General features: G+C 38.3%; 4 protein-coding genes and 1 long non-coding RNA gene across 16 annotated transcripts; 3 read left to right on the plus strand and 2 right to left on the minus strand.

Moving 5' to 3' along the window:
• Positions 1 to 1,395: 1,395 nt before the first annotated feature.
• MED21 (mediator complex subunit 21) lies at positions 1,396 to 9,019 on the minus strand. 4 transcript variants are annotated; one of them, XR_012066833.1, is made up of 6 exons: positions 8,930 to 9,019; positions 5,540 to 5,654; positions 4,832 to 4,932; positions 4,034 to 4,285; positions 1,763 to 1,806; positions 1,396 to 1,594 (listed from the first exon to the last, which is right to left on the minus strand). XR_012066833.1 is itself a non-coding variant. In XM_006199955.4 (4 exons), exons 1-4 carry the CDS (start codon positions 8,969 to 8,971, stop codon positions 4,109 to 4,111), a joined length of 435 nt encoding a protein of 144 aa, XP_006200017.1. In that variant the 5' UTR covers positions 8,972 to 9,019; the 3' UTR covers positions 3,807 to 4,108. The 4 variants fall into 4 exon arrangements, 1 of the variants encoding a protein (XP_006200017.1); XR_004186331.2 differs by adding an exon at positions 3,677 to 3,763 and having other exon boundaries at positions 1,396 to 1,806; XR_004186330.2 differs by having other exon boundaries at positions 1,396 to 1,806.
• Positions 9,020 to 9,120: 101 nt separating this feature from the next.
• Positions 9,121 to 13,455, plus strand: LOC140691218 (uncharacterized). Of its 2 annotated transcripts, XR_012066770.1 has the most exons (5): positions 9,121 to 9,217; positions 9,343 to 9,588; positions 9,747 to 9,836; positions 11,465 to 11,519; positions 12,859 to 13,455. It is a non-coding gene; the product is annotated as an uncharacterized lncRNA (long non-coding RNA). The 2 variants fall into 2 exon arrangements; XR_012066771.1 differs by lacking the exon at positions 11,465 to 11,519.
• Positions 13,456 to 15,432: 1,977 nt separating this feature from the next.
• Positions 15,433 to 46,500, plus strand: TM7SF3 (transmembrane 7 superfamily member 3). Of its 2 annotated transcripts, none has more exons than XM_006199954.4 (12): positions 15,433 to 15,711; positions 26,039 to 26,193; positions 28,566 to 28,716; positions 31,705 to 31,825; positions 32,555 to 32,726; positions 35,236 to 35,413; positions 36,388 to 36,474; positions 38,035 to 38,115; positions 38,717 to 38,869; positions 42,333 to 42,430; positions 43,020 to 43,182; positions 44,915 to 46,500. In XM_006199954.4, the coding sequence occupies exons 1-12, from the start codon at positions 15,621 to 15,623 to the stop codon at positions 45,175 to 45,177; spliced, it is 1,713 nt and encodes a 570-aa protein (XP_006200016.1). In that variant the 5' UTR covers positions 15,433 to 15,620; the 3' UTR covers positions 45,178 to 46,500. The 2 variants fall into 2 exon arrangements, with proteins under 2 accessions (XP_006200016.1, XP_072810286.1); XM_072954185.1 differs by lacking the exon at positions 15,433 to 15,711 and adding an exon at positions 23,731 to 23,814.
• An 8,954-nt stretch (positions 46,501 to 55,454) lies between these two features.
• Positions 55,455 to 73,640, minus strand: FGFR1OP2 (FGFR1 oncogene partner 2). Of its 5 annotated transcripts, none has more exons than XM_031670589.2 (8): positions 73,388 to 73,640; positions 68,819 to 68,994; positions 65,809 to 65,957; positions 63,568 to 63,685; positions 62,222 to 62,364; positions 59,735 to 59,848; positions 57,071 to 57,184; positions 55,455 to 55,679 (listed from the first exon to the last, which is right to left on the minus strand). In XM_031670589.2, the coding sequence occupies exons 3-8, from the start codon at positions 65,941 to 65,943 to the stop codon at positions 55,542 to 55,544; spliced, it is 762 nt and encodes a 253-aa protein (XP_031526449.1). In that variant the 5' UTR covers positions 65,944 to 65,957; positions 68,819 to 68,994; positions 73,388 to 73,640; the 3' UTR covers positions 55,455 to 55,541. The 5 variants fall into 5 exon arrangements, with proteins under 5 accessions (XP_031526449.1, XP_031526448.1, XP_006200014.1 ...); XM_031670588.2 differs by having other exon boundaries at positions 73,225 to 73,640; XM_006199952.4 differs by lacking the exon at positions 68,819 to 68,994.
• Positions 73,635 to 102,416, plus strand: INTS13 (integrator complex subunit 13). Of its 3 annotated transcripts, none has more exons than XM_072954847.1 (17): positions 73,635 to 73,711; positions 75,312 to 75,547; positions 77,595 to 77,669; positions 83,296 to 83,498; positions 83,889 to 83,969; positions 85,414 to 85,504; positions 86,864 to 86,992; positions 88,699 to 88,783; positions 91,099 to 91,188; positions 91,377 to 91,484; positions 92,617 to 92,795; positions 93,921 to 94,091; positions 94,344 to 94,498; positions 94,812 to 95,042; positions 96,711 to 96,850; positions 101,129 to 101,264; positions 102,066 to 102,416. In XM_072954847.1, exons 2-17 carry the CDS (start codon positions 75,323 to 75,325, stop codon positions 102,103 to 102,105), a joined length of 2,139 nt encoding a protein of 712 aa, XP_072810948.1. In that variant the 5' UTR covers positions 73,635 to 73,711; positions 75,312 to 75,322; the 3' UTR covers positions 102,106 to 102,416. The 3 variants fall into 3 exon arrangements, with proteins under 3 accessions (XP_072810948.1, XP_031526447.1, XP_006200012.1); XM_031670587.2 differs by lacking the exon at positions 73,635 to 73,711 and adding an exon at positions 74,056 to 74,335; XM_006199950.3 differs by lacking the exon at positions 73,635 to 73,711 and adding an exon at positions 74,093 to 74,335 and having other exon boundaries at positions 91,395 to 91,484.
• The last annotated feature ends 14,565 nt before the right edge of the window (positions 102,417 to 116,981 follow it).

Raw genomic sequence — 116,981 nt, forward strand, 5'->3', positions numbered from 1 at the left:
AAAAAAACCTGCCTTTTAAAACTGCATCAAAAAAACCAAAAACACCCAAAAAACTTAGGAATAAACTGAACCAAGGAGGTGAAACACTTATACACAGAGAACTATAAAACACTGATTAGGGAAATCAAAGATGATTCAGAGACTGGAAAGATATCCCATGCTCTTGGATTAGAAGAATTAATATTGTTAAAATAGCCATACTATCCAAAGCAATCTACAGATTTAATGTGGTCCCTATCAAATTACCCATGACATTTTTCAAGAACTAAAATAAATATTCCTAAAATTTACATGGAACCACAAAAGACCCAGCACTGCCAAAGCAATATTTAGGTAAAAGAACAAAACTGGAGACATAATCCTCCCAGACTTCACACAATAGTACAAAGTTACAGTAACCAAAATAGTGTGGTATTGGCACAAAACCAGACATATGAATCAATGGGAACAGAATAATGCCCAGAAATACATCCATACACCTATGGTCAATTAATTTTTGACAAAGGAGGCAACAATATACAATCAAGAAAAGACAGTCACTTCAGAAGTGGTGTTAAGAAAGCTGCAAAGCTGCGTGTAAATCAATGCAGTTAGAAGACTCCCTCACACCATACACAAAAATAAACTCAAAATGGCTTAAAGATTTATAAACATAAGACAGGATACTGTAAATCTCCTAGAAGAGAACATAGGCAAAACATTTTCTGACATAAATTATGGCAGTCTTCCTTGGTCAGTCTTCCAAGGCAAAAGAAATAAAAGCAAAAATAATCAAATGGAATCTAATCAAACTTATAAGCTTCTGCACAGCAACAGAAGCCATAAATGAAACAAAAAGACAGCCCAAGGAATGGGAGAAAATATTTGCAAATGATGTGACTGACGAGGGCTTAATTTCTAGAATATACAAACAACTCATACAACTCAATAACAAAAAAACAAACAGCTCAATCCAAAAATGGGCAGAAGACCTGAACAGACATTTCTCCAAAGAAGATAGGCATGTGAGAATATGCTCAATATCACTAATTATCAGAGAAATACAAATCAAAACTACAGTGAGGTATCACCTCACACTGGTCAGAATGGTCTTCATTAAAGTTCACAGTAGCACTATTTGCAATAAGCAAAACAAAGCAGCAACATAAATGTGCATCAACCAATGACTAGATAAAGATATGTTGTGTGTGTGTGTGTGTGTATGTATGTGTGCATATATATGTGTATACACACACATATATATATAATGGAATACTATTCAGCCATAAAAAAGAATGAAATAATGTCATTTGCAGCAACATGACATGGACAGAATTAGAGATTATCATACCAAGTAAAGTAAGTCAGACAGAGAAAGACAAGTATCATATCATTCATATATGTAACTTGAAAAAGTAGAATAATACAAACAACTTTATTTACAAAACAGAAAGAGGCTTACAGAAAAAACAAACTTATGGTTACCAAAGGGGAAGGAGGTGGGGGGGGATAAATTAGGAGCTTGGGATTAGCAGATACAAACTACCATATATAAATAGATAAACAAGGTCCTAATGTATAGCACCAAGAACTACATTCAATATCTTGTAATAACCTATAATGAAAAAGAATATGAAAAGCAATATATATAACTGAATCACGATTCTGTACACCAGAAACTAACACATTGTAAGTTAACTAAACCTCAATTAAAAAAAAAAAAAAGAATGGGAATTTGGAGGCTCTGTCACAGGTATTCAAGGGAGTCATCTACAGATCTTACCTTGGTCATACTGAGGAAGGTGGTTCTTTGCAGTAAGCCATTTCCTGGAATACAATAAAGTAGAGGGATGTCTTAACTTCACTGTTTTCCAGGAGCACGAGTGAGCATGGGGTTCAAGTACATTGTCAGTGGCTAGGTCTTCATCAGCAAAGGACAGGGAGATGGGCTGGGGACTGCTTCACATGCCACACTATACTACCTCTCTACATTCAGCACATCCTGAATGGGAGCATCCTCTCTGGCACCTGTGTTGGGAGAACTCCAAGCGTACAGGGTGTCTATTCCAGTAATACATTCACAGTGGAAACCATGACCACACCTATCAGATTGGTCTCAAAGGTTTTAGCCAAAAAATTTACGTCTCTCCCTCACTGGTCACTTTACCTGGACCCCAAGTTGATTTAAGGCACCCCTTCTCCCCACTGGACCAAGTATGATTAAAACTTGGGCACCCGAATCCAACAAAGCCATGAACGTGTACATTCCTCCTTTCCCTGGGGTCTCCAGAAAATGCCAGTGGGGGAACAGGACCTGTAATCCTTCGGGAAGAGATTTTTCTCTTTACAACAACTTAAATATGGGTAAAAGGGAAGGGAGGAACCAGCGGGTGAAAGACACAGACATCCACTGTTTTCAGTCCTCCCGAAGCTGTGTACTAGGCAGCAAGGCCACCTCTGCCCGGACGTCCACTTCAGTGCCAAGGACCTCCCGGCCCAACAGCATGTCCACAAGATGACGGCTGAGCGAATCTGCTGCAAACAATCTTTGTGAATTATGTAATACAATCTTTATGAATAGTTCAGCATGTGTAATGTCCTTTTTCTAGAATACCTTAAACTGGGGGGGAAAAAAAGCAATTTCAAATATAAGAAAGGTGAGAGTAGTATTTTAACAGCAGTCAGTCTAGCAGCTTTAAGGTTGTAACTTGTCTTATTTCTCTCTGGGGGCTAATTGTATTGAACGGGTTTCAGTATTTTGAAGATTACTTTCTTCTGTGAGCTCCGTATCTTCTACTTCATTCCAGTGTTTAAACATGAAGCGAATTTTAAGTGATGTCAGAGAGTATAAGCCTAACATTTTAATTATCTAGTATGGATAACATTGAACCATTTTATAAGTTAGTGATTCTATAAATTGTCTTGTGAGAGTTAAAATGTGTGCCTCTAAGCAGCATTTTTCAAGAACTGTAGGAGAACCTGATTATGATGGGAATAGGCAGAATCTCTATTGTTCTTATGTTTTCTTAAACTTCGGAGAGTAATACATTGCAGGAAATGCAGCTCAAGATGTTCTGGAAAAAATGTCGTCTCAGGAGATAGAACCAGTTAGTTACAACATGGAACACATTTCAACTCCAGCTTCCTAGTGGAGATCACCAGTGGATTCGAGGCGAACCAAGAGTTGGATGGGTAACTTTATTTATACAACGCTGACACAAATGTCAGCAGTATCAAAGGTGCTGGGGAGACAATGATACTGAAGTGACTGATGTAATGGAAGTATGTTCTGGTCAGATTTGAATGCAGCAATGAAGGCTGAGAGGTTTACAAGATCAGAAGACAGAAACTTTGGATAAATAAAAAGAATGAGAAGGAAATCAGTGACTCAGGAAACATACTCCACTGTGCAAATTAAGGAGAAAAATGGGTTGGGGGGAAAGCAGGTGAAGACATATGGGGAAAAACGGTTGAGAATGAAGAAAATTTTTCTCACAATGGCATGGGAATTCCACAGAGAAGAGGATTTCTTATCAGAAACAAATGTGGAGATGAGCTAGAATGGTTATAAGGTTCTAGAAAAAGAGGGAAAAGCTTCCATAAAAGTGACCTAATTTCTCATCCAGCCACACTTTTTTAAAAGGCAATGTGGTTTCAGAACCATTTCTTGCTCAAGCTCCAAATTTAGCCAACACACCTTTAAAGAGGCAGAAGGATAGCAACCTGAATTCAAGTGTCCACTATCTCTCTCCTGCAGCGTGAGGGCTTTTTTGATTTGTAAAGACTGTAGAAATACAACAGAAATAAAGACAGAAATTATGTCACAGTAGAATTTTACACTACATCTGTTTAATCATATTATGACCATTAATGCAGTATCTGCCACAGTAATTTCACTCAGATATTAAAAAATAATGGCATATTGACAGTTTAAAACTGGTTCACAATTTTACAAGCTTATTTATCAAGAGTGAAAATAGAAGACTATTAAAAATAGCTAAAAAGATAACGTGTCATAGTGCTTAACGTTTCTGTAACTGCTGGTAAGGCTTACATCTAAATCTGATGCCGAATCCTTAATGGCACTGACAGAGTTCTTTCTCAGCCACGTGGTACACATGCACCGGTGCTACGAGTCTGGAAGAGACTGGCTGTGGGTACCACTTCTTGTCTTCAGCTGTGACTGTGCGATATCAGCAAGGGCACTCTGTATCTTTTCCAGAAGCATGTCCCCTCGATAAACCACATCCTCCAGACAGGTGGCGGCTTCGTGGTTTTCTTCTTCCAACTTATACAAGCTAGCAGCCTTTGCAAGACACAAATTTAAGAGTCTTCTGAGAAATGGGAACCTTGGAGATTAAAAGCTGAGGAGGAAAGAAACTGCAGGAGAAGTATTTAATTTTAAATCTGGATGACTATGCAGTCGTTGTGACAGATTTTGCAGTGGCAGAAATCCTAAGATCAGATACGACTTTGAAGAGTTTTTCCTGTGTGAATTATTGAAAAGGATGACTTTTCAACTAGAGATCTCTGGATGGCTATCCGAAGATTCCCTTCCACACTGCTTTTGGACACTGCTACGTTACTCCACATCCAAAACGCCACCCTCCTCTCACTCTTTGCAAGGAAGAGAACCAAACAGGAGAAAATGGGAAGTTTCCTTGTAACTCAAAACTGGACAACTATATACATATTCAGCACAGTCTTTAACAGAGTACAGTAGTTCACAATTCCCATTTTAAAATTCAGAGTAACTTTAAAGTTTGACTATTATAACGAAAGGTACTAAATCTATCTCCTTTAATTCAAAATTCTCTACTAGCAAAATTCTCGAAGGAAAAGAAATTTTTACCTGTAAAGCAGCTGTAGACTCTTCACTGGGTAAAGAATCTATCAAAACATCAATGTCCTTTGCTGTTCGTGCAATTAGCGCTGCAAAAAGCTGGGCGTATTCTAGAGAAAGAGATTAATCGTTTAAGACATCAGAGTAAAAAAAAAATAAAAATAAAAATAAATAAAATAAATAAAAAATAATAAAAAATAATTTTAAAAAAAGACATCAGAGAACCTCAAGTTTTCAGAAATAGAAATTAAATTTTAACTTCAATAAAACCAGAGAACTTCACAACATTTTCTGTACCAGGCTTCTGATGATGAAAGTGTAATTTTAACACATCAATCCTATTACATGTTTGAGAATTAGCTTTAATATTAACTCCAATTGGGAATTAAGCATAATGTACATCATTTCATTTATTAAGACAACATGGTGGTCACTTGCATAAGGGAGTCTGTAAATGGGATGCCTTTCTTACTAAGGTCCCTCAAGCAAAATTCAGCTAAATTCATATAATTCTCCCCTAAAGGAGTAACAATCTGTTACTTGACATGAAAAGAATTATAAGGTGTTATGTAAATTAACTATAACAAATTCATTTCTTTTATGACAGTAACATTTTTAGAAAGCCATAAATAAATTGAATTTTTCAATAAATCTAATTTTAAAGAATTACAGGTAATGTGAGACTCAAACTAAGAGAAGCCAAGAAAATCCGTTTACCTTCTGTAGGATTAGCTGGCTGATCTTTGTTAATTGCTGTCTGAATATTACTAAACGAGGCAGGAGGACCACACTGCTGCAACACTCCAATGGCATTACAAAACTGATCCGCAAGCTTGAGGTCAAAGGAGACGTGGCAAAGTTAGAAAGAACTGATCAGCTTTAAGGATTTCATTGGCAATGGCAGCAATAATATTTCTATAATAATGATCTCCAAGCAAGAGAATAAAACAGGAAAGAGTAATTCTGGATAACATAAACCAGTTACTAACAAGGATTACATGTTCTAATTATGCAAAGAAACATTTGGTATCAATTTTGCTGAAACAGTTAAAAAGAAATACAAAAGAATCTTTCTCTTCTTCCCAAGATAACAGAATGACAAGAGAAACATATGCAGACACATATTGCAAGCACAAGCTAAAACTTTTGGGAGAGTAGTGCGGTAAAAGAACAAATTCAACAGGCAATTATCCCAGGGTAAATTTTAAAATGTGACTCATGTACAAAGTATATGATCCTTTTCCTGAAATCAGGGTAGTTATACATATAAAGGAATAGTGGGGAAAAGACTGCACCTTAAGTATTCCGAAACGTTTTTCTCTAGGACTCAAGTTAAACTCCTAGTGCTCTACGGTATTCCTTAAACAGTTTTGAAGACTGCGAATACCAAGTCCTTACTGAAACCACGTCCCAAAGAGTTAACAGAAGCTGGCACCTTAACAGAAATACCTGAGTGTGTCTTACAGAACACCTGATATGGGAAGAGTTTGTCAGAAACCCCCTGCTTATAACCTGCCTTTACTGAGTAAGCCTGCTTTAGCTGTGTTTTCTTTCTTTCTCTAATCGCATACCCTCCATGCTTCACATGTAGCCTAGGTAATGTATCACCAGACTTCTTACCACCCCCGTAGATAATGCTCCTGATGTATGGGTCACCACAGGGCGTTCAACAAACAAACCTGGTTTCGTAACATTACCATCTCCAAACTTAAGATTCCTATCCTCCCCCCCCCACCAACTTCTCTCAATAGTCCCCACCTCTCAAATCTCAGTTCCTTACCTTGCATCGATGAATAAGCATTTCCACTGTTTCACTGCCATTATCTCAATGACAGAACTCAGAGTCAGTTGTTTCCTTCGTTTAATATCTAACTTATATTGAGAACCTCCTACTCAACCAGCCTAACTTCAGACTCTTAACTTTCCTTTCATCTTCAAATCCTTCTAATACTCCGACACCTCTTTCCATTTTCCTTCTACCATCACTGTTGTTATGTTAGTCCAACCAATTACCTCACAGTTTACGTAGCCTCCTCATCATTCTCTAGTTCACTATGTTATCTTACCTGTTCAAAAATTTTGAGCGCAGCCCAGCATGGTCTTCAAGGTGAATCTCTAACTCATCAGGCTGTTTCAAAGTTGTCAATGATCTAAGTCAACTCTACTCGTTCATTATCTCCCACTCCTTCATATACACCCGACTAGTGATAAATTCACCCCTGACTACACAGCTTCTGCTCACATTTTGCAAATGTAATAAAGCAGCAGTAAGTGCTTCGAAGCTGCACAACTGTGGATTCTAATCCTGGTTCTGGTAACCTGAGTTGTTTTTTTAATTTTTAAACTGGGAACATTCTCACATTACAGCATTGCTATGAGGAATAGAGAAAACACACACAAAAGTATTCAACGCAGTGGCTCTCTGCTATCCTTACGAAGCTCTCAAGATGCATTTAGTCAACGAACATTAAAAATCAACTCTATGACAAGCACTGTACATAACTGTGTGCACATTACAGCAATATGGTGAACAAGACGTTTCTGCTCTCATGGAGTGCTCAGAGGGTAAAATATGTTTTATTCTAATAATTTCACAAATCATTACAGACTAGATACAAGCCAACGGAACTCCATGTAGTTCGTATCACTCAATATACCACTTTACTTACAACTGAAAACACTGGATTCATTGCAACCCCCTAACCACATACTGCTTTTGCATCATTTAAATGTCTCTTGAGTGTGTGATACCTTTCTAATCAGACTGTGAACTCCTTAAGGAGTATCTCTCTGCAAACATGAGTGTTTATATGCACAGCAGGCACTCATATTAGTTACCCTAGAGACTTCTCTCCAAAACCCAATGACTGGCAATGCCCACCTTGGAGCTAAGGCCATATTCACTTTGTTCTGACTATCCTTCTGGCTGGGAGACATCTATGAATATTCAACATTTCCCCTAAAAAAACATTTCTGTCCAGGAGCATCATTACAATTTGATTTTGTAAAATCTCAAAGGAGCAGCTCCTTGAGGGAGGTTGGCTGGCAGCCCAGGCAAGACCCCAAAAGGTGTAACTTATCTTGGTAAATTCATCAACTTTTAGGGGCTGGCCCTCATACACAAAAGTAGATCCGTTTATATAAGCACATTCACACTCTTTAAGACTGAGTCATAACAAGAATGCCAACTTATCAGCTTCCAGTGAGAAAAAACCGGCAAGAGACCAGGTACTTGGATTTTCCAGTCAACATATTCTCTATCTCTAGGCGTGTTACCTGAGACATCAAATTGTAAATAGAATGACAGTGAGAAATGTAACTACCAATGGAAAACTACTTAGTTCTTAATGGTAATAAGTCTATGAATCCTTTAGATTGCATATATTTTCCACGTAGACCTAACAGGAAAAATAACCCAAAGGATCAAAGTAAAGGGGGACTACTTACAAGAACGGACCTTTAATAGGGAGTAGACCTTCTGGTAGACATTTAGAAAAACTTAAGTGAAGATATACGAAGATCGTAAGATTCACTATCATAAAGATGTCAGTTTTCCCAAAGCTGATTTCCCCTGGGGGAGTGGCTAAGAGATGGAACGAGACCTTTGGACTACAGGAACCAACTAAGGTAAACAAAACTACTCACTTTACCATCACTCCCGCCCCAACCTGAAAAGTGTGGCGAAGGAATACTCTCGGCTAATGTCTAATGGCAAAGATCCAACCATTAAAAACACGGATTTCCCTCCGTGGGTTAAAAATTGATACGGGGGTGGAGGGGGGCTTCCGCTTCCTCTCCCCTTCCAGCAAAGAAGAGGGCCCAAAAGCACCACTAACAATAAAATAAGGCCGTTCCCAGAGAAATGACAAGCCCGTGGAGCGTGGCCGTCCCGGCAGCGACGTGCGAAAGAGGCCGCGGGCTCCCGCAGCTCTCCGCACCGCCCGGCCGCCGGCCTCAGACCTCCCACGGCCCGGGCGCTTGTTGCTGAAGCCCGGCCTCAGCCCGCCCCCCGCCACTTCCGAGCTTTGCCTCTCGGACCCCTTTTTCTGCCTTGCCTTCCCTCAGGAGAGAAGAGGCCGGAGACTTTAATCAGGTGCAGTTGCTCACCGAGTTCACGGCGTCCTGCAGCTGCGTGAGCCGATCCGCCATGTTCTTCCCGCAAACAAAGGGACGCTGAAGCCCCTGCTCGTACGCAATTGGGCAGCTGCAGGACGCGTCTTGACCAATCACAGGGCTGCGTTCTCGGAGTGGGTGGAGTCAAACCGAACTTTCCGCCCCGCCCGGAGGGGGCGGGCCTTTCCTGAGGTCGGCTTAATTTAGAGACGGGCTCCACCTGGGGAAACTCCTTTGGGTCCACTCTGTTCTGGGGCCAACGTGCTTTCTCGTGGCTTTTAGGTATTAAACACTTTGCGGAGATTGTTGGATTATGCGGTTTTTAAAAGTAATTTTCCCTGCCCTCCCTTGTATTCATTTTTAAATACCGCCTCGAATACTTATTTTACGTTGCTTTTGCTTTCTAGGTAGACCAGAAAAGGTACACAGCAAGGAACTAAGGAATACTTGGGAGTCACGGTACCAACTTTTGGTTCAAGAAATCCAAAGTAAAATCCACCAGGCAATCAGGACGGGCTGGGTTAGGATGCCCCTCTGTTGCTGTCGGGTGCAGAAGGCCTTCCCCACGTGGAGACTGGTGCGTGTTTACTTCTGAGGGTGGGTGTGCTGAGGAAGCTGACCCACGTGGGACGGAAAGCGTCCGAAACAATTAAGTACGCAACTGAGTTGTAATGGCGGTGTTGGAAGAGTACGGAAAAGGGAGGTCTCGTGGGCAAAGGCGAGAGGAGAAAGAAGAGCATCTGGAGATGGTAAGGGAAGAAGTAAGTTGTGAGCTAGGTCATTGATAAGCATCTCTTGTTTTGTGTGACAGCGAGGAACCTGGAAAGGAACAGAGGAGGGTTAGTGGAGAGGAGAGTGGAGGTTTCACAGTGTGTAGCTGGAAGAGAGGAAAAGAAGCCAGGTGCGTATTTGGGGTAAGTTCAGTTTTTAAAAAGAAAAGCTGTGCTATTCAGGCTGAGACTTGGGACCTGTTGAGGGTATCGGTATGAAGAGTGATAGTAGAAACTTGGTATTTAAGGAAAGTTAGCCTGGGGATAGTCTGGAAAGAAATGAGGCTGGAATCATCTAATGACTTGATTTGTGGACTTCAGACAAACTCACAAGCCCTCCTCCTCAGGCTAATTATCCCTAATTAGCTTCGTGGGGTTGTGGGGAGGTGGAGAAAACTATCCGCTGGGAAGCGTCTGGTGGGATTTACCCCAGCCGTAGCTGGGAAACTCTACTTCTGCTTCAAGCCGACTCCCACCCCATCTCCAAACAATCAAACCTACAAACCTGCTGAGACCTAATTAGGAACCTCCCCAGGTGAGGCACCTGCCCCCACCATTGGCATATTAATGATAGAACCCTAATTTGTTTTAACTGTAGTATGGGGTAATGTTGTGACTACCTCCTCTCACCCCCAGTTGACAGTGTACCTTCCTGAACACCTGCCATGTGGCAGGAAGAATGTTGGGTGCTGGGTTTGCAAAGATGGCTAAGCCAGGGGCTCACAAGGAGGAGGGGTTTGCAGTTATTCAAGGATGAGGTGAATTGGGCCTAGACTAAGGTGTTGACCCTGAGGAGAGAAGAAGAGGCTAGTTTTGAAGGAAAAATTCACGTGGATTGGTTCCTGGTTGGACACAGAGTGATGAAGGAGAGGGAGGGAGAATACTGAGTTTTGTATCCTGACTGAAGAGAACCTGGGCACCTGGGGTAGAAGAACCACCTCAGACAACTCCTGTCACCACACAGCTGCCCACCCACCATTATCTTCCTTGCAGTTGTCAGTAGCTCCAGAGACATCAGGCTGATGTCCAGCCATCTCTGCTTGGGCTTCAAGACTCAGTCTAATCTGGCTCAAGGAAACAGATCCCACCTCCTCTTGCAATAACTTTCTGAGTGAAATAATCACTTAAGATTATTCAGCCACAGCTCCTAGAATCTTGGTTTTCATGGGCTCCTTCAGCCTTTTCTGGCCACGGACCCCTTTAAGAATCAGATAAAAACTATGGACCTCTCCCCAGACCAGGCTCTCAAAATTTTGCATGCATTTTTAAAGGGATTTATTAATCTCCTGAAGCTGGAGACTTCAGGTAATAACCCACCTGCTAGATACAGTCTTATGTGTCTAGTTCAGAAGGTCTCAGCGGTGGCCCTATTGACATTTTAGGCTGGATTATTCTTTTTTCTGGGATGCTGTCCTCTACATTGTAGAATGTTTACCAGAATCACTGTCCTCTACGCATGAGGTGGCAGTAGCAACCCCTTCCCCCAGTGGTGACAACACAAAATATCTCCAGACACACCCAAATGTCTCCTGGAAAGTGTAGGGCAAAATTGCCCCCAGTTGACAACCACTCAGTTCTTTACCTTTGTCAAAACAATTTCTTTGCTGCTATTTAATTCATAGTCTATCTTTTAAAGTTTTACTTTTTCTCACATAAATTTTATGAATAACTAGAGTCCACCCCTGCTCCCTCCTTTCATGATTTTGATACTTTTTCATATGCTTTTGCATTTGCTTTTCTTGAACCCCCAATTGGACAGTTAAGAGCAGAAACCAAGTATTACGTATCTGTTACCGTTTGAACACAGAATTTTGGTAAGTACGTTCTTTTAAACTTTATATTATTAGAAGTTTCAAACATGTACCAAAGTTGAATAGTATGGTGAACACCCATGTACTGATCACCCAGCTTCAGTTAAAACTCATAGCCAATCTTGTAGTAAGTACTTTGATTTTTTAAAATCTGTATATTTTCAGAAAAATTTCTTTTATAGTGCTTTCACTTGACATTCTAGACCCTTAACTACTTTTATTACCTACTCAGTCACAATTTATTAAACATCTAAACTGCCCCAAGCACTGAGCTGAAATACTATAAATAAGCATTTGCTACTTTAAATTCCTTGTCATTCCTACAGATGCTCTGCTGCTTCACTCTCCCCTTGCACACCATGTCAGACGCATTAATTCTCTTTCTCCCTTGAAATGCCCACACTTCCATCCCTGCCTCTAATTTGTTCCCTTGTTGATCATCCATTCAGCTTTCAAACCTCATTTTAAACATTTCTCTCTTTATAAAACCTTTCCTGAAACCCTAGAGAGAAGTTAATAGCTCCCAGTCTTCACCACAATTGTTCCTTCTACTTCTGCTTTTACACTTAGCATATTGAAGTTTAATTATCCATACATGACTCTAATTCACTCACCACCATGAGCTACTTGGGGGCAGGAAACATATTTTAATTGTTTCCATGTTTCCAATACCTAGCACCTAGCATTTAGCCTGACATATGGAAGCCATTGAATGCATATTTATGGGCTAAATGAACAAATTTCCTAGCATAATGATTTCCATATACGTTACTAAATAAACATTTATTGAATTTGATTTAATAAACACAGTCCAAAGAATGTAACTCACAAGAAGAACAAAAGTGTTAAAAATACAGAGTGGAGGGGTGGAGGGATAAATTAGGATTTTGGGGTTAACAGATATATACTACTATATATAAAATAGAAATACACATAGATATACTATAGATAAATGACAAAGATCTACTGTATAGCACAGGGAACTATATTCAATATCTTATAATAACCTGTAATGGAAAAGAATCCAGAAAAGAATATAGCTGAATCTCTTCGCTGTACACCTGAAACTAACACAACATTGAAAGTTAATTATACTTCAATTTTTTAATGGTTATTAAAAAACATAGGGAAAAGGTGAAGTTAGGATGGGATGTGATAAACAGGACCATTCCTGCCTTTCCCCTGGAGTCGTATCCCCACTTCCATCCAGGGTGTCTTGGGTTTGTCAAAAACCTCAGATAGGTTGCCTGCCTTCCTTTCCTAAACTTTAAGCAGACCTTATGGCTCTAGTTATCTCTATCTTGGATTTGGGAATCTTGTCAGTTTTTGTGCTTCCTTTCAGTTCCTAGGAATAAAAACTCATCTGCAAAGCTGGGAGCCCATTTGCTTCACTGGTTTCCAGCGGAACTCTGACATGAACAAGGAACCCCAGCCAATATTCTTCCCAAGCTGTCACAGATTTCAGAGCCGAGGTAATGAGGCCCTCTTCTAATTACTGGCACGTCTGTCGTTAGCTGTCTGCAGGCACAGGGAACTGCAGTGCAGAACTGTGGAGGAGAGAGAACGCGCTCAGTTCAGGGAAGTGAAATTCATTCCGCACAGTCAGCATAGAGGAGCGGAGGTGTAAACCCTGGAGAGCGGGACAGGAGCTACAGCTTGAAAAGCACTGTGTCATTCTCAGGAAGACGGGCTCTTATCTAGAATGCTTTTACAAGAGAACCTTTCAAACTATATGTATCTTTTTAAAATTTTTATTTTCTTATTCAAAAGCCATACACATTCAATGTAGAATTTTTACAAAGTGCAGAAATGTGCAAAGAAAATCATTCTTAATCCAACCACCTGAAGAGAAACGATTTTAAACATTTTGATAATTTTCTTTCAACCTTTCTATGCTTATAAACACAAATGCATATTAAAAAGATAACAAAAAAGATTATACTATGTATATTTATTGCTTTAATTTGCCTTTTTATAAACACTTCCCGATCAGTCAGTTGCCTTCTAAAACATGACTTTTGAACGGCTACACAGTATTCTATTATATGGATGATCACAGGTTATTTAATTCCTTATTGCTGGGCATTTAGGTTGTTTTAGGGTTTTTTGCTGTTGTAAGTAACACCTTGAACAGTTTTGTACACTAGTTTTTATACATATCTCTAATTTTATACATGTTTAAATCTAAAAATGGAATTATCATACTAAAACCATGAATCTTTTTCAAGATTCTTTAATGCAAATCATGCAACTTCATAAAATTGTATGAAATTACACTCTCACTAGTCCCGTCTTGGAATGTCTACTTCTCAGCTCTTTCATCCACCAAATAGGTTTTTATTCTTTTAAAATATTTACAGTTTAGTTTCTTAATTTGATTTTTTTGTGTGTGTTACTAGTGAATTTGAACTTTTAAAAAATGTATTTGTTGGCCATTTGTATTTCTTCTTCCTTTATTTTTTTAAATTCCCTATTCTGTTCTTCGCTAATTTTTATGTTTGGTCATCAACTTGACTTCTCATATCATTTATTGTCTATGTTTTTGTAGTTGTTGTTTGGGGAGGTAATTAGGTCTTTTTTATTTTTAATGGAGGTACTGGGGATTGAACTCAGGACTTCGTGCATGCTAAGCACACACTCTACCGCTGAGCTGTACCCTCTCCCTGTCTATGGTGTTGTCTTTAATAAAACTAAAAATTTAAGTACCCAAATCTACCAATCTTTTCCTTTATAGTTTCCTCCTTTGCTTTTTTGCTTAAAAATTTCCTCCACTGAATGTTTCTAACCACTTCCAGTTTGGCGCTGCCAGATTCCAGTAGATTCTTGCTCAAATAAACTCTTAAAAGAAAAAAAAGAAGGCAGTTCCTCCCTTTCAGAGAGGAGTTTTTTGTTTTTGTTTTTACATGTATTTCTTCTAGCTCTCTTAAGGTTTTATGAATCACTTTGGGATTTCATTTTGGCTGCGTGAGGCGGAGTTTTACTCCTCTCTCTCCAATACAGTGCAGCTAAGCAGTTATCAGACAATTTATTGAAAAATCCATCCACTGATCCAAAAGCTACCCTTATAATCGCTCCTAGTACCGTTCTGGGATTTCGTCTACTGAGAGTCACAGGAATGAGGGCATGTCGGACAGTAAACACCGTGGGACTAAACCGTGCTACCACAGGTGTGAACGTTTGGACCAAGCAGGGGAAGGACAGGAAAAGATTTGTGCCTGTTAGTATTATGGTGATTGCTATAGTCAGTAGTGGAACAGCCGAATATGTAATTTTCAAGATAGTTGCTCATTAAACTATATAAATGAAAAAGTTAAAGATCGGGAAAAAGAAAGCAGGGCAATCTTCCCCAAATAACTTTGAGTCTATAGATCGTCTATAGATCTAATTCCACAGTCGTCTCACGAGCCATCTGTGACATGGACTGCTGTCCTTTACACGCCCTCAGGTATAAAATCTGAGAGAGGAAGTTCAGGTGAAGGTCTTGAGCCTTCGAGGATATTTCGCTTCCAGAAAACGAAACTTTCCCCCCCAATGCGCAGCAACCGCTGCAGAAACAGCGCTGCCCCCGCGTTTTCGTACATCTCCATGGACAGCTAAGGCAATTGCGACAGGGAGAAACGATCATTTCTAGCGTTTTGAGCACCAGATTCCTCTTTTTTTTTTCTGTTTGCAAAGGACCGTTAAACGTGGGAACGGGAGCCTTGAGACGTTAGGCCACAACAGAAGGGGTTATTTTTTTAACTCGAACGGTGGTTTTCGTAAGTGAAGACAGATACACCTCAGAACTTCCTGGGGGCGCGGGGATCCCGGGAGCGCGGCCGGCGGGGCGGGGCGGGGCGGGGGCGCGCGCCGCCCGGACACGCCCCTGCGCTCCGGCCCCCGCCCCCCGGGGCCCCGCCGCCGTGACGTGAGGGGCGGAGAGGAGGCGCGGGGCGGCGCTGCGGGGCTCGTTGCCGGAACAGGAACCCTCCCGCTGGGGCGGGGGCGCGCGCCGGCTCGGCGGGGCTGGCAGGTGTGCGGCGTGTGCACCTGGCGAGCGATGGCGCGGGGCGCGGACGCCCCGGGGTAGCGCGCGCGCGGCGGCGAGTCCCGGCCGGAGCAGCGATGGGGCTCCTTCGGCTGCTAGTCCTGGCGGTGCTGGCGTCGGAGCCACGGGCGGCCGGCGGAGCCGAGACCGTGGGCAACTCGAGCGAGGGTAAGGTCCAGGGCGCAGCGCTTGTGCAACCCAAAGTTGGTTTTCCATTTCTTGCGAGGTCAAAATCCATCCCGGGGTCTGTCCACCTGGCAGGGGAGGCGGTGAGTTCAGAGCCAGCTGGAATGAATCGGGGTCTTTTCCTGCAGAAGGAAAATCCCTTTGCTAAGGAGGCCTTACTGTCAACCTCCTAATTTACTAATTTAGGCTGGGGAAATGGGAGAAGATGGGCAACTCTCTTGTTCGGACACATTATTCTCTCCCTTAGGGCGCAGCCATGTTTGTAGGTTTAATTTAACACTCTCCAACACCTCTTTGCTTCCAAGTGGCTAATCTGAGCCTCTGGACAGCGAAGCTTGGTGCAGAACTGAGGGTTTGATGGTGGATGACCCGCCAAGCTGCAGCGGGTTTTTTACACTCCAAAATCTAGATCCTTTTCAAATTGGTTATGCTCTACGAAGTTTCAGAGGAAAAGTGAACCCAGAACAGGACTTTAGATCGTAGGTCATGTGCTTGGTGAATGAGTTTTAGCAATAGTTGGTGGTTTGTTAATATAAACTGTAAAAAGCGCTAATTGTACCAAGCTGATAATCATGTGCTGTTCTGTGAGGTTAAGCACATTCTTGGTTTTATTTTGAGCTTAAGAGACTCGTTGTAGTTCTGAAACATATTTTCTGAATAATGTGATTGTGTTTCTAAATGTTTATCTTTGAAAAGCCCTTGTGCACACTGAATCCTAGAATTTTTGCCTAGGACTTAAGGCCAAAGCTGAAAAGGGCAGTTACATTTTTGCAGAAAAAAATAGCCTTGTTTGTCATAGGGCACTGACATTCACCGCGTGCAGCATGTACCAGGTGCTTTTCATGGCAGTGTTATTTAATCCTCACAGCTCTATAAGATAATTATTGTCCTCCCCAGCAGAGGATGAAGCTGAGGCCCAAGAGGATGCTTGTTACACAATAAGCAGCTAATAGGGGCACAAGCGGCAATTAAACCCAAGTGTGTCTTGCTGTAAATTTCATGACCCTGCGCTTCTATAGAGCTGCCGTCCAGTGGGAATATTCTGCTTACTATGGTGCTTTCCACTTCCTTCTGTGAATTCTCATCCCTCAAAATAAAGATCTCCCTCATAAGGCTGTCTCCATTCCACCATGGTGAAGAATGCAAGAGATTGAGTCTTCAAATGATCAGACCAGGGAAGTAATTTGAGAAATTAATGTGTTTCAGACACTGTTTCTCCCCTCTTTTCTATCATTACAGCACCGATATTTCCTCAGCCACGTTATTTTGGCCTTGCATCAGTATTGTTGTTCTGTGCAGGAGAGGGGCAGTATGTGGGAACTTAACTGCTGAGGGTTAATAAAGGCTGTCATTCTCCACATCTGTCAGATAAAGAGCAGTGTGAAAATTAAGGAAGACTTAGTTCAGGGCTTGCCGGATCCTCCTGAAAAAGGGCTGGGTTTCTATTTGAGAATTCTTATGACTGTAGGAACTTGAACTTAAGCAAGTGCTATTAAGTTAGGATTTACCCATCTTTAGCAGGAAACGCTAACTTGACACCTTGAGTAGTGGCTTGGAAGCAAAGTGGATCTTTGAAGGTGGCAGATCGAGTTCCTAGAATGTCTGAGGACGATGCTTTCTGTGACCAACAGCACAGAAGACAAATCATACACCTGAACAATTTTCTCTTGGAGTCTCAGTCACCAGTCCTTTTATTATTGTTTTGGAGTCATATCCAGTAACTTACTTGAGCGTACCTAGTAACTGGAGTCGAGCAGAATGTCATTTGAACCTTCTCAAGTTTGTGGTATCCATTGTGCTTTCAGTAAGGTGGCAGGCCACTTGTGTAGTTAGTTGCAAGAGGTCTCTTTCTCTCAAAAGTGTGCACACTTTTGTGTTTCCTTTCTCCTGCTAGAGCTAATGAAAATTCATGAGAAGATATCAATGAGAAATTGGGAGGGGCAGCTGAATGCCGGCCAGCCCAAGCAGCTGAACTGCTTTGGTTCTTAATATTTCATCTGAAGAGAATTACGAAGCCTACGTTTTGACAAACCTTTCCCAGAATTTGACCTTGTGTCAAAGCACCAACAATGGAGTGCACTTTAGGAAAATTGTAGAAAGAGTTGGAAATTTCTAAAGTTGCAAGGTTAGGATCTGATTGAGAATGAAAAGGAAAATATTAGGATTGGACAGCTCTTTTTAGAAAGGAATTATTGAAAAGAAGAGGTAACTCTGGGTAGGACTGGAGGAAGGCTCTGAAGAATAGAAAAGGGTTCCCTGCTACAGGTCAGATGGTAAAAAATATTTTGGGCTGAAAGAGCAGAGCCACCGCTTTTTAGAGGGGAGCTACAGCATAAGTGCTCTGTCTCGGTGTGAGCCATTTGCTCTGTAATAGCGTTTGATGTGCTGTCTGTTTCCCACCCACTCCCCAAGTCATAAGATCTAATTATCCCTCATAAAATGTTTCTAATGACTCCTTTTCCAGATGGCTGAGACGTGCAGTTAAGCTCCTGTGAACCTCTTCAGGATGTGTTTTGTAGTCTTGTCTTCTTTTGTCGTGTCTGTTTTTATGAGTAGAAAGTAAAGGCAGTCTCTGCCTGGCTGGACTGTTACAGCTGTCTCGACTTTCAGTATTTTTCCTTGTCACTGTGTGGAAGGCACTTTCGCAACTTGATGTTTATGATGGATGTGCTGAGCTTTTACACTTGTTTGTCCTCTTCTTCCCACAGTTTATTTGGAGGAGGACCATACTGAATGCCTGCTTTTTTTTTTTTTTTTTTGAGGAGATGAGGTTCTGAAACATTGGAAAGCTTATGAAAGTTAATAATGATATTTTATTGCAATAGTATTGGAGAATTTACAAAAATTTTCCATTTAATACTTTCAGCAGCCAAGTGATGTACATAGTGCAGTTACTTGGATTTTACCATGAGGCTGGGAGGAATTAATTACTTGCCTGAGGTCACAAAAGTCAGCGATCATTTACTAAACGTTTAATGTATGACAACCAGGTGCCTGGTACTATACGAGGCTCTGAAACATTAAATATAACAAAGCTCTACAAGCCAGGGGTCAAACCTGAACTGGCTTGTTTAATATGCAATCTTCTATAAAAATTGTGAAATGGCTTGTAGTTTGCCAGAGGAACGCTGCCAAAGGATGTTCACACAGAAGTTAGAAAAAGATAACTAAGAATAGGAAGAAAAGAATTTCTCCTTTCCGAATTCATCCAACATTGTGTTAAGTTCTCAAACCTGGCTGAACATTCGAATCACCTGGAGAACCTGGAAAAAAGTCATGTTTGTGAAGAGACAACTAGAAATTGAAATTTGAAAGAAGAAGTAGATGTACAGTACTGTCAGGAAGCATGAACTATTTAGGGTTAATGATAACGGGAATACGTAACGATCTTTTCAGAGAAAACAAGGCAACATTCTTGAGATAAACTGAGAAACTGAATAAATAGAGGGATATCTCGAATCCATAGATTAGAAAAATTCTGTATTATAAAGGTGTCATTTCTCCCTAAATTAATACATTCAGTGCCATCCGATCAAATCCCAGCAGGCTGTTTTTGTGGAATTTCACACGCTGCTTTCTAAAATTTATACCGAGATGAGAAAGAACCAAAAATAGTCAAAGTAGTCTTGAAGAGGAAGAAGAGATTTGGAGCAGAAATTAAGACAGTGTGTTGGTGTTAGGATAAACAGTACGCTAATGGAAGACTGTTAAGGTTTCAGAAACAAACCCTCACATGTGGTCACTTACGTGAAAGGTGGTATTGCCGAGCGGTGGGGAAACGGTTTTCAGTAAAGGCTACTATGTCTGCAGGATGCCCAGGACATTTTTTACAGAACTAGAACAAATAATCCTAAAATTTACATGAAACCACAAAAGACCCAGAATTGCCCAAGCAATCCTGAGGAAAAAGAACAAAGCCTGAGGCATAACCCTCCCAGACTTCAGACAATACTACAGAGCTACAGTGATTAAAATAGCATGGTATTGGGACAAAAAAGCAGACTTACGGATCATCAGTGGAACAGAATAGAGAGCTCAGAAATAAACCCACTGACCTACGGTCAATTAATCTTTGACAAAGGAGGCAAGAATATACAGTGGAGAAGAGACAGCCTTTTCCGTTAGTGGTGTTGGGAAAGCTGGACAGCTGCGTGTAAATCAGTGACGTTGGAACACACCCACACACACACCCACACACAAAAATAAACCCAAAATGGCTTAAAGACTTAAATGCAAAACATGATACCATAAACTCCTAGCAGAGAGCAGAGGCAGGACATTGTCTGACATACAGAGAATGTCAGTCTCTTAAGGCAATAGGAACAAAAGCAAAAATAAACAAATGGGATCTGATCAAACTTAAAAGCTTTTGCACAACAAAGGAAACCATAAATAGAATGAAAATACAACCTATGGGATGGGAGAAAATATTTGCAAACGATGTGATTGACAAGGGCTTAATTTCCAAAATATTCAAACAACTCAATATCAGAAAAAAAAAAAAAACCAATTAAAAAATGTGCAGAAACCCTGAACAGACATTTCACCAAAGAAGACATACAGATGGCCAACAGGCACATGAAGAGGTGTTCCACATTGCTAATTATTAGAGAAATACAAAGCTACCTTAAGGTATCACCTCATACTGGTCAGAGGCCATCATCAAAAATCTACAAATAATAAATGCTGGAGAGGGTGTGGGGAATGGTGTAGTCCCTCCTATGCTATTGGTCAGAATATAAGTTGATGCAGCCAGTATGGAGAACAGTATAGAGGTTTCTTTAAAAACTGAAAATAAAGTTACCATATGATCCAGCAATCCCATTCCTGGGCGTATAACTGGAGAAAGCTCTTAACTCAAAGTAATGCATGAACCTCAGGTTCATAACACTATTTACAATATTCAAGATATGGAAGCAACCTAAATGTCCATCAACAGATGAATGGATAAAGAAGATGTGGTGTGTGTATGTGTGTATATATGTATGTATGTACACACACACACATATATATGCAATGAAGTATTACTTAGCCATGACAAAGAATGAAATAATGCCATTTGCAGCAACATGGATGGACTTAAGAGATCATACTAAGTGAAGTAAGACAGGTATCACTTAAATGTGGAAGCTAAAAGAAATGATACAAATGAACTTATTTACAAAACAGAAACAGACTTATAGAAAACAAATTTATGGTTACCAAAGGGGAAGGGGGTGGGGATAAATTAGGGGTTTGGGATTAAGAGAGACACACTACTATATATAAAATAGACAACAAGGACCTACCATATAGCATAGGGATCTATATTCTAAATATCTTGTAATAATCTGTAATAGAAAAGAATCTGACAAAGGGAAAAAAATACATATGTATGTGTGTATAACTGAATCACCATGCTGTCCATCTGAAACTAACACCACATTGTAAATCACCTATACTTTAATAATTAAAAACACCCTTAAGCTTCTGTTAAACTCAAGGTAAGAAGAGAGTGAAAAACAAGCTGTGAAGAGTGGGAGAAGATATTTGTAATGTATATCTGGCAGAATACTGGTATCAGTGATATCTGAAGAATTCCTAAAATTCAATAAGGACAGATAATCCAATTTTTAAAGTGGGCAAAAGACTGAAACAGATCCTTTCACAAAGAGGATATTTAAATTGCCATTAAATAAAACAGAATGTTCATACCCAGTGTTGGTGAGACAGTTGGGTAACTGGACTACTTTCTCATGAGTTGATAGGGGTATAAATTGGCAAAACCCTGTAGGTAACTATTTGGGAGTAGCTGCTAAAACTGAACACAGGTTTACCCTGTTACTTGATAATTTCTACTGATAAGTTTACCCAATAGAAATGTGTATATATGCACCAAAAGACGTACAAAAAAATACCGGAATGGAGTTATTCATGATAACTCCAAACTAGAAATAATCCAAATGTGCATTAACAGTAGAATAGATAGATAAATTATGGTATACTTATTTCATGACGTATATAGTAATGAAATTGAATAATAATTACTATAGCAGCGGGGATGAATCTTGCAAACATGTTGATTTTTAAAAGGCTAGACACAAAAGAATTCATGCTATATGATTTCATTTAATTAGATGTCCAAAAAAATAAAAAAACATACTGCGTGCATCTGTGGTGTTAGAAGTTAGGAAAGGGGTTACCTCTGGGGAGGAGGAAGGAGGGAAGAGTTGGTGATTGGAAGGGGTCCCTAGGAGACCTCGGAAATGCTTGCTGTTTCTTAACCTGGCAGCGTGAACTTCTGCACCTCATTGTGTGCGTGTTATTTTAATAAGTATTTGTTTTTTAATTGATACTTGGACCCTAACCCCAGGGACTTTTATTTAACTGGTCAGGAGAGGGGCCCAAGCAATAGTATTTTTTACAAAGCATCTTCAGATAATTGTAATGCACAACCAAGGCGGATGACCACTGTATCAGAATTTCTTTCTAATAAGAACACCTTGTGAGCACAGACAGAAAAGATGAAAATTAAAGAAATGTGTAAAGAAAAGAAAAAATCATTTAAAATATACCCCTAGAGGTATTTGCTTTTAATGCTCCTACTAATTTGGTCAAGCAATCAGTTTTTAGAGTAATGTGCACAGTGTGTCTCTTGTTTATTACCTGGCTTCTGCCTAATTCTTGCTACAGACTTTTGACTGGAGAAGGAGGGTTGGTGAGGCTTCATCCTCTTTTTGGAAGCTTTTGGAAATCTGGGAAGTAATAGATGAAAGTTGTAACCTTCTGAAATGCCAGGTGTTCTTCTTGGAGTCAGAAGCAGGGACTAATTTTTTGGTCCTGATCATTATGTATTCTCCCAGAAGCTATTTGTTTTCATTTCTGATTTTCTTACAACAGGACTTGTTAAGTATTTTAACCATTTAAGATCAAAGCTGGTCTGTTACACTGTCACAGCAAAAACCATCTCAGACAGGTTTATTGCCAGATATATTTTATATATATATATATATATATATATGTATATATATATATATATGCTTTCTAGAATACTCTTTCACAAAATAGAACTATTTTATTTCTTATTTTTTATTCATGCTGAAATGGTAACAGCCTATATGTTCATCAGTAGGGGACTGGTTGAATAATCATGATTACACAGAATGGAATATTATATAGCTTTTCAAATGGTAAAACTAGGATTATCTGTGTTGATGTGGAAGGATACCGAAGGTCTAGTAAATGGGCTAGCCCAAACATGTTTGTGTCTTTCTTTATGCATCTGTGTAGAAATACTCATGCTGATATCTGCCTAAATCCTGCTATACCAGACTGTGAATAGTGATTATTTCTGTATAGTGTACTTGCTGCAGGAATTTACTTTCTATACATTTCTTGCCTTTTTTTTTTTTTAATATGGCTTATATATGATCTGGAAAAATATTACCATTTTAAGGGAAAAACAAAACAGGTGACAGAAATGTTGAGAGTGTCACCATTTTGTCTAGGGTGGGTGTGTCCCTGTTTGATAAACTTCCGATGAAGAGTTGAGGTGGAACCCAGGTTTTGAGTACCATCAAGGATGGAGGATTTTTTTCAAATTGTGCATTTTCTTTCTGATGAGAACACCTTGTGATCGCTATGGAAATTTGATAAACAATGAAATGTGCAAAGAAGAGAAAAATCATTTAACATACATTCCCAGGAATGCCTACTTTTGATACCCCTGCTTATTTTAAGTTACCAGTTGTTTAGTAATATGTTTTCATTTCTATGGCCCTGTCTTAAATCACTGAAAGTTTTGGTTCTCCAGGCGTTTCTGAGTTGTGATTTATCTTCACCCTTGTGTGACGGAATAAGGTAAGGTTAATCTGTCACACTTGGTAAAACCAAGGCTTCACTAGTTGATAGCTTTAGTCTCTTCCAGGGCTTGTAAAGATTCCAGGTAGTAGTTTAATTCAGAGCCCATGTATTGATAAGGATTATCAAAACATTTTTTTTTCCAAGATAGGCTTAAGGGCAAATTTAAGTGATAAGTAATCATAACCTTTATGAATTTTACTTACATCAGGTTTGGTCACAATACCCAGGCAGAGCAACTAGTCCGTAAGTATTAAAATAAATGTTTGTCAAATGAAATGTCAAATGTCAAAGGAAATGGGGGAGGGACTGAAAAAAAAAAACAGAAAAACTGAGAATATAACTAGAAAAGGCAGGCTGGTAAGTGAGCTGAGTGCTTTGGACAGTTAAAGGATGGAAATCCAATTAATTCCTAGGAAAATAAACTGATACTGCTCTTAGTTTGACAGACTAGAATTTGTGGATGGTTTTGAGACTTGGAAGACTGAGAAAAGATGGGACCAAAATTAAAGTGCAAAACATGAATGGTTTTTAGTGCCATCTACTGAGACCCACTTAGTTTTATGTATAATTTGGTTTCCTAATAAAGTCATCGTGATGATGGGAAGACTTGGGAATGTTAAAATGTTTTCCTTATTTCCCTTTGAAAAAACCCAGAAAACTCTCTACATTTTCCAGACTTCCATAGATTCTATTAGCCACTCTTTAATATTTTTACCTCTTTTTGGGCTGGAGTTCGGTCCCACATAAAAGTTTAAAAATGTCTCTCTATTTATATAAATAAGAAATACTTCATTCATCACTGCCATCTATTAAAATTGTCTCTGGATTTTTAGAAGTTAAATTATAACCACAGATAACCTTTTTTTCTATCATCACTTAAAAATTAAATTAATCATGAAGGTACTATAATAACATCATGGAGTTTGGGGAACATTTGTGAACCTTTGTTCTAGCCCTAACATTATTTATATGTTCAGGTTAGTTTTCTTGGTTAGCCTTTCTTGATGGTCTTTTTTTTTTTTCCCAGTCGTCCAGGTGGAGTGCATGTGTTAACAATGAAAACAGTGTTGAAAAAATTTAGCCTTCTTGGGAAACTGTGCATAAGAATGATTTGGGAAGTTATTTAGTCTGGAATGTTTTTTTAGTTCCCACTGACTTTAATTTTCTTCTAAGATAGAACATGATCTTTCCACTGTGGGACTCTGGTGACAGTAACCTTTACCTTATCAACTCCTTTGCATCTATTTTAGATTGAAATCTTTCTTTTCTTGAACCCCCAAGACTGCTTATGCTGCTCCATGTGCAGAGATACACTGACCATAGGGCGGGGCTGAGATGGGAACCCAGAACCACACAGAAGTCAGAGCAAACCTCTGTAGTGGATTCTTTGAGAATTAGGGCAGAAAAAGAAAGAAGGGGTGTGCAGCTGGGAGACAGGCACAGAGGGAGGGAGTGAAACACAAGCAGGCAGTGGAGGTGAGTAGACAGACAGGAAAGACCTAGCGAGGTGTCAGAAAGCTGTTGTTACAGCCTGTCTGTTGTGTGGACTCTGAACTCAATCCTTAAACAAACGAACAAACAACTCCTTCTTGCAGAAGGCCCTGTGGTTCAAGACTGTATATGAAATACCCGGTGTGGGCACTCAGCAGACATTTTTTGACCATGTTGAGGCACCTTCCCTGCAAGCCTGGTAACATAGTCCCATTTGACAGATGGAGAAGTGCAGGTTTAAGGGAATTAAGTAACTCGCCTAAGATCACACAGCTAGTAAGTGGTGGGATCAAACTGAAGCTAGCTGGGTTTCTCCAGCTGGGCTGACTTCACAAATCACTAGATCGTCATGTTCTCTCATACCAATGGATTCACGATTGTTTTTTTTTTTTATTGGTTTTTTTTTAATATATTTTTGTTGAAGTATAGTCAGTTTACAGTGTTGTGTCAATTTCTGGTGTACAGCACAATGCTTCCGTCATATGAAAACATATATATATGTTCGTTCTCATGTCATTTTTAACCATGTTACTACAAGATATTGAATCTAGTTCCTTGTGCTGTGCAGTATGAAATTGTTGCTCACTCATGATTGTTAGTAGCGTATCAGGGTTACTAATCCTTAAATTCAGAGACCCTGTTCCGAATGGAGACGTTATTGCTGCTACCAGATGGGCTGGGCTCTGGGAGCCCGGGTCCTTGAGCATCCTCAGGATGTTAAGTATTGTTCGCATCTTTGGAAATAACCTTTTTTCCATTTCAGTTCTTAGCTCCACCCAGTCACCCTGGGTGGGCTGTGTCACCCCTTTTAAGCTCCATTGTCCCCCTCAGTGAAGTGGGGTCAGTAATAATAATATTAATCTCAACGGGTTTTTCTGAGGATTAAATTAGCCCTGCGTGTATATTTAAGTATGTAATTTCTACAAATCGCTCTTAGAGGTACAAATGTTACAATGAAACATTTCTCCCATTGTAGGTCTTCTTGAATTTTCTGTGGGAAAATTTAGATATTTCACACTCAAAAGGCCCTCTCCAGAGGAAGCTATCTTGCGTCATATTTCCAGCAATGTGACTTTTCTCATTTTCCAGATACACTCACAGTATCAGAATACAACAATTTCTTTTTCTGAGGTAAGTGCAGAGAATTATTTCTGTAAAAGCCATTTCCACATTTTGGGAGCTTGTCTTCAGTGTGAATTTTTTTTTTTTAACAAATCTGTTTCTGTTTAGTCTACATGACCCCTTAGACTAATAAATGAATTTCATTCTGCATGAAGTTGTGCTTTTTATTTGTCCAAAGCCTACCTTCTGATACTCTGGAATTTGCTAAACAAAGCTGCCTTAGTCCAATGGGTATATATTTTATGGGCATTGGTTATAGTATCTTTCAAACTAAATATTTTGTATTTTTTCACTCCTGCCTTTCTGCCTCTACCACAGAGATTTTGAAACTGTGCGAGTGTGTGTGTAGTGTCTTCATAGACCAGAAATGGCAGAATTTGATCGAGAAAGAGAGGAAGGAATAAATTACGTTAATTGAAGAGATAACAGTGTCTATGACCCATAGTTGATTTTGCCAGAGTTCTTTGCAGCCAGAACAGAAATCAAAGCATGTTGAATCCCATAACTTTCTTACAAGGAAGAAACATACCAGTTCTTCAGGAGAAGCCAAGTTTTTTCTGGCTCTAAATTCAAAGGGAAATTTTCTATTCAGGCTGTTACATAGGAAACATAGATGGCACATAGATGATTTCTTTCTTAACAACATCACAACAAAGACAACATTTGAAGGAAGAGAAAGAATGGAGAAAAAAGGCATTTGTATTTATGGCATGCCTACTGTGTGCTAGGCCAGTGGTGGCACACAGTAGGCATGCAATAAATATAAATGCCTTATGCTCCTGGGGCCATAGACTTGGAATCTGTTGAAATCTCTGGACTCTCCACCTGGCAAAATGCATGGCTACACCTGTGTTATTTCATGGGCACCTCTGGAAACTCACTGGAGCTCCTATGAGGAACCCTTGCATTTAATTTTCAATATAGTTAATGTAATTCTCACAACAGCTCAACAAAGTAGTTCTAATGCCTGTTTTTGCATTTGAGGACACGGAGCTTGGATAAAGGGATGTCAGTATAACTAATGTGACAAAAGTGGCCTGGATGAACAGCCTCTTGGGCTTCAGTTTTCATGCAGATAGGGTCTTAGTTATCCTCAACCCTAGTCACGTTCCTTCCTGGGCTGCCTTTAGTTCCCGCCGTATTTATACCACTGAGACGATGGTAACGAGAGGCGCACGTGGCCCTGGAAGTGAGCGGTCTGTGTGAAGAGAGCTGTTTCTGTGGAGACATCTTGGTGAAGTGTGGCACTTTGGGGTTTCTGGGTCATCTTAGCAGTGGGTTCACTGAAACCGCTGACCCTGTAGTTCCTCAGTTAGTATTTGGGTCATTCTCTCTTATGCTTGTCAAACCGAAACCCATCTGGCAATTGTTTCTTCCCATTTCCTTCACTCTAAGAAAGCACTCTGAATCTACTGCCTCTTAATTTAGTGTGTTGTTATCCACTCAGCTTTCCAAGCAGGTGGAGGCAGGGGATGGGAGAGTGGAGGGGGCGTGAGGAAGGGTAAGAGCAGGGCACAAAGAAGGAGATGTGCATGTTGACTGTCCTGGTTGAGGTGATGGTGTTACAGGAGTCTACGTTGATCAAAACTTACTTGTATACTTTATATGAGGTTTATGTCAATCACAACTCAAATTTTTTAAAAAAGCTTTCCAAAAACTGAACTCCTTGGGGGCAGAGCTCAGACTTTCGTCTTGGTATTGGTCAAGTTAGTTTGTATATCAGGACCACAGACGGAGGCTGGCCTGGTGGCCTGGCCCACATCCCAAATCCAAATCTAAGTCAGCCTGCATTTACAGGGAACCTCTGTCAAGAAAACCTAACCAATCACCATCCTCCAACTCAGTTCAGCAAGGTCACCTCACCCTAGAAATCAGGACCTGCTCCCCTTCTGAGGAAATTTCCAGCCTCCTAGCCAATCATGCCCTTCTGATGTCTATAAAACTAGTTCATGCCCCAGATTCCTTGGGAACAGTGCTCCACGGCTCACGAGGCATCATCCTCCCCCATCCCGTGGGGAGTTTCCTCTTGAGCAAAGGCCATTAGACTCGTTACTAAATTGTTTCAGGTTTGTCATTCACACGATAGCCCTTCCCACAGTAGTCTTAGTACTTGACGTAGTAAATCCTAATGCAAGAGTTTAAAAAACTTGGGGATTTTGCTGTGTATCTGCCATTCCTGATCAAAGAGCATATATGTTAACTAGTGCTCTCCATGTGTACGTATGAGTGCATAGAGGTGTAGAGAATTCTTTCATTGTTTAAGGAAGGTCTGTTTTTATTCCTTTTTGTTTTGAGAAGATTTGGAACAGGGCATGCACACTAGGTCAGCTCTGGACTGTAAAAGCTCCCAATTCATGATGACTGTTCTGTTCTCCTGGCAGACTCTCCTTCCCAATGCCTCGGGAACAGGCACTGACAAAGGACTGGTTTTCATTCTTAGACCAGAGCAGAGTATGTGCACTTGGCACTTGGCGACTTTAGATGCTAAGCCTGTCCAGAATGTGGCCATCCCACTCTCCTACTCAGAAAGAGGTAACTAGTCTTTCTTCTTCTTTTTTTTATTTCTTGATTGAAGTATAGTCAATTACAATGTGTCAATTTCTGGTGTACAGCATAATGTCCCAATCATGAATATACATACATATATTCATTTTGATATTCTTTTTCATTAAACGTTATTACAAGATACTGAATATACAGTTCCCTGTGCTATACAGAAGAAATTTGTTTTTTTATCTACTTTTATATATAGTGGTTAACATTAACTTGTCTATCTTTGACTCCCTGTTACTCTCCAGAAGGCAGGACTTGTTCATGAAAATTTAGGGGAAGCTATAATCCTATTAAACATAATTATTATGAGTATAATATGTTGAATCAGAAACATTTTAAGAGCAGGGGAGACAGACAGTTAGTGTGATGCTTGAAAGCCCTGGTAGGGACACATTTATTCATTTGGAAAACATTTAGGTGGCCCTTGGGGAACCTGTAATAGAAAGAGAAGACACAGAAAGACAGGACATGATCCTTAACACATTAGGTGGTTATTCTAGGCAGAGGGGGGCATAGAAGAAGATTGGGATATTTGGAGAATGGTGAATAGTGGATATGGCTGGAGCCAGAGTGTGAGGGGCCTTGTATTCAATGTGAGGTTTGCTCTCTATTCTGAGGTCGCTTCTGAGGAAGCGTAGAGTGTTTCTAAGTGAAGGAGTGATGTGATCGATGCATTTCACCTCTTGGAAGGTGAACTCTAGAAGCAGTGGAGGGAGTGGATCAGAGAGGGCATAGCAGAGTCAAGACAGCACAGTGTTCAGGACTCAAAGTGAGAAATGAGAATCTGAATAGAGGCCAAGAGTTGGGGATAGGGAAGTGGATGGATTTGAGGTGTTTGGAAGGTAGACTTGAAAGGACATAATGACCAGTGGTTATGGATTGTGAAAGTGGGGAGTGTGGACGTCCCATTTGTGCAGCTGGGAAATAGTGATGCAGAATAGCTGTGGAGATAGGGTTGTGGTGGTGCTGGATGTTTTAAGCGGTTGGAGTGGGGTAGATAGTGACATAAGTTTGGGACACAATGCACCTGAGCTGCTTGTAGGATATCTGAATGGGCATGGGTGGTAGCCAGTTTAAGGGCCTGGAGTGGAGGAATGGGGTTCGATAGCCAACTGAATAGCTATTAGTAAAAGCCACGAAAGTGAGTGAGATTGTCCAGGCATAAACATAGAGATTTAGGGGGGAAATAATAGCAGATAACTGAATCGTGCCTACCACGTGCCAGGCACTGCTTCTGGGGGATGCTAACTGCTGAAGAATAATCGTAAGACTGAGAAGTAGACAGGGAGATAAGAGAAGAGCCTGGCTGTCCTGCATGAAGTAGGAGTGGTAAATAGTACATTGCAGAGAGGTCAGGAGAGGTGACTGAAAGTGTCCGTGTGCTAGCACGATCCAGAGTCAGCGGTGGCCTTGAGTGAGCATCATTTTTGTGGCACAGCGAGGATGCAAACTACATAATCACAATTGAGGGGTGAAGGTGAGATGAGGAAATTTGCATACTCTTAAAGTTTGGTGGTAAAGGAAAGGGGAGGGAGCAATCGCTGGTAAAGGAGGTAGAATCCAAAAAGTGGTTGGAGTTGAAGAAAGATAATGTCATCTGTAGCAGAAGGGTAATTACCTGAGTTACAAAAAGCCACTATACTTCAAACTTCCACTGAGGTCCATGTACAAAGGAAATCTATGAACAGTGGCACGTCAGTTACAACACATATCCTTCTCCCAGGTGTGGTAAATATTGGTAAATGCGGGCAAAGGAGACTGTGAGAGAGGAGCACAGAATCCTGAGAAAGATTCCCCGTGATACTGAAACCTGTGCACTCTGGGTGTCTCTATTCCCGATCTGCAGAATTCCAACAGTTTATGGAATCTGAGACCCCACCGTGGGAGTGATTAGATGAGTGTATGAAGTTGAGCTCTTAAAAAGTCTTTAAATTGGTTTACCTTGTTCTGTCTTCTGTCAGCCTCTCCACTTGAGTCCACCAGGCTTGGAGTTGAACGAATGTCAAATGATTTAAGTTTTGTCATGCTTGAAAGTCATAAATGGGATTTCTAATAAGAAAAGAAGAGCTGTTTTGAGCACACTGTTAGTGTAAATTAAATATCCCAAATGTATTTTGTGTTTGGTTAAACATACACATGCTATTCCAATACATGGTCTTGGGGTTCTTGAGGTCTTTTATTTTTACTCTTTTATATATACACAGAGACTCTTCCAGTGGTGAGGATAACACCATCTTTCTCCCTGTTGAAAGGGTCAGATGGAGAGTGGACACTTTTCTTTTATATATTAAAAATTTCGCCCTCTAGGAAATGCACACATTCAGCATTTGGCATGCAATTTCAGAGTGTGCACGGAGCCCCTGAAGCCCATTCTTGGACCCCCCAGCTTAAGAATCTCTGTCTATGCTGACTTTCTTGACTCTAGAGCAGAGGTTGGCAAACTGCAGACCACAAGCCAAATCCAGCTCGCTGCCTGTTCTGCACGTCAAGTCTTACTAGAACACCGTCCATTCGTTTACTATCATCTGTGGATACTTTCCTGCCACAGGGGCAGGGTTGAGTAGCTGCCACAGACACCATCAAGTCCAAAAAGCCTAAAATATTTACCATCTGGCCCTTGACAGAAAAGATCTGCTAACCCCTGCTCTATGGCCTGTAATCTCAGTTAATGTTCCCCTTGGTCCATGAGGTAGCGCAAAACTAGAAGCTCTCTACTTAACTTCTGTATTGTGAGTTCTTGTGAGAGTGGGTTCTGTTTATGTGCATATGATTTGCATATATAAGAATTCTGTGTTAAGAGGAGGGTGTAGCTCATGTGGTAGAGCGCATGCTTAGCATGCATAAGGTCCTGGGTTCAATCCCCAGTACCTCCTCTAAATAAATAAATAAACCTAACTACCACTCCCCCCTACACCCCCCCACCAAATAATAATTCTGTGTTAAGTGACTTTCTTATTTTCCATCCAGATCCTATCCCCGGAGGCTGTAATTTGGAGTTTGATTTAGATATCGATCCCAACATTTATTTGGAGTATAATTTCTTTGAAACAACTATCAAATTCGCCCCAGCAAACCTAGGCTATGCGAGGTACGTCTGTCTCCCATCTCCTGAAACTGCTTTTAGCTGTTGTGTAGGTTTCAAAATCAGTAGCTCTCTTTAGTAAAATTGAATTGTCTCATGTTTTTGTTTGGAATGGAAGTAATTTAAGCTTTCTTGCTAGCACTGGAGCTGTCCTTTACAATGAATGTTGTTTCCTCCCATTCTTACAAAGAGCCAGATGTTGAGTCTTTATTAGGAGCTTAGAAGTACATCTCAGTTTTTTTCGCAAAGAGTTTTACATATGGAAAGCATTCTGGAGGCATGAAACACTCTTACATGTTTGTGAGGATTTTATTATTTTAATGAAAAGTCTGCCCTAGTTTCTACTTTAACGGTGATGATCGCCGACATTTGAGCAGCACTTAAATGCCCCCGGGCATCTTCCAGTGCCGGGTGCTGTCTGTTCTTTGTCATTTAATCCTAAGGATGTTACGAAGAAGAGGCTGTTGTTCTTATTTTCCAGAAAGGATCCCCAAGGGTTGTTGAGGTTAAGGAACTTGCCCGTGGGCACACAGCTAACAAATGGCAAAGCTGGCCATCCGCTCGGCCTGCCCGACAGGCACGTCTGGTTATTTAACTGTACAACCTCTCTTTTCTTCCCGATGCCACACTTGGAATTGTTGTCGCAGAAGTGTGACGTTTGAGCTTTTGGTTCCTTCCCATAGATGAGACTTGCCCCGCACGAGAGTGATGCTCAGTTTTGTTGGTTGACTTTAGAGGCGCGGACCCTCCGCCGTGTGACATCCAGACGGGCCAGGGCTCCAGGTGGAGGCTGCAGTACGACGTCTACCAGTATTTTCTGCCCGAGAACGACCTCACCGAGGAGGCGCTGCTCACGCACCTGCAGAGGATGGCCGAGGTGCCGCAGGTGAAGGCCAGTGCTGTCAAGGTAAATCTGATTCCCCTCCTTTGCGTGGCCAGATCCTGATACTTTTGTAAGAGTTGAGCAGGGGAGAAGCTACCTGGAGCTTTTGTGTGTGTGCTGTTTTCTGGGCCTTTCTGGGATTCTCACTTCATTGTCTTTTATTTTGTTATCATTTTGGGCGTCATTGCTAGTGATAGTTCAAAATCATGCTGACTTTTTGAGGAGATGCATGTAAATTATATTATGTTTTACCTTTTTTTTTTTTTTTTAAGTGGAGGTCCTGGGGATTGAACCCAGGACTTTGTGATTCTAAGCATGTGCTCTACCACTGAGCTGTACCCTCCGCCTTGTTATGTTTTAGTTACAGCCACATGTATGACCTGGTAATCTTGAGCTATGGATGGAAGTGGGTGGTGGTTTTCTACATACTCCCGTAACAGATGAAAACTTTTGACAAGTATAAAGGTTATATAGTGTTTCGAGAAAAAAATAACCTGAAACTATTTATGGATATACACATTATCATTAATGTTTAAACCCAAAGTCTCCAACTTGGAGCAAAAATTTTCTCCGAATTTTTTAAGCCCTGAAAACTCTTGCTCCTCCAAGTGTGGGGTACAAGCCAGCAGCATTGGCTTCACCTGGGAGTCTGTTAGAGTTGCAGACTCAAGACTCCACCCCAGACCTGCTAAAGCAGAATCTGCAGCTAATGAGATTCCCCAGGGGATTCCTATGCACTTAAAAATTTGAGACTCATGCTCTAGGTCCGTATTTGGAGGGCAAGGTTTTATCTTTATGTCTTAAAAGATGCTTGATACGCCAGTCTAATATCCAGGTCATCCTTTAGTCTAATGGTCGATGCATAGCGTTTCTCTGGACTGCTCTGATCTTCCCAGGAGGTTGTCGATGACCAGGTTACATAGAAAGAAGTGACTAAAACAAGGTGTGTATGCTTAGCCCAGGGGCCCAGTCTCTCTCAGAGCAAGGTCTGGTTTCGTTACTCTGCCACCTGGGTCGTCATTGCCTCGTGCTGAGAGCGAGCCCTGTACCAAAAAACTATCTGTTCTATCAAATGACTTCCTTCATCTCTCAGAAGACGCTGGGCAGGTGGGAGAAGGGTGGTGGGAAGGATTATTCTAGACTACAGAGACTGGAGATAAACACCATGCATGAAACTTGGCTGGATCTTGGTTGAAGGGGAGAAAAAACCTATAAAAGACATTAAGGAAAATTTGAATATGGACTCTGTATTAGATAATAAGAAATTATTAATTTTCTTAGGTGAGCTAAGGCATTGTGGGCATATAGGGGAGTATGTTTGTGCTTAGCACCTTGCTCCTCAAGGTGTGGCAGATCTGTGCACAGCAGTGCATCACCTGGGAGAGTCTCAGAAAAGCAGAATCTCAGGGCCCCTCTGACCCACAGAACCTGAGTCTGTGTTTAACAAGCTCCCCAGTGACTCACAGGCCATTAAGTTTGAGAAACACGGTGTTAGGACACGCATGCTGAAGGAGTTACAAGTGAAATGTCACAATACCCATAACTTACTTTAAAATGGTTCAGCAAAATTAAAAGAGAGAAAGAGAGGGGTGGGGGAGTAGGAGGGAGGCACAGAAAAGCAAATGCAGTGAAATAGTCACAATTGTTGCGTCTAAGTGGTGGGATGTAACGCATTCGTCCTGTTATTCTTTCAGTGTTTCTCTCAAGTTGGATGTCTCGTAATAAAAACTGGGGCGAGCAGGAGGTAGTGTTCACATTCTTATTGGGCTTGACCAATCCTTGGCCCAGAAAACAAGTTTTTGAAGGTTGAGCACTATTTTTAATTGGTAGAAGTTTTCTCAGAGGCTCCTAATTATTTACTTCTGATACTCTGTGTATTAGGGCTATGATGTGTGAGGGGGGGGGCTTTAATTTCTATTGTATGTATTGCCTATCTGAAAAACAGCCTTTCAAAGGGAATATTTGAAGCCAAAGATGACAGCATAACATAGCTATGTGTAATTTTTCTAATTTCAGAACCTGGTAGGCAAAGACAAACGGGAGTTCTCTCTGAGATGTTAGCCCACGTGGCTTACATGGGTTCGTAGCTCGCAGCGATCGCTAATGTTTTGTTGGCCACTTGACTCTGTGCCAAGCATCACGCTAAGTATTCAGGGGATGCTAGTTAACAAGATCAAGCAGATGCCTGCCCTTAACGTCATTTATAACCTAGCAGATGAGAAAAACTTTACTTTGTCCGAATGAACATTTACCCATTATTTATATGACATTTTACTTAAATTATGGACATCTAATGCTATACGAAAGCTTTAAATGCATTTTGTGTAAGAGGCGGTTCATATCAGCACGTGCAGACCGTGTAGGACAGTCTTTTGACAAAGCCAGATGGGTCGGTGTGTATCTTAAACAAGAATTACACTTTAATATTCGAATTTAATATCATGTGTAGGTGCGGTTATAATAGAAAAGCTTGTGGAATTTGTTTTTGTTTTTTTTGAAATCCAAACTAATCACGCTTTATTTTTGGCTTCAGGTGGTTACCCTAACAGCAAATGATAAGACAAGTGTTTCTTTCTCCTCCCTCCGGGGACAAGGTGTCATTTACAATGTCATCGTTCGGGATCCGTTTCTAAATACGTCTGCTGCCTACGTTCCTGCTCACACGTACACTTGCAGTTTTGTGACAACAGAGGGTAATTGTTCTTCCCTGGGTGAGTATATGGATTTAAACGGTGACAGTTCTCCTTTGGCTTTGCAGGTGTTATCAACTGGTACGGAGCTTAAGAATTTTTTAAAGTACGTTTGTCACATTCATTCATTCGACACACATCTCCTGAGCCCTTCCTTTATTGCCCTCTCTGTTTTAGGCACTGGGTTACAGCAGCAGACAAAAGAAACAACATATCTGCCCTATTTTAGTAGGGGGGGATGGTAACAAGACAGACAAGATACTTCTGTAAAATATACAGTATCTGAGATAAGCGATGAGAGCTAAGAAGGAAAGATGAAATAGAAAAGGGAGAGAACGAGTGAGGGCAAGAGAACTGGAGAAGGCATGGCTGGGGAAGGCCTGCTGCACAGGTAGCATTTGAGTGAAGACCCAAGAGAGGCAGGGAGCCATGCACATGGCCGGGGGAGGGTGGGGCAGGCAGAGGGGACAGCCAGCAGAGGCCCCCACCTGGGAGCCTGCCTTGATTGCTTTTCAGTTTTTTGGTTCATTTATTTCAATCAGGTTTCTGATGAGGTCTGACCGTTATGTTTAGTTGATGTGTCTTTTAAATCTCTTTGAAGCCTTAGTTCTCACCCTTCCCTCCCTCCTTTGTCTCCTGTAGTCTATTTGTGAAGAAGCAGAACTGATTGTTGCAGACACACTCTCTCTCCTCCTCCTTTCCCTCTTTTCCCCACCTCCTTCCGCCAGGTATATGTTGGAGGTGATGCTGCAGATGCCCGTCAGGAAGCAATACTGTCTGGTTTCTCTTTTTAGTATACCAGCAGCCACTGGTATTCATTGCCCAGCTAGAATAATTCCTCAGGGGTGGAAAGAGTGTTTGTAATATAAATTGTTTATGTATGGAATAAATTACTGTCAGTTCACTTTGCTTTTTTCTTGAACCTTTGCTCTGTATTGATTAACTGCAATGTATCAAGTTGGATGTATCATTCACTAAATTTTTACTATTTTTAGGAAGAGTGTCTTCCAAAGTGTTCTTCACTCTTTTTGCCCTGCTCGGTCTCTTCATTTGTTTCTTTGGACACAGATTCTGGAAAACAGGTATCTCGTCTGATGTAGCTGTTTACATGCCTTGTGGTCTTTTTTCTAAAACGCTCTTGGGGAATTTCTGACTTGTAAGGAGCATGAGCCACTGGTTATCTCCACTGTATTTATGGATTTGTGGCTGGGGTCTTTAGTAAAGATTCTGCTGGGTTATTCTGCATTTTTATTTTTTCTTTTCTCAGCAATGGAGTGCAACCTCCTCTTATTAGGAGGAGAATAAAATTTGATTTGTGCACGAACTTCTTCAATTGCTAGATTGGCTAGTTGACCAAAGATAACGGAGGTTAGAAATCAGGACGTCTGTGTCCAAATATATGTGGGTTTTGCTGATGGTGATCGGCAGGGTTTCATATAACTTAGGCTGCAAGGCTGAGTGGACAGTGAGTTTGAAATGTCTGCTCAGGCCTGGGAGGTTCAGACAGCATATGGGAACTCCGCAATCTGCTCAGTGAAACCCAGTGTGGGGAGTAGAATATATATTATGCTATTAAATTGATTTGAATTCTTTGGGCTGCCTTTTATGTCACTAACGTTTGCAATTACTAAAAAAAAAAAAAAACCTTATCCTTATTTAATTCATTAACAAGGGGTGATCAGAGAATCAATGGGAGAGTGAACCTAATTCTGGTCTTAGAAAAACTGTTCAAACTTGCTTTAATAAACTGAAATAGCAACTCCTCTCTCTATTACTATACTTTTTTTCTTGATTGAGAAAATCGTGAAGAATATTTAATTCCTCAAAGTGTAGAATGATTCTGTAATACAGAATTTAAGTACTGAGCTGTGTGCATGATCCCAAAGGTATTACTAAGGTATTTTAGTGGATGAGGACAATGATTGATGTTTATCCTCAACAGGAAAGGATGAATTAAAGAAGACAAAAAGTCACATTTTGCTTTGGAATATTTTGTTACATATATATATATATTTTTTTAATCTTTCAAATTATATTGTTGCTCATGTAATGAATTGAAATTTAGTATTTGATTCCGATCAGAAACAATGACAAAAGGAAGGTATTGTGTAGCACAGGGAAATACATACAGGATCTTGTGGTGGCTCACAGCGAAAGAGAATGTGACAATGAATGTGTGTATGTTCACGTATAACTGAAAAATTGTGCTCTACACTGGAATTTGACACAACATTGTAAAATGACTATAACTCAATAAAAAATGTTAAAAAAAAAAGAAACAATGACAAAAGTAGTATTTTTGTTTTAAGGAGGAAGTACAAATATATTAAAATGAGCCACAAAATTAAGTTACCTTATCAATTAAAATTGAGCTATAAATAAGAAAATGTATCCTACACTTAATACTTTAATATTATACTCATTTAATAATAACATATCCTCCCAATGGCTTTGACATTTTTCCTGCCTTTTAGATAATTATTTCTCTTTTCTGAATGCCCTCATGTGTACCTTCTGGGAATTTAAACATGTATTTGTAGGTTAGACATTTAAGCTGCGTTGTAAAAGGACTACTTAACCATAGCTTGTGGCTTTTTGTTTTGTTTTCTTTTGTTTTTCCCTTCCCTGGTGTTTCCTGCTAGAACTATTCTTCATGGGCTTTATCTTCGTGGGGTTCTTCTTTTACATACTGATTACAAGACTGACCCTTCTGACGTACGATGGTAAGTGAAAAACGTCTCGCTTGACCGAGGGTTCAAAAAGAAGGTGCCGTGTTGACACCTGCCTCTCCTACGTTGGCCCAGAGCTGAGAATGATGTCCTCCTGTGTGTGTAAAGTAAGGGGCCACCTGTGCTCGACACATCTTCCCTCAGCTTCTCATTCACACCTTCCCTTCCGGGTTTTCCATCCTCGTGGTGAATTCTCGGGTACTTAGGGAAACGAAGGGCCATACTGATTATCAACTTGTGTTCCAGCTGTGTGGCGTATTGAAGAGATGACATTTCCAGCTTCAGAACATTAAGATTTTCTTTACCTTAAAACAACACGACGACTCCTTCCTTGCCTCATTGAACGGAGTGCTTGTCGCCCCTTCTTCCTCAGCCCCAGCTGTATGTTGGGCCAGGCCCCGCCTGTCGCTGGACCTTGGGGGGTGTAGCTTCCCAGCGGGTTTCCAGCCTCAGACGAGAGGCTCCCTCCTTGGAGAGGGCTTTCCCACGCTGGTTTCGCGGCACCCGAGGGACAGAAAGGCTAAGGCTGGCTCTGGTGATGGCACCGTGTGTCTAGGCTGCCTTTGATCCCCGGTTTTCCTCTCCCCTCGTGCAGTCCTGCTGGCGCTGACCGCCGTCGCTGGAAGCGTTGGTGGGGTCTTCTTGGCCGCCGTGTGGTGGCGATTCGGGGTCCTCGCGCCCTGCCTGCTGTGTGTCGGACTCGTGCTGGGCTTCCTCGTCTCGTCAGTGACCTTCTTCACTCCGCTGGGTAGGAGGTGCCCAACTAATGTTTTGTGTGTGTTCAGTTTTACTGTTTTAAAGACTGTTTCGACCCTCCACGCATGCTGCTGCATCCGGGATTCAGGGCTTCTCCTGGAGAATTCTGGACATTGGGGATGAAAATGTGGCACTTTTGGGAGAGTCAGTACTCTTAAGAGTCCCTCTGTCTTCAAAGATGAACTATATAACCTCTTTGGAGGTGGCTTTGTACCTGTTTGTTGTGATAACGTGTGTGTGAGATAGAATTAATGAAAGTAGAGGGGATTCTTAATACATGGCACAATGGTGGGTTTCGTTTTTTATTTTTTTAAAACCCTGAAACTCTTTCTTCAAGTGACTCTTCAGCAGGAGCCCAGTACATCCCACGGATACATTCGGATGCTGCCCTGATGGCAGCTGAGTTGGGGAACCTGATGCTTGGTTCCCGGTGTACTCTTATACCCCTGGCCTCTGCTCCCACCCGTTGCTAGACCCCGAGTGTTCCTAAGGCACCGACTTGCAGTCCTCCTAGGGCTGTAGCTCAGGGATGGTTTTGCGGATTTTTTTAGTAAACTTGTAAGTTAACTTTCTCTTGTAGGGGGGAAAAATTTTCCTTCTGCCCTTCCAGGTTCTTTGGCTGCTCTAATAGTTAAATTGACAAAAGACAGCGTAATAGGAGAAAACCAAATTGAATTTCATATGTCCTGGAGTCCCATTTAAAAATATAAACCCAGAGGCAGTTCAGCAGTTGAGGCTTATCTGCCGTCCTGAGCTAAGACATGAAGGGAGTCTGGGGCTTCAAAGGGGAGGAGGGCAGTTCAGAGGAGCTTAAGAAGAGCAGGTGTTTGGTGGTCAGATGTTTGCCCCGCGATGCAGCTGAGTCTTGCAGATAAAACGCTATCTTTGGTGGTTGCTTGCTTTCTGGGCCAATCCCCACGATCTAAATTCTTTTAGGCAGTAGAAGGGAAGAAACGTTTTTCCTGAATGCCAGGGTCTTGATTGTCTTTAGCACAAAATAATCCACATGCCCAGGGCCACATTTTAGGGTGGCCTATTCTGTCCTCTGTCACTTTGCAGTTGTACAGTACCTTACACTTCCTGGTTGTTGTCAAAACTGCAAAAACAAAGAGGAGTATCTATAGTCAAAGGTTCTCTATTAAGCTATTTCTTGTGATAATGTTTAGTTCTTATATTTCAGTATCAGATTAAAGGTTATGGGAATGTTAGATATAAGAATAGGTGTCTCCTCAGATGAATGGATAAAGAAGATGTGGTGTGTACACACACACACAGAGACACACACACGAAATGGAATACTACTCAGGCATAAACGAGAATGAAATAATGCCATATGCAACAATATGGGTGGACCTAGAGATTATCAAACTAAGTGAAGTAAGTCAGAGAAAGACAAAGATCATAAGATATCACTTATTTGTGAAATCTAAAAAAATGATACAAATGAACTTAGTCACAAAACAGAAACAGACTCACAGGCATAGAAAATGAACTTAAATTGTTACCAAAGGGGAGAGTTGGGGGAGGGATAAATTAGGAGTTTGGGATTAAGAGATACACACTACTGTATATAAAATAGATAACCAACAAGGACCTGCTGTGTAGCACAGGGAACTGTATTCAATGTCTTGTAATAACCTATAATGAAGAAAGAAAAAATATATATGTATGTATAAAACCAAATATATATATATATACACACACACACCTATATATATATAAAACCAAGTATATATAAACCTATATATAAATCCAAATATATATATAAACCTATATATATAAAAAAACCAAATATATATAAACCTATATATATATGTAAAAACCAAATTACTTTGCTGTATACCTGAAACTAACACATTATAAATCAACCAGACTTCAATAAAAAATTTTTAAAAGAAGAATAGCTGTCTGTTGAGGCTGTCCACTCTTGAGAATGCAGGATACAGAGAGCAGTCAGTTCTCTAAAGATCTTTTTAAGACCAGAGAGAATTGGTGACCTGTGATTTACTGACCATTCCAAGTCCCTTTGTTCTGATTTCAGCAAACCTATAGCAAAATCCATTCCCACAGTCCCCCTTACAGGCAGCTTTTTAATCTACCTGCAAAGTAGCAGTGTTTAGATTTGGCCAGATGACAGATTCACAGGGATGTTCGTTGACAATGCAGATTCAGGATGTTAGAAGCGCTAAATCAAATACCGCTTAGTGAGCTTCCTCCCTTTTCGTTAATGCTTGGAGGATGGAGGGGTGATTGGTTAGAGTTTTTTATAGCTAATATGTCAAATTGTCTTATTTTTAGTAGCTAATGCATATGAGCTATCTCGTTGCTCAAGGATATTTAGGGTGAGTGTCTCCTTCATGAGAGTGGGTGCAAACTCCTATTTTTAAGCATTAAAATGTGAAAACTCTGGCTGACCTCTCAAATCTAATTAAATGACTGTTTTCACCTTATTATGTGGCTCACAAAGAGCTTGTACTCTGAAAGGGTCAGTCTTTGCAAGCCTGGGTCATAACTACTATTTTTAATCCCTGGATTCCTCAAAAGACTTTTTTTAAAGCCCCATGTATATATGTGGTTGAACTAGAGAGGATGGTCCACACACTCTGCAGCGGGTTGCAGTTTGCTTTCTGAGATTATGGGGTCTCCAGGTCAGATCCCCTGACCGTGGAACCCCCACTCTTCAAGGCACATGGGTCTCAAGATGCAGAGCCACCTCCAGTTGGACTGAGTGCTGGTGCCAGTGTCATATTAAATAATTCTCAGGCTTATATTCTTGCTATTTAAGCATAATTTATAATAGGAGTTCTAATGTATGAGTCATGAGTCACCCCGAGGTGTGCCGAGTTTTGGAGAAGGGTTTAGTAGGGCAGATAAGAGAGCTCCTGTCTCTCCTGATGCCTGAGGAAATCACATCGCCAGAGTGCAGTGGCTGTGTGGGAAATGAATTGATGGTAAAAATCTCATCAGTGGATTTTGCTGCTGTATTGCAGTTCATATGGTTAGCTCTGAATGCCACTTGTATTTTTCACTTTGCAGAACAAAATCATGGAATTGTAGACACTGATAGCGAGAAAGGACAATTTGGAGCTTGGAGATGGAGTAGTTCAACCTTCTTACCTCATAGGTTAGGAAACTGAGACCCAGCATGACAGCTAATGAAGGGAAGAGCTGGGACTAGTCCAGCCTCTTCTAAATTATCCTGGTCATAAGTGCAGAGCATTTACCTGCTTGGTTTTCCTCCCACTCCTCTACCTTCTTCGAACACACCCTTCAAAGGGGACTGTATTGACTGTTAAGTGAAAAAAATATCAATTCATTTCTAATTGCCAACGTAGTCCCTGGTTGTTACATGAAATCTTCGATGTATGTCTGTGTTCACATGTTGAGAAAGTGAAATTTGACTTAGTGAACCTTTTGTGTACCCTTGATTTTTTTTTTCTTTTTTTCTTTTTCAGGAAACCTAAAGCTTTTCCGTGATGACGCAATATTCTGGGTGACCTTCTCTTGTATAGCTGTTGTCATTCCATTGGTTTTCACAGGCTGCCTAAGAATAGTAAGTGTTTCATGGGGTCAGTTTATTCCTTCTATTGTCCCGGGCCTTCGTTTGTTCACTTGTTGCATCATTTTGCATTTTTATTCACTAGGGAGAGTCTGATAATCTGTATCAGATGATTGGATTTTACGTAGCCTGGTTGCTGTGAAAGTGAGAGAAGTTCTAGTTACGATTACCACCCTGTTTTTTCCATCAAATAGAGCAGGCATTCATCGTGCTCATCATGCTTTTAACAGTGGGAACAGAAGGGAGGGCTTACAGTAATGCCACAACCAGATGGGTGGTTAGTTTCAGCTCTCTCTCCAGAAGAATGGTTCTTCATCTAATTAGAGTTCATTGTTGAAGCTCTTTCACAGAGAAGATATTTCCTATGATGAGGGAACGTGTGTTTTACGAACTGTGGGTGTTGCAGGTTCTTTGCAGTTCATCTTCTCAGGGAACAAAGCTTCATTCAGCTCTAAGACTTGGTTCCTCTTCATGTGCCCTGAGGGAGTGGAAGTGATTCCCAGAGATTGAGGCCAGTGGTGCAAGTTCAGAGCTATTATTGTTCTGCCAGAGGTGATGCCTAAACCCTTCTGTTCTTCCTCAGCTGAACATCCTGAGTTGTGGACTTGTTGGCTCCTATTCGGTGGTCCTGGCCATTCACAGTTACTTGTACACAAGCCTTTCTTACATCACTTTGAACGTGCTCAAGAGAGCGCTCCACGTGGATTTCCGCGGGGCTTTCCTAAACGTGCCTTTTCAAACGAATGGTAAGACTCCAAATCCAAGAACCAGAGTGATAGTCAAATAGGAACAGTGGCCCACCTGTGCTAACGAGAGCACTCGGTAACTAGACTGGAAGAAGGATTCCCTGGACCAAAGGAGGAAACTCACAGAGTACAGATGCCATTAGTGTCCTGTGTCAATGATAACTTATGATCCCAGGAGCAGAGAATTTAAATTTGTAAGGTGGTTGAAGTCCATGCTTCTAAAAACCTGCTCTGTGGACTTCATTAAGACATTTCTAAACCAGAATTACTAGGATTCACCTGGTCAATTCCTAGTTGTGGGGAAAATGCTGAGAATAAAGCTGTTGCACCCCTGAGGAATTGGGGTGGGGTAAGGGGTGAGAATGACAACCTGATTTTGTAAGCTGTTCCCTTGTTTCCCGCCTGTAAAGAAGCAGGTAATTTGCTCATCAAAAGTGAGAAACAGACTCGGAGACATAGTAAACAATCTTATGGTTCCCTGGGAAAGGGAGTGGGAAGGGATAAACTCGGGAGATTGAGATTTGCAAATGTTAACCACTATATATAAAAATAGATTAAAAACTAATTTCTTCTGTATAGCACAGGGAACTATATTTAATATCTCGTAATAACCTTTAATGAAAAAGAACATGAAAATGAATATATGTGCATATATATATTTATATATATGCATGACTGGGATATTATGCTGTACACCGGAAACTGACACATTGTAACTTACTATACTTCAATTAAAAAAGAATTTAAAAAAAGAAAAGGAATATATATGTATAAATGAATCACTGTGTTGTACAGAAATTAACACAACATTGTAAACTGACTATACTACAATAAAAAAAAGATGTGCTGAGATTTAAAACTTTTTTTTAAAAAAAGGTTAAAGTGATTTTTCAATAAGTAATTGTATGGTTTCCTCAACTGTAAGAGTCTGCCCGTTAAAACTTTCCATGAACTTTTTGAAGGGAAAAAAAAATGACTACTGAATCGAATGTTCACCAAGGTTTATGATACGTTGGTTTCAGAAATGTTAAAATAGAGAGGATGGAAAAGCAGGTCTTAGAATTGAAGACCCATAAATCCGATTGTGATTGTTTTGAATATTTAAGGGCAAGTCTTTCCCTCTGCTGTCCTGAACCTGCCTGTGTTGTTTGAGAGGTTGACGATGGAGACCTTGAAAGCCACATGTCTTGGAAGTTTGACAATATTTTGCCAAGCCTTTTATTGGAAGCTCAGTACAATTTGTTGAATTCTTCATGCATTTCTATACCCATCCTACCCAAGGGGGATGGGTATAGAAATGCCATACAGGTTCGAATGGGGAAAAACAGCATGGTGGCCTCTAATGTTCCATGATGTACATTAGTGAGGTATACCTAGATCACTGCCTTTTCCCCACCTTCTCTGGAGAAACACAACAAACAGCTCTGCCTGTGGGCACTAGTCACAAGATATTGGAATGACAAGGATCCAAACAACTGATTCCTTTACAACCTGTCTGGATCTCAAATGCCTGTAATAGGAAATTCCTATTTTAAAACTTGAGACCAGAGCTTCCTCGCTCATTCCTTGGTTTGTAAGTGAGGAAATACACGTCCATTTGGACTGACTTACCAGAAAACCTAGTGTTAACTGAGGAAGGATGAAACGGAGGGAGGCTAGGCAGTGTTGTGTTAGATCTGTGTTAGGTTTTAAAATTCGAGAGTTCACGCTGCGCTTTTCTCCTGGCTTCTAGACTTCATTATCCTGGCAGTGTGGGGGATGCTGGCTGTGAGTGGCATCACGTTTCAGATTCGCAGAGAAAGAGGGCGGCCGTTCTTCCCTCCCCACCCCTACAAGCTGTGGAAGCGAGAGCGAGAGCGCAGAGTGACCAACATCCTGGACCCCAGCCACCACATCCCTCCGCTGAGAGAGAGGCTCCGTGGCCGGTTGGCCCAGATCAAAGAGCTCTTCCGGAAGGAACAGCCCGCCGGAGAGAGGACGCCCCTGCTTCTGTAGGGGCCAGCGGGCTGGGCAGCACAAGTGTGATCTTGCAGTGCAGCCCAGGCACCGCCTCGGAGTTGGTGTTGATGACCAGGTGCTGAGAAACCGGCGTCTGCACCTGCGCTTTGTACAGTATTGTGGTGTCCTTCTGCGCATGGGGTAAGGGTGTGCTGGGGAGATGACAGTAATTCTCAGTCAGAGTGAGAAGGATGACCAAAAGTGCTGGTAGGGAGGTTTTTCCTTATTACTGAATGCCTAAGAAATTCCCCTCTGGTTTATAAATATATGATCAACTTATTCCGTTAACTAAATACACTCAAAAAAAAAAAAAAGAAAAATTAAAAATCAGTTGTTCTCCCGATACTTTCTTTTTATAACTCCTGGAACAATTCTCTCACCTGACTGTCTAAACTCTGGGGCTGGGGTGCAGAGGGTGGTTTTATTTAAGGCTTGCACTGTATTTTTATTTGCTCCTGTGTTTGGAGGATTCAGTACTGCACCTTTGAACTTCAGAGTACAAAAGAGGTAGAACCAACTTACTTTCTTACTAAAAGCAGTCTGATTGCTTAGTTGCACCTTTCTTAGCATCCTGTGTTATCAAAAGATACCACTCTTTTGTTTATTTAATTGTGGTAAAACACATACTTACGTTCCAATCATTTTTAAGTGTGTAGTTCAGTAGGTGCCCTTTGCCTTTTATGGCCCCAAATGGTAATTTAAATAGCTACATTATTTCAATTATTTGAAAATAAGTCAATTTATATGAATAATACAACTTTTATAAGAATGATTTATTTATATTGCAGATTTAAAAAGGGCCCTTTTTTTCCCCCTTCAAGACCTTTTAAAATAATATTGACAGTTGATCTCTAGTAAACTGTATTAGATGGACATAAGAATTATTTTGTTGTTAGGAAAGAGGTTGGCTCCTAACTTCATCTACATGTAGTCCCATTACTAAGGAAATCTTTAAAAAATCTGCGTTTTGTAGTTCTTTCTGCTAAATGAGTTGTTAGAGCATTGATGTAAAATACAGTTTCAAAACATTTCTGTATGAAGCCTTCGTGCTGTCTGTGCTTCAAAGTGATGAGGGGGAAGTCAGAAGGGATTCAGGTGTTTAATAGAGCTGCTTTTAATGAGGACCTTGGATTCTGTAAGGAGAGACTCTTCGGTTTTGACTCTTTTTTTGTCCACCACGAGGCACTCGGATGCCCTGGGTTGCATCCCTACCCCTCATGGCCTTTCCTCTTAACTTTCAGAGCCTCTTCCCAGGTTCTGCCTTGGATTCGAGGCTGGCGACTCCGACAAGCCTGGGTGATGGTGAGCCCGGGTGTGGTCGCTGCATTTCCACTTGTGAGTGAACCACTGTTTAAACGATGCTGCTTCTAAGAGTTTTTCAGAATAGATTTTTGAAGTTTCAGTTGACTGGAAAATTTTCAACTTTTGCTTTTCAAAGTGTTTTGGAAAGGCTGAAACAAAATGAAAAAAAATGTATAACTAATCCTTTCTGCTTTGAAAAATTATACACAATTGTTCGTTTATTTATTTTGTAAACTTCACTGTTTAGATAACTTCAGTAACACTTAAACGTGAAGAGAAAAATATGTTTTTTTTTTATAATTCACCATAGGGATTCTGGCTTCTGCCATATCATTGTAAATTCTAACAAAGTTACATGGAATATTTGTGAGTTATTTTCTATACCATCAAAATGCACTGCCAGTGAGGATTGTAAAGACAGAACACACTTTCTTGGGGGGGTAGGGGGTTACAAATTGTTTAAAATTTTTCATGATAATTTGTGAGTAATAAAAAGCCAGTTTGTATAATTTTTTAAATAATAAATACCTATTTTGAAAAAAAAATGCTAAAAGTCTCCTTATTATCAAATTCTTATAAAATTTTTTCCCAACTGTATTGGTACCAAAGTAATAAGATATGCGAGGACAATTTCACAGCTATAAAAATGAAATCATTTCATCTGGACAAGTAATTCTTTATCTTAAAAAATCAGTTAAAGCATAAATGGAATGATAGGAATTGAAGGGAACTTGGGGGCATGGGTTAAAAGTTGTAAGCTTTGTTAGAAGGAAAGCTGATGTCTTGAATGCGTTAGTTTGTGTTGGTGTCATTAGCCCTTCAATCGTGTCAAGTCAGAAAAACAGCAGTGTTACCAGAAACTTGGTCTTACTGTTCTTTAGTTGTTTTGGTTCTGACTAACCTCTTAGAGATCAGCTACCAGATTGTCAAAGCCCAGCAGCTAACCAGTGCTACGGACCAGTTGAGTTCTGTATAAAATGGGATAGAAAACTGATTCTAACAAAGAAATTACTAGAATATTAGACCAGGAATGAACTTTAGAGATCACGTTGTCTGATCTAATATGTTAGCATGTTATTTTACACCTGAGGAAATTCTCAATCAATTATATGAAGTCACAGTTATCAAATAGTAGTGCCCAGACCAAAATCTGGGATGCCTAACTCCCTGTTCAGATGTGCTTTACACTCTTATCATTATGAAAATGTACCTCATTGATTATTTTCAATATCCTTCTGCTGGTGAATTGGTAGGGAGCTCCTAATGTTTATATTGCCGTGATATCTTTTGGGGAATTACCAATTTTACACAGTGAAAACATGTTTTTTCCAAGTTAATTCTCTGTGATCCTGGACCATTTCCTGTTCAGTGCAGAGTGTATGATAGATACTTGAAATTTCCAGTGTTTTTAAGTATTTCTGCACAGCTGCATTTGTGTAGTTTTTTTTTTTTGGTATAAAGTTTATTTTTTGATAATGTACTTGATACCTGTTACTAACTTTCATTAAAACCTCAGAATTCTGGGCGCTCATTTCCTGAGAACTGGGCCGAAGCTTCCCACCGCACCCAGGGAGGGAGGCTACCTGTGTTTTCCGTTTTGATACGGGCTGAACTGTGTCTCCCTCCAAATTCATGTGTTGAAGCCCCAGCCTCCCAGTTCTTTGGAATGTGACTGTATTTGGAGAGAGGGCTTTATTAAAGAGGTAATTATGTTAAAAATGAGGCCACTAGAGTAGGCCCTTATCTCATCTGACTTGTGTCTTTACAAAAAGATGAGAACACACAGAGACACTGGAACAAAGTACATTTGAGGACACTAGGATGCCAGCCATCTGCCAGCAGAGAGAGGCCTCAGATGAAACCAACCTTGATCTTGGACTCCCAGGCTCCAGAACGGTAAGAAAATGAATTTCTGTTGTTTAAGTGATGTCACACAGTATTTGTCTTTCTCTGCTGACTTTTCTCACTCGGCATAATGCTCAAGGTCCATCCATGTTGTCACAAATGGCAGAATTCCCTTCTTTCCCATGGCTGAATAACATTCGATTGTACGTATAAGCAACATCTGTTTCCATTCCTCCATTGAAGGACACTTAGGTTGCTCCCCTATCTTGGCTATTGTGGATAATGCTGCAATCAACATGGGAGTACAGATATTTTTTTCAATATCCTGTTTCCGGTTTCTTTAGATACATATCCAGAAATGGCATTGCTGGGTCATATGTTGGTTCTATTTTTATCGTCTTCTTTTCCTCATTAAATTTTAACTGTACTACAAAATGGCACAGAGCGCACTGCGTCTTTTCATTTACCTTTCTTTTTCCATTCTTCCCAAGACCTTAGAATTTAGCAATTATTCCCTGGCAGGCACATCAGAACACTTAAGTGACCCACACACCGTGGCCCTTGGAATCATTCCTTCTATTCCAGAGTCCTGCACATACAAGTATGATAATATACCTAACTCTGCTGCCCCAGGGTGAATGCCTTCCCCTGGAAGGAGGTTAAAGAATGGCCACATTCTTTTTTTTTTTCTTTTTGAAATCTTTTGCCTTTGAAGTTCTTAAGGGCAAAGAGGTTATTCTGTCTCACATGAGGTTTTATGGCTCCTCCTGTGAGTGGATTCTTTATTGCCCAGACTTGCATGTGATCAGCTTGCCTGAACTCGTGGTGCACCTACTAGGAGGAGCATGGGAACCTGTGCTGGGAGTTTCGAGGAAGCAGGTAGAGCATCAGAAGATGAATGCAGCTGGTAAGATGTATGACTAAGCAGGCCTTTGCACCCAACTTCTCCAGGGACGGTGTTTTCAGGAATTGAAGTAGACCTCAACTCCTTTTCTTAAGTAAACCAGCTGTCTCATTCAGAGACCATCCATGTATCAAAATTCCTCAAAAAGACTTAAATATATATATTGTTAGGGCTGGGCTTAGAGTTCTAGGGGACTGATTTCAGGGATGGGATTGAAGGCTTCTCTGAAAAAAAACTCACTCCCTCATCTTGTGTATTGATGCCTGAAGGTTTTTGAACAGAGGACAGTTTCCCATTCCATGAATTACTCAACCTTTCTTCCAAACCAGCTGTGCCCCTGAAGCCCTTTAATAATAACACACCATGATTTTCTTTCTACTGTAGAGATGTTTTTCACCTCTTGTATTCTGTATAGGTCTTGAGTCTGCCTGACTCAGCCTGATCATAGGACAAAAACCTATGATCATTGAGCCAGGCCTTCAAAAGGACATATTCTAGGAGAAGCTTATATTTGAAAAATTCATTCACTTGCTCTCACATCAGCTTTGGCTTGATAGGACTGAGCACTGGACCCCTGATTGGGGCTGAAATCTGAGATGAAGCTGACAAATCCTCAGGCATTTAAAGCAGCCAAGGGCTACTAGCTGCTTATCAACTATTTCCACCAGTCAAAGCTCTGTCCTGAGGCTCAGGGTTACGCACATACATGACAGGGACACACTCTTAGGGAACAGTGATTCTAACCAGCTGTCTTCATTGTTAGTTTTACAGGAAGCCCAAATGTAGCCTTCTGATACTAAAGAAGTATACCATGTGTTTCAAGATGAGCATATTTTTATTCAGGGTACGACCCTACCCACTGATACTGATTTTAATGTAGTGAATTTTCTGAAGGCTTTTGGTTAGCAGGGCACAGAAACGAACTGGCTAGTATGTATAAACAATGGAGTAAGTTGTTGGTATATTGATATTATTTGCTTATAGACAATATCCCCCAATGCATTTGATTTTCACATGATTGTAATTAAATGTGCAATTTAGTATTAAGCTTTTTATTATGCAAATTTAGGTTCATATTTTTATTCCTGTTGCTAGAATCTTCAAGCCATAGTATATAATAAACTTCACTGAGTAGGTATCTATAGTTTTAGATTATTAAATTTACTAAATTTAGATTAATTAAATTTACTATTTCCCTATTGTAGAGTATTTTTTTCCCCTTCTTAAAAATTGAAGTATAGTTGATTTACAATGTCGTATTAATTTCTGGTGTACAGCATAATGATTCAGCTATACCTATAAATATATACGTATTCTTTTTCATGTTTTTTTCATTACATTACTACAAAACATTGAATATAGTTCCCTATGCTAGACAGTAGGACCTTGTTGTTTATCTATTCTATACATAGTTTTGTTTTTGTTTTTTTTTTTTGCTAATCCCAAACTCCCAATTTATCCCTCCCTGCCCTGGTACCCCCCTGGTAACCATAAGTTTGTTTTCTATGTCTGAGTCTTTTTCTGTTTGTAAATAAGTTCAATTGTATCATTTTTTTTGATTCTACATATAAGTGATATCATGTATTTGTCTTCCTCTGACTTACCTGATTTAGTATGGTAATCTCTAGGTTCATCCATGTTACTGCAAATGACATTATTTCATTCCTTTTTATGGCTGGTAGTATTCCACTGTATTCATGTATCTTCTTCTTTATCCAGTCATCTGTTGATGGACATGTAGGTTACTTCCATGTCTTGACTATTGTAAAAAGTGCTGCTATGAACGTTGGGGTGCATGTGTCTTTTTGAATTAGAGTTCCCTCTGGATATATGCCCAGGAGTGAGACTGCTGGATCATATAGCAACTCTATTTTCAGTTTTTTAAGGAACTTCCATACTGTCCTCAATAGTGGCTGCACCAATTTACATTCCCACCAACAATGTAGGAGAGTTCTTTTTTCTCCACACCCTCTCCAGCATTTATCTTTTGTGCATTTTTTTAATGATGGCCATTTTGATTAGTGTGAGGTCAGATCTTATTGTAGTTTTGATTTGCGTTTCCCAAATAATTAGCATCATTGAGCATCTTTTCGTGTGCCTCTTGGACATCTGTGTATCTTCTTTGGAGAAATGTCTATTTAGATCTGCCCATTTTTTTTAATTGAGTTGTTTTTTTTTGATATTGAGCTTTGTGAGCTGTTTTTATATTTTGGAAGTTAATCCCTTGTTGGTTGCATCATTTGCAAATATTTATTTTTTCCATTCTGTATGTTGTCTTTTCATTTTGTTTATGGTTTCCTTTGCTGTGCAAAAGCTTTTAAGATTAATTAGGTCCACTGGTTTATTCTTGTTTTTAATTTCCATTATTCTAGGAGGCAGATCCAAAAAATATTACTGCAATTTATGTCATAGAGGGTTCTGCTTATGTTTTCCTCCAGGAGTTATAGTAACCATTCTTATACTTAGGTCTTTAATCCATTTTGAGTTTATTTTTGTATGTGGTGTTAGAGAGTGTCCTAATTTGTCTTTTACAGGCAGCTGTCCAGTTTTCCCAGCACCACTTATTGAAGAGACTCTTTTCTCCATTGTATAGTCTTACCTCCTTTGTTATAGATTAATTGACCATTAAGTTCATGGGTTTATTTTTGGACTTTCTTATTCCATTGATCTGTATGTCTGTTTTTGTGCCAGTACCATATTGTTTTGATTACTGTAGCTCTTATTGTAGGGTATTTATATTGAATCCAATTTGTCCTAACAGTATCATGATGTGGATTTAACCAGGAGTGATGCTGAGAAATGGTAGGATTCTGATATACAGTTGACCTTTGACAATGCAGGTTTGAACTCCATGGGTCTACTTACATACAGAATTTTTCAGTAGTAAATACTACAGCACATGATCTGTGTTTGGTCAATCCGTGGATTCTAAACCTTGGATATGGAGGAACTGCATATGTGTAGGGTCAACTGTAAGTTATACTCAGATTTCCGACTATATAGAGTTGGTGCTCCTAACCCCCAAGTTGTTCAAGGGTCAACTGTATGTAGAAGGGAGTATCAACAGAATTTGCTAATGAATTGAGTGCAAGATTCAAGAAGAAATGGAGTCAAAGATGCCACCAAGGGTTTTGGCCCTTGTAGTTGGACGTATGGAGTTGTCATCAACTGAGATGGGAGAGATCTGAGAGTAAGACTGGGAATGCAGCTTTGGACGTCTTAAGTTCAAGGTATTTCTTTGATAGTCACAGTTGGATGAGTCAGGAGTTAATGAGAGGTCTAGGGAGCTGTAGACCTGGGAGTCACCCAGCATACAGGTGGTTATTAAGAGTCATGAGCCTGGGTGAGATCATCAGGACAGTGAGTATAGATAGCGAGCAGGAGTAAGGCCCGAGGTCTGTGGTTCCCTAACGCTAAGAAGTCAGAAAGAAGAAAACAAAGGAGACTGAGGGGCAGTCAGTGAGGTAAAAAGAAAACGTCCCCTCAAATTCATTAGAAATTATTCTTCATTGATACTTCACTAAAAAATGTACTCCTGTTTTACACTGATAGTCAAAAAAGACAGTAGTCACCCCAAATTAAGTGAAGCATCTCTGATCTCCCATTCATTATTGAGTCAGTTTAAAAACACAGAATTTTGGAAGTCATCTTGATATTTAAGAATATCAAAGAATATCGTTTGAGCAGAAAACACTTCATCTGTGAGGCTGTACATAACTGGTTTTTTAGAGCTGCACTCCACTTATAAAATAAATAATACAGCAGACAGAAGATAAACAATGGGTGATGTTGTCTCCAGGGCTGCTGTAACCAATTACTGCAGGCTGGATGGCTTAACAGAAATGTATCGTCTCAGAGTTCTGAAAATCAAGGCGGCCTACAGTGTGAAATCAAGCAGGGCTGGTCCCTCTTGGAGGCTCTGAGGGGGACAACATCGCTCCCCACATCTCTCCTGGATTCTGGGGGCCCCTCATAAAACTTAGGGTTCCTTGGTTTGCACATCTGTCTCTTGTCTTCACAGGACTTTCTCCTGTCTGTGTTTCAAATCTCCTTCTTTCTTATAAGGACACCAGTCATTGGATTTGGGGCCCATACTAACACCAGGATGATCTTATCCTGAGACCTTTAAATCTACAAAGACTCTATCTGCAAATATGCTCACATCCACAGGTATGGCAGGTTACAGGACCTGGACATTCCTGTGGGGGACACTATTAAACCCACTACAGATGATCAAAAGTTCTGCAGAATCAGCAAAAAGTTGCTGGCCAACTCCTAAGAAATACAGACAGGAGCTGTTGCTAAGTACTAAATCTATGGTAAGAAAAGATAAATAAAAAGCCCTGAAAATAAGCTGTATGTAAGAATAAATGTAAGCACTGTTTTCAAATTAACTTGGAGATCATACCAATTTTAATCATTCGTCTTTATTGACAAAATAGGTTCCCAGCAATACATATTCTCAGACATAAATTTAAGGTTCTGCTTGAAAAAAAAAAAGGATAGAACACTGTTGCTATATAACAAAGTAAATGTCTTTAAACATCAAGTTCTTAAATATTGAAGAAGAGCAAGAATAAATTAACTCAACTTGTTTGTTTTACAAAAATAATTATTTCTCAGTGTTTATAATAGAGCTGCCCCAATGAATTGCCTCAGACTTAATCTCAATTATGTAGCTTATTCTAATTCTTACTGGGGATAAAAACTCTATGAATGATCTGCCATCAAATTAAAGGATACTTTCCCCAAAATCAATAGAAAAGTTTAAAAATGAAAACTGTCACTTGTTTATAAAATATCAATTAAGGCCTCTGAATGAGAAAAGAAATCAATTTAATGTTTGGGCCATTTGCCCTTTTCTGTTCAATCTGTCCCATCAACCCCACTTACTCCAAACTTAAGATAAAAAATTGCGAAGTGAAAAGCAGTTTTGAATTTCACCAATATATGAAATTGTACATAAAAGTTACTACATGAATATTACCTTAACAAATTATATACTCAAAAGTAGAATGTTCTATCCTGCTGATTTTAATATATATTTAGTATAAGTGAGTACAGTATATTAATCATATTTGACACATCCTTTTATAATCACCACAAAATACAAAAAATTTAGATTTCAGTTGATGTTAAAGCACATTCCTATTTCTAGCAGCTTTTAAAAATTTATACACTGGATATATATTTTGTAAAAAGTAAAACAAATACTTATAAATCCACAGATTTCCCCTATGCCACCCCCCAGTCCTTTGACTGAAAGGTGACAAGAAACATCTCATAGGCTCTGAGGACCAAGTGGAGCTTAAGAATAGATCTAGAAAAAAAATTTTTTTTAATTTTAATTTACTGCATCTGTATCTCTTAAGAGTGATTACTGTTAAAAAAAAAAAAAAAGGTTCTGAGGCAGAGGAATTCCCAACTTACTTTGAAATCACCCTAGCCCACCATATCAAACATTTCAACTGTTAGCTAAATGAGCTGCATGAGATTTTCCCTCTTGTTTTCATTACTGATTTAGAACCAAAACTTATTCCTTCAAAGAAGTAGTTTAACCTACTAAATATGTCTCTTATAAGATCTACTTTCTTAGAAAGTAGTATTTCTTCTCTTTCATTCCTGAAATATTTCGTACACTTATGCAAGTCATGGACAATTGTTAGCTCAGTATTAATTATGATAAATTAGCTGAGATTAAATTACCTCTTTTGTTTATGATGCGTATGAAACATCCCTAACAGACTTTCAAACTGCATTTTTTTTTGACAAAAATTTAAATTAATGAGAAGGTAAACAGGTAATCACTGAAGCTGAAGTCTCATGGTACATAAGCTATGTGTTAACCTTCACCAAACAGGGAGGATGTAATTAAGTATGATGCTCTTCCATTCACCATACTGTGGCAAAAATCTATATTTTTAAATTGGGATAATTTAATGAATTACCAGACATGTGTTGGGACTATTCATGCTTATCCAAGTATCATCCAGAAAGCCAAGAGCACTGCTGAAAGTTCTTGACAATGTTCAGCAGTCACTGTGAAACTCTTTAACTTGTTCACCAATTAACAGAGGCTTCCTTTCTATTTTTCAATTTATATTTTGGAATAACATTCTAGGACCGTTAACTATGCATTTTTTTGCTGCTATCTTTTAAAAATGTCATTGCCAGTGCACTATACACATGATAGAAAAAAAAATAAAACAAGGGTAGCTTGAGATGGATTTCTCTTTTAATTTATTCACTTAATAGGCCAGTCCCAGTGACGGTTGGAGCCTTGTAACAAGTTCACAGACTGAAAAGCTCTTCAGCTCTTCCTCAGACTCAGGTCACTACTGGTCACTAACGCTGACAAAGACGTACTTTCCGAGCCATCGTCTTTCCTAAGGTTCAAGAATGATTCTCGAGTTATTTGAAGGATCTCTCTCAAGCCTTTATTTTCTTGCTATAAGAAAGCAAACAAAGACAAAGAAGCAGTCACCATGGTGGCTACCAGAGTACAAACAGAGCTTAAGAAAAGCCAAACACATGAAGGCATAAGAAATAAAAGGCAAGTACTGTAATTGGCAGAAATGTACTAAATGATACATGACAGTGCAAGTGGGCAACTTGAATGTAGGGAACCCTTTTTTAGAGAGGTTGAAATCATGTGTTCAGTGCCTTCCACCACTGCAAAGCCTGGTTACTTCTGCAGCTGTAACTGCAGACAGAACCTCAGAAACTGCCTTATTTTACCATCACAGGATAGATAAACTAACACCAAGATTTATACTTATATAAACTCAGAAAGTCTGTGAATGACACCTTGGGACTAGAACCTCTCAGTACGTTAGCCCTTTTTTTATTTCTCCATGATGGCATGCATGGAGTGCAGGGCAAGCCATCTGGCTTGCTTCCCTCACTGGAACTTAACAGCAGCAGGGCTGGCTGAACAGACTGATATTTTTCAAGAAGGAAATTAATGACCAAATCTAGCACTGCTAAACAACTTTGCCTCCCCCCCTTTTTTTCTAGATTAGTTACTGTAGGAAATTTTTAGACATTTAAAAATAACTTTCATCACTTATTCTCTACTGCTTTGTCTTTGGTTTTACTTTTTAAGTTTCAGTGGTTATGGCCTGGCTTGAGGCCTGTTATTGTAAATTAAATTTTACGGCACACAGTTGAGTCCAATCTTATTTTGCGTGCAGGGCTGCTTCTGCGTTACAATGGCAGAGCTGATGAGCTGCAACAGAGAATGTCTGGTGTGCAAATCTCACAAGATTTTTGCCTGGCCTTTTATGGAAAAAGTTTGCCTACCATGGTTATAAAAGAATGAGAGAATGTTTATGCTTAGAGAAATCATTTCTGGCCTTCTAAAACCAATTTCTCCACCATGATTTCAAAATGAAGCTTTTAAAGTTATAAAAGTCTATTCTACTGACTTGAGTTATTCAACAACGACTTGTGCTTCTGCCACCACAAAATAAAGGCCAGATGAGATAAAAGCTTTTATATTCCCCAGAAAAACAGCATCACTGTGATCTCCGACAGAATAAAGACATTTTTTAAAAAACTGCTAAACTCAAAAAGTATATTCACCTAATATAACAGAAGAAGCACAGGATCAGAAAAAAATCAATTTTCTCAATTACTGGTGTAAGTTTACTATTGATCCTAAACTCCTGCATTACTCTATAAATGGTCTTGCATTATACACTCATATAACCAGTATCCAGATTAAGAAAAAGAACAGTACCAGTATCGCAGAAAGTATATATTTAAAAATAGGATATATTTTCAGGCATAAATCTTTGAATGAACAGTTTTCACCTACATCTGCAATTTAAAACTTACTTCAAGTTGAAATATTCGTTCCTGTTCCTTGCAACCCTGCTGCTCATCAATTTCAATGGCTTTCCTCATTACTGCTGCCATTTCAGTTATCTGGTCAACATGTGCTTGTAATTCCTGGAAAAAAAAAGAGACGGCGTTGTGAATTGGTGAAATACTTCATTATTTTTACTTTAGGATCGTCTCCTTTTTATAAAAACTACATTGACACTTAATACGAACAATATCTTTCCACTGCCATTTAACATAAACGTAATATATCAAACAGATATTTACAAGAAAGTTGACTGACTGTGAATGTGCTTTTGAAATTAGGTTTCTGTTAGGACTAGGATTAAGGATGAGCAGCATAATATAACTAAACCCACTAACAAGAAGGATACCCATATTTCACATTCCTCTCAGGACAAATGATCAGCAACTTTCTCTTTGTTACACCCACACATTCACTCTCTTTTCCTCCCTGAAGTCTTCATGATTTACAAATATTTTCTGTATTATCCATTCTTAAAAACTGATCTCAATTCACTCTGAAGCTTTTCTAGATTAGAATCCTCCTTGAGAGCAGGAACTGTATAGTGTTTGTATTGCCTATCATTTAATGTTAGGTACATGATAGATAATAAGTATTGAGTAAAATGAACAGAGTTCTGCTTTTAAGTATTCAAACATCAAATAGCCTTGTTTGCAAACTGTTCAAAATATAATTCCAGTGTAAAACAGACATCCACATTTGCTTGGCACAGCAAGTAGCATAAAGTTCTCCTCATCTTGTTCTCTTATTCTTTTCTGCACACCTATGATGTGCCAGACACTGTGCTGGGCAGTAGGAATATGAAGCCTGTTAAGAAATGTTCCCTGATTTCAAGGAGCTTACAGTCAATGAAAGAGAAATGTTCCCTGATTTCAAGGAGCTTACAGTCAATGAAAGAGAAATGTTCCCTGATTTCAAGGAGCTTACAGTCAATGAAAGAGACAGACAAAAGGTTTAAAATCAACAGAAACAGAATAATAATTTTTTAAATGAACAACTTCTATAGACCATTGTTCACTGGCAATCAAGAGTTATTTTATTATACTAAGGCCAAAACTTACATATAAAAGTTAATAGTTTCCAAAATAAGCATTAAATCTCTTAAATAGTTGTATATACTCTATTTGTAAAAAGGATTTGAACAAGACCTGCCCCCCAAAATCTATAAAACTAGTAAACTATGGAAGAAATAGAGAACAAACAGGAATATCTTTAGCAAACCACACGTTTAACATCTTCTTAATTAACAGAGCTCTTCATACTATTTTAATGCGATCTATACAATACTAGTATGCAGGAAAATGGCAAAATAAAGGGCTATGCTGTCCAACATGGTGCTATTTACATTACAATTACCGGAGGTCAAATACATTTTAAGAAATTAACAATTCAGTTCCTCAGCTGCACTAGTGACACTTCAAGTGCTCAACAGCCACATGTGGCTGGTGGCTTCCATACTGAACAGCGCAGATAAAGAACACTTCCAGCACCGCACAAAGTCCTACTGGACGGCTCTGGATTAGATTACAGCAGCAAGAATGATGCCAAGACAGCTATCATTTTCTGGAACAGTTAAAAAAATGATTTAAAAATCCCTCCCACTGTAAAGGAAGCATAATGTGTAAAAGCAAGTTAAGCACAATAAACTGCAGCAGCAAATAGAATTTTCTGAAATAACCACAGCTTTCTCGGTTTATGGTTTGGTGTCTAGGCACTGACTTAGGATAAACAATTACACAGGAAGGAGATCATTATCTGTCTTTAAAACAAAAAAACAAGAAACTACTAAATCTCAACTGTATAGCTTATTCTTGTAAAATCATCATAAGAAAAAACCCCCCAATACTTGATAAAGCAGCATATTTCTATAGGCCCAGTTCCTGGATGGTTCACTTATTACAACAAAATCTTTAGGGAAGTATCATACATCTTTTAATGGGCACAAGAGGGCAAGACCTGTGCTTTCCAAACTGACTTAAAGGTAAGAAGTGCTAGCAACATAATCCCTGAACTGTCTTGAAATGCCCTTCATTGGTAACTTTCGTTTAGGTTCATTTCAACTTTGCTCAATAAAGGCCTGCCACAATGAAGTTTAAAAAAAAAAAATTGTCAAAACACAATGGAGAGCATACTATTATACTTAATCATAACACTTAAACAAAGGCATCTTTCTTTGTGAACACAAGCTAAAGGACTATAAACTATCAGAAATCTGAATTAAAACAACTTAAGTTTGGTTGAACACAATTTTTACAAAGTCAGATTAAAATGACTGCCAAGAAAATATCTTTGATGTCCAGAAAGAGGACGACTGTTTAAAGCTCACTAAAATCCTGCAGAAGCAGTGAGACGGAGCAACACAACGAAAGGATGGCCTAGAGAACGAACCTTTCTTTAAAGCCTGTGATTATCCAGCAGGCGGGCTATGATGACCATACAGAGAGGCAATGACAGACTTCAAGTTGCTACACTAAGTATTTCTGGAAGGCTATCAAAAGCACAGCATTTTCTAAAAAAGCGATTTCATTTATTTGCTGATTTAATTTGGGAGGAATATCCAATGTAAAGGTATTTTTTTAATGGACCCCCCCTTCCACCCACATCCCAAAAGTCGACTGTTTTATTTAGTGTACATTCTGATTTGCTTCCAAGTGCCTCCTCTCCAGTCCATGTTGAGGTGCTTCAAGGATGTGTCGAGATGCATCAAGGAAGAATCCTTCGGAGTGGTTACGATGCACCATGTCAATCTGTAGTATAGAGTCATTATAATGTTAATACGGACATTATCCGTAATTTAAAAACTGAATGAGTGTTAGTTCATGCGTGTTAGCCAACTGTTTGAAATGTTTGTTTTTTTAAGATTTCCAAAAAGGTATCAGTACAAGAATAATGTAAGAATGAGTATCTGAATGAAAATCAGTTCTGCTCAAACTTTTCACTGATTTTTAAACATGTGCTCAAAACCTTCTGGGTGAGTGCAAAATTCTACATTACAGCAGTCTCAGAAGGGCCTCTCACTCCAGAATGCTGTTATGTGTAACTCTGTTTATTATCCCTAAGTGTGTTATAAAATTATTTCTGTTTCGGCCTCTCAGAGCGCTAGCACCTACACACATCCTGGAAGCTCACATATTTCTGTGTCTTTATTATGCACGTTTCTCTGCTCACCCACTTCTGCTTGTGACACCTCCCTCCCCCAGTAATTAATTCAAGGCTGGATGTAGATGGATGTTCTACCTTTCTCTGCCACTTTCCCAGATTCTCCTCATGAGAACTAATCTTGCTTCCCTCCAGTATTCAAGTAATAATTCATATCTCTATTTTAGGATTCATCACATCCTACCTTATATTCGATAACTATGTTTTTGTGTCTGTATCTCCCATTATACTGAAAGCTCCTATGGTAGAGTAATGAAATTTATTCATTCATCTTAGTAATAAACTATGCCAGTGCGAGTGTTAATAAATATTTGTTTGAGTCAAAATGTCTCCTTTTTGGGAAAAATCAAAATCACAAACATTAATATGTATTAGTTAGAATTAATAACAAGTAACCAAACAGTCATTTTATGGAAGGCAAGGATCAGCACTTAGATGAAGAATTTAATCTACATAATGAAAAAGGATGGTTTAGAGCTATCTTACGAAATGTGTAACTCTGCTAATTAATAAAAAAGCTCTGAGGAATGGTAAAATCTAATGTGTTTTAGAGCACATCTACTTCTGATATATCTGCTACCATAAGGGACTAGTGAGCTTCAGTATCGTATTCTAAGTACTTTTTTGCCAGAATGTTCTCTTTAGATCTTAAAAAGTTTACTACTTAGCTTGTTAAACCTAAGGGCCTTTCGGAATTTTTCAAGATGATATTTATTTTACCAATAACTTTAAGTCAATTCATATTTGTACCTTAAAAAAACCTCTGATACATTTAAATTTAAATGTTTTTCAAATGATCTCACAACAACAGATACATTTTATATTCAAAAGATTAACTCTTAACTATCCAAGGTCTTCATTTTGGGTCAGAGATGAATAGCATAATTAGATAATATTAAACCCATATTTATTTACATATTGTTTACTATTTGACATAGAAGGTATTCATTACTAACTTCCTTAATATGTAAAGTAGAATTCACATACCAAAGCAATTTACTAGGTATTTAATTTTAATATAATTAATAATTAAAAAATACTGTCAAGCACCATAATGGATGAGGTATTTAAGGAATCTAAAATGTGTTTCAGTAATGAAAGAGAAAAACACATCTTATAACAATCAATATTTCTTAAATAATAATATTATAACTAACAGTTAGCTCATCATTATCCAATACGAATAATGGTCTAGTAGTCACAGTCTGTTCTGGTATTTTTATTTCACACCAGCAGTTAAAAATCAGTTTAAAATAAAATGTAAATGGGAAAGGATTATTCTGCCTGTTTTTGTAGCAGTTGCTAGCAAACATAGGGACATACACAAAGGGAACAGACACAGGGATCACAATGAGTAACATGAACAGCAGGAAAAAACATTAATTTCTAACTAGTTCAGCTCTGGCTCTAAAAATGCTGTTAACTGATATGTGACTGGCTAGGGAGGTGGGGGTGAGGAAGGCAATATTTTAATATGTTTGTTCTTTTCCTCTCCCTCACCCCATGGTGTTTCCATTAATAATCAGCCTCATCCAGAAAACAGTCCTAAGAAAAACAAATCTACCTTTAGCTGCTTTCAGATTTTTTTTAAAGTTATAAGCATTTAAGTATTTGTTTTTGCAACAGATATCAATACACACATTTATTACGAGAAATATTTCTTAAAAGCAGATAACCTTGAAAAATAATTTTGAATTGAACAGACTTACCTTTATTTCCCAAATAAAGTTTATTTTTGAATATATATTAAAGCTACTAGGAAAGAATGGGAGTGAGAAGAGTAAATCAAGCAGAAAATGACACGTACGTAACATGAAAAAAATAAGGAAAAGCAGAAAATGTCAAAAAGAGAAGTATTCAATATTATGTAAGACACCTGTGATTTAAAAAGAAAAATCTGAACACAAGTTAGCCAACTGTCCCTCTGTTCCACCTCAAATTGTATTTACAGAATGAATTACCTTAGAGTGCTGCTCTTTCAACTTCATTATTATACCTGGATCATCTTTTTTGCTAGCCATTAGCAATCTAAACATTTGCTCTCGATACTTGCTCATTATAAGTTCCAAGGCAGACTGATGTTCTTCCAGGGACGTACGCAGTTCTATCAAGAATAACAGTATATTGTATTCAAACTTGAGTGAAAGATGTACAAAACATTCTCTTCCACATTACATTTATCAAAAAAGCAATTTATAAAGGGGGTATTTTAAAAAAACATGATGCACAAAAATCTAGCCACATGGAAATAAAGGACACCAAATGGAGTCTTTTATTAGTTTTTTATTTTATCTATTTATTTTTTAAAATTTAATTTTTCTTTTTTTTGCAGGCAGGGAGGTAATTAGGTTTATTTGGTTTTTCTGTGGCAGTACTGGGGATTGAACCCACAACCTCCTGCATGCTGAGCATCCACTCTATCACTTGAGCTATATCCTTTCCCCCATTAGTTATTTAAATGACTATTTTAAACTCATTTTTTGAGAACCATTTTAACAAATATATGCCAAATAATACTCAAGTATCAGATGATGCCCTATATTAGGAATACCAAAACGCCAGGGGAGAGTCTAGTGGAGAAAACAAATCATAAATAATTATAATACAATAAGCTCTACTCAAATACATGTAAAAGGTCTGAGAGGAAAAAGTGGTGAAAGCTTCACAGAAGTATACTATTGAGATGAACCTGTGTTCTTTGAGTTGAAAAATAAAGGACAGGGCATTCTAAGCAGGGAGGCATGGCGTGGATGGTGTGTTCAGGAATGAGTTCGATGGCAAGACGAAAGGTTCCACGGAGAGGAGAGGTTGGGAAGAGTACGAAAACAAAGGCTTGGAGGTGACCCTGAGGGCCTCTGGATGGGGAACTAGTACGCAGTGAAGGTTCTCAAGCAAAAGAATAACATGATCAGATATATTTTTGAAAATATCAATCTGATGCTTGTGTTGAAGATGACTGGAAGGGGAAAAGACTGAAATTAGGGAGACCACTTAGGACAGCTGGGGGTCAAAGTGATGGGATTAGAGAAAGAAACTGAGCTACTTCATAGGTAACAGCAATGGGATAAACTGGATATTGCAGGTGAGAATCTAAGGTGACTTTCAAGTGAGGAAGACGTTCATATACAGCACAAGATAAAGAGCAATAAATAAGACTTAGGCATACTGGACTAGAAATGAGATTAATGCCAAGAAGTAACTATAATTGGCTATTTTCCCATTTAAAAAATATTAATTGGTCCCAGGTTGACAGTACAATTGCAGATTAAAGTTCTCTTTTGATTTGCTATACGTAGTTATATCTTGCCTTTGTTTTCTTGTTGCAATTCTCTGATTTGTCTGTTTTCTTGCTGTATTCCCATAACTAATGTGGACCGTGGCCGATGTCTTGCAACTTCATTAAGTTCCTGAATTTCTTCTTGATACTAATGAAAAGATTAAAAAAAAAGTGGAGAAAATATTTGAAAATATGTATCTGATAATATATATTTGCTAAAGAACTCTTATAACTCAGCAATAAAAAGAACCCAATTTAAAAATGGGCAAACAAGATGAATAAGTTCTGAGGATGTAATGTACATCATGGTGACTACAGTTCAGAAGACTGTATTATATACTTGGAATTTGCCAAGAGTACACCTCTAATGTTCTCAGCACACACACACACAAATTATGTAAGGTGATGGAGGTATTAACTAACCTTATTGTGGTAGGTAATCATTTCACAATATACACATATATCAATATAAATTGTACACCTTAAACTTATACAATATTGCATGTCAAGAATATCTCAATAAAGCTGAAAAAAATGGGCAAAACAGTCAAAGAGATATTTCTCTAAATTACACAAATGGCCAATAAACACATGAGAGATGCTTAACATCATTAGTCATTAGGGAAATACAATTCAGTATAAATGAGATACCACTTTACAACCACTAAGATGACCTGAATCAAAAAGCAAATAGTAACAAGCATTGGAGAGGATGTGGAGAAACTGTTAACTCTCATATATTGTTGATGGGAATGTAAAATGATGCAGCTGCTTGGAGAACAACCAGGCAGATCTTCAAAGAGTTAAACATTGAGTTATATGACCCATCCATTCTATGAATAGGCATATACCCTCCAAAACTGAAGACCTATGTCCACACACAAACTTCTATGCAAGTATTCACAGTATTATATCTGTAACCAGAAAGTAGAAGCCAACCAAACTCCATCAACTGATGAGCAGATAAACACAATGTGCTGTACTCTTACAATGAATATGACTTAGAAATAAAAACTAAAAAAGTACTGATACATGCTACAACATGGATGAAACCTGAAAACATTACATTAAAAAAAGTCACAAAAAGTTACACATTGTATGATTCTATTCATAGGAAGTGTCCAAAACAGGAAAATCCATAGAGATAGAAAGATTTATGGTTGCCAGGCGCTGGGGGAAGGGAGACCTAGGGAGTGGGTGCTACTGGATATGGGATTTGGGGGTGATGAACCGTTGTGAAATTAGACAGTGATTATGGTTGCACAGCATGTGAATATACTAAAATCCAACGAACTGTACCCTTCAAAAGGCTAAACTTTATGGTATGGCTCTTAACTGGTTGTCAAACTCCTTTTTGCACAACTCAATACCAGATGTATGTTCACTGGAACACCCGAGTCAAGATAGACAGGGAGGTATGTAAGGCATCTAGGGCAACAGAGTTGCAAACCAAAATAAGTAAACTTGCTCCACTATTTTCAGCAGCTTTGTTAAAAGAAGCACCCCCGAGTTGCTTCCTTTTACAAAATGGATGCATTGCAAGAGAGTAGGCTGTGAAGGTCTATTTACCTCCAGTGATTTCCAACATAATTTTAGAGATTTTAAAATTCTCTTAAGAGTTGAACATTTTTTATCAAAAGAGGGCTTAAAATAGTAGCTCAACTCCATGGCCCACTGGGAAGTGCTTACATACAATGCTAACAAGAAGTGAAGCCACTTCTAGTTTTTCTTTAACTGGAAGCATTAAATGAAAAATAAGGTAGCAAGTATGAATGCAGTAACTGCAAAAGTTGTAAACCAGACATTACTTTGCATCTTTTTAAAAACAATTTTATTAATAGCATCACCTAAATACTCTTACAAGGAAAAATACAACATTTCTACATTATAGAAATAAGAAAAAGAGCAAAATATGTGTCAATATTAGTAAAAGATATTATCTGGTCTTTGTCAAATATATCTAGACCTAAAAAATTCACATATTTTCTAAACTCAAATGTGTATCACTGTCAGAAAAACAAGTGATCAAGTCTACAAGTTTTAGAGAATATATACACACACACACACACACACACACACATATACATGTCTCCTGAACTTGACAAAATTATATTCCAACCTAATTTGAGGCATAGAAGTCAAGCTACTTTTAAATTTTAGAGAACATTAAAAAAAATTAATGAAATACTAATTAAGCGAAGTTTCAGCCACACATAAATGCCAATGACTGCCTTTTTATAATGAAATCAACAAGAAAGAAAAAAATCAAACCTGCTTCATAGCTTCTACTCGCTTGTTGAGAGCTGTGGTTTGCTCAATCAGAGATTCCGCTGCATCGTCGTGATCTCGTAATCTTTCCACAAGAGCTTTAGCATCAGCAAGTGCCTTCTCAATTGTGCAACTCATTTCTAAGGGAATACCTATCATTAAAAATCAAAATCAAGATTCAAAACACAGGTGGGGTGTCATCTTATTTTAGTTTCACATTAGCACAGAGGCTACATTTGTTACTGGGTTGTTCACTGGAGAGAAAAATCATCTAAGAACAGCTGTGGTTTTGCTTCCACTAGGATGGTATAAGCTTGAAAGTGAATTTATATAATATTCAAAGTAATTAGAACCTATAAAAGTGATTTACAGACATAATCAGAATGTATTTAAAACACCCTGAATTTATGGTGGGGGGAAAAAAGTACACATCCAAAGAAAACAATCTATAATATAGAAATTGTGCTCTTTGTGAAGGCAATCCCTATTACATTGTTTGTGAAAAAGGTTACTCTATTAATCTTATTCTGCAGTCAATGATTGTCAGGTCTCTGACCATATGACGCTTCCTAGCCTCTGCTTGGTCAGGTGACCCGAGACACAATTCATAAACATTTATGCATATTGACTAGCCACATGGTCTCTATGAGTCAATGCCATGTCAAAGTGTCAACCTCCTTCTGGAGGAAATTCGACTTCTTACATAAAATTGCATTATAATCCTAACTCTTTCACTTTCCTTAGCAAATGGCAAAAAAAAAAAAAAAAAAAAAAAAAAAAAGGTTTGACTTAGAACAATAGCCATTATGGGAAACCTCTGAAATATTAAAATCAGTAATTAATATGTTTAAAAGGAGCTCAAAAAATTAGGAGACAAAATGTGAAATAGCCAGTAGTTAGCTTCTACAACTGGTATGCTGAGACTTAAAAACAAAATTTTAATTTTAAAATAATCTCTCTCAAAAATCTTAACCTTCTGAAACATACCATTCTTGAATTTTTCTCTATTAAGTTTTACCTGATCTTCTAGATGAGCCACACTTTCTTCAGGATTTTCTCAAAAAATAAAATCACTCTGTAAAATTACTAGGCCAGAAGCCAGGTCTACAGCAGTTATCAGCTACAGATCCAAGTTAAGGGCTATAATTAAGGATTTTCATCAAGGTTAGGAAGACAAAAATCTGCTACAGAATGCAGGACTTTGTTAGATACTACTGTACTAGGCTTTAGATCTGTACCGGCTAGTTCAATTATTAGCCTCTCAGAGATGGAAAAATGCAGCAAAGTAGGAAAGAGACTTAAATAACCCGACTGTGTAACGTTTTAAAAGAAAGAAAGCAAACACAACACATCAGGCCATTTTAGTAGGCTTTCCTTTAAGGTCATACCTAACAAAGATTCAAAATTGCCAACTAAATAAAAGATGAAACATTCAAACAGTATTCTTGGTTGCACTCAACAGCTGAAGTAAAGGGTATCTTGTCCTGTTAATATAAATAGGTTCAAAGCTGAAGAAAAGGACTCAATCAAAATAAATTAAAATGTAAAACTGCCAATTTAGAAAATATTCAACATATGACTAGACATTTCCAGAGAGCTTTAAGAATTAAGCCAGAAATTAATACAATTTCTAGCTCTCTAGAAAAACAACACAAAACAAAACAACCAAAAGATCTGTTTTCTAAGATTTAGGAGGTTTAGATAAGCGCACTTCAAAATACAACAAGCAAAAGGGCCATTAAAGGAACCGATGCCTCATACTGGTTAAAACGCAAAAGGACAACCATCCAAAATCCATCTAAGATGCTGTTCCAAGGGAGACATTAGCCTCCAACAATGCCTCGTCCTTCCTCTAAACTTCCAAGGGAAATGAAAGTCACGGGTAGGTAGGCAATAATACAGCTTTCCTATCTATATGGTAGTCACTATAGCTCCGTATCTCCCATTAATCCTTCTACCATAGAACACCAGATTCTTCACAGTAAATTTTAAAGTTAGTCTGTTCAAAAAAAAAAAAGTCAGGGAGGAAGGGAGGAATAAGGAGCAAACTGACTTGTAATAAGTTAAAAAAAAAAAACTAAATATAGAAAAAAATTTTGTCTTACAATAAAAATCACTGGTTGTAACAGATGGTGAAAAGAAAATTTAAAAAAAATTGGAAGTCTAGAGAAAATTGTAAAAGATTTGAGAGAAGTAATAAAGGTTTCTCTTGATTTAATATAACAACTCAAGTATGAAGAACCTTTAAAGTCCTAGGTCTCAACCTATAAATGAGATTGCTGGGAAAAGTATCAGAAGAATATTTCTTTATGCTTTGCAATAATACAGCCTCTACTAACTTAATAGGTAGGATGTGCTTCCAAACAAAATGGACAGAAGTTCCTACATATGAAAATATGACACGTGATTTAGACCTGAGAATACCTGTACTGTGTATAATTCAGTAAGTTGCCCCCTCCCCAAAAGCCATGTCCTTAGAATCCTCTGAGCAAAAGAATCTATAGATTAACTGAAACAGAGAACCAAATCTGGGCTCTTTCTAGATAAAGATAAATCTTTCTTTTTGAAATATGAGAAAGTTATGCTGTGTTCTGGGGGTATCAACTTGAGACAACATGGCACCAAAGACCCACTGCCTGTTAAATTCTACGCTTTAATTCAGTAGCTAAGGCTCACGCCTGCCTCAACTAAGTCATAGAATCTTCAGTTTATACTAAGCTTTTATAGCCAATGTTCCTATATGCTAATCCCTACTGCTAAATGAAGCCGCCCTAAATTTTCTACTAGCTGAATAATTATGAAATACTGTTATTTTCTGTTTTTCATATTACCATCAACTGGTACAACATTCTCGCACCAACGACCATACCTACTGAAAAAGAAATCTTACGACTGTCCTTCCATATGGCTTAGGAATACACAGCATTCCTATATATACTAGCAATATACTAATAATTGTATGTTTATATGGTGGATGGATTTAAGTCCCCTACTGAAAAGCCATAATACTCACACTGGTTAAAATACTATTCTATTTTGTGTTTTCTTCCAAGAACATTCCAACTTGTCAATCAGGTAATATGAAAGCATATGTAACTGGATCAGTTATTCACGAATTTAAGTCATGCAACTCTTTGCTTCTTTCTTAGAAATCTTTCTGTTTGTATCATTCCCAGTCCTCAGCAAACCCTAAACAGAATAAATCCAAGAAGGTTCAAGTTCAGACACATCATAATCAAATTTCTGAAAACAAAAGATAAAGAAAAAATCTTAAAAGCAGCCAGAGAAAAATTACACATTACTTATAGAGAACCAACAATTTGAATGACTTAGATTTCTCATCAGAAATCATGAAGGCCAGCATACTTGCATACAGATGTTCATAACAGTTTTGTCTGTAATAATGAAAACTGGAAAATGGAAACAACCTAAATGTCCATCAACAGGTGAATGGAAACACCCAATGTGGCAAATCCATACACCAGAATACCACTCAGAAATAAAACGAAATAAACTACTGACACAACCAATAATATGATGAATCGCAAGAACGCAACTGAAAAAAGCCAAACAACAAAAAAGGGTGTATACTGTTTGCTTCCATTTATATAAAATTATAGAAAGTACAAACTAATATCTGGTGAAGGAAAAAAGATCAGTGGTTGCCTGGGGATGGTCAGGGGGAGGGAGGGATGATTTAAAAAGAAGCATGAGGAATCTTTTGGGAGTAACATGTTCATTATCTTGACTGTGGCAGTGATTTTAAGGGCATCCATATGTCAAAAACCATGAAATTATACATTTCAAATATGCATAGCTTATCAGTCATCTACTATACCTAATAAGCATGGAATTTTTAAAAAGGAGAGAAATCACGAAGGCCAGTGTAAAGTGCTGAAAGAACAGAACTCTCAACCCAGAATCCCATATCCAGTGAAAATACCCTTCACATATGAAGGCGAAATAAAAATCATTCTCAGATGAAGAAAACGAGAACCCGTTTCTGGTAGGTCTGTTCAGAAGTATATTCTTCAGAGAGAAGCAAAACGGTATCACAAGGAAACTCAGAGCATCAGGAATAAAGGAAGAGCAACAGAAACCATAAACATCTAGGTAAAAATAATAGATTATTCTCTTTTTGAGTGCTTTAAAATGTCTGATGTTTGAAAACAAAAACTGTACCTTTTGTGATGGAATTTTCAATTTACGTAGCTGTGATATACAACTACAACATAAAGGAGGAGGGTAATTGGACCTATATTGTAATAAGGTTTCAACATTTCACTTGAAATGATAATTTCAAAATGTCAATTGTAAACTGTAAAAAAAAAAATCATATATATAATTGTAATCCTAGAGGAACCCCTAAAAAAAGCTGTAGAGATAATAGTCAGAATCATAACAGATGAATTAAAACAAATTAAAAAGTTTCAATAATCCAAAAGAAGAAGAGGAAATGAACAAAATACTGAAGGTACAAATAGAAAACACATGGTAAGATGGTGGACCTAAATACAAACATATTAATAATTACACTAAATGTAAATGTTCTAAACACATTAGAATATACCATTGGATAATCTCTTTACTCAGAATTTTAAAAAAGGATACAATTATATGTTGACTATGTGAAACTCACTTCAAATATGATACAGGTAGGTTAAAAGGATGGAAAAAGACATACTATAGAAACACCAATCAAAAGAAAGCCAGCGCGCTAATAATAAGCACCTGAAATATGCTCAATGTGATTAGCTGTCAGAGAAATGCCAACTAAAACCACAATAAGATTCTACTTCACATGTACCTGGATGGCCATAATAAAAAAGATAGTGTCGGGTAGGATGCAGAGAATTTGGGGCTTTCACAGACTGCTGGTTGGAATGTAAAATGGTGTAGCCACACTGGAAACCAGTCTGGCAGTTCCTCAAAAAAACTGCATATGAATCTTCATAGTAATATTATTCATAATATTCATTCAAAGCAGAAATAACCCAAACGTCCATTAAGTGATGAATGAACAAATAAAAAGTGGTATATTCTTATTTTTTGACCAGCGTCTTCCAGAACTGGAACCTAAATCAGTCACTCACGAATCGCCTGGTCAGCACCAGTGAGGTTGTCAATTTGCCTGACTGACCCCTACCATTTCCCAATGGAAAGTGGCCTTGTCACAACCAATCTGCTTTTTGCTACTATAGCTTCCTTATGAGTAAGTACACTGTGACTAGTTAAGATATGCACTATAAAAATAGGTAAGTGGAAAGTGTCTTTTTTAAAATTTAAAACTCCCTTCGCCTATAAGTCTTTCATTTTGTATAGCTCATTGGAACTCCTTTTTATCTGCTAGATGGGATGCAGTCTGACGTGAATCATGAATATAGTCAATAAGGTCTTTAAAGTTTACTCAGTTGAATTTTGTTTTTTAACAAGACCAATTAGGCTTTTTGAAATAATAATTTAACATCCACTTCAAGAAAATTCTTTAGATTGCATAATGAATTATTAGTATCAAAATGAACTCTATTTAACATTTGTCTTGTAACTACATACCTACTCAGGGAAAGGAATTACAAATAGCAAATAATTAAAAGCATACTTTTATTAGCATTTCAGAAAAACAGTGACAAAGTTTCTAAGAATCTGCACGTTCATTTCCTGTATGTGAAACCACAGAAAAGTTTAAAATATTTTATAATATGCATTTACTTTGCCAAATTTTTGAAAACCATCGTGCTTTCCCCAACTTTTTGCCTGGTAACTAGAGTGGGAGGAAGATTGTTTTTCACATTCTCTAACAAGTTTTAAATTTTTAAAAACTCCAATTAAAAAAAAAGATATTTTCCATTTATGTATTTTTATAGTGCATGTCTTAACTAGTCACAGTGTACTTGCTTACATTACCTTCTATAGGTAGGTTCAAATTACAGGTGCAATTTTTTTAAAGCAGTTTCCTCCCTACCCCCACTCCCCTTACATTCTCGCCCACTTTACCACCCAAAGACATCTGCAGTCAGAATCCTGGCAAAGGGTTCAGAACATTTTGCTGCTGATAAAAGAGAAACCACCACCCACCAAAGACAGCAACTGCCAACTGTTTAGTTTCAGATTTTGGTTAAGAAAATGTTAAAGAAATTCATGTCACTCTTCCTTCTCCTTTCTCCACAAATCCTACAGCTGGAACTACACAGAAATACTGTGAGCACTGACATACCATAGATGTGTCTGTAAATGTCAACAATCTAGTTTAGTTAAAAACTTGGATTGTTCAGGCAGGTGCCTCTAATTAGTGGACGATATTAACCGACACATACGCCAACAGGAAAATTAAATGTCAGAGCTATTTACTTTATAAATGTGTATACATCTGTACATATAAATATGCCTGCTATGTGCCAAGCATTGGACTAACTTTTGTTACACAGATGAATAAAGACATGATTGCAGACTGAAGCTCAAACTGGCATGAGAGACAGGTACTTAAACAAATAATGTTACACAACTTAAAAAAATACCTGCAGAAGTACTGTTTCAAGTGCTCTGGGAGCACAGTGGTACTATCAATGTCATCTGGGGGAGTCTGAGATGACAATGGTCTATGAATCGGATCTTGATAGGTGATTAAAAAAAAAAAAAGAAGAAGAGTAAGCATTCAAGCCAGATGGTACAGCACATACAAAGGCATAGGGCTGTGAAAAAGTGCTTGGCATGTTTGGCGAAACAGCCAGGAGCCAGGCATGACTGGATATTGAGGTATTTGGAGGAGAGGCAAAATAAGACGGAAAACGTAAAATGGATTGCGACAGATAGTAAAAGGTCCTAAGTGATATGTTTAACAATTAGGACTTAATTCTGTTAGCAATACGGTTATCGAAAAAGTTTAAAGAAAGGACTAATATAAATAGATTTGTATTTCAGGATGGTAACTCTAGGGAAGGATGATGGAGGGGAAATCAACTTGGGGGGGTGCAACCGTAATGATTCTGGTGAAAGAAGAAAGAGCATAGGGCAGTGCAAGTGGAAATACACAGTTACGGGTGAGCCTTAGGTTTCTAGTTTGGGCAGCAGGATGGATACCATTATCTGAGGTGGGATACAGAAGAAAGGCAGGAAGAAAACCAGGAAGAGAGTGGGATTCTTTGAAAGGCAATTTCAAGACAGTCTGGTTATCCATGACAAGGATCAGGAAAAGATGAATATTTCTTGGAGGGCAGTTTCAAGAAAGAGGGAATGGTTACCCCCGTCATGTGCTGCACAGAGGTAAACTGAAAACTGGCAAGGACCCCTCTTCCATCCCTGCCGACCATCCCCCACCCAACCCTGCAAACGGTGACCTCCCAAGTGGGTTCGGCAAGAAGAAAAGAGAGAGAAGGTGGGACCACAGGGTTAGGGTCAAGGTTTTCACCGAACTTTCCGCACCTCGGTTCCGGGGAAAGGTGCTCAGAGCGGAGAACAGCGAGAGGAAGTACCGCGCCCAGGATCGGCCCGCCGGCAGTTCAAAAGGTGGAGCAAAAGCACCGCCAGGGGAGGGAAGCTTCAGACTCCCTACACCCGCTCTCGTCCCTGGACTGATTCCACTTACTCCGGTCTCAATCCCTCGCAGCTGTCAGCCGTGGCGATTAGGACTCAAAGCCTCTGCCAACGGGACCTGTGCACCCAAGGGAAGAGACGCCTCTCGCCCGTTCAGCTTCTTCAGCGAGCAGACGCACAACCGAACAGAGCAGTGCGGCGGCGACAGAGGGGGTCACAGTGGATCAGCCCCATCACTGGCCGGAGGAAAACCTTCGCTGACCGCCTCCGACCGGCGCTCTCAGAGCGCTTCAATCTCGCGAGATTTCCTTCCTCGAGTTACCGTGGGGGAGAACCGAGCGATTCATTTGAGGCCGCTAGCTGACATGCGCGAGAGGTAGGGGCGGGCCACTTCATGTCCCTCCCTATTAATCTACTCTCAAGCTTTCGCTCGGCCTCTCGCAAAGTCTCGCGAGTCGTGCTAGGGGAACTGGCCTGGGTGGAGAGACCGAGAGGCGAGACCGAGTGGGAGGGCCTTGCGTTTAGGGGACGGTGGCTGGTTTAGCCGCCGCTGTGGTTGGTGCTTCGCTGTTGGGGAGGCTCTCAGGTCGCCCGGATCAATCTTCCCAATGCGTGATTGAGAAAATTAGCGGGTAGAAAATCTTGAGGGTCGGAGGCATTTTTTCCCTTGGCTCCGCCCTCTTCCTGTTAGGGACCCGGGCGGCTGGCCCACCGAGGGGGAAGGGCAGTTTGGCGGGGCTGTCGAAGGGTGCTTTGCGCACGCGCCAGTCCGAGTGTGTGAGTGTTTGTGTTCACGCGCAGGCGCGCGCGCGCTCCTGCATTTAGGAAGCCTGGGAAGGACCGGTGTGCTATGAGATGAGCGGGGAAAGCATAGCCCCCTGTCTTTGGTGCCAGACACTCCTGACTGTGCGCTGACCCTCCCCACCCAGCCAGCAGCCTTTTCCAGAGAGGCTGTGGTCCATAGCCTCTGTTCGTTTTCACTGCAGGACCAGGCACGAAAGTAAGCGAACCTCGATCCTGAGGTCTTCCCTACCCACTCACCTTGTACTTTCCACCCCCCACTCTCCAGCAGAGTGTGTCTAGGTTTCTCAAAGAAGAGTTTTGCATGAAGGGGAAATGCGTTTGAAAGCAGGAGAAGAAAATAGCTGGATTGTAAAACGTCGGTTCGTTTTGATGAACACTTTTGCTCTGTTTACCATGTGCTTTTCGAATGTGGATTGTCTATTCAGTATGAGATTTTATTAGCGAAGCAAGGGAGTTTTTATAAGAAAAAGTTTTTAGAAGTTCGTCTTCCCCATCAGTGTGATGGCAGTACCTAAGTTTTTCTGTTCTACGTGGTAAATTACTGTTGTTTCAAAAGCTAAGGGGAAGAGTGTGAATTTGAGGTCCTTATTCCTAATGCTAAGACCTGATATGCACGTATCTTAGGAGATGTTATGCTTTGGGCTTCCCTTTTGTTGTCACTCTTTCCAGTTAATTCTCCCCACACTTTTTCAGAAGTCTTGAGTTTTTTTGGAGGGAAGCCCCAAAATGCTGACTTATGTTAATTGAAGGGTTTATATGTGCTTGATGTCAATTAGCAAGGATCATCGAAAGTGTATTTGAAGAGTATTTGCTGTTTACTACGTTTGGTATTATGGAAGGGAGTAAAGTACAAAATATTTGTAAAAATGTTTTCTTCTGACAAATTTTAAGTTCATTCAAAAGGCAAAAAAAAAAAATGCATGGATTGTAATTTTGCCTGTGACTGGTAGAGTGACCCCTTAAGATGCTGTAGCTCATCTCTTGAATTGATAGTTACTTTCTGGTTATGACCTCATTAAATCTTGTCCTTTGTTGGATAAATTTCTTTGAATACTGATTATTCATATTTCCTATCAAATCTTCTTGAGGAAAAGACACATCAATTAGAAATACTTTTAAGATAGTAAATGTCATGTGTAAGATGTTTGGCTAATGTATTTTATCTCTTACAGGTTGAAACAAAATGAAGATTTTTTCTGAATCTCATAAAACAGTATTTGTTGTGGATCACTGCCCTTACATGGCAGAATCATGCAGACAGCATGTCGAGTTCGATATGCTGGTGAAGAACAGGACCCAAGGAATCATCCCTTTGGCCCCCATATCTAAATCATTGTGGACTTGCTCAGTAGAGTCTTCCATGGAATACTGTAGAATAATGTATGATATATTTCCTTTCAAAAAGCTGGTGAGTGTGAATTACAAGTAAAATCATGATTTGGGGGATGTGCTTAACTGCCTATTACATTTTTTTATATATGAGTTTGCTGTGGATTTGACTTTCAACTGTTTATTTACTACTTTACAAATGTGGTATATAGAACTCCCCTTTGGAATTAATATGTGTATTTAATTGGGGCTAGCAATAATAATAACAGCTAACATATGGAGCATATACATGTGCTTCGTATTTATTAACTCCTTTAACTCTGACAACAGTCCTATGGGGTAGCTACTGTAATTTCGGGGACGGTATTCAAAGTATATAATAAGCAGAATGGAACAGGCATGGAGCGTTGAGAACTGTTGCCAGCATCAGCAGAAGGGAGGTTGGCTGTAGGCAGTTTGTCAGAGTGTTTTTGGTATGTACCACCCGAAGATCAGCCTTGTTTATTACTGCCATGGTGGAGATGCAGAAACTGAGATAAAGAGAAGAAACTTGCCCTGAATCATATGGCTAGTTAGAGGCAGAACCAGAATCTGAACTGGGCTGGTTAGAGTTTTAGTGACTGTTTACTAAACTGCTGCAGAATTTGGAAGAAATGCTCTTGAGAATGCTAAGCAGAAATTGTTTTTATCAGAAGAAAATTTGAAGATTGTTAGAAATTCCAAGGGTGAAAATTATCTTCGGATTTCAGAATCTCAACTGTTTTATTTTGGGAAGGTCATTTGGTTAGCCACAAGTGGGTGAGTTGCTTTCTGTCTCACTTGGAGTAGCCTAGGCCGGGACCTCGCCAATTAGACTGGCACAAGCAGGGCAGTAACAGGAAGGCTGAGTATAGAGAATCTAATGTATATTGTGCATTCAGATATATTCCAGATTTAAATTGTGTTTAGTCCCTTTGTAAATTGTGCATGTAGGCTAAAAAAATTTACATATATATAAAACTTATATATATATATATATATGAGAGGAAGCATGATGTAGTGATTTTAGGGGGCAGATTTTGATTCACATCCTGGCATCATTGGACTACCAGCCATATAACCTTGATCTTTTTGCTTAATCTCTCCAAGCCTCAGTTTCCTCCTATGTAAGCATGACACCTCTTTCCTGTGATTGTCGTGCAATTGCAGTGAGGTTAATGTAAGTAAAGTGGCTACTAAAATACGCTCCTGTCAGACGAGCCTTAGGAGAGAAGGCTACTTATCAAACTTGCTGGGGAAGCAAAGCTAGTATTTCATGGGTATTTGGAAAAAAGATCATGAATTAGATCATATAGTCCAGGGGAAAGAAATAATCTCACCCTCCTCCCAAAACAGAACATAGCCATCATTTGGTGTACTTTCTAATACATCCTTACTGTCACCGTATTATCTCATAGTGTTTTTTTTTTTGTTTACATTTTACTTTCTTTAAAATTTAGAGTAAAGCCCAAACCCATTCTTTCGGCTTTCAGTCCCCTGTGTGATACGCCTATTGCTTATTTTTCTGACCTTACCTCCTACCTCTCTGCCCACTTTGACCTGCAGCCTTTTGAGGGTACACACTTGGAGGCTTTTGCATTTGCTATTTGCTATACCTGGAATTCTGCCCCCAGCTCTTTCCATAGCTAGTTGCTTTTGGTCATTTTGGATTCCCTTCAATTGCCACTTCTATAGAGAGCCCTTCTCTGATCACCCAACCTGAAGTAGCTAAAAACAACTTATTTTTCATAGCATTTATCACTCTTTGAAATTATCCTGTTCATTTATTTTTGTTTATATTCTCCTTGCACTGCCCTCTATCTGACTACATCCTCGAACCCCTGGCTTTCCCCATTGTTAGCAGCAGAACTGTTTGATTCATCACTGTATTCCCATATCCCCAGTGCTGAGAATAGCACCTGGCATGTAACTGTAACTATAAAATGAGTGAATCAATCAATCAACAAACCTGTGCTAGGGACTGCATTCTTTGTTTATATTTATATTGTGTATATTAAAACATATTTATAATAAAATAAATATCTTAAATATGGTGTGATTGAGTGGAATTGGAGTTGAATACTAATTCTTTCTTTCAACTCTATTAGGTAAATTTCATCGTGAGTGACTCTGGAGCACATGTTTTAAACTCTTGGACTCAAGAAGACCAAAATTTGCAGGAGGTATGCTTAGGTTTTGAGCTGTGGCTGTTTTTGAAAATTATGTGAACATGGTAATATTTTCTTTAAAAATGATTAATTTTTAGAAATTGGCTTAGTATTTGTACATAGTTTTAAAACATCAACTACTGCTAAAAGAAAAACAACTGTTTAGAGTCCAGTCTTTGCCCGCTTTCTGGACGCAAACTTTCAACTCTTTGTTTATCTAGTATTTACTTCCGTATTTGTAAATAACATGTTTTTACTGCTTTTTATAGAGTTCTCAATTTAAAGTTTATTTATCATTATTGTTAATGGGAATTTACCTTTTATACTTCCTCTCACCCACACCACTATGACTGCCCCCTTCCCTTCTCTCATTTTCTTAATACTGTTATATCAGAGGTTTCGGTTAATTAAAAATTCCATGTTTACATTATGATGTCTACGTAAAGCGTTACCCACTGCTAAGCCAAGTAGGGCATGTGGTTGTTTCCTTTCTTTTGCTTCTTTTAAGATTTTATTAAGACATAAAGTTGATTGGCAGCACTGTATAAGTTTAAGGTATACAGCATGATGATTTGACTTATGTGGTATTTCCTTTTTTGTAAAACTTTCTGTGTGTTCCTGGAACTTATCATTTCCTTTTTTTCCCCTTTAATTTACTTAGTTTGCTGAGTATCTGTTGCTGCTTTTCCTCATGTCTCTACAAAACTTCTTGATATTTTTATCATTAGTGTATTAGAAATTTAGCGGGTTTTTTTTTTTTTTCCCCTTGAAAAACTTCTTGGAGCGCAGTCTTCAGCTGCAGTTTGAACTGGTTGCTTCCTAGGCCTGGTGCCTGGCTGTCTCCTTCTCCCCCTGTTTTTCAGATCCTGACTTTTTCCCTCTTTTGGGGGGGTGTGTAATCTCTTTTTTGGGTCGAATACAACCTCCAGGATTCCTGCAACTTACAGTTTATTGATACTTGGGGTATAAGAATTTCAGGTTGGAAATATTTTTTTCCTCAAAATTCTGAGTGCCTTCCTCTACTGCTCTACAGCTTCCAGTGTTGTTGAGAAGTTCAGTATTAATCTTCTTCATAATTTCTCTCCGAAAGCGTTTAGAATCATTTCTTTCCCCCCTTATGTTCTGAAGTTTCTCAGTGATCTGCTTTGGTGTTAGTCTTTTCTCACTCATGGCGCTAGGCTTTTATTCTTCGGGAAAATCCCCCTGGATTGTTTCTTTGATGATCTTCTTGTCTCTGTGTTTCTGTGTCTTTCTGGAATCCCTGTGAGTAGAGTGTTGCATCTTCTGGATTCAATTCCTTATTCTTTTTCTCATTGGTCCTCTCGTTGTTACTCTCCTTTTGTGAGCCTTTTCCTATTTCCTTTTAACCCTTATATGAAACTTTTTTTTTTGGTGGGGGGGAGGTAACTAAGCTTATTCATTTATTTATTTTTTAATGGAGGTACTGGGGATTGAACCCAGGACCTCGTGCATGCTAACTAAGCACACACTCTACCACTGAGCTATACCTTCCCCACCGGAACTTTTTATTTGATCATATTTTTAATTTCCAAGAACTTCTACTTTGCTCTAATTATGTCCATTTTTTTCATATCCTTTTCTTGTTCTGTGGGTATAATTTTTTAATCTGAAGATATTAATAATATTTATTCGAAGTTTTCTTTTGATCTCTGCGTTCATCTCATGTTGAGGCCTTTCCTAAATGCTGGCTAGTATTTAGCTACGCAGTCTTATTTAAAAGCAAGGCACTAAATGTACAGCAGATGAGAGACCATCTGCATGTTGTGGAGTAAGTATTGCTGACTGGCCTTCATCGTAGTTCAGTCGAATTGTTTTCCCTGGGAGACCGCCAGCCGTCAGGCTGGACAGATCCTCTCTCTGGGACTGTTCAGGGTCTCCAGGGAAGACCTGCCTGTGTGCTGCAAACTTGGCTGTCTGCCTTCTGGGAGCCACGGGAGATGGTAGGTTTTACCATCCAGAAGTCAAACCTTCACTCAGTCTTTCTGTTTTTGGGCGAGTACTGTGCTGTCCAATATAGTAGCTACCAGCCCTGTAGAGCTACGCTTAGCTACTCTATAGCTACTATTTACATTTAAATGAATTAAAATTAAATATGATAAGATATAGAACATTTCCATCATCACAGGTAGTTCTTTTGGGCAGCACTGGTCTAGTCTCTTACCCTTACCCTCTGCTGTGCTTTGTGGCCCCCGCGCTGGTACCTTTCTGGTTCCGTTCCTCCGAGGCACGTGATTCTGTATGTGGGGGGATCAGGAAGAGGTAGGCACTGACATGGGTAGGCTGTGAGTAAGACTAGGAGTCCGGGTTGTTCCTCATTCTGACTTCAGTCCCTTCATGGTTTTCAATATCTTGCCTCACCCCTGTTTTATGTGGTGCTTGATAGCTCCAAGTCCTGAACTTCTCCTGGATTCTGAAAGGCAGATCAGCTTGCCATTTTGCCCTGGAGGCACTTAGATTTCAGCATAGCCAGTCCTACTAAGTCCGTTGCCCTTTCTCCATCCATTTTCATACAGTCTTGCTGACATCTCTTGTTTGCTCTCATCTCCTCCTCCATTCCTTTGTCTTTGTGGGTTTATGTGTTTTTTCCCCCCTCTTTGGTGTTTGCTTTCTTAAATTAAGTTCTTTTACTACAGTTTTAGTGGAGTTTTAGGAGAGAGCAGAAACTAACCCATGCTCAATACATCAGATATGTATGTTTTAAACATTTGTCTCAGGATATTGAGCTTATGGTAGATTACGTTCTTTGCTGTTGTTCAGTTGGGTAGAAGACTTCAGTTTACTACCAGTGAATATGAACATGAGAAACAGGCATTAGTGAAATATTTGAATGTATTATTCGAACTCTTTTATGATAAAAATTTTCTGTTAATGGATGCCCTTTGGTGGAAATAATCTCATCCAAATGTGTTTTAAATGGGACTTTTTTCTTAAATTGAAGTACAATCAATTACAGTGTGTCAATCTCTGGTGTACAGCACAGTGTCCCAGTCTTGCATATACATACATTTATTCGTTTTCATATTTTTTTTCTAAATGGGACACTTTTTAAAGAAAGTGTGTGTATCACAGTGTTTGGTCTTAAAATGTTGTGATTAATATTATAATATGTTAACATTTCTAACCTTTTTGTCTTTTGAGGTAACTCACTGAAACGGCAGGGCGGGGACTTTTATTGGCTTGGCTTTGCATTTGTATCATTTCAGAATGTTCTTTATTCTTTCACTGCTTTAAAAAAATACTAAGGTTTCTATACACTCCTCCTGTACTGTCTTTTTGAAATAGCACATATTCTGCTTGCTTTCTTTCAAGAGGCACTGTGAAAGAAGCCTGAAGCTTTTCTAGTTGTGTATGAATAAAAATAAGTACAAGTTCGGATAGATTTTCCTTACTGCACCTCTGCAGTGCAGTAAAAGATATGCATTTGATGATAATGGGGGTACTGATGATACAAGAATTACTGCTTCCGTCTGCTTTCTGAAGGTGAAGGCACGTTATATCTCACTCACTGCTTTTAGCTTATGAACAGAAGGGGAAACTCCAGTTGTGAAGGCAACTAAGTAGCAAATCACTGATGTTTAAGATGATACGAAGTAATTGACATTTTGTATAAATTATGTGTAATCTTGTCTATGTTAACACGTTTAATGTTTAGCTTTGGTTATCCGTGTGACACCTTTCTCTAGTTATTGTGAGTAATGGTGAGAAACAGTTGAAGTAGATTGATTGAAGAATGCATGTTTTCTTTTGGCTCCTTCGTTGTGCTGGTGAAGGAACTGAGGCTCCCAGGGGCCAGAGGTTTTTGACTTCCACACCTGAGTCCGGGGCTGTTTCCCTTAGAGCACATATATACCTCTATTCTATATATCATAGGTTTTATTACAAAAAATTTGTCAGATTCAGGAGTTTTGGTCTTGTTTTTGTTGGTTAAATTAAATGAAGTTTGAAGGTAGCATACCAGTGGGGAGCAGGTTCTGTTGTTAGTTTCACTTTCAGATTAGGAAAGGGCGAGGGGAGATTGACCAGGGTCACACAACATTAAAAGGCAGAGCTGGAATTTCAGCGCAGATTTATCTGCCTCCAAAAGCTAAGCTTGCTTTCTGCTGCTTTCCCACGATCACAGTACCCACTCCCCTAAAAAGCAGCTGTTTTTTTTATTGAGCTTCTCCTGTGTCTCAGTGACTTCATATAGTCATATACACACAGTATTTTTTCTTTTTTTTTTGATTACTTTTTATGAATAGGTAATACCTATGTAGTTTAAAAATAAATTTTACATAAACTTGCATGTATGTACATATGTACGTGTATATGTGTGTGTAAGCAAAAGCGAAGTCTTGAAACATTTCCCATTCATCCCCTGCCCCGGTTAGTGGTGTGCTAGAGGCTGCTTATACCAACGTGGAAGAGCTATCAACTTTGCATTCAGTGAAAGCTTGAAATTAGTGATTATGGTAGTGTTTAACCATAGATACTGGCAAGTATTGCAAATTAGGGTTTTTTTCCCCCCTCTTTGGATAGCTGGTTTACCAGCACATCAGTGTTTATCCACACCACTATTAGTTTTTAATGGGTCCTTCCAGTGTATCTTTATGCATATATAAAGCAAAATCCTCACACTTTATTCTTTTCTAAGATTGTTTTGGCTTTCTGGGTGCCTTGCAATTCCATATGTATTTTAGAATCAGCTTCTCAATTTCTATAAAGAAGTCAGCTGGGGTTCTGATAGGGATTACATGTAATCTGTAGTTCAGTTCGGGTGATATTTTTGTCTTCACAGTATTAAATCTTCCATTCCACGAACATGGGATGTTTTCCATTCATTTAGACCTCTAATTTCTTTTAATAATTTGTAGTTCTCAGAGTATAAAATTTGAATTTCCTTTGTTAAATTTATTCCTAAGCATTTTATTGTTTTTGGTGCTACTGTAAATAGAATTGTTTCCTTAATTTCAATTTTAGATTGCTCTTTGCAAGTAGATAGCAATACAGTTGGTTTTTGTGTGCTGATCATGTAACCTGCAACCTTGCTGAACTTGCTTATTACTTCTAAAAAAATTTTTAATGGATTCCTTAGGATCTTCTACACACAATATCATTACCTGCCCCATAGAGATAGTTTTACTTCTTCCTTCCAGTCTGAAGCCTAATTATTTCTTTTTCTTTCCTAATTGCTCAGGTTAGGACTTCTAGTAAAGCACTGAATAGAAGTGATGAGACTAAACTTCCTTCTGATCCTTAGAAGGAACACATCTTGAGGAAGTTCCCTTCTATTTCTAGTTTGTTGAGTGTTTTTATCATGAAAGGGTCTTAGGTTTTGTCAAATGCTTCTCTGTATTTATGGAGATGATCATATGATTTTTAAAAATTCTATTGCATGTTGCATATTTGCATTAATTAATTTTCAGAATTTAAATCAACTTTGCATTCCTGGGATAAGTCCTGCCTGGTCATGGTGTATAATTCTTTTCGTATGTTGCTGGATTCAGTGGGCTGGTGTGTTGTTGAGGATATTTGTGTCCGTATTTATAAGGTACATTGTCCTACAGTTTCCCTTTCTTGTGATGCCTTTGTCTGACTTGTGCTTATTCTTATCCACGTGGTGGTTTTCCCTTTCCCCTAGCTCATGGCAGCACTAGCTGCTGTCGGGCCTCCTAACCCACGGGCAGATCCAGAATGCTGCAGTATTCTGCATGGGCTCGTTGCAGCAGTGGAAACCCTTTGTAAAATTACAGAATACCAGCATGAGGCTCGTACTCTACTAATGGAGAATGCAGAACGAGTTGGCAATAGAGGACGAATAATTTGCATTACTAATGCGAAAAGGTAAGATGTTAATCCCAGTAATTCTTTCACTGAGGGAATTTTAATGTCCTGTTGCAGTTTTTATTTAAAAAGGCAGGGACAGCATATAAGCATTTAAGCATATCACGTGTGGCCTTTCTAATATCAGAGTTCTATTTATCCAGTTCTAAAATAAACACTCATCTCAGTGAAAACTATTTACTTTGTTATCATGTAGGTCAATTTGACTTTTTCTCACTAGTGTTTTCATTTAGTTGGTTGTTGGGTGTCATGAATCAGCACACTAAAGATAGTCCCTGATTAAAGTAATTTTAAGTGCCTATAACAGGATATTACAGCTGAATAGTACTTGTTAATTTTTTCTCTTACTGTTTATTTCTTTAAATTGGTTATGTCTTTTTTATGCCATAGTGATAGTCACGTGCGGATGCTTGAGGACTGTGTTCAGGAAACAATTCATGAACACAACAAGCTTGCTGCAAATTCAGATCAGTAAGTATAATCCACAAATGGAATAAATATTCCATTTTATGGTCATACATATTTCACTATAGTTATTCTAAAAATTCTACTATTGGTAGCATTCCCTTAAATTCTCTACTGGCCCTACAGATGAGTTGAAAAATGTATGTTTGATCACAAACTTCTTGTCCCATTTTCCCTTTCACTTTGAAATTTAACTGTTTACTCAGAGGAAAGGTGATCAAAAGGATAAAATAATACATAAATTTATAATGCATATTTTTTGATGTCTTGCTCTCACGCTCTGTGTTAGAAATCTGTAAAATGAGCAAATTGTTGGTGGCATTATTCAGTGTGTACCAAATCAGAACATAATGACTGATTGAGTTGTATGAATTTTTAAAAAAGAAAAAAGCTACTAAAGACATGTTTGGGACCATTGCAATGTGGAGTCTGTGTTAGGTTGAGTTACTATTAATTTTCTAGGTGAAGTACTGATATGACTGTTAACGAGTAGGGTTGTTCTCAGCAGGAGAAGGAAACATGCTGAGGTGTTTAGGAATGAAATATCATTTCCTCTGCAACTTACTCTCAAATGACTTAGTTAAAAAAAGAAGTAGACTTATTTAGGCATTTATAGAGACAAAAATTATAGCTAATAGTGAATGTAGCTTAAGGATATATGGGTGTTCATTGAATAGTACTTTTTTTTCAATTTTTCTGTAGATTTGGAAATTTTAGAATAAAGAGTTGGCTCTCAGAACAAACTAGTAGTTACCAGTGGGGACAGGGAAAGGGAGAAGGGTATTATGTGGGTAGGGGATTAAGAGGTACAAACTATTATGTATAAAATAAATAAGCTACAAGGATATATTATTCGATATGGGGAATATGGCCAATTTTTTATAGTAACTATAAATGGAGTATAACCTTTAAAAATTGTAAATCACTATGTTGTATACCTGAAACTTTTATTATTGTATATCACCTATACCTTAGTAAAAAAAAATGAAATGAAATAAAATGGAGGAGGCAAAAAATAAATAAATAAAATAAAAAGCTGGGAGCAACTTTTTAGCATTACAAATTCTGTGTTCTTGGAAATAATCAGTTATAGGTAATAATATTGCTTGAATTTGTCCTTAAAAAAATTAGTAAAAGGGAAATTAATATACAATATATTCATTTTCTCTGTGGCAGTTACTATTGAAAATTATACCTAATTATAAGACTTTTCCTTTTATTTTATCCTACAATACACAGAAAATTATTTTTGCATTTGAATTAAATTCATGTAAATTATTCATTAAATATTCATACAAGTACAGCAGTTTTTCTAAATATTTAGCTTTATGTTAACTGTATTATCTAATTATAGAGATACACTTGTTTTATTATACTTTTTATAGTTGACCTGCTTGAATTTTTACGTAGTATGTATTCTTATATTCTAAGTGAGAAGTTTCTCTTTAAGTCTCATGCAGATTCAGAAGTGTGAACTGGTCTTGATCCATACCTACCCAGTTGGTGAAGACAGCCTTGTATCTGATCGTCCTAAAAAAGAGGTGAGTGCAGAAGGAATGGAAGAAAGATTGTTTGTTGTTAATTATTATTAATAAATGCTGAGAAGTTTTAGCCTGAAAATGATCGCATTGCCAAAATTTTCTGCCAAGAAGATATTTAAAATTTTAAAAGCAACCTGTCAAAACACCTAGATTGGTTCTTCATGTCATAATGGTATATTTTTAAAGTATTTTCTGCTTTTCTTGCCTGTCGTTTATTTTAAATAAATGTGTTGTCAGACTGTCCACATGTGTATTGTTCCTCAGAGTTCAAGTGTTGTAATGGCGTTCAATTGCTTTAATGACTTTTTATTCTGTAAAAATCTTTTTTTCCTCCTCATTAGGAAAACAATACACTCTTTAATCAAAATACACTTCTATAACAAAGAAATTGATTTTATCTCTCCAGAGGAGGGAAAAGCTAATTTCCAACCTTGATTTTACTTTTTAAATAAATTTGAATAATTTTAAAGGAAGAGATGAATCTGCTGATTTTTCAATGGATTCATATCACATAATATTCTCCATCAGTGGTCTGTGTTTAGAAATACAGATATATGTATTTATGTAATTATATTAAATGTTTATGTTCTTCGTTCTGGTTTTTCATTTAGCATTATTTAATATAAACATGTGAAGTATTAGTCCATAAATTTTTTATAGTTGATTGGTTTTTTAGGTCATCTCTATCATGTGTTTTAGGTGGTTTCCGGTGTAAGCCCATTTTTTATTAGCTTTTTTCTGACTCTTGTTAACATGACAGTATATTGGCTTTACTTTGTGATAACTAAATTTTACTTGCAATAAGTATTATTACCCTGCAATGAGTAAAATTTTGTGTTACCTTGTTATAAGGAACTTTCGGCTGCCGTATTGCTTTTACTGATGACAAAATACGATGTTTGTAGCGATTTCCATTCTTTTTAATAAGCAGTTCTGTCTTCAGGGGTTTGTCCTCTCCACAAAATGGATTATTTTTCCTCAGTATTTCTGTGGGCTACTTCAAATCAATTTTGCATTTATATAAATATAAGTAAAATATTAATTAAAGTATATATTTAAATCAAAGACTAAGTTCCAAGAGGACAGGGACTCTGCCTGTTCACTGCTGTATCCTCCAGTAGCTCACACAATTTCTGGCAATTAATACAGTAAGTTCTCCTTAATACCTATCTGTTGAGTAACTGAATGTGTATAAATCTATTACTAAAATAATGATCATGGTTAATTTATGCACCTTTTTTTTACCCCCAAATTCTTATAAGTGAAAGTACTTAATTTTTATGGGTTGAAGTAAAATATTTTAGCACTAAGTTACAATGTGTTAATGTTTTGTGGGGTTTTTTTCATACTTCTCTGTAGTTGTCCCCTGTTTTAACCAGCGAAGTTCATAGCGTTCGTGCAGGACGGCATCTTGCTACCAAGTTAAATATTTTAGTACAGCAACATTTCGACTTGGCTTCAACTACTATTACAAATATTCCAATGAAGGTAGGCAGTTCTTTTCCTATTTTGAAAGCTCTTCTTTGCTTTTTAAATATTTGTTTGACATATATTATTTATTTTAATGAACCTTAACTTTTTCTCCCCGTATCATATTTTCTGTTTTGCTAGCCCACATTCAGTGTCTTTGACCAGGTTAGTAAATAATGAAAAGCAACAAGAAAGGATCACAGAACAAAATGCTGTATTCTTCTTTTTAATAACACTTTATATCAGCTTTTGTTTTTAAATTTTTTCTTGTTATTTTCATCAAAATATAATTTCTATCTGAAATGATTACTTTTTCTGTGATTCTTTTCCTGACAGTTGTTACTAGATTTTCCTTACTTTATATTTTGTAGTAGATCTTTCATTTTCTATATTTTTGTTCTTGCCTACTCAGTATATAAAGGTGTTTGTAACTGATAGGTCTGACTAGGGAAAAATACTCATAGTTTTAAAAAAGTTTGTTACTCTAGCTGAAAAACCATCCATATGAGTCTTATAATTTTACTAATGGATATTCTTAGGAATCTATTACATTTTTGTCATTTTCATTATATTGTTATTTTGTTGTCTAGAATCAGCACAATGCCTGGCCCATAGTAAGCTTTAAATAAATTTTTACTGAGTGGAGCTTAATTTTATTGATTATGTTTACAAATATAAAATAGTCACTATATCTAAAAATTTAAATTAGCTTGCTTATAAGTCCAGTTTCATTTTTTTGCCACCATATGATGAAAATTAAATCGCATGAGAAATGTAATCTTTCCATTACTAATTTCCTCCTTATACTACTGACTGGCTCTTTAATAAAAAATTACAGCCTTAACCAATAGAACAGTTTGAGTTAGGAAGCAATTAATAAGTAAAGTAGCATAATAGATGTACTTTAATTTATATAATTTCATGAGTTTTAAGAAAAATACTCTGAGGGTGACAGATACCTTACTGTTTAAATTTGACCACATTTGTGTGCTACTGGTTTTCAGCAGCTCACCGTTGAGTATTATGTTGGCTGTGGGTTTGTCTTAAGTAGCTTTTATTATGTTGAGATATGTTCCCTCTGTATCCACTTTGGTAACATCATGAATGGATGTTGAATTTTATCAGCTGCTTTTTCCGCATCTGTTGAGATGATATGTGGTTTTTGTCCTTTCTCTTGCTGATGTGTGCTGCTGCTGTGACTCTCCAATCTTTGTCTTTTGCTTGTAAATAGATAATATTGAAGTTTCTATTTACTATCGAGGAAAAACAAGTTACTAAACTTGTTTATTAGTCTGTATTTGCTATTTTGTATGATTAGTGTTTGCTAATTTACTGTAGGTATTTAAAGATGCTATTTCTTCCTTTGAACAACTATTTCACATTGAATTTATGTAAACTGTTTCAATTACATCATATCTGTGTATAAAGAATATTGTCAAGATGGTGCATTCAGAGTAAAAAATATCTTTGAATTTCTGGATGAGTCGTCTTTGTTAATTCTGACATAACATAAGGAAAATCATTTATATTTTATTAGTGATACATAGCCAATTTATATTGCTGTGGAAAATTATTGCATCTTTAAATAGATTAATTACTAAGCAAACTCTCCCATTATTATAGCTAATTGTTGGGTATATTTAATCTCACTTTAAGCAAAGTGAATAATTAATAACTTCATTATTTTAAAAACAAAACCAAGTTATTTTAAATTTTACTTTAAGGAAGAACAACATGCTAACACATCTGCCAATTACGACGTGGAGCTACTTCATCACAAAGATGCACATGTAGATTTCCTGAAAAGTGGTAAGTAAGAGACATTGAAAAGTATTATTTTGTAAGATCTGACGGGGGAAAACACACTAACAGCTTTGAGAAGTTCTTCAGTAAATAAACCTGATTGACTTTAGTTCTTCCCTTTCCAAACTTATCTGACAGTATCACCTATTAATGGCCATGGAACTCGTGTTCTGTTGAATTTACTTTGGGAAAGTCTAGGCTAATGGGACAGATACAAGCATACCTCATTTTATCATGCTTTGCTTTATTGCACTTCGTAGATGTTGTGTTTTTTACAAATTGAAAGTTTGTGGCCACCTGGGTTGAGTGGTGCCATTTTTTCAACAGCATCTGCTCAGTTCATGTCTCTGTGTTGCGTTTTGGTAATACAATATTTCAGACTTTTTCGTTGTTATATTTGTTACGGAGGTCTGTGATCAATGGTCTCTGCTATTGCTATTGTAACTGTTTTGGGTTGCCACAGACCGTACCCATGTAAGATGCTGACCTTAATGGATAGATGTTGTGTGTTCTGACTGCTCCACTGACTGGCTGTTCCCCACCTCTCTCCCTCTCCTTGGGCCTCTCTATTTCCTGAAACACAGTATTGAAATTAGGTCAGTTAGTAACTCTATATGGCCTCTAAGTGTTCACATGAAAGGAGGAGTTGCATGTCTCTCACTTTGAATAGAAAACTAGAAAGCTTAGTGAGGAAGGCATGTTGATAGCTGAGATAGGCTGAAAGCTAGGCCTCTTGTGCCAAACAGTTAGCCAGATTGTGAATACAAAGGAAATTAAAAGTGCTACTCCAGAGAACACAAGGATGATAAGAAAGTGAAACAGCCTTATTGCTGATACGGAGAAAGTTACAGTGGTCTGGATAGAAGATCAAGCCAGCCACAGCATTCCCTTAAGCCAAAGCCTAATCCAGGGCAAGGCCCTAACTCGCTTCAATTCTGTGAAGGCTAAGAGTGGTGAGGAAGCTGCAGGAGAAAAGGTTGAGTCTAGCAGAGGTTGGTTCATGACGTTTAAGGAAAGAAGCCGTCTCCATAACATCCAAATGCAAGGTGAAGCAGCCAGTGCTGATGGAGAAACTGCAGCAAGTTGTCCCGAAGATCCAGCTCAGATGATTCATGAGGATGACTACATAGACAAAGTCTTCTATCGGAAGAAGATGCCGTCTAGGACTTTCAAACTAGAAAGGAGAAGTCAGTGCCTGGCTTCAAAGCTTCAAAGGACAGACTGACTCTCTTATTAGGGGCTAATGTAATTGGTGACTTTAAGTTGAAGCCAATGCTTATTTACCATCCTAACAGTCCTACAGCCCTTCAGAGTTATGCTAAGTCTGCTCTGCCTGTGTTTTGTAAATGGAACAGCAAATCCTGGATGACAGCACATCTTTTGAGAATATGGTTTACTGAGTATTTTAAGCCCACTGTTTAGATCTACTGCTCAAAAGAAAGATTCCTTTCAAAATATTACTGCTCACTGACCGTACATCTGGTCACCCGAGAGCTCTGATGGAGATGGACAAAGAGATGAACAGTTTTCATGCCTGCTTGCACGACATCCATTCTGCAGCCCATGGACTAAGGAGTAATTTTGACTTTCAGATCTTAAGAAGTATATTTCAGAAAGCTATACTTGGCATAGAATGTGATTCCTCTGATGTATCTGGGCAAAGAAAGTTGAAAACCTTCTGGAAAGGATTCACCATTCTAGATGCTGTTAAGAACATTTGTGATTTATAAGAAGAGGGCAAAATATCAACATTAACAGGAGTTTGGAAGAAGTTTGGTTCCAACCTTCATGGATGACTTTGAGGGGTTTAAGACTTTGATGTTCATTATTTTAACATCTGTTTACTGTAGACTCCATTAAGGCAAAAAATGCTCACTATTATATCTTCTTATATATTTACCCTATAGATCCCTCATTTTATGTTTCTTCTAATAAGTTTATTGGGATTCACTATAATTATTTGTGCATTTTAGATTCCCAAAGCTTTCTTTGAGTACATAACTGTGTAATTTTATCATTTAATGGTGTCAGAGGGGAGCAGTTATAGATTCTAGAAGTTTAAAAAAATGTTAGCTGTTGGCTTTTTAGTGTAGTGACTAAAATGACTTAAGTTAATGAGAAGTTTGGAGGAAAATATTTATTTTAATCATAGTTAATATCTAAACTTTATTTGGTATTTTCCTAGAAGACTTTATAGTAAAAGATGTTATTCTAGAGGTATTTTCGTTTACAGAGCTTAAAAACTCTTGGAAACCTTGGTAAACATTTGAAGTTTGTGATCTATTTAGTAATGTTACTATTTCTCTGCCTTATTTTTAAAGGTGATAACCACTTAGGTGGCAGCAGTAGAGAAGGCTCATTTAAAGAAACGATAACATTAAAGTGGTGCACACCAAGGACGAATAACATTGGTAGGTACTTAAAAACAATTGAAAGAGAAGAGAATAAATGGAATGGTTCTTTAAGTATTACGTGGGGATCATTTGTTTCTTCCTGAGTTTTTGTTTTTCGTTGTTTTAGGGGATCAAGAAACACGTTGGGTTTTTTTTTTTTTCCTCTTTAAATCGTGGGAATATTTCTTTATATTCTTTCAAATCAGTGTGTTCTTCTGTTTCAGAATTACACTATTGCACTGGCGCTTACCGAATTTCACCTGTAGACGTAAATAGTAGACCCTCCTCCTGCCTTACTAATTTTCTTCTAAATGGTAACTTTCATCATTTAATTGTTTTGACTGAGATTTTTACAAGCGAAATCATTGGTGAGAATGTGTGGAAAATGTGAACTCTGGAAGACTGTTTTCTTCAGTATAGTCTAACCATTTTATTTCCTAAAACTGTTTTAAAGTTCCCTGATTGTAAATACTCTTTGACAGTTTTACTAATGTTTAAAAATAAGATGACTTCATGTCTTTCAGACTGTTGCATCTACGTAAATTTTACTTAGTATGGTTTTTAGTGTTTTTAGTTTAAATATTTGACCTTTAGAGTCTAAGCTGATTTTGGGGGGAAGATAGAATAATCTAGACCATTTATCTTGGCCTATTGAATTTTAAATTACAAAAGTTATATGGACTTATTTCCCTTTAAACACTATACCTTTAATAAATAAACATTCTATTTTCAACACCGTACCACCATTCTTATAGACAGGATGTCAAATCTGTTGTTTCCTTGTGTAAAAAGTCTTTTTAAAAGACCAGATTAACTGCATTCCGCTTATTAAATCTAAATTCTGCTGGCTCCTATGGTGATTGTTTTAATAACTAGATTTTGGAACTACTGCTGTAAAGAGTTACTTTGCCTTTATCATAAGGTTAATTTAATTGTTATATGAAGCACAATTTGATTATCAGACTGTGTAGAGTCCAGATTAAATAGCATTTGGTCATGTAGACTAGAAACCAGTTACAGTAACAGTGCTGGAAGGGAGGTGCGGTGGGAGTGAGTTAAGACTGCGCTTTCTGCCCCAGATAGTTTGTAGCTGTGATAGCCTGAGGGTTATATATGCATTATCCCACTTTTCTTCTTGACGTCCAGGAGAAAACTTTTATATGAACTTGCAATTGAATGAACAATATAACCAAACATTATACCACAGACCACTATAATTATTTTGGAAACCTGTCTGTATGACTGTGTAAGCTGAGGGTAAGCAAGAGAAAGCTAAGGCCAGAATTCAGAGTTTTACGACTTGAAATGCAGATATACTCAATTAGCAATGCTGGTTAAAATATGGAGAACAATAAATAAAATGAAAAATCTAGACATAAATCTTAAGAGAAAAATTAAGAACCTTTTTGCATTTCTTTACTGACAGAATAATCTTGCTTTTGACAGGTCGTTCTGTTTTATTGGAACAACCACGAAAGTCGGGTTCCAAAGTCATTAGTCATATGCTTAGTAGCCATGGAGGAGAGATTTTTTTGCACGTCCTTAGCAGTTCTCGATCCATTCTAGAGGATCCACCTTCAATTAGTGAAGGATGTGGAGGAAGAGTTACAGACTACCGGATTACAGTAAGACTCTAACTGATCTATAAATTTTATGTTTTGAGTCTGTCATCATTCAACGAGTAGTTATTGAATGCTATTATATGCTAAGATCTGTGACAAAAAGAAGTTTAGAGAAGTTAATTTTCTTTTTATTATTTTAATTATTAATTTAATTTAATATTATTCCTGCAGTACTTGCTCAGAAGAACTATTTATCACTAGTCTTCCTTATGTATTTGGTGTGTGCTGAGAAGTATCTGGATAGCATTGACACACTGGAGTTACAGGAAAGAATGGAAATTGATTCAAATTAATATTTTAGGGGGAACTTTCTAGTACCTCAAGTGCCAGCCATAAACATTTGAATATTTGGATTGCTGCTCCTTTGAAATAATGCTGTAAATTTCTGTATTACTGAGAGATGCATACAAGGAAATTGTGCCTATTTTGGGTAGAAATTGTATTGTTCTAATTTGAGTTTTTCACTCCCTCACCCCTCTTTTATATTCAGTATTTCATGACTGTACTTTTTGAGGTGGTTGTAAAAATTAAATGTGAATGATATATATGAATATACTTTGTAAACTACAAAATTTTATGTACTGTAATTAATCATTTTTGATCAGGCTTTTTATTTTTACATAGTTTTTTAAATAAGGAGAGTCTGGTAACTATTCATTATAGAAAATTTAGAAAATACAGGTATCTTTAAAAATAAAAAACAAAAACTATAAATTACCTTTAATTCCATCATTCAGAGATAATCACTTAACATTTTGATGTTGCATCAAGGTAATTTTAAGTAAGCAAAATGGTATTGTAATGTGATTAACTCATTCTTTGATCTAAATATAATAGAAAAGAGTTACATTACAGAAGTGAACAAAAATGAGTGTTTTTAAAAAGTGGAAAGCACCATTAATGTATTTATGTTTGAGGCTTTCTTCATCTCCGTTGTATAAGGGCTGATAGGTTTCATGTTCAAAAAGAAGGGAAAAAAATAGGGTGTGCGTTGGGGGAAGCTGTTAGAGGAAATGCTTTGTTGCGTATCACAGGATGGAAGACATCAGGGGAACAGACTGTTACATGTAATCCATACTGAAACATTAGAAAATAGTTTCTAATTTTATCTTATTTGGTTATCATTAGGATTTTGGTGAATTTATGAGGGAAAACAGATTAACTCCTTTTCTAGACCCCAGATATAAAATCGATGGAAGTCTTGAGATCCCTTTGGAACGAGCAAAAGATCAGTTAGAAAAGCACACCCGCTACTGGCCTATGATTATTTCACAAACCACCATTTTTAACATGCAAGCGGTAAGTATTTCATACTATTCCATTTTTCTTCTAGATTGGGTATATATTGTCTACGGATTCCATTTATCAAGCAAAGAATGAAATACATGAGTTTGCTACAGTTAAAGAATCAGTGATAAAAAGTTGAAGTGATGATTATAGATTATCTCACCACAATGACGTTTAAAATCAATTCAAGTTCTGCCTAGATGCTTTGGTACTTTTCTTTCAAGACAGACTTTTCTTTTTCTTTCTTCTTTTTTAATCTAACAGGTAGTCCCCTTAGCCAGTGTTATTGTGAAAGAATCTTTGACAGAAGAAGATGTGTTAAACTGTCAAAAAACAATATACAACTTAGTTGATATGGAAAGAAAAAATGATCCTCTGCCTATTTCCACAGTTGGTACAAGAGGAAAAGGCCCCAAAAGGTAGGGTTTTTTCTTACTTTCTCATATATCACATTTACTTGATACTTACTGTTTTTCTCAGCTGACTTACTCCATGTGTAAGTTATATGTTTGGGAGTATGTATACACATACATGTGATTAAGATGAAATGATACAGAATATAGAATAGCGAAACTAAACCCATTATAACTTACAATTGCACCATTAACTATCCGGACAGAGAAAGGAAGCCCATGTTTAACTGCATCTTTTTACTTTATCAGTACTGAGTGACACTTCTGTATTACTTAAAAGAGTATTTTGTGAGAACGTTATTTTAAATCTTTACTTTAGAGATGAACAGTACCGCATCATGTGGAATGAATTAGAAACGCTTGTCAGAGCCCATATCAACAATTCGGAGAAACATCAAAGAGTCTTGGAATGTCTAATGGCGTGTCGGAGCAAACCCCCAGAAGAAGAGGAACGAAAGAAACGAGGAAGAAAGAGGGAGGACAAAGAGGACAAGTCGGAGAAAGCAGTGAAAGATTATGAACAGGAGAAATCTTGGCAAGATTCAGAGAGGTGATTTGTTGATGTTAATATAGCACCGTGGTACCTTTTGTCAAATCGCGTTCTGCATATAGCACATGTGGACAGTCAAACCTTATTTATTAGTAACTCATTTAATGTGTGTTTATTGTAGCTTACTGTGATTTTTATCATTCTTAAAATCCGGAAGGTTTTTCTTGGCCTTAGAGAAGTATAATTTTTTTGTTTGTTTTACTGTTAGGGGCAAAGACAGTGTTTAATTCTTTCCTAATTAACTTCTGAAAATCACAATACGTGATTTTTGGTATCGGTAGTTGCATTTATGTGTTATGAATATCAAAGACATAGCTTTATGTCTTTGTTCAGTGAATATTTATTAAATGCCTGCGATGTGACAGGCATTTGGCATAAGATCCCTGCCCTGGAAGAATGTGCAGTGTTGTGGTAGAGGCAGGCAAACCAGCGATGGCGGCCAAGTGTGGAAGATGCTGTTATAGAAAGAGGCACGGCGGAGGGTGGGGGGGCCATGTGGCTCACTTGGTAGAGTGCCTGCTGAGCATGTACGAGGTACTTAGTTCGATTCCCACACCTCCATTTGAAAAAGAGAAAAAAAGATAGAGAAACCAGAAAAGAGGCACAGGAAAGCCTTGAAAGCATGAAAGATCATAGTCTTAATTCTGAAAACCTTTATCAATAGTACACTCTTTTCCCTTAGTTCTTGATTTATGTAGTGATATCAAGGCTAAATCTGAAAAAACATAAAAAGTAATAAAGGTTTCCAAATAAAAATATCATTAACATAGTAGTTGGTTTCATTTTCTACCTTCTTGCCAGAAATCAGGCAAAGAACCAGGTAAGTATTATAATGGCGTTGTAGTCGGTCCCTCAGAAACAACAGAACTTACTATGGAAAATTTCAAGCATATACGGCAGTAGAACAAATCAGTTATCAAGTCATGGCCAATCTCATTTCATATATATCCACATCCATTCCCCTCATTACCACCACACTCCGCCTCCCCCACAAGGATATTTTGAAGCTAGTTCTGGAAATGGTATTGTTTCATTCATATATAAGTAGAACATTTTAATCTCTTTGGCCTTAGAAGTTTACTTCTTCCTTAGGGCTTTTGAGCTTCTGAAACGGAGTGGTCTTGCTTTAAGAAGAAGAGGGGGGAAAGAGTATTCTCATTCAGATCTTCAGGTGTATGAAACTCAAAATAAGCTTGGAGTTAAGTTCCTAACTTGTGGAACATAAATACATTTCCACAGTACATAAACTAGGGGACAAATGCTAGTAGATTTCTTAATCTTCTTTGTAATTTGTAGTATTTTGTCAATATCTTAAGAAATTAAAATTATGAAGTATCTTCTGAAGATCACATTATTGCTGGCCTTTTTAATTTTATCTTCTTAAAATTTCCTCCATTAAAAAAAATAGCTTCATTTTACAGCTAACTGCATTACTGCTTTATTTCTCTATAGTGAAGGAAAAGGGAAATTTGTGTTTAAGTTCATTAAGCTCTCTTACCCGATTTTAGATTGAGATTTAGCTGCTGATTAGTTCCTAGGTTTACGTTGTGAGAGCAGATACCTTTTAAGACTAATACGCAAAATCTAGTTTAATTATTGAGCCATTTAGATTTCTAAGAATTTAAACTTAGATTTAAACTTAGTTTTTACTGTTTGTCTCTTTAAAAGATTAAAAGGAATCTTAGAACGTGGAAAAGAAGAATTGGCTGAAGCTGAGATTATAAAAGATTCACCTGACTCCCCAGAACCTCCAAATAAAAAGCCTCTTGTTGAGATGGATGAAACTCCACCAGTAGAAAAATCAAAAGGTGAGACAGAACTGCGGTAACTGTGTTCATAAAAAGTTTTCCAATTTAGATCTGTTGTGCAGGGTCCTTTACTGCTCTGTGTGAGGAGGAGCTACTCACTGTTCCTCATGTGGCTTAGAAGACCCTTTGTTCACAGCCTTGGAAAATATGGGTGGTAAATATATTTGTCAGCTTTAAAGAAAACATAGTGTCATATTTTTATTAATGAAGCCTTTGGAAAATAAGCACTTTTAGTATAAAGTCTGTGTTTTAAGAAATTTTAATTACATGAATTTGAATCTGTTTATGTTCCTAACACTATGCTAAGTGCTAGATTATTGAAAACCAGACTCTGCCCTAAACGCTTACTGAATTTAGGGGAGGACCTAATATCACCCATTTATTTATAATTTAAAATGTCATGTGAATGAGTTTCAGAAAAGGTATTATAAACAGTATTCTTATTGTAAAAGCCTTTTATGTCTTATTTATAGACTGAGAAAAAGCTCAATTTCCTCTTGAGGAATTCTAGGCATCAAAGATAAGATTTGGGTTTGGGAGCTCTTGAAATCATTGTAGGCCTTCGTTATCTTGAAGGTAAACTAAATTCTGTTATTTTCGGATAAATGGGAAATGGTCCTGTCCTATGTCAACAGGACTGAGGTCTTCCCACTGTATCTTTACTAATACAGTAAGACCTCAGGGCTGGCCAGGTTACAGTTACTGGCAGCTCATCCTTGGGAGAAGGTAGGCTTGTTTTTTGTATATACTTTTGTTGCAGTATGTATTGTGATTCATGTTAATAGTCTCTAGTTCACTGATTTCTTTGAAATCAGAGATAAGGGTGATCCTACGAGATTTATCTTTCACGTGTTAGTAAGAGAATGACTAAATGGTGGTGTGTCCATAGGGTGGAATTTTTAAAGCCCCAGAATAACTATTGTCACGAATGCCCACTCTTCCCTCTCGCTAATGTCATTGAGATTTTAACTTAAGCAACTCCTTTTTTGAGAAAGACTTCCCTGAACTCCTCTCACAATTAAGTTAAGTGCTGCTTCTCTGTGTCTCCATTGCATCCCAGGATTAATGCTATGGTAGTGCTTACCGCGTTGGCATTGCTTACTGACATCTTGCCTCTACTGTTAGTCTGAAATGTTTTAAAGGCGGGGTTTTTAAAAGTTTACTGTTGTATCTCTACCACCACAGCCCCTGACCCACAGTAGAAGTTCAGTTATTATTTATTGGACAAGTAAGTTAATTAAATATATAATAAGTTAAATTTAAAAAGCAGGCTGCACAAAAGAGAAAGAAAAATACCATATGATACTGCTCATATGTGGAATCTAAAAAAAAAAAGGCAAATGAACTTACGTATAAAACAGAAACAGACTCACAGACATAGAATACAGACTTGTGGTTGCCAAGTTGGGGGGCGGGGTAGGAAGGGATAAACTGGGAGTTCGAGATATGCAGATACTGACTGGTATCTATAAAGTAGATAAACGAGTTTATTCTGTATAGCACAGGGAACTATAGTCAAGATCTTGTAGTAGTTCATGGTGAAAAAGAATGTGAAAATGAATATATGTATATTCATGTATGACTGCTATACACCAGAAATTGACACAACATTAAACTGACTATAACTCAATAAAAACAATAAATAAATAAATAAATTTTAAAAAGCAGGACACAAAACCACATGTACCATGATCTCCACTTTGTTTTAAAGTAAGTTTTATACACATGCGCACCAGCTTGTCACTCAGATGAGCTATCAGCTAAATTAAATTACATGGATCCCTGATGCTTCTCATCCTGGAAACACTATAGAATGGCCTGTGTGAGAAGCAGCTTGATTGCAGATCACTTACTGCCCTTGTAACTTTGCCATTCAAGACTGGTACTTGGAACTTGTCTGTTTCTTTCCTTTCATTCTGTTTTACAATCTAAGTTGTACGTGTCTTCTGATCAGCAATTTTATATGGGGCTCTAATGTACCCTGGTTTCCATCTGTTTTGGAAAATGACTTCCTAGGGCTCTCCAAAGTGAATTTTGTGTCTGTTGTGTAGTCTGCATGGAAGCTTGGGTTATCCCAAACATGCCCTCTAGATTTGGTAGAAATCTGTTCTACTCTGTTTGTATGATTCAATAACAGAATGACCAAACTGTAATTTTATTGATATAGGTTGGCATTGAAAAAAAGCCAAAATACATACAGTTGTTAGAGCAGTAGTATTATGGGTGGTTTTATTTCCTTTTTATATGTTTCACTGTTTTCTAAATTTTATGAAATGAATATATATTAGTTTTATAATAAGAAAAAGTTTTATTTTGTCCTTTATGAAAGGTTTAGATGCAGTAACATTAACTCTTTTTGTGTACAGTACTGTGAGTTTAGACCTTATGCACAGTTTGTGTAACAAGCAGCACCACAGTCAGGTGTAGGATAGTTTGATCACCCCACAAGACTGTCTTGCCATACCCTTTAGTCACCCCATACTCTCCTACCCCCAGCTCTCATGGCCACTGATGTGTTTTCTCTTCCTGTAATTGTACCTTTTTCAAGATGTCATATAAGTAAAATCAAAGTGTGCTGCTGTGTGAGATTGGCTCATTTCACGTAGCATAATGGATTACTGGTTCATCTGTGTTGTGCGTTTATCAGTGTTGTTTTTTTTGTTCCATGTGTATGACTAACTTTGTTAGAAACCGCCAACTCCTTTTTCCACGTGGCTGTACCAAGGTGCATTCCCACCAGCAGTTACTGGGAGTTCTGGTTATTCTGCCTCCTCGACAGCACTTGGTATTGTCAGGATTTTTTTCGCCCTTCTTCTAATAGGTGTGTAGTAGTGTTTCCCTGTGGTTTTAATTCATATTTGCTCTCATGGCTAATGATGATGAGCCTTTTTCATTTGTTTGTTTGCCATCTGTTTGTCTTCTTCAATGAAAGGTCCATTCCAGTATTTTGCTCTTTTTTATATTAGGTGGTTTGGGATTTTTGTTGTTGTTGTTGAATCTTGAGAATTTTAAACTTTATTCTGGATACGAATCCTGTGTTGGAGATGTGATTTGCAGATATTTTCTCCTGGTCTGTGAATTGTCCTTCTCCTAATTGTCACTTTTGCAGAGCAGAAGTTTCTAATTTTCACGAAGTCCAGTATATCAATTTTTAAATGTTACGATTATGCTTTTGGTGTTATATTGAAGAAACATTGCACAACCCAAAGTCACAAAGATTTATTCCTATGTTTTCTTTTAGGAGTGCTATAATTTTACACTTTACGTTTAGACTATGATCCATCTTTTATTTTTATTTTTTTGGTAAGGTGCAAGGTAGGGTGAGTGTTCATGCTTTTGCATGCATTTGTTAAAAAGACTGTGCTTTCTTCATTGAGTTGCCTTTGTGCCTTTATCAGAAATCAGTTGATTCTGTATGTGGGAGTCTCATTTCTGGGTTCTCCTTTAAGTTCCATTGGTCCATATGTTTGTCCTTTTGCCTGTACAGTACTATCCTGATCACTGCAAGTAGAGTCTTACAATCAGGTAGTGAGAGTCTTTTAACTTTTTTCTACTTTTCAGAATTATTTTGGTTATTCTGATTCTTTTGCCTTTTCATATTGTGCAGGAAAGAGTTAACACAGCAGGCCTGAGGCTATTATCATTAGAAAAGCTTGCCTGCAAGTTTGGCTGTTGGCTGACATCTGGGAATATGGCTCTTGAAATGCTCCCCAAACGAGAGTTATTTGCCTTATATCTGAACTGAACACCTGCTTTCCTTCTGGGAGTCTGGAATTTTGGTAGTTGTAGTTAGGGAGAGAATGCCTACGTGACCAGTCCCAGAAAAACCTTGAACTCTTGAGTCTTAAATGTGCTTTTCTGGCGGAAATATTGTACACACATGGCTGCATTTTTGCTGCTGGAAGGAGTGTGCACTCTGTGTGAACCCTCACGGGAGGAAGAGAGAGTGGAAAGCCTGCGAATGGATTTCTCTAGTCTTTGTCTAATGTGTCTTCCCTGCACTGGTCTGGCTCTGTGTCCTTACTGTGCTGTTGTAATGATTCTCAGCCGTGACTGTAACTTTATGTTTAGTCATTTGAGTCCTTCCAGCAAATCACTGAATTAGTAGGTGCTCTTGGGAACCCCTAAACACATACAAATTTTAGAATAAGGGGGCGATGATACTGCTTTAATTATATAAAATAAACAATAGAATTAAGGTTAAATTTTGTTAAATTTGTAAATTTTAAAGTGGTGAGTTATTCTATCTTTTTTCTCTTCTTTCGAACATGCCACCAGGGCCCGTGTCCTTATTATCTTTATGGAGTAATAGAATCAATACTGCCAATTCCAGAAAACATCAAGAATTTGCTGGACGTTTGAACTCTGTTAATAACAGAGCTGAGTTATATCAACACCTTAAAGAGGAAAATGGGTTTGTATTATTTATTGTAGAAATTAGTTTTGTTAATTGCCTTATCATATAATAAGTTTAAAATAATAAACACTGCTTGTTGGTTGTGTCCAGCAGTTTTTTTTTATTACTAATATTATGAACTGATACATGCTACTTACAGAGAGAAAAAAATTACCTTTGATTCTTAGTACCTGTAAAAGACCTGATTATACTGATTGTAAACCTGAATGATCTGTAAACATCATAGAGGGAAAAATCATAGAGAAAACTTAGTATACAACACTGAATTTTGTTTAAAATAACACGGAGAAAGTATTTTCCTAGTTAGTAAAACAATATTAGGAATATTGATTTTAATTGAATAAATCTAAAATCTAAAAATGATTAAAGATTTGTTAGAATAAATCTAAAATAATTTAAATGATTATTTTAATCTATTTTTAAGAAGAAATTCTCTTAAACATGTATTGATAAAGAAATTTCTTTAATGGAAAAGGAAATAAATCCTTGACTAAATGGTAAAGAGTTTTTCCCTAGGTTCTGCTTGGAGAGGTATAGTGAGAAAAAAACAAACAAACCAGTGGCCTTGGAAGTGAAACCTCTGGGCCTCCCTCAGTTTTCACTCACCCGTGAAATGAATAAGTAAACTAACCAGGGGAATGTAACTTTTCTAAAGTCCTTTTCTAAAGTTCTTACATTTGTCTGTTGTATGAATATATTAGGTTTTAATTTCATTTGAAAGTCATGTAAGGATAAAAAACATGGATAGCTAATGAATGTTTTATATTACCAACTCATTTTTTTCCTCCTGTTTTTCAGAATGGAGACAACAGAAAATGGAAAAGCCAGCCGACAGTGAAGAGTGACTTGGGCACCTGAATTTAGTATATTGCATAAATATTTTGGACGGAATTTGATATAAGTACTTTTACAGCAAGATTGTATAGTTATGCTGCCTGGACTGGTTTTTACATTTTTAAAATATTTCAACTAACTTTATCTTTTTTGTATTAATTGTAAAATTGGCACATATGTCAAAAATATACATTTGTCCTCCCAAATTAAACAAATTTATTTTATGGTAAAGGGTATTCCCTCTGGAAATGTTTTTTAAAAAATTCTCAGGCTTCTCTTTGCCAAATAAACTATTAAAATATCTGAAATGCAAAATACCGGAGTATTCCTTTAGGAATAAGATAGTCATATAATGATTGACAACGTTGAGAAATTTTTAAGAAACTTTAATAGAATTTGGGTGAGATTTGCAATTTTAATACGAAATATTGCCTGTTAATCTGCAGCATATGCAGTGCTTTTCCAAAAAGTAACGTTTTTGTTTGTTTTGTATTTTATTTTAGCTATTGTGTGTGTGTTGCACATTTAAAAGCAGAGTTTTCAGGTAGTTGGAGTGAATTTATTTACCCATGTTGGATGTTACATTTTTTTTCCTGCAAAAAACTTACTATTAGCTTTTCATATTGAAAGAGAAGCATGAAGGAGATTTCTTTGCAGACTTGAAAGAGAGAAAAGTTACTATGTTATTTGTTTTAATCCCTGAATAGAATCTTACCTCCTCATCTCGCAGAAATGTCATGGTTGTTTGGTGTCCGTTTGGGGAGGCTTCTTCCTGTGCTGATTCTGGAACCTCATAACATGTTATTTCAGTGTTAAATGCTAATTCTAAGTTTGTCATTTTTCCTTGAGTATCTGTTAGAGAGGGCGAAAAGCTCTTTGTTTAAATATAGAGTCAGTATTTTTTATTTTAAAAAAAAAAACCTGGTGGTTAAACAAGGATTCAGCAGGCTCTGTTGTCATATCCAGTGAAACTGACACTGTTCTCCTCTCTCACCTCCTGTTTCATCCTTAGCCCTTGCCTCTCCCCTGAGCTGGAGCCATTTTTATTGCTTACCCCTGGGTTTAGATACACACCACGCAAATCATAGAAAAGCCTGACCAGCCTAATGAGTACCTAGACTTGCAAGATTCAAGGAGCTGTAACCCAGTACCAACCCACTGGATCACATTTACTTGTGGTTGAGCTCTGACCTTTTGTGTCTTAATTCTTTTTTTTTTCCTAATTATTTGTTTATTTGTTTTTAATGGAGGTACTGGGGATTGAACCCAGGACTTCGTGCCTGCCGGGCGTGCTCTCTGCTGCTGAGATACTACCCTCCCCGACCGTGTGTCTTATTCTTGATACCCCTTCACCTTGTGCCAAGTTGGGGTCCTGGGTTTATTTCTTGATCCAAAAATATTTTCCTTACAACTCGTTTGAAAGAGATCCTTTTTCACTCTCAGTGTGTGCTTCCTCCTTTCCCATGGGCTAAGGCCATGCTACCTGTTGACAGTCTTATCTACATTTCAGCCTATTTATGCATATATACTGCTGTTAGTACGTTCTGCCAAGTGGGAGAATGTTTCTATGGCAGCATTTGGAACTACTGTACCAGCAGCTTTCTGTATTATTCCATATATTGTTGGCTGTTAAGATTGTCCAGCAGACTCATTCTACCTGCTTAACTAAATGCCTTCTGAGCACCTCAAATTGAGCTCCTCCTCCACCCCCTTCAGAGGGTCAGGCTATGCTTGGTCTTATCTTGACATACATATTACTGCCTTTTGATGGAAGTGACTATTTCAGGACAAAAATAGAAGAATGACTGGTGGATGCTGGCTTTCTTTTTTTAGAACAAGATCCATATTGAGGATTTTCTAGTCAAGAAAAGTGAACAAAATTTTAATTAAAAAAAAATCACCACTCATCTTGTACTGGAATCTAAGCTTAAGTCCAGGCTTAATGATTGTGGGACTCAAAATTACCCTAGAGAGAACAGGAGCATTTTCTAGTACAAAGATCCTGACATCATGGTAGCAAAAGATGTCCCTTATTTTTGTCCCCTTGCCTCCCTGAACAATTTGGCATCCATCCATGGACAAAAGGAGCTGTGGCATCTCGTACCATATGCCAAGGGACCTGGGGGAGTCTCACCCACCTGAGTGTTGGGTAACTAGGCAGACAAATCTTGGTCCCAGCTCTGGACCCTGCAGTGGCCCATGAAGATGCTCCACCCCTCTCAGCCAGTCTGGGAGCCCCTGGAAGACACTGTCTTAGACAGTCACCCTTGGACATGAGCACCTTTATGGAACTCCAGGTTTATAGATGAGAAGTTTCAGCACAACACTAGAGAAAAAAAATTAGTGTCTAGAGGCACTGGAGTGAATGAGAGAAACAGCTTCACTTTACCTGGCTCATTCTTCCTTCAAGGCAAGCTTAGGGCCAAGAGAGATCTCAGCCCATGATTTCTCCCGTGGGGGAAAGGGAGAGCGTGTGAGCGAGCACCCAGCTTCCCCAGCCGTATGGGACATTGCCAGAGGGACTCATTTCTTTCTTGTCCCACCCAGAGTACTGAATCATGAGCTCTGTGACAGGGGGCCAGGTGGAAAGGGTGGGAAGATGCTGGGAGAGTGGCAGATAGGGCTCTCAGAGGGCATTAAAGGGATGTAGGTCTTAACCATTGTAGATTCTATTAGGAAGCCCGTCCACCAGCTGCTGGAGACACTTCACCTTGGATTCCCCTCAACTAGCCCATGGGCAACCTTCTGCATGCCTCACCCAGACGCCCCACTACCCTGTGGTCAGCTCCCTTTGTGTGCTGCTGATGGCAGCAGTGAGAGTGAGCTTTGACAGACAGCTAGTGAGCACATGCAGAAATCTGCAGGCCAGTACGAAACCACAAACTGGAGCTTTAGCACTTAGCCTGGTAAATTGCAGAATCCAGAGGAAGCGTATAAGCTTAAGAAATCTGCCACAAGAGGGAGCAAGAAGCATGTGCCAGGTGTGCTCACAGAAGGTCTAAGACGCATTCAGAAGCCCTAGCAGGGCTGACTGAAGTTACCTGTCTCCCACAGGCAGTTAGTTAAGACTGGAGGAGGTGACTGCTTCTTCAAAAGCAAAAAAACAAAAACAAAAAAAAAGCAATGCAAAACTTCAAGGAATATGAAAAACCAAGGTAACATGACACCACCAAAGGCTCACAATCTTCCAGTTACAACCCCCAAATTGGAAATCTGCAGTTTACCCAATAAAGAATTAAAAATAGCTGTTTACCAAGACTGGAATTTGACACAACATTGTGAAATGATTATAAATCAATAAAACATGTTAAAAAAAATAAAAACAGCTGTTTACCAAGAAACACGATGAGCTACAAGAAAACGAACACAATTCAACAAAATCAGGGACAAAAATACATGAACAAAATGAGAAGCTTAACAAAGAGAAATAAAAAAAAAAGGAACCATACAAGTTTTGGAGATGAAAAATGAATGAAATGAAATGGAAAAATGCAACAGAGAGCATCAAAAACAGAAGGGATCACTCAGAAGAATCTGTGAGACAGGAGACGGAACTTCGAAATTATCCCATCAGAGGAGTGCAAACAAAAAAGAATGAAAAAAAGTGAAACAAGCCTATGTGCCCTACGGGATACCATCCAAAGGAGCGACTTGTGAATTACTAGAGTTCCAGAAGAAGAAGAAGAGAGCAAGAAGGGGGCAGAAAGCTTTAAAGAAATGATGACTGAGAACTTCCCACATCTGGGGGGAGATTTAAATACCCAAGTTTATGCAGTTCATATGTCATCAAACAAAACTAACTTAACAGGATCTTTCCAAAATGTATTCTAATAAAAGTGTCCAAAAAAAAAAATCGAAGACAGAGAATCTTAAAAGCAGCAGGAGGTGAAACAAGCTTGCAGTCTACACAGGAACTCCCAAAAGACTATCAGTGGATTTTTCATCAGCCACATTATAGGCCAAGAGAGGGTGGGATGATACATTCAAATTGCTGAAAGAAAAACCTGCCAAACAAGAATGTTTTTACATGGCAAAGCTGTTCTTCAGAAATGAAGGCGAAAGAAAGAACTCTCCCAGACAAACTAAAGCTGAGGGCATCATCACCGCTAGACCTGCCTCATGAGAAATGCGGAAAAGAATTCTTCAAGTTGAAATGAAAAGGACGTTAACTAGTAACACAGAAACATGAAAATACACTGGTAAAGGTAAGTGTATATAGTCAAGTTCCGAACACTCTAATACTGTAATAAGATGTGGTGTTAACCACTTAATGCAGTATAAAGTTTAAAGGACAAGAATGTTAAAAGTAACTATAGCGGCAATAATTTATTAAGAATACGCAATATAAAGAGATGTAAACTGACACCCAAAGCATGAAAAGCATAGAGTTTCTGTATGTGATCAAAGTTATTACCAGTGTAAAACAGACTGATGTCTGTAAGATGTTTTATGTAAGTCTCATCGTAACCACAAAGCAAAAACCTGTAGTAGATTCACAAAACATAAACAGAAGGGAGTCAAAGCAAAGCGCTTCAGAAAGCCATCAATTCACAAAGGAAGGTAGCGTGGGAGGAAGAAAGGAACAAAAGAAATACAAAACAGCTGGGAAACAAGATGACATTGCTAAGTTCTTGTCTATCAATAAGTACTCTAAATGTAAACAGATTGAATTCTCCAATTAAAAGACGTAGTGGCTGGGTGGATTAAAAAAAAATACGTGAGACAACTATATGCTGTCTATAAGAGAATCACTCCAGCTTTAAGGACACACATAGGCTCAAAATGGAGAGAAAAAGATATTCCATGCAAGTAGGAAGGGCAGGGTAGCTGTACTTATATCAGACAATATAGACTTAGAGCCAAAAATGGTAACGAGAGACAAAGAAGTTCATTATAAAAATGGTAGAGGGGTCATTTCATCAAGAAGATCTAAGAATCACATATGCACCCATAACTGAGCACCTTAATATTCTGAGCAAATGCTAACTGATCTGAAAGGAGAAATATTATTGTATTGTAACAATACAATAATAGTAGGGGACTTTAGTACCCTAATTTCGACAATAGATAAATAATCCAGATAGAAAACCAACAGAAACAAAATAATTGTATTGTAACCAACATTACTTAGACCAAATGAACCTAACAGACATACAAAATACTCCAACCAACAGCAACTTACAAAATGAGGAAGTAACTAGGGAGGTAACGTACAATATGATAAAGATAATTAATTACACTGCCATTCGTTATAAATGAAAGTTGTTAGGAGAGTAAACTCTGAGTTCTCATAACAAGGAAAATTTTTTAAAATTTCTTTAATGTATGTATATGAGATAATGGGTGTTCCCTCAATCTATCAAGGTAATCATTTAATGACGTATGTAAATGAAGTCATATACAGTGCTGTATGTCAACTACATCTCAATAAAACTGGAAGAAATTTTAAAAATACAATGGCGAGGTAAAATTTTAGTAATTCTTTCTTATACATAGTCGAACTCTAACCTAGTGCAGAATTTATTGTTTACAGTTGAATTATTTATGGCTTCATAATGAGTAGCTTGGACTGGCAGTTGACAGCATTTTTACTTTTGGAGATGCGGTTGCCAACAATGCAATTGTGTTCCATAATGAATGAATCATTCATTACATGATCTGTTTATGATAGAGGTGGCCTGAGTGACATCGATTTATAATTCACCATTGGGCTTCTAAAGGGAAATAAGTGATTAGAATTAATTGGTAGTATGTTAGCACAATTAACACAGAGGATGAATTATTTATTGTGTCTCTTTTGACAATCTGATTCAGCAATTGTTTATTTTACCTGATTTCTAGACCAGTTATCCCTGCTTCTCCTACAGCTGCTGACACATCTGGACTTCTGAGCGTATTACTGGTCCTCTGGCTAGGGAAACCCATTTCACTATGGGATGAGGGGCGGTATTTCAGAGGCGTCCGGGAAGCACAGCTGCTCTTGTGTCTGTCGCAAAGGTCTCGTTTCCTCCCTAAGATTGATGTTGAGAAGACCCCGGCGCCCCTCTCCACAGCGGAGGTGAGGGTGGAACTTTACACTCCAGGATAGGTGGCTTTTGGGGCCTTGGCACATCCATTTCTTGTTCTGTGATACTTATTAAGGTTCTCCCTTGGAATACGAGGGGCTGAGGAATAAGAAAAGTCTTTTAGTTCTTACAGAAATGGTAACCTGCACCCATAGTCAGCATACCTAAACTTACCACCAGGGCCAGGAGGAGACTGCTGACCCGGGGGCTATTTTCCACGTTAGAAGAGGCAAGAATGCTGCTTTCAATTAATGACCCAGGGTCTGGCTCCAGAATAAGGCAGATTCCACTCTATGCAATGTTCTCAACTGTGCCGACTTTGTATTCTGGTGACATAGCAGATGCAAAGTTTGGATGGACGTTTCCATCAGGTCTCCTTCGTTTAAACATCACTTCCTGAATTTTTCTGTTAGGACACCTTTTCTGAGAACTGCCATAGACTAAGCATAAGGTTGTTATACCAGGATATGACAGTAGACCCTGGTCCAGGGTGGTCAATACAATTTGTTCAAGGCTACTGGAGTTTGGATAGTCAGTGAGTTTAGCAAAAAACAAACCAGTCCTCTCCCTCTTCTCTATAAACGAGTAGAAACTGTTTTTTGTGTGCAGAGTGTTAAGTGTGGCAGCGTGTGACTCTGGGCAGCTTCAGTTCAATGGTGAAAATCATCTGAGCAGCCAGCCCCCCCAGAATCGGTGGCATGAAGAATAAATTCCTGAGGGAAATACTGTAAATCCAATTCCAGGGGATATCCATATAGTATTTGATGAGTCGAATTAAATTGCAGCCAACTTTCTGAGCCTGAAGGATATTCATTTGCTGATTTTATTCCAAGTGCTGGGTGAGCTGAGCTGCTGTCTTCCTGACCATAAAACGTGTCTGGAGGGATTGGGAAATTAAGTCTGTGCCCGATAGTTGCTGTTATCAATTGAATTGGATGAACAACTGTTTGAAATGTGTTGGACTGACCTAGAAGGAACAAACAAGAAACAAATGTCAACAAACACTGCTCTTATTTAAATGTTTAAGGTTGTCTTGACGGTTGACTTATTTCCCTCCATATTCATTTTTTTGCCTGATTTGCATAGGAATGTGCATACATCCTGTATCTGGGTGGTACCACATAAGGAGCCCCAGGAGACAGTGTTTCGTCTCTGTTTTTAGCCTTTGATTTGGAGACACTTCCTCCATCCGCTCAAGGGTCAGGTTCTTCCATCTTAAGCTCTGTCTGCCCTTCCTCTTCTGTTTTATTTCCCCCACTTCCCTCTCCTTCACCCTTCTTCATCTTTTCTCTTACCATCAACTGGTAGATTCTGTATTATACAGCCTTGATGCTGCATCTGCTTATTCATCAAGTCTGTAAATTTCTAAATCTCCTGATTCTTTTAGTCTTAAATTAAAGTATGGAAGAAGGCCTTAAAATCAGCTCCTTAGTACTATCAAGTAACTAAGTCTGGGTTAGAGGGCTTCAGAAAAACAACACTTTGGCAGCGGGCCCAAAGTTCTAAACTGATTGTGGTCTGTGTGTGTGGTTAAAAGTTCAGCAGGGACATTTCTTAGCGTTCAGGACATGAAAGTTATAAACCTGAAGAGAAACATAGTAATGAACTACTGCTCTAATTTCAATTAATACATTTAAATCTCAAGGAAGCTAGAAAACAATTCAAGATCTGCACAGAAAAACTGTTGTCTGGGAGAGAAAGATGAGGTGATCGATTACCGTAAAACTGAGATGTGCTGCAGCATAACAAAGGCGGGTGCTTTCGATACTGGGAGTCACACTAAGTTGGAGAGAAGAAGAGAGGCATACTCCTGGGGAAAAAATAATGAATCTGGAAGACAGACTGGGGCAATTACTAGATGAACAGGAAGACCGTTTTGAAGTGAGATCTGAGCACTGTTGCATATTTCATGGGACTGGTTAACAGTGTATGTTCTCACTACCAGGGAGATAAGTTTCAAACAGGCTCAAATTCCATCAGCTTTCTCTCCTGGGTGATAGAATTGCTTACCTGGGGCTGACATGTCCTCAGGTTTCTGAGATTCAGGATTGAGAGTACATGTTTTCAGAATCTTTGTTGCGTGAAGCAATTCATGTTTAGTGAGAGACAGACTGGATGTACCTCGTCCAAATGATGTCTCTGGGGACTTTGTAGGGAATCCAGATAAAATGGTGAGCATCAACTTAAATTAGATGTTTAATTCAAACATAGGAAATCCCCCAGAATTAAAAATCACCCGTGAAATTTTCCACGGAAGTTACCATACAGGTATGCTTCAATATGAAATAAGTTCTAAGTGAATCGCTCTGAGTACCCCAGCTCAGAAAAGAGAAAACGGGCAGAGATGGTAACAGGCTGTATTGAAAGAACATTCATCAGATGCCAGGAGCTGCTCTGAGCAAATGTTTCCTTTTATCTTCATGACTAATATATTGGGATAGTAATTATCTCAATTTATAAATAATAAAAATGAAATAATAAAATTAAGTAGCTATCCAAGGTCACACAAATAGTTATGGTTATGGTTAATGGTTATGGAACCAGATTTTGGAACCCCTGTCTGACTACAGATTAAGACTACTTCTTAATCACAATACTGCCTGTGTTTGCAGTTTGGTGAACGAGAAGGTGGTCTTAATTTTACCAATAGAGAGTGAATTTGTTAGCAAGCCTTTTTGAGGGGGGGTGGTAATTGGGTTTATTTATTTATTTAGATGGAGGTACTGGGGACTGAACCCAGGACCTTGTGTGTACTAAGCACGTGCTCTACCACTTGAGCTACACCCTCCCTCTAAGCCTTTTTCTAAGTACGGTAAACCACACGGTTGCAACAGATGATTAGTGTTTTTCTAAAATAATTTAGGAATAATAATAACAAGTAGACAGAGCATGGTCTGAGTGATGGCTTGAAGTTCCTTCCAGGTTTGTGAACCTTTGATAAATCTGAATTGTATTTAATTGTGTACAGGGCATAAAACGGTTACTGTATTTTGTGTTGATTTTTCTTACATAATGTTTTCTTAAAATTTTTTCCTCCTTAAAAATCACTATGTTCCTTGTGGAAATACTGAAAAGTACAGGAAGTACAGAGAGAAGGAATTCAAGCGATCATAATATCACCCCAGTTAACATTAGGCACTATATTTTCATCTTAACATTCTTAGTTGAATATTTTAACCAACATTAGTTAGTTACTACTTGTTAGCATAGAGATACACTGAAAAATATAGAAAACAGAAAACTCAGCAACTACCACGATCTTACCTTGTATGTTGTTAAAGTCAGAAATACTGTCATCCCTTGTCAGTAAGTTTTTGGAGGTATATCGGTGATTTATCACCATTTCAACAGAATCCATGTTAAACACTGTGTTACCTGGTGAAGTTTTGCTTGATTTTAAGAATTTGCTGAAAGCTAAATGTTCTATGTCTGAATACCGGTCTCTAAGAAAATGCATTATAGTCTGGGCCCCTACTTTCAAGGTAACCCAGATGCATTTGCAAATTTGGGCAGCTCAGAAAGGGATGAATCAGATAAACCAGGTAACTGAGTAAATGATGAGGTCTTCTTAGAACAAGATGGAGTTGTCGTAGTCACATCACACGATGAGTCTTCCTCTAATCGGTTGCTGAGGAAACAAGCAGTTTCCCACAGCAAAAGAGTTCAGTCAAATATATTATCTCATATAAATTTTGTATTTCTGCTCATACCAAGAGGTGAGATTGTTTCTGTAAGAGTAGGGAATGAATCAATCTGCTGAGAAACTTTAGGTGTCTCAGACCCATGATGATGTTCATGAAGATGCTTCTGCCTCAGCTGGCTTGACAGGGGCGACTGGCTAAACTCGAGGGGAAAACGAGAGGCTGCCAGGGTCTCCCTTGCTGAACCTGAAGGGGGCAAGAGGCTGTTAGATGACTGTGCAAACCTTTCCAGGTAGACTGAGTCAGAGCCACTCCATGTGCTGAGGAATGTTGTCGTGGAAGAGAGTCCCTCGGAAGGTCTGGCTGTGTCCTGTGTGACTTCCTCAGAGACTGAGGACCCAAGAAAATGAGAGTACTTGGATACGTAAGGAGGGCCTGTGACTACCAAGCTTGACTAACTGATCCCGAGACAAGATCAAATAAAACAGGATGCTTTCGTATTTCTGTGCCGTGGAGCAGGGTGTACTCCTTTATGTCCCACTCTGTAGTCTGGTTTTTCGAGTAACTTTGATACTGTAGATGTTCTACTCTGAAGGAGGTCAGGATCTGTGAATGAAGTCGCCGTTAATACCATAGAAGGAATGACCTCAGGGAAAGCAAGAGAATGTTCAAGGTTTGTTGTCAAGAATATTTCCATTAATGAATCCTGTGATACCACCCTACACAGGGGCCTGTCGCTTTTGTGCACCTTGGAGTACCTGGAGTAAAGTCAGGATCCAAGATAGGAGTGGTCTGTCTTAAGGCAGCAAATGAGCTGAGGACTGACCATGCCTCATCCTTAGGGATCCAGTGAGTCACTAAGGTGTGCAATGAAACAGAGAAAGGCTTGCTTAATTCTGTTATTTCATTTGGCCCCATTGTTGTAATCGGGGTAGCCCTCAACTGCCTGGGTTGTCTTCTTTGAGATTTTTGAAGTAACCTCCAACCTTCAACCCTATATCCTAAAATTTGGGCAAGATACTTAGAGGAAGTACGCTGCTGAAACACTTGCATTAGCTCTGGCAGTCTTGAAGAAACCTCATATGCCATAGACCAGTGGAATTGTACAGAGCGACCTTGTGAAGGAATGACTGGCCTAGGACATTCAGCCAACAATGGAAGCTTCCAGAGGTGCTTGTTTATCTTGCTTCTGAATGAGCTCACAGTCACTACAGAAGGATGCAAGTGGAAAGAGTCTGCCAGGGTGTGTACCAAAAAGAGACGGTCTTGAACACCAAGATTTTCAGCAGCTGCTTTAAGAGTAGTTTCAGCTATGACGGTGGAAAACTCCTCTGAGCTTCCTTGGGTCCTAACACTGAAGATTTAAAAGAACAACACAGTATGGATTATTGCTTTATTTGGAACCCCTTGTTTTTATGTAGTGTATACAGTATTCTCACATACACCATCTTATTATTGTATACACCATCCAGTAACTAGGAGGGTAGGGCGCACAATTATCATAATCCCTAATTCATAGTTGAAGAAACTGAGATTCAAAGTGCTAAGCAAAACGTCCGAAGGCACCGAGTAAGTGCCTGATCCAAGTCCAGGTGTTCCGGCTTCAAATCAGAAGGTAAGGATTTCAGGGGAAAAGTAGTTTTTGAAGTTAGAAAGTTTTGAGTTATGTAACTGATCTGAGCTTCAGTTTCTTTGAATAGAAAATGGGAACAGTACTTACTTTGCAGGGATATTTTGAATATGAACTGATATATGGCACTTTGTGAGCTACCTGGCACCCAGTAAAACTTTCACTCTAACTGCGCCCTTCTGGTTCCTTTCTGTCCCTTCTCCTTGTTTCCCTGTGAGCTTTCCTCTCCTTCGCATCTCTGGGTCCTTCCCTACGTTCTTCCTCTCTTTTCATCCTTCTGCATCCTTCTCTTCCCTACATCCTCCCTTTTGCTTTGCTTTGTTGCATTTCTTCATCTCACATCTCTTGCATCTAGACCAACGGTAGGTCTCCTCTTAAATGGAACTCCTGGTTAGTAGCCACTGCAGTTACTAAACATGCTCTTTTAAGTAACACCCTATGATTCAACTTTAGTCCAGAGTTGAGACCGTGAGGCCAATGTCTCTAGAAGACTGTGGTTTAACTGAATGCAAACTTAAAAAATAACTCTCACAGATCTCGAAAGGAGCGTAGGACAGCCCTAGTGTACTGTTGAAATGAACAGGCATGCTGAACTGAAAAGTAGAAAAAAATGGAAGTTCTTTCAAGAGAAGGAATAAGAGATTTATTTTTAGGGTGACATGATTAGATTCTGCTTTTAATGCATTCCGAAGCCTTCTGTTTCTTTTTGTTGGGGGGAGGTAATTAGGTTTATTTATTTTTATTTATTTTTTAACAGAGGTACTGGGGCTTGAACCCAGGACCCCACACATGCTAAGCACACACTCTACCACTGACGTATATCCTCCCCACTGAAGGCTTCTATTTCTTGCTTTTGTCTCCAAGACGTTCAAATATGCCATGGAGTCCACAGGGCTTTTCAAGATCCAGGCTCTGCCAACTTCTCAGCCTTACTTCCGGCCACAACCCCACGAACTCACCCTGTGTTCCAGCCACGCCAAATTGTGTGTGGCTTCCCAAGCATACCATCCTGTTTAACGTTTTTGTAACCACTGAATAGGTCCTTCTTTGAGTCTATGGTGCCTTTCCTCCTCCTCTGGCCAGCTGACTTCAACTTTAAAAATCCATCATGGACATTACCTCATCCCCCGTGTTTTGCCAACATCCTCCCCTCAGCTAAGTTAAGCTATTAATTTAGCCTCTGTAGCTTACATATGGTTGTTAATGCATCTGTTACATCATATTATAATTTTTATTGCATTTCTACATCCCCTACTGGACTATTAGACTGAGTTCCTCAGCAACAACTTATTTATATCATCTCCTACTCCCAGCTCAGGGATCTGGCAAATAGTAGGCACTCACTACATGTTTATTGAATGAATGAGTAGATAAATGAACAAAAAAAAAAAAAAGAAAAGAAAAAATGCATGTCATGGGTGAAAACACTATACATTGTGAATTGCTGTGTTAAGAGTTGGTTATTATTGGCTTAATCTATAATTTTCATTGTTTTGCATACAAATTCTTTTAGAAGTTAAAAGCAATTTTCTAGAGAAAAACTTAAAAATTTAGATTAAGAGGGAAACATATTAACGACATGGTTATTTCCATATTGGAAAATTATCTAAGGAAAATAAAAAAAATACTCAAAATGTGACTTGTTAAACTACATAGAATTGCCTTTCAATCAATTTAAAAACAGGTAATACATGCACATAATATAAAATTCACAAGGCACAAAAGTGAAAATCATATAAAATACCCAATGTTCCTTTTTCACCCCCGTCATCCTGGCTGCCTAGTCTCTCAGTTCCCCTCCTTTACTGTTACCATAACATTCCAGTGTATTCTATGCTTACAAGGCATACATATATTCCCTTTCGAAAGGGAAAAAGAGAAAGAACTGTTTTCATGGTCCATAAGTGTAAAATAAAATGGCATGAGAAACAAAAACTTGGATCCCAAGAGTTTATTTATTTGAAGAGGTTATTTTCCAATTCAAGGAATTACCATAATAAGCTTTATTCTGAGATTCTATAGATCAGCGACGTTGCGAAATATGTCTGCTTGTCCCCTTTGGGATGGTCTTCTGTTCCTTCCTCTTTGTAGTGCAAGGTTTGGCTTCTTCATATCCTGCTCTTGCTCTTATGACTAAACTCACAGACTGAGCACCACTGCCAGCTGCCCTGGGACTGTTTAACGAGGACACCTACCCACTTGGAGAAGGAATCAGGCTCACTTCTTTCCTATCCAGCACACGAAGGGTAAAGATGATGGAGGCTGTTCGTGTTTGCTGGAAACAAAAATCCCCAGACAGTAGCACCATGATTTGGTAATCTCTTCCTTCATCTCCTAAGGGCAGTCCTTGCAAGGTTTTGCTGGAAGAATTATATTCCAGCCGTCTCGGCAGTTTGATGTTGTGAACCAGTGTGACCTGTTCAATCACACGTGAAATAAAGTCCGAACTTACCTTTCGGAAGAGGTTTTACTTGTGTTTGCTCTGTCCCTACAGCAGAGCACTGATAATGAGAGTTAAAGATCTCTGTTGAGGTATAAATGTCAAGTTGCATCATAAACCAGTTTTTTTAAACCTTGAGATAAAGGAACAGACATTCTTTTATCTCAGCCTCCCAGAGTCCTTATGAAAAACATAAACTTTGAGTAGAATTCACAGAATAATCATTAAACTCATTAAAATACTTGGCCAAGTGTTTCACTAAAAAATGTTTACCAAGAACCTGGCAACTATTTAATACGACTGACAATTAAGGCTTGTGTCTAAAAATGCTATATTCTATTAAATTCAAATGTCAAATTGTTTTTCTTCTCAGACCAGGCTCCTTAGAGTAGACTGTAACTTGTGAGCCTTTAAAAATACATTTTCTTGGCTAGTGTTCTGAGACACATATATTATTACAAGGACAACTTGGAAAGCTTGAACCCTGTTTATTTTTACTGTCTATAAGAACACAATAGTGAGCAGATGGGTTAGAGATACTTAGATGCTTACCTGAAGCTGACTTATTTTCCCCTGGAAGGCATATGGAGAAACTGGATAATAGAATAATTTTCCAATAATAGCGACTGTGTATGGCATGCTGTGAAGAACTTGGAGCTCTTCACGTGAATAGTGAGTGGTCAGTCAGCGTATTCATGCGGACAGATGTCAGCAACAACGTAAGACTTAGTATTACTAAAACTCTTCTGATCCAGCCCAGGGACAAGTGGGTGCCGGTGAGGTCTGCTCCCGGGCATTTCTTACTGGGACCCATGGCCGCCAGGCAATTAGCTCCACTTGGGTAACTAACTGGATATCACCTCACTGAACCTCAAACTGCTTAAAAACAAAAACAACGAGATTTGAGCCCAACCAATTAGTACTCATCTATCTTCAGAGCAGTAAGTAGGGTTTAGAATCCTTTTGTTTTCATGTGTCATTTGCATCAAGTAGTGGAGAATTCAAATAAAGATTCCCACTGTCTCAGGACATCACTGCTCGGTGGAGACAATAAAGTGAGTGAGAGAGGGAGCTCACTGATGCTCTTGGACATAGAGCCAGCCC

Source organism: Vicugna pacos, chromosome 34 (assembly GCF_048564905.1).
Source record: "Vicugna pacos chromosome 34, VicPac4, whole genome shotgun sequence".
In the NCBI taxonomy this organism is placed as follows: Eukaryota; Metazoa; Chordata; class Mammalia; order Artiodactyla; family Camelidae; genus Vicugna; species Vicugna pacos.

Coding starts and splice junctions, on each gene's coding strand:
- MED21 (XM_006199955.4), bottom strand. CDS start 8,971: ATGGCGGATCGGCTCACGCAGCTGCAGGACGCCGTGAACTCG. Junction 5,655..8,929: donor TGCAGGACGCCGTGAACTCG/GTGAGCAACTGC, acceptor TTTGACCTCAAG/CTTGCGGATCAGTTTTGTAA. Junction 4,933..5,539: donor GCCAGCTAATCCTACAGAAG/GTAAACGGATTT, acceptor CTCTTTCTCTAG/AATACGCCCAGCTTTTTGCA.
- TM7SF3 (XM_006199954.4), top strand. CDS start 15,621: ATGGGGCTCCTTCGGCTGCTAGTCCTGGCGGTGCTGGCGTCGGAGCCA. Junction 28,717..31,704: donor ACTCTCCTACTCAGAAAGAG/GTAACTAGTCTT, acceptor TTTTCCATCCAG/ATCCTATCCCCGGAGGCTGT. Junction 38,870..42,332: donor GACCTTCTTCACTCCGCTGG/GTAGGAGGTGCC, acceptor TTTCTTTTTCAG/GAAACCTAAAGCTTTTCCGT.
- FGFR1OP2 (XM_006199952.4), bottom strand. CDS start 65,943: ATGAGTTGCACAATTGAGAAGGCACTTGCTGATGCTAAAGCTCTTGTG. Junction 63,686..65,808: donor GAGTAGAAGCTATGAAGCAG/GTTTGATTTTTT, acceptor TCTTTTCATTAG/TATCAAGAAGAAATTCAGGA. Junction 59,849..62,221: donor TGAAAGAGCAGCACTCTAAG/GTAATTCATTCT, acceptor TCTATACTACAG/ATTGACATGGTGCATCGTAA.
- INTS13 (XM_072954847.1), top strand. CDS start 75,323: ATGAAGATTTTTTCTGAATCTCATAAAACAGTATTTGTTGTGGATCAC. Junction 86,993..88,698: donor TTACAAATATTCCAATGAAG/GTAGGCAGTTCT, acceptor TTTTACTTTAAG/GAAGAACAACATGCTAACAC. Junction 91,485..92,616: donor TACTAATTTTCTTCTAAATG/GTAACTTTCATC, acceptor TGCTTTTGACAG/GTCGTTCTGTTTTATTGGAA.